This window comes from Littorina saxatilis, linkage group LG6, assembly GCF_037325665.1.
Source record: "Littorina saxatilis isolate snail1 linkage group LG6, US_GU_Lsax_2.0, whole genome shotgun sequence".
Taxonomy (NCBI): Eukaryota; Metazoa; Mollusca; class Gastropoda; order Littorinimorpha; family Littorinidae; genus Littorina; species Littorina saxatilis.
Window position 1 is genome coordinate 28,953,831 of NC_090250.1, and position 112,500 is coordinate 29,066,330.

Below are 112,500 nucleotides of genomic sequence, written 5' to 3' on the forward strand. Positions count from 1 at the left end.
AACATATAATATCTATATGTTTCTGGAATCAGAAACCGACAAGGAATAAGATGACAGTGTTTTTAAATTGATTTGGACAATTTAATTTTGATAATAATTTTTATATATTTAATTTTCAGAGCTTGTTTTTAATCCAAATATAACATATTTATATGTTTTTGGAATCAGCAAATGATGGAAAATAAGATAAACGTAAATTTGGATCGTTTTATAAATTTTTATTTTTTTTTACAATTTTCAGATTTTTAATGACCAAAGTCATTAATTAATTTTTAAGCCACCAAGCTGAAATGCAATACCGAACCCCGGGCTTCGTCGAAGATTCCTTGACAAAAATTTCAACCAATTTGGGCCGATCTTTATGAAATTTGACATGAGAGTTCCTGGGTATGATATCCCCGGAAGTTTTTTCATTTTTTCGATAAATACCTTTGATGACGTCATATCCGGCTTTTTGTAAAAGTTGAGGCGGCACTGTCACACCCTCATTTTTTAATGAAATTGATTGAAATTTTGGCAAAGCAATTTTCGACGAAGCCCGGGGTTTGGTATTGCATTTCAGCTTGGTGGCTTAAAAACTAATGAGTGAGTTTGGTCATTAAAAATCGGAAATTTGTAATCAAAATTATTTTTTTATTAAACGATCCCAAAACAATTTCATCTTATTCTTCGTCATTTTCTGATTCCAAAAACATATACATATGTTATATTTGGATTAAAAACAAGCTCTGAAAATTAAAAATATAAAAATTATGATCAAAATTAAATTTCCGAAATCGTTTTAAAAACTATTTCATCTTATTCCTTGTCGGTTCCTGATTCCCAAAACATATACATATGATATGTTTGGATTAAAAACACGCTCAGAAAGTTAAAACGAAGAGAGGTACAGTAAAGCGTGCTATGAAGCACAGCGCAATCGCTGCCGCGCCAAACAGGCTCGTCACTTTCACTGCCTTTTGCACTAGCGGCGGACTACGTTCAGTTTCATTCTGTGAGTTCCACAGCTTGACTAAATGTAGTAATTTCGCCTTACGCGACTTGTATTTGCTTTTCTCTTTAGTTGCCCTGGCAGAAATTGTGGGGTATTCTTTCTGGTGTAAGGAAGCGTGCACTCTTGTTACCTGTTACAGAACACCATAAACGCCCATTTTAATTACACGTGAATCAGAGTTCACCCAGCAACTGTTCGGTAATTAATACGGATATGCCCAGGCTGTAATGATGGTTAATTGGGTGCACCACGCAGAGTATGTTGTTAATCATAACTGATGACATTAAACTGCGTGAGAGAGACTCATGCGTAAGAGAGAGAGAGAGAGAGAAAGAGAGAGAGAGAGAGAGAGAGAGAGAGAGAGAGAGAGAGAGAGAGAGAGTGAACTCAGAACTCAAAAGTTTAATCGCCAAAAGTTGATAGTTCATTGCGTTGGGGAGGTTCGGGGAGAGGTAAACAATTTCGAAAACAAGAAACGTGTTATTGACGGGCCGCCAAAGCGGCTCGTCTTTAGGCGTCGGGTAAGTAGCTTGCAGGTGGAGAAATTTTTGTTCATGGGGGATTTCTGTGACGTATGTACAGGAAGTCGCCGTTGGTCTCGGCAAAGAAACGACAATGCAGTGTGTGGTCTCGGTGAGACTGAAAGACAGAGAGCTACAGATACACACAGTGATTCAAGGCGCACAACTCTAGTAAAGTTGTCGTAGCACGTCCGTCTATGGCCAAAGTGATCCGGGTTCGATTCCCGGCATGGGCGGTCTATTTTTTTTTTAATTCTTGTTTACTATTGTTTATTATGAACGTTGTAATGTTTTATTTTACTCTAATAATTTTTTTAATTGTGTAAAATAAATTAAAAAAAAATTTTAATTTTTTTTATTTTTTTTAATCCAAGTGATCCGGGTGGAAAGCGATTCGTCTATGGCCAAAGTGATCCGGGTTCGATTCCCGGCAAGGGCGGTCTATTTTTTATTTTTTTTATTTTTTTTATTCTTGTTTACTATTGTTTATTATGAACGTTGTAATGTTTTATTTTACTCTAATAATTTTTTTAATTGTGTAAAATAAATTAAATTTTTTTTTTAAATCCACGTGCACAAGACAAAAACTTTCATACTGGGGGAGCGAGCCAGTCTGAAGAGTACTCGGGTCCAGCGCCAGCGTTTTTTTATAAGAACTTGGAGTGATTGCGAATTTGCGCGTTTCTCGTGAGTGCTTTCGAAGTTTTGTAATTTGATTTTCCCCAGCGAGTGTTCTTTGGAGGGCACTAGACGGTGATTGCTGGTGCATGTTTTTATTTTTGTTTTTCGTTCTTTGTTACCGTTTGTAGTCTGTGGTCAAATACCTCACAATGTGCTCAAACAAATCACAGGCACAGGAAATGAACAAGAAGAAGTGTGTCACAAGAATTTGAATTCTAAGAAAAACATGTGTATGAGTTCATAGACTACCACTGTCGAACCCTTCACTGTACAATGTAAATGAGTACAAAATATAGTCGTCAGTTTGGGAGACATTGTAGAGCACAGGTGAACTTTATCACAAACGGACAACACAAAAAGTACTTTCTTTTCAAACTTGAAAGTTTGTTGTCTATTTTTACCAGGGTCTTTCAAACAAACAATAACATGTGTATTTTTTATGTGAAAAAATTCATCTATTTTAACATTGTTGTACTTAAAATCTTAACATCTGCTAACAATTTAGCGCGCGTGTGTGTGTGTGTGTGTTTGTTTGTTTGTTTAACTTCTTGTTTCTTTGTTTGTTTGTATGTTTGTTTGTTTCTTTTTTCTTTGTTTTTCTGTTTGTTTGGTTTTTGTTTGTTTGTTTCACATGGAATGAAAGAGAGAGGAAGGTGAGAGAGGAGGTGGCGTGAGAAAAGAAAATAGGCAGACGTGCAAGCACTCTGACAAAAAAACAACCTGACTGACATATAGGAAACAAAAGAAAAGAAGTAAGAAAGAATGAAATATTAGCTACAAAAGGACGTCAGTGGGCAGAGGACAAACAATGGCTAAGAATGATGTCACATCCTGGACATTTAATCATCATCATCCGGTTTTCACGCAGCAATGAGACCAACTCAATTTGGTTCAGTAGGACATGTGTAAGCGTTTCCTTGTACCACTTATGACGTCACCACATCATTCGATCAGCAAAGCCACACGAACTACAGCGCGCATCCTGATTATCTTATTTTCGCACGCTCTGAAGAAAGGAACGTAATTTATATCGGCGTGATTGTTGAAATAGGTGTGTAAGTCACTGCAGGCGCGGTGGTATGTGTTACTATAGAGGTTGCGGGGAGGGGGGGGGGGGGGGGACCGAACAAATACTCTGTATCGAACCAAGACTATATAGTCTATAGAATGTTTCAACTTTTTCTCGTCTCAGACTGCCTGTTTGGTGATTTTAGTTCGTCCCCAATGTAACCGTTCCGTGGCGGGCGATGGGTTGGCTTGTAAAAGGGTAGAACGAGTGTTATTTCCGCAGTTTCAGACGTGAACATGACATCAATTTTTTTCCGGTTGCGTAGGCCCTACTGAGTTTTCGGTCGCTTTCTCCTTAACCTCCACATTGTTATGCTAAAATACAGTCATCAGAGCGCCTTTGTCAGAGCCCTTGACACAACAAGAAATACCTTTAAACAAAAGAGGTTGTAAATGTTGGTTTTTTGTTCGTTTCTTTTTTTCCTTCTTCTTTCAAATAAAGCCAAAACGAAGGAAAGAAATGTTGAGTGTGGCTTAAAAACTGGCTGAATACGACTCGACCCTCCTTTCACACCACTAAAAGCTCATTCAATAAAAATTCACCTTTGCGTCGAATTTAAATGCTAATGCAAACATGTTTTTTTTCACAACTTTGTTTTATCCTCTATTGGTATTGCCCTGTATATACGAAAAAAAAACCCACAAAAAATAGAATAAAACGTGCATTTTGAAAACAAGCTGTTGAAATAATTGGGCCCTTGAAAACTAAGTTCACAGCTAAATGTGGTAGACATGGTGAGACATGGGCGTTGAAGGTACATTGGTCCCACGTTTTTGTTATTGTTTTATTTGTTTTCTTTTGTTTTTCTCCCACGTCCTTCTGTTGGTAAACCCGTGGGTGTGAGATACGTTTCTGCGCAGCCGAATTTTTGTTACGCGGACGGTGTCTCATCATCAACAAAAAAGCCACATTTCCGCCTAGTGAATTTAGTTGAGAAATATGCCAGTTTAATATGCGTAAATTCAATTGTTGTTATTGTTGTTGTTGTTGTTGTTGTTGTTGTTGTTGTTGTTGTTGTGATAGTTGTTGTTGTTGAACTGAATAGGAAATTTTTAAAATTTAAATAAAAAGTAAGCGTGTGCGATATGATATTACTTTCACGTGTGTCGTTTAAAAATGAGCTGGCTCTCCTAAGGAAGAAAGCGAACTGTTTCATCCTGTACGTGTCTGTGATGGTTTGCAATACAATGGAGAAATGGTCTTTGAAATGTACGTTTTGCAGTTCAATGGTTTTACACAGAGGCAAAGTCTTTACAAGAACCAAATCCTGAATGCATCTATTCTAGTATATATACGCGGTGCGCTCTCGGGTTGTTTTTGCGCGAAAGGAATCTGGGTTTTGTTTCACTCATAAGTACCTGTTCCGTGTTGAAAAGCGGAACAAACAAACTGCCTTGTGCATGCTCAGCTAAAATTCTAGTTTTGCTGAATGAGTTTTTCTAAGAAATGGAGTTTCAACCACTCAACACTCCAATGTTGTTGAAATAAACACTTCCTCGGGAAATGTGGGTTTCACTGCTCGAAATTCTAATTTTGTTGACGTCAGGAAAACGGCACTTTACTGTATTCAAATATTCATTTGGAGGAGATCAAAGAATTTCCGCCGGGACAGCATAATCTATCCGTTTTTGACAATCTAATTTTGGTGGAATGGTACTTTTGAGAAACTGGATTTTTCGTTTCAATAATATTCAAAGTCCCATTTTGATGTTTTTAGCGGCAGCACAACACTATATTACGAGAAGTCGGGTCACTAAGTAGTATTAGTTATTTCTAATGTGCTGACTGTTAGCAAACGATAACAGACATGTCGAGGAAATTTAATATCCAAATGAGCCTCTGCTATGTTAGCTTTTTTCATTCAGCAGCCGAGATTCGCATGTGTCAAAAGACGCACGTATGCGGATTCGGCGGAAGTGCAAATACTAGCCATAAAATCCTTACGACAAAGACTATGCAGGACTGTGATAAAAAAAAACAAGAGGCGAAGCCTTCGAGGCTCACGTAAGAAATCGACAAACAGTAACACAAACTCAATCACTCCGTCACACATACACACACACACACACACACACACACACACACACACACACACACACACACACACACACACACACACACACACACACAAACACACACACACATACACACACACACACACTCACATAGTAGTCCAGGCATATTAGAGAACAACGTTGAAGTGACAATGACTAGGTTTAAAATGTCCCTTATCAGAAAGTTCAACCTCATTCGTTTGATGTTTATTAAGCACATTTTCATATAAAGTTGGCGCTTCATACGGAAAAATGGCTTTGAAATTGACCCAAATCCTTCTTTGGGCTCTGTAAATGTCGTTTGGGGGTATGGTTGTAAAATGGTATCTACTGGTCACCCCAATGTATAAACTGAAAACTCTTTCTGCACCAGAACACGCAGAAAGGATTGTATCTGCCTGATGTCTGATGCTTTTCAAAATCCCCAACCACTAACACCTTCAAAACGGACTTTAACTGACACTGTTGTTTTTCCCTATATAATCCTTACTATTTTTCCGAGACGTCGTCGTGTTGTGTATTTAGCTTGCCACAACCTCATACATGGTCCTAAAAGTTAAAGTTGAAGAAAATACTAAAGATAAATGAAAAAGCTGACGCAGTGTCATTCGCACCGTGAATCCCCCCATGGGAACATACTAAAGTCTGGTTCCAAATAGGCTCAATTTCCTTCTATTTCTTTGTATTTCTGCCTCGTAGGGGTAGGGGTGTTCAAACCAAAGGCACCTTTAAACCAAAATTCAAATCACACATCTTACAATACTAAGACACTCAGCAGTAAAAGGGTGTCTGCTGGTAAAAAATTCCAAACAATCCTAAAAGTACTTCACTACTAAAAGTGCTTTTAAAAAGAGCCGTTATTTTTCCCTCTATATTCAGTATTGTGTTTTCTGCGAACATGTAGTCTATTTAGATGGTTGTCGTGTGCACTTGAGTTGCTAAAGCGTTTTCAGTTGGGCATATGTCGAAAAGCAAAGAATTAGCCCTTTGAAAACCATCAGAACTGTCACACAAAAATAACATTTACCTATCTCACCAACTGACCAAACATAGGGCTTTTCCTTATGTATTATGTATTGTCGTGTTTTTTGTAGCATACTTGTGAAAACAGCCACCACTGTTGTAAATGATACTTTAAAGAGCATTATTTCATTTTTACAGTTGAAGGACAACCTGGACTGCCGTATATTACAGCTGTTTTACAATCAGCCAAAATTTTCTTAACAAACGTATGTTAAGAACAACTCCCATAGTGAAATTGAAGGAAAACAAATTGAAAATCCCCCTGCCATAGAGGAGCTAAAGAATCAACAATAAACGACTGCATGGATAGCTTGATGCACGAATGCATTGCGGACATGTTTGTCTCCAACCAAGAGAAAGTTCCAAAAAATCCCTTTTGTGCTTCTTATTATACAGTGACGTCAAAGACAGCCTTTTCTGCTGTTCATACATTCAGGGGTTATGGTTACACTAAACGACGTAGTTGTAGCCATACTGCCATCCAGATTTATTTTTTCCTTGCGAGCAGTCACAGGGTGTTTGTGCTGTCTGCCAACCGTTAGATGACCCCGCCCAAGTCTGTTAAGGGACCGTTTGACCGTTATAGAACGCGTCTTTTTGATTTTTTGGCACAGTTGGAAACGGTTGATTTTTATCCCTACCATTGTTTCCAAACATTATATAGGAATGTTTTGTGAACAACGGATAATAGCCGCTACTCGCATGTGTAGCAAAAGTGAGCGTACATACTCACCCTGGTCGTCCAGCCGTTGTCCGTTGCCCGTCTTTATCTGTCTGTACTGAACATTACCTTTGGATATTTCTCCAACGCTATGAAGTGAAGAAACACCAAATGTTGCAAAATGTTGTATGACCCCAAGAGCTCAAAAAAGATACTTGAGAACCTTGACCTTACCTTAAGGTCAAGGTCACAGGGAGAATGAATGTGGTCTAAAAACTGCAAAATTTCACATTGTGCCAGTTTTCTGGAAAACAAATTAAAAACAGCGGGCTTAGTTTTGTATGGTATACAAGAAAAAGAAAGCCTTATCTTCTGATACCATTTTGGTTGACCTCGCTTCAATGTCAAGGTCACAGGAGTCCTTCAAAGTTGAATTGTATACATGTTTTGAAGTGACCTTGACCCTGAACTATGAAAAAAATCTTTCAAACTTCATAATTGTGTGGGGCACATGTTATATACTGATATTGAGCCACATTTAGTCACATATCATCAAGGTCAAGGTCACTTTGCCCCTTATGAAATGTGACTGAAACGGGCAATTGAATCACTAAAAGTGACAATGTCTCTTTGTAGAAAGTGCCAATAAGTATGTTTATGCTTCCTATGTCTTGAATTGATAGCCTTGTGATGTGTGACCTTTGATGATCTTGACCTTGGCCAAAGGTCATGTGTAATTTGGTAGGAAAAATCTGTAAAACAGTTCTAATAGTGTACAATGTCCTTGCCAGCTTCAGTTGTTAGACCTTCACCTTCAAGGTCACCTGAAGGTCAAGGTCACTTTAAGACAAAGGTCAAGCATGAGAGTCGCATGGGCTTTGCTTTGTTAAGATTTTTTACCAAGACACATGGATTTCTTTACCCGGCTTGGTCACATTTTTCATAGGGGTCAATGTGACCTTGACCCTAACGATATGTGACCAGATGTGGCTCACTATGAAATTCTAACAAACGCCCCACTCAGTGTTTAAGTTTGTAAGAGATATCGTCCATAGTAAAGTTAAAGGGGCAAGTTCACATCAAAATATGTCTACAATTCAACTTTGAAGGGCTCCTCTGACCTTGACATTGAAGCGAGGTCAACCAAAATGGTATCAGAAGATAAGGCTTTCTTTTTCTTGTATACCATACAAAACTAAGCCCGCTGTTTTTAATTTGTTTTCCAGAAAACTGGCACAATGTGAAATTTTGCAGTTTTTAGATCACATTCATTCTCCCTGTGACCTTGACCTTAAGGTAAGGTCAAGGTTCTCAAGTATCTTTTTTGAGCTCTTGGGGTCATACAACATTTTGCAACATTTGGTGTTTCTTCACTTCATAGCGTTGGAGAAATATCCAAAGGTAATGTTCAGTACAGACAGATAAAGACGGGCAACGGACAACGGCTGGACGACCAGGGTGAGTATGTACGCTCACTTTTGCTACACATGCGAGTAGCGGCTATTATCCGTTGTTCACAAAACATTCCTATATAATGTTTGGAAACAATGGTAGGGATAAAAATCAACCGTTTCCAACTGTGCCAAAAAATCAAAAAGACGCGTTCTATAACGGTCAAACGGTCCCTTAACAGACTTGGGCGGGGTCATCTAACGGTTGGCAGACAGCACAAACACCCTGTGACTGCTCGCAAGGAAAAAATAAATCTGGATGGCAGTATGGCTACAACTACGTCGTTTAGTGTAACTATAACCCCTGAATGTATGAACAGCAGAAAAGGCTGTCTTTGACGTCACTGTATAATAAGAAGCACAAAAGGGATTTTTTGGAACTTTCTCTTGGTTGGAGACAAACATGTCCGCAATGCATTCGTGCATCAAGCTATCCATGCAGTCGTTTATTGTTGATTCTTTAGCTCCTCTATGGCAGGGGGATTTTCAATTTGTTTTCCTTCAATTTTACTATGGGAGTTGTTCTTAACATACGTTTGTTAAGAAAATTTTGGCTGATTGTAAAACAGCTGTAATATACGGCAGTCCAGGTTGTCCTTCAACTGTAAAAATGAAATAATGCTCTTTAAAGTATCATTTACAACAGTGGTGGCTGTTTTCACAAGTATGCTACAAAAAACACGACAATACATGGAAAAGCCCTATGTTTGGTCAGTTGGTGAGATAGGTAAATGTTATTTTTGTGTGACAGTTCTGATGGTTTTCAAAGGGCTAATTCTTTGCTTTTCGACATATGCCCAACTGAAAACGCTTTAGCAACTCAAGTGCACACGACAACCATCTAAATAGACTACATGTTCGCAGAAAACACAATACTGAATATAGAGGGAAAAATAACGGCTCTTTTTAAAAGCACTTTTAGTAGTGAAGTACTTTTAGGATTGTTTGGAATTTTTTACCAGCAGACACCCTTTTACTGCTGAGTGTCTTAGTATTGTAAGATGTGTGATTTGAATTTTGGTTTAAAGGTGCCTTTGGTTTGAACACCCCTACCCCTACGAGGCAGAAATACAAAGAAATAGAAGGAAATTGAGCCTATTTGGAACCAGACTTTAGTATGTTCCCATGGGGGGATTCACGGTGCGAATGACACTGCGTCAGCTTTTTCATTTATCTTTAGTATTTTCTTCAACTTTAACTTTTAGGACCATGTATGAGGTTGTGGCAAGCTAAATACACAACACGACGACGTCTCGGAAAAATAGTAAGGATTATATAGGGAAAAACAACAGTGTCAGTTAAAGTCCGTTTTGAAGGTGTTAGTGGTTGGGGATTTTGAAAAGCATCAGACATCAGGCAGATACAATCCTTTCTGCGTGTTCTGGTGCAGAAATAGTTTTCAGTTTATACATTGGGGTGACCAGTAGATACCATTTTACAACCATACCCCCAAACGACATTTACAGAGCCCAAAGAAGGATTTGGGTCAATTTCAAAGCCATTTTTCCGTATGAAGCGCCAACTTTATATGAAAATGTGCTTAATAAACATCAAACGAATGAGGTTGAACTTTCTGATAAGGGACATTTTAAACCTAGTCATTGTCACTTCAACGTTCCCTTCACTAAAGTGGCTAAGATGCCTGGACTATAGGTGACACTGTGCAAGAAAGAGAGACACTAGATCTAGATCTCGGTCCGCACAAAATAACAATGACCGAGACGTTCAGTAATTCCTTCGCGTGACGTCTAACCCTCTTACGTCATAATGTGACGTCTTCAAATGACGAATTGTTAAAGTTTCTACCACAGACATACACACGCACACACACACACACACACGCACGCACAGACAGACAAAGTTACGATCGCATAGGCTACACTTACGTGAGCCAAAAACCCGTGTATTAGCCCCGTGCACAGGAGCTTGTATCCAATCGCCGGTCGATCATTATTTACAGTCCACTACTACGACATACTACTACTTAGTATATAGTAGTAGTATGTCGTAGTAGTGGACTGTAAATAATGATCGACCGGCGATTGGATACTATATAGTAGTAGTATGTCGTAGTAGTGGACTGTAAATAATGATCGACCGGCGATTGGATACAAGCTCCTGTGGCCCCGTGCAGAGTTTTATTATTTTAGTGTGACCGAATTCTGACGGAAGGGACTCACCACCGTCGACGACCCACCACTACTTCTATACATGTATCTCTATCCTGTCTCTGGTATTTCGTCTATTTTCATTCGTAACAGGAAGCGTCAGGACGTTGATCCACTCTCTCGCTCAAGGTCGCTAGTTTGTAATACTATAAGTACAGTGACTAATATTGTGTGATGACTTCGTAACATGCGTATCTATGCGTAATACTACAAGTACACAGTGGCTAACATTGTGCACTGACTTCGTAACATGCGTATCTATTCGTAATAATACATGTAGCCTACAGTGACTAACATGTTTGTATTGATCATTGATGTCGTATCATGCGAAATTTATTTTACGAGGGTAAATAAGAGAGAGAGAGAGAGAGAGAGAGAGAGAGAGAGAGAGAGAGAGAGAGAGAGAGAGAGAGAGAGAGAGAGAGAGAGAGAGTGTGTGAAATGTTCTCTCTGTGTGTGTGTGTGTGTGTGTGTGTGTGTGTGTGTGTGTGTGTGTGTGTGTGTGTGTGTCATAGTGTGTGAGAGACTGAGTATGTATGTGAGTGTGCGTGTGTGTGTGTGTGTGTGTGTGTGTGTGTGTGTGTGTGTGTGTGTGAGTGGGTGTGTGTGTGTGTGTGACAGTCTTGATGTATGGTGCAACAAACTCATCTTTAAGTTTAAAGCTCCTGTTGTACATCGGCACACGCGTTCTAATAAGTCAAAACCAAAAATGACGTCATTCAAAGATGACTTGTTTTTTAAACTTATGACGATAATATATCTGATGATTGTCTTCTCCTTCAATAATGGCTTCTTCTATGAGGTGTGCGAAAGCCCCCTACAGAATTTGTGTCTACCGCCCCAAAATATTGTGACAATGGCCTATTCTGGACCATTTTAACAAAAAGGCAAGGAACAATGGACGCTTCATCTGGATGTTTGTCTGTGGAAGAAATCACAGGTTTTCAAAATGTCCTTGGCAAAGTGTCCGTGGAAGTTCAGAGTGTGCTGCTGTGTCAGTGCACAGGCGGAAGGTATCGTTCACTGGACCACCACTATCATAGTAAGATCACCACTATCATAGTATCTTACTATGATAGTGGTGGTCCAGTGAACGATCAAACAATGATAGTGGTGGTCCAGTGAACGATCTTACTATGATAGTGGTGGTCCAGTGAACGATACCTTCCGCCTGTGGTCAGTGGTCCTAATCCTTGAAATGGAAGGATGAAACTGTATGAAAACCATTAATGCAGTATGTGTGTGTGTGTGTGTGTGTGTGTGTGTGTGTGTGTGTGTGTGTGTGTCTGCGAGTAATGCCTGTCAATGTGTGACTGTGCCTCTCTCAGCTCTTCCGTGACGGTGTCCGTTCGTCTTTGTGTTTGTATGATCGATCAACATTGACTGGACAACGCTCACGCAAACATCTCACGATGTACGGTACAATTTATGCATGATAATTTGCTAACGTGTTGTTCTCATTAGAGAGTCCCCATTACGAGTTAATCTGCTTTCACTTTATAATTGTATGTTTCGGTGTTATTAAATGTTGATCCTCCTGATGGTTAATGTCTCCGTAGCCAGTATGCCGGTAATCAACCCTGGCAAGAGTATTTCTATGTCGACGTGCACTCGTAAATATTTATGTTTCATAGATGTGTGTCCCAGAGTCAACTTTGTGCAGACTCTCCTCGGTGTCCGAACACCCCCGTGTGCACGCATGCGCACGATAAAGATCCCAGGGTCACAGCGAAAGCCTCAGGCCTTGGAAACACGAATACATGCATGCAAAAATATGAAGCCCGGGTGTCCGTTCGGCCAACAGCCAAAAAGTAACCATTTCAGCACTGACCCAAGACGACCCAACCCGGTCCCTAGCCCATTTCAGGTCTCCTCTAGCAGCCGGCAGCCAGCTGTCTACATCCCCCCCCCCCCCTCCCCCGCATTTTTATTTTTTATTTTCATACAAAGCGGGTTTTCCCGTGTAACATGCCCATAATGGCTTTGCCGTGAGGGCGTAAAACTTTCATTTTCTCAGACACATTTGCGAAAGGCAGGGCTCCCCAATCGGTGCTCCATGCGCACTTTACACACTACAAGCCGTAAATTCGTACCAGAAACTCGGGGTCCCGAGACGTATTAAACGTGAAAAGAGCTGGTGACGGGACGCACTACATTTCTGTCATCATGCGTAGGCTACTGTCGGTAGTATTTTAAGACTGCAATGCATAATATGCTAAATGTTAGCATCAAAGCACGGTTCGAAATAGAAGGAAAAAAAGCGGAAAGGAGGCTGCTGCCGATACAGATATACGTCACGCTCATAAGATCATTAATTGCCTATGTAATTTTTTGATGTTTTGAGAAAAACACAAACAAACTTCTTTGGATTCTGAACAATCTGCCTATCAAATGTTAGTTAAAAGTTGCAAACTGCCTACCTCGAGCGGTGACAGCTGGATAAACGTGAGATAAAGAGCTGACAGCAACATTTTCAATCAGCAAAACTGCATAACAACCCACAAAGAGCTTTTGCATACCTTCACATTCTCAAAACAAGTCTTCCTGTATCAAAGAAAAATTGCCAAACTCAAGAAACGAGATCGGCAGTTTTGCTTACGTTGCCGTGGCAATGGTTTCCGACGGTCTGAGAGTGTGTACTCTCTAACACATGATAGATACCCTTCCAGTAGCTTCCCCTTGTAGTTTCACTACAGAAATGCCTAACACTGAGATAGGTGTTTTTCTTATGAGCGTGACGTATAGCTGTACCCGTCTAAGTTCATTGATCATTAGCACACAAGCACGAATGGCGGGCTACTTCGGCGCTGAACGAACACAGTGCCACAAATGGCGTCAAGTGAAGCGATGGAGGGGGAACCACACCGCTACCAAAATGTTGACAAAAGATGTGTGCTCGAGGGAGGAGATGGACGGGCGGATAGACAGATAGTTTGACAAACTGAGACGCGGACGGTTACAAACTGACATACTTAGATTTTTTCGAAAACGTTTAAAAAATTAAACCAGTTGAACTTTTCGTAAGACTTTCACACATTCTCATTTATTTGGATACTATTGAATAAACATGTTCGTGGAACCCAGTAACACTGCAGTATATTATTCAGGTGACAGGAGCGGTAGATGGAGTCCAAGAAGGGCAAGGATGAAGACCCGAAGCAAGTGACAAAATAAATCCGCAGGACAAAGCGATGATCGCCAAAGGTCACGGACAGTCGCACAGATTTGCAGTGGGCCTTCCACAGATTCTGTCCTAAAACATCCAAAACGCACTGTTAGAGAGAATGAAACGCGTGCATAAAGAGGCGCCAAAAGACGCGACATTTGACGGGAACTCTAGCAGGGACGCACGGAAGAACAAAAGTATAGATGCACACGAGGCTACCAACGATGCACCCAAGAAAAACACGACCACCGACGCACGCAAGCACACTTCTACCTCTTACGCACACGAGAACGCAACCAGCGACACTCGAAAAGGCGCTTCATTCGGCCCGCAAACGGGCACACTCCAGCGGCCTGGGAGAGTCGCGTCCGCCGGGCAGATGCAGGGGAAATCCTTGATCCAAACCGTGTTGAATAGCGTCCTGGCGAGAAGCAACTCAATGAGCTGCAGCTTGTGCAGCAGCAGCATCTCGGAGGAGGTCAGCAAAGTTGGCGAAGAGGCCGACGACGAACACGAGGAGAGCTCGGTCATGAGTCGCCAGGTCGCCAAACGCAAGGTGCTCAAGCACCACGCGTCGCCTCGATTGGATGACTGCGACTCCTCCGACGAGAAGATTGACACATCTAAGGGGACCGTCTTTGCTGGGAAGCTGAGGTACCCCCGGACACCCAGGCCCAAATCCCCCCACAGCGGCAGCTCCATGAACGTAAAGAATGGATGTTTAAAATCGGAGTCGTCTCTAGGAACTGTCACCACCATGGATTCTACCACAGATGCCCAGGCTTCTTCCAAAACAAAGCAGAAACATTTTGACCGCTCTGCAAACGCAAAGCAGGAGTTCTCTGAAGTGGAGACCAATAACGAAACCAGCTTCTGCAGCAATTCTGGAACTGCCAAGCAGAAATTGTCTGATGAAGGGAAGAATACAAAGGAGGACCATTTGGGGCACAAAGCTGGCCAGACACAGGAAAACATTCAGAGCCATCGTTTTCACAATGGCTCTGTATCTGACTGCTTGCAAACCAATGTGCTTAAAAGCTGTAGCTCTGCTCACAATAACGGTCTGGACGGTTCAGAAAACATCCATAAATCGCGCAGGGAATCCACAAAGACATTGGGTGATACCAAGACAGAAAAGACACATACATCTTCTAATAGCAGTGGCATGGTGGAGACCGCCGAGGGGTACTATGATGAAATTTGCACGGAAGGCCACATCAGCATTAAGACCACAAAAGCCTGCCCTTCAGCAACAAGTGCTGGCCAGAGGGATCAAAACGCCACATGTTTTATTCCAAGTTGCTGTCACTTAGAGAGTGATGAATTATCAACAATGAACTGCAACTTGGAGGGGGGCTGTCCTGACTCTTGTTCTGCGGTACAACGAGTAAAGGAAGGAACTCTATTGCCCAACCACGATAAAAAAGGCAGAAGAAACACGAAGGATATCAAGAGTCAAGGACTTGCCCGTCCTCAGCAAACCGATTTGCAGGCCACCTTCGAAAGAATTAGAAAAAATGCCTCCAATTGCACCATTCCTGGTATACGCGACTTTAAGGGTGTTGGCATATCGCCCACTTGTATTAAAATCAGGACAAAAGTCAACCCGTACCCAGAAGCCTCAGACAGGAAGAGAAAAGGGTTACATTCAGATCCCCACAGTCTGAGAAAGTACATTTCCGACGACCATGACATAACATCAGAAGAGATATCCTCAACTACTTTAATCAACGAAAGAGACCCTATTCTACACAGCACTCTAGGCAAAGCCAGTTACAGCATGCCGAGTGTTTTACTCTCACCCAACAACTCGAGGCCAAGCAAAAGAGAGACAACCTTCAGCCAAGGTCCTCTTCCTCATCTCACCAATCGAGAGGATCCTCTGGCCTATTCTTATGAAGAATATGCCAGTATAGGCGATAGTCTTAATAAAAGCATGTACAACGGAACCGAAAATCAACCCGTCAGCAAACTTACAAGATGCTTAACGGAATCTGAAGAGGTTGGGCTAAATAATCGTAGAGTTAGATTTTCAAATGAATCTGTGGACAAGTACGGTTTTGCCAATTCACACGACAACTCGAGGCCAAGCAAAAGAGAGACAACCTGCAGCCAAGGTCCTCTTCCTCATCTCACCAAAAGAGACGATCCTCTGGCCTTATCTTCTGAAGAATACGCCAGTATAGGCGATAGTCTTGACAATAAAGGATTATACAACGTTACCGAAAATCAACCCGACACCAAACTTACAAGACGCTCAACGGAATCTGAAGAGGTTGGACTGAAGAATCGTAGAGTTAGATTTTCAGATGAGTCTGTGGACAAGCACGGTCTTGCCAAATTAGTACTACCTCAAACGATCTCACAAGACGCTGGTGAAGCTGGGCCTACAATGAATCGCAGAAGAGCAAAAAAGTCCATCATTAAGAATAAGCATGCCAGGAACCATCCGCCAAACCCTGCGGCGTATAGCATACGGGTGGGCGCTCTCAACAACAGTCACCAGCTTTTTCCTACTTTGAACAATAATGACAACCCACAACAAAACCAACAGTTCCCAGAAGGCCCAGGACCACCCAATAGAGGGAGCGTCCCAAACGACGAATACAAGGTTGGAAGCAACGGGAAAGTGCACCAGAAGAGCTTGGACAGCATGCATAACAGCCTGCAAGGTGACCTCTACCACAGGAGACTCGCGGGAATGCACGGATCGTTGTCAACCTTGAACGAGAGTCTCGCAAAACAGAACATATCCTACCTACACAAAATGCACATGGACAGGCGAGGCGGGCGTGTGCTGGGTCGCAAGATACTCCTGACACCAGGAGACATGGCTTCGCGGATGGTGTGTTCAGACAAGGAGCTTGTTCCTCCTGATTTCATGCCAGACTTGGAGTATCCACCAATGTTTAGGGAAGCAGATCTCGGTGAAGGACCACAACTTCCTAAAACAGAGGGACATGATGACATTTCACAAGCCGATGGCCAGTGCAAGGGCACGAAAGACAACGTTACAATGAACGATAGCAAAATAGAAAAACTACCACCGCTTCAAAGAACTGGAAGATATTGTACGATCGCTGAACTTGTCTTACAACTGCAGACATGAACGAATAGAAAAGGACTCTGACATCTGTAAAGTCTAAACCTTCGACTTCACACTAGGTACGATGACAGGGGAGCTTCACGAGCTTGGGGAGTGACGGGCGTGTTTTATGCTCTGATTTCTTTTTACCTTTTACCTCTGTGTGTGTGTGTGTGTGTGTGTGTGTGTGTGTGTGTGTGTGTGTGTGTGTGCGTTTTTGTGTGCGTGCGTGCGGCGAGCGTGCGTGAGTGTGTCAGTGCGTCTATTTGGGTGTGCCGCTGGATGTGTCTGTTTCGGCCCCTGCCTTTTCCGTATTTGTGCATGTGTCTTCATCGGTGACACTGACAGTGACGTTGTGGTTGAATGACAAACGGGCGCTGTGGCGGGGTGGTAAGACGTCGGCCTCTTAATCGGAAGGTCGAGGGTTCGAATCCCGGCCGAATCCAAGCACAAGACCAAGTGCGCACGAAAAAGATCCTGTAATCCATGTCAGAGTTCGGTGGGTTATAGAAACACAAAAATACCCAGCATGCTTCCTCCGAAAGCGGCGTATGGCTGCCTTAAATGGCGGGGTAAAAACAGTCATACACGTAAAATTCCACTCGTGCAAAAACACGAGTGTACGTGGGAGTTTCAGCCCACGAACGCAGAAGAAGAAGAAGAAGAAGAAGATTGAATGACAGACACACATTGAGAAACGACAGACAATCATTGAGAAATTACAGACAATCACAGTGAGTTCATCGTTAACGTTCAAAAGCACCATTAACCAGAACGTCTTTCTGGGTATTTAAAGCCCTTCGTGCAAATGCATGACTATTGCACACCTGTTCTTTCTTGCTCTTATTCTTTTAATAATGAAGAAAACAAAACGTTGGTTGTCTTTTCAGGGCTGATCAGAATCAGAGGGAAGTTGGTGAACATCTTGGCAAGACTGAGAACAGCAGAGGCGACCAATGAAGGCCATTTAGTAACATTAACAGCCATTTGACATCGTGACTGAATGCGCCAATACCACGTTTTCGTCATAAATTAGTAGAATTGTTATAACTGTTGTATTAAAAATACTCCAAGCATCAAAGAGTGCGGTGACAAAAAGTGCGATTCAGTATTCAGGACAAAACTGACGGCAGTTTAATCTGAGAGGGAACAAAATCTTATTTTTACAAAGCATTAACTGTTGATAAAGATACGAGTTTACAGTGAATAAATCCTGGAGCCACAATAATATCTTCATTGATATACACCTGATTGGCTTTAAATTTGACTTTATCAAACGCGTACTATAATACGTTTGTAGGCTTCCTTACAATAATTAGGTTAGAAGGAGCCAGGAGTAAGTATTTAAATCATGCCCATGCAAAGAATGACTGTACTTCAATTAAATAAAAATATGATACTTATTTCACGTGCTCTGTACGATGCGTGTTTTCATTCAATATTGTCCCTCAAACCTTTGCATGAATGAGATCATTCAATTCTTCATCGCTGGACACAGAGTCAACCATTGAATTATTTTTGTATTTTTGACTCACCAGAGTTATTGTTGAGTATAAGGATTCAAATGTGTCCGTCGGTATGGACGGCCGTCCGTCTGTCCGTCAGTGGACAAAAAAACTAAACGTTGAGGTTATCTCTGATGGGTTTTTTAAGCTAGACCTCTTACACTTTGCACACTTTTAGGGTTTGATGATCTCACAAAGTGACTCCAGTTTGGTTGACCCTCGTCAATTTTGGGGGTCACAGCGGTGTCATGTTCGTTTCATAAAAACTTAACGTTGAGGTTTTCTCGGGTGTTTTTGAAGCTAGAGCTTTGAATCCTTGCACACTTCTAGGGTTTGATACTCTCCCGATTTGACATAAGTTTGAATGACCCTCGTCAAGTTTCGGGTTCACAGGGGGTAAATTTGTCGCTTGCGACCAAGCATGATAGCAAATCTGGAGCTGACATGGGCCCTATAAGTTGCAGCCAATTACATACTTCGCTTTGTGAGTGTTTCAGGCTAGCCGATTCATTGGCTGCCTCGTCGGCACCATTACTTTACGTGTGTGGCAATCACTGGGCCAGTAAAGCCAGTTATTACCGCTATTGGGCCATCAGTTGTCAAAGAAACTGAGCTGCCTGGGTCATTGCCTTGACCTATGTCAACTTGAGGTCAGCATATAATTTTCATCATCCTCTCATTTGGTTACTGGCGCAGAAGGGGTTTTACACAAATAAAACTCATGATGACGTCTGACATAGTTTGCTAGTGACGTGTCTTTTTGTGCATGATGTGGTGATCTACCTGATCTAAATTTAGATCCAAAAATAGGCCAAGGACCGGCGGGTCCGAGTTAGAAATTAATTCGTAAAAAAATTGCAGTTCTTGACTCCTTGCATGGAAGTCAATGAAACTTGGTATTTATTCAAAGGGATAGACGCCTGAGGTATGACTAAAAGCCCTAGGGGCTACGTGCACCTGGATTTGACAAGTTCAGTATCTTTTAAGTCAAATGTTAAAGTTTCTATCACACACGCACGCACAGACAGACAAAAGTTAGCATCGCAAGACGTGAGCCAAAAACAGAAATTGACGTCATTCAAAGATGACGTGTTTTTAAAAAAAACTTATGACGAGTTTATGATTGTCTGCTCCTTCAATAATGGATTCTTCAGAGGTGTGTGAAAGCCCTCTACAGAATGTTTGTCTACCGCCCTAAAATACTGTGACAATGGGCTAATCTGTACCATTTTAACAAAACGGACAAAGGACAATGGACACTATTACAGAGTGTGCTGCAGTGGCAGTGGTCTTGATCCTTGACATGGAAGAATGAAACGGTATGAAAACATTGATGCAATGTGTGTGTGTGTGTGTGTGTGTGTGTGTGTGTCACTGACACTGTGTGTGTGTGTGTGTGTGTGTGTGTGAGTGTGAATCTGTGTGTGAGTGTGAGAATGTGTGTGTGTGTGTGTGTGTGTGTGTGTGTCAATCTGTGTGTGTGTGTGTGTGTGTGTGTGCCTGCGAGTAATGCCTGTCATTAGTGTGACTGTGCCTCTCTCAGCTCTGCGATTGCTCTTCCGTGGCGGTGTCCGTTCGTCTTAGTGTTTGTGTCGACCAACAGAGACTGGGAACGCTCGCACATACATCTCACGATGTACGGTACAATTTATGCATGATAATTTGCTGACGTATTGCTTTACTTTAAAGAGTCCCCTTTGCGAGTTAATCTGCTTTCACTTGATAATTATATGCCGGTAATCAACATTGGTAAGAGTATTTCGAAGTCGACGAGCACTATTAGATATTCATGTTTTAATAAAGACACATTGGGGAAAGGCAGGGCTCCCCAATCGGTGCTCCATGCGCACTTTACACACTACAAGCCGTAAAAACGTACCAGAAACTTCCGAGACGTATTCAAGGTGAAAAGATCGAGCGGGTGACGGAACGCACTAAATGTGTCATCACGCGTACTGTCGGTAGTGTCAGAAGACTGCAGGCCCGGACACCCCCCCCCCTCCCCCGCTCCCCCCCCCCCCCCCCCCCGACAGCAAAAAATATGCTTAACATTTGGTCAGTTTGTTTTGCCTTTATAACTCATGACAAATACTTTCAGAATGCGCCAGATTGCACTTATTTTAATCTAGATTTTTAAACAATACCGACAGGGGCATGCCCCCGGACCCCCCTAGAAGGTTCAGGTGCATCGCACCCTCAACTAATGTTCCCCTACAACAATTGGGAACCCCCCCCCCCCCCTCACCCTACTTCGGTTCTGCCCTGTGCATAATATGCTAATGTTAGCACCAAAGCATGTTTCGAGCTGGAAAAAAAAGTGGGGCTGCTGCTGATACAGATGTAGCTGTGCCCGTCTAAGTTTAAAGTTCACTGATGATAAGCACAAAAGCACGAATGACGGGCTACCTTGGCGATGAACGAACACAGTGCCACAAATGGCGTCAAGTGAAGCGATGGAGGGTGGACCACACCACCACCAAAAAGTGGACATAACAGACGTGCGGACAGACAGATAGACGGACAAACAGAGAGACGCACGAATAATGACATACTTAACAAACAAAAATCAAAAACGTGTTACAAATTAAGCCACTAAAACTTTTTGTAAGACTTCTCACCATTCTCATTTATCTTTTATGCCATTAAATAAACATGTTTGTGGAACCCAGTGACACTGCAGAATATTCTTCAGGCCAACAGGTGACAGGAGCTGCCCATGGAGTCCAAGACGGGCAAGGATGAAGACCCGAAGCAAGTGACAAAATATATCTCCAGGACAAAGCGACGATCGCCTAAGGTCAGGGACAGTCGCACAGATTTGCACAGTGGGCCTTCCACAGATTATGTCCTAGAACCTCCAAAACGCACTGTTAGAGCCTCTCCCAAAACGAGAATGAAACGCGCACATAAAGAGGCGCCAAAAGACGCGACAATCGACGCAGATGGGAATTCTAGCAGGGACGCACGGAAGAACAAAAGTATGGAAGCACACGAGGCTACCAACGCCACCAATGCACCCAAGAAAAAAACGACCACCGACGCACGCGAGCACACTTCTACCTCTCACGCACACGAGAACGCTGCCAGCAACACTCGCCAAGGCGCTTCAATCGGCTCGCAAACGGGCACACTCCAGCGGCCTGGGAGAGTCGCGTCCGCCGGGCAGGTGCAGAGGAAATCCTTGATCCAAACTGTGTTGGACACGGCAGTGGACTCCATCACCAGCGTCCTGGCGAGAGGCAACTCAATGAACAGCAGCTTGTGCAGCAGCTTCTCGGACGTGGCCAGCAAAGTTGGCGAGGAGGCGGACGACGAACACGAGGAGAACTTGAGCATGAGCCGCAAGGTCGCCAAGCACAAGGTGCTCAAGCACCACGTGTCGCCTCGAATGGATGACTGCGACTCCTCCGAGGAGAAGATTGACACATCCAAGGGGACTGTCTTTGCTGGGAAGCTGAGGTACCCCCGGACACCCACACCAATATCCCCCCACAGCGGCAGCTCTATGGACGTGCAAATCCAAAACCCGACCAGTCTTTCCACTGTGCTCTTGTCCAGCTTCAATATGGCGGACTTTGATACAGAGACGAGCACCCCAGAACTGCCCGCCCAGCAGCAGGCTCAAGACGTAGAGAAGGGAGGTGTCCAATTGAAGACGTCTCTGGGAACTGTCACCACCATGGATTCTTCCACAGATGCTCATGCTTCTTCCGAAACAAAGCAGAAACATTTTGACCGCTCTGCAAACGCAAAGCAGGAGTTCTCTGATGGGGAGACCAATAACGAAACCAGCTTCTGCAGCTATTCTGGAACTGCCAAGCAGAAATTGTCTGATGAAGGGAAATATAAGAAGGAGGACCAACATGGACACAAAGCTGCCCACACACAGGAAAACATTCAGAATCAGCAATTTTACAATGGCACTGTATCTGACTGCTTGCAAACCAATGTGAATAAAAGCTGTAGCTCAGGGGAATATTCAAAACTGACAAAGGAACATGTTTGCAGAGTAGACACTGCTCACAATAACGGTCTGGACGGTTCGGAAAACATCCATAAATCGCGCAGGGAATCCACAAAGACATTGGGTGATACCAAGACAGAAAAAACACATACATCTTCTAATAGCAGTGGCATGGTCGAGACCGCCGAGGGATACTATGATGAAGTTTGCACTGAGGGCCATATCAGCATTAAGACCACAAAAGCTTGCCCTTTAGCAACAAGCGCTGGTCAGAGGGATCAAAACACCACATGTGTTATTCCTAGTTTCTGTCACTTAGAGTTTGATGAATTATCAACAATGAACTGCACCTTGGAGGGGGGCTGTCATGACGCTGGAACTCCATTGCCCAGCCATGATGAAAAAGGCAGAAAAAAACCGAAGGATATCAAGAGTCAAGGACTGGCCCGTTCTCAGCAAATCGACTTTCAGGCCACCTTCGAAAGAATTGAAAAAAATGCCTACCCTTGCACCATTCCTAGTATACGCGACTTAGAGGGTGTTGACATATCGCCTATTTGTATTAAAATGAGGACAAAAGTCAACCCGTACCCAGAAGCCACAGACATGAAGAGAAAAGGGTTACATTCAGATCCCCACAGTCTGAAAAACTACATTTCCGACGACCCTGACATGACATCAAAAGAGATCTCCTTAACTTCTTTAATCAATGAAAGAGACCCTATGCTGTACAGCTCTCCAGGCAAAACCAGTTACAGAATGCCGAGTGTTTCACTCACACCCAACAACTCGAGGTCAAGCGAAAGAGAGACAACCGGCGGCCAAAGTCCTCTTCCTCTTCTCACCAAAAGAGAGGAGCCTGTGGCCTATTCGTATGAAGAATGTGCCAGTATTGGCGATAGTCTTGATAATAAAGGATTATACAACGTTACCGAAAATCAACCCGAAAGCGAACTTCCAAAATGCTCAAATTATGAAGAGGTTGGACTGAAGATTCGTAGAGTTAGATTTTCAGATGAGTCTGTGGACAAGAACGGTTTTGCCAATTTAGTACTACCTCAAACGATCTCACAAGACGCTGGTGAAGCTGGGCCTACAATGAATCGCAGAAGAGCAAAAAAGTCCATCATTAAGAATAAGCATGCCAGGAACCATCCGCCAAACCCTGCGGCGTATAGCATACGGGTGGGCGCTCTCAACAACAGGCACCAGCTTTTTCCTACTTTGAACAATAATGACAACCCACAACAAAACCAACAGTTCCCAGAAGGCCCAGGACCACCCAACAGAGGGAGCGTCCTAAACTGCCAGTACAAGACTGGAAGCAACTGGGAAGTGCACCAGAAGAGCTTGGACAACATGCACAACAGCCTGCTAGGTGACCTCTACCACAGGAGACTCGCGGGAATGCACGGATCGTTGTCAACCTTGAACGAGAGTCTCGCAAGACAGAACATATCCTACCTACACAACATGCACATGGGCAGGCGAGGCGTGCGCATGCTGGGTCGTAAGATACGCCTGACACCAGGAGACATGGCTTCGCGGGTGGTGTGTTCGGACAGGCAGTCTGTTCCTCCTGATTTCATGCCGGAGTGTCCACCAGTGATTCGCGAAGCAGATCTCGGTGAAGGACCACAACTTCCTAAAACAGAGGGAAATGATGAAATTTCACAAGCCGATGACCAGTGCAAGGGCACGAAAGACAACGTTACAATTAACAACGATAGCAAAATAGAAAAATTACCACCGCTTCCAAAACAAGTGAAGCTCTATCGTCTAGGCCAGCTTTCTCGCAGCCTGTCAGCCTCTGGTGAGAATCGCACCATAGCAGAAAAGCAGAACCTGGGTATCACGTCCAACACAATTCAAATCAATGCAACTGTGCCATCAGCAAAAGAACAAAAACATCAAAATAAAAATAAAACTGTTGGTCAGCAGCCACCTTCAAAAGCTGAAAGCTCTGTGAAGAGCTGCAGCCAGATTGAGGAAACCTCCGCAAAGGTCCCCGCAAAGATCCCCGCAAAGACCACAGCAGCATCGTCTCAGATGAGAGGGCAGGGTGGTTCTCGCTGTGTCATCACGTGTCACATCACAGGAAAGGGGTCCATCAAAGCCCTCACCAAGCATAAAGTGGCCATTGATCTCAGTCAGGTGCTGGACTGGAAGTTTACGTCTCACAGTGCTGAGGTCTGCAAACAACGCCCTTCGGGTGAAGGGCAGAACAAAATTCCTGGTCTCTTACCAAAAGAGCCATCCGATGGTCGCAAGGTTGATTCATACCAGAACAAAACCGAGCCACACAGCAAAAGCTGTGAAATGACTGAGCAACAGCTAGACGTGCCATATATCAGTGAAACACAACAAACAAATTCGGCAGAGTTAAACGAAAGTAACAAGAGTTCCATAAAGGACATGCAAGAACACATACGCTGCAATGATCTAACCCAGAGCCCTGAAAACACATCAAGCGATGCTGGTCATTCCTACCAGTCTGCTGATGGTATAAACCTTCGTTCAAAGAAAGCAAGGCCTCGGAAGAGAAAGACGCGAGATCAAAGCGTGTGTTTGCTGTGTGCAGCTGAAATGAGGGAACTTCTTGCCACTGCTGAAGATCCACAGTCTAAAAAAGAGGATGCTGTCAAGCAGAGAAATTCGTCTCAGCAAAATATCTGCCTTTGTAATCGGCTTGATCAAACTGAGAACTGTAGCTTGGACAGAAATATACCAGGCAGTGAAGCCAATGCGAAACTAAGCAATCATCTCCCACAGACCTCAACACGAGCACCACATCCGGCAGACCGAGTCAGCTTTACTGATGAAGGAAAGAAGGATGAAGTGGGTTTATGCCGGCGATGTGGGGGAGACGGCCAGATCAGCAAAACGCTGTCGCCCAGAGAAGTTCGAGAGTATGAGCGAGCGTGTCAAACACGTCTTCCGAAAAGGAGAATAGCCATCCTGCAGGCACACCTTGCCCAGTCTGTAACATCAGACAATAAGGGTCATGAAGGTCCAGCTCTTCACAGCAGAATGCAAAATGAACAGTGTACTCATACCAGCTTGCCTCCGGTGATGATCAATGCTTCTTCTCTTGGTTCACTCCAAGAACAGTCGGATCATCTAATTGAGATCACCTTGCAGGTTGCGGCCAACAAACAGTCCTTCGAGGCAATACAGAAGACCATGAAAGAAGGGATTAAGGCCATGAAGAGTTCTTCACCAATCGGGAGATCTGCAAGGAAGACGGAGCCTCGCGGGAATATGATGCCAGTCACTGATAATGATGCAGCCAACTCACCTGAATCGACATCGACAACTCATGCGCAGCCGGTACGAAGTACTGACACAATTGACCAGAATTCCACATCTGATACTGTAAATAACGAGGAGGTAGAGTGGGAAAAGAATGTTCTCGCGGGTGGAGTTGTCTGGTACAGACCTTTCAACAAAGATACAAACCATTCCAAGACCGAAACAGCTTCTGTAGATGTGGAAACTGAGGAATCAGCACTTCTAGACCCTACAGACGCAGACAACCCTGAAATACCATTGCAACCAAGGGACGATCAACTGTCTACAATGATAGACAAACCTGAAAATACGACCTCAGAAGCAAGAGGAAAGCAGCACGCCTTTGGGGTAGGGGAAACAATAACAGACAATCAACATCCTACAGACGTGGTTGATGCTGAACACAGAACAACAGCAACAGGCGACCAGCAGCTCAGAGGTGAGGGTACTTCAGACCTCACATCAACAGAAAGCATACAGCAAGAGGAATCCACAGATTCTGACCAGGACAACCAGCGTTCTGATGCAGAGGATGGATCTGTTCTGCGATTCATCTTTTCCACTCAGGTTATCAATATGAAGTCTGCAAGAGAGTCCAGTAATGGTATATTTGTATCGGAAGGAAGTGTTACCCCAGAGGAAAGGGAGACTGCTGTTCTCTCCAAAACACAGCATAAGTCTAAGAAAACTAAAACGAGCAGCGAAGACTCCTTTCACTCATCGGATGATACACAAAGTGAAGACGAACTGACGCTTCAGACGATAATGAACACACTTGAGAGCATACAAACGGGACTTTCAGATGAACCAGTGCAGTTTGTAAACAACCCAAGACAGCAAACAGAAACTGAAAACTGGCCAAAGTACCATCACCAGGAAGCAGCTATGGAAGCAGGTGATGTAGTCGAACAAGCTCTCTATGGCAGTAGACCAAGGGATTTTTACAGGCTGAAATACGCATTTCATCCCCGACAGTTTGCAGGAGGAATCTTTCAGTTCGTCGACAGCATTAAAGAAGAAGAAGAAGAAGAAGAAGAAGAAGAAGAAGAAGAAGAAGAAGAAGAAGAAGAAAATGTCATCGGAGAAGAAACTTTCACTGAGCACGAAGCACGTATGGACATCCCAACCAGCAAGAACACAAAAGGAAAAAATAAAAAAGATGAACATCGGCACGAGCGCAACGAAAAGGACAGAACGAACAACAATAAGGAAACCAAACTCCCCAAGAAGGCACTTCCGCAAAAAACAAACCCCAAGCAAAATGAGACAAAATCAACTAAAATAATCTCTGGAGACAAATCTGAACGCAACAGTGATCCAAAACAACATCCACAGATAAAGAAACACAAAGCCATCTCCGGAGCTAAATCTGAAGGCAAAACGTTAGATCACGCTCCACGCACTCACAAGCTAAAAGTAAAACCAATCAAACCCAAACGACGTCCAAGCCCTCAGAACCAACAAGCAGAACAGCCGGAACCAACTTCACGCAGTTGCAGCATTAAACTAAAGAAAACAGAGCAAACTGCACGCATTCACAGACACAGTCTAAGACAGAAGACGGAACAACTTGCGCTTTGTCACAATCTAAATGCACCAAAGCTCGAAGACCCTCGTCACCCTCACAATCTAAAAACAGCAAAGGCGCAAAACCCTTCACAAATCCACAGACAGAAAGCAGCAAAGCCAGAACACCTTCCCCAAGTCGTGAAGTTGCCACCCGAAAAAAACGCCCCTGTTTCTGCTGCTCCAATGGGCGTAGAATTGAAAGAGCAAGACAGTCGTAAGCAAATCCATAGTCAAAATGCAGCAAAGCTGGAACGACCTCCAGACACAGCGAGTCCAAAAGCGATGAAGCTGCTCAGCAAGAACGCCCCCGTCTCTGAAGCTACAGTGAAAGAGGAAGAAGCAAAAGATTACAAGAGAGATGAGCAATCACACAGTCAAAAGGACGAGAAGCCACCTCAACCTCGAGGCACACTAAGACCCGAAGCAGTGACCTTGCCAACCAAGCACAGACCCATCTTAGAAGCCCTGGTGGTTGAGGACGCGAATGAGCGCATCAATGGTCAACAAAAAGTGAAGACCAAACAACCCCTAGACACACACAGTTCCCAAGTCGTGAGCTTGCCAGCCAAGCACACACCCACTTCAGAAGCCCCAATGTATGATGGAGAAGTAAAGAAGAATCACTACACTGTGCGCGAATATTCGGATTTGTCCAGATTTCCACCACAGATGACCAAGGTCTGGAAGCACACGATTAAGACGGTCAGAAACTTCGCCAGCCATGATCCCAGGCAGGTCACGTCTACGTCCAACATCCATGGGAAGGTCTCAGCCCACAAAGCCTTCCTGCAAAAGATTCCTGCTGATCTGCTGCAGGCGAAAGGCAAAGCTCATCAGAACCAGGGCGTAAGCAACACAAAGACGAGTGAAACTTTCCTTGAGCGTAGAAAGGAATACATCTCTCCGAAACTGAGGATAGGCTTTTTAACTTCAGTCTTGCGTCAAAGAGACCATGCTGAAAGCGAGAAGGTAGTCGCTGGTGACGGCCATGTAAAGAAAGATGTTTCGACGAAAGAGGAGACGGCGTCGCATCAGGAGTTGCGACTTGCTCCTTCACAAAGAAACGCCCCTGGGAAAACTAAATTGAATTCTTTCAAAACTCGCAACCAGAGGTCACGAGAACAAGCAGGTGACCACTTTCCACACGCAACGCCGAACTTGCAGTTGTCAATCTGGAAGTGGTTAAAACATGAAAAGAGTCCGGTTGACAAAGATTTCTCTTTCGTTGGGCACACGGAGTTGAGCGATGGATGCAGCGAAAAAGCTAACGACAACGACAACGAGGAAGAAAAGGAGGAGGAGCCGGAGGTGGAGGGGGAAATTGGTGACATCCCTACCAACCCGGACTGTTCATTGCCCGCCATCCTCACGGACACTCCTGGCACTACCATCATCCCCTTAACCGCCAGTACTGACAATGGCACGTCAAGCAATTTAGACATTTCTACCGACACAAAGTCTGACAATTCTATCACCACGTCCAGTCTCACCACAGTCTATTCGTGGGCATCCTACGATACGGACGGATTCATTAAAGAACTGGAAGACATTATACGCTCGCAGAACGTGTCCAACAACTGCGGAGACGAACAATTACATGTACAAGTGGACTCTGATGTCTCTAAGGTCGATACCTTCGACTTTACACAAGGCACGATGACAGAGCTTTGGGAAACGGTGAGTGACGTGCTTGTTTTATTCTCTGATTTTTTGTTTTACCTGTGTGTGTGTGTGTGTGTGTGTGTTTGTGTGTGTGTGTGTGTGTGTGTGTGTGTGTGTGTGTGTGTGTGTGTGTGTTTTTGTGTGTGTGTGTGTGTGAGTGTGTGTGTGTGTGTGTGTGTGTGTGTGTGTACTTTTGGGCGTGCTGCTGGATGTCTTTTGGCGCCTGCCGTATTTGTGCATGTGTCTTCATGTGTTTTGATGAAAGATGTCGTAACACAGTGACATTGTGGTTGATTGACAGACAGACATTGAGAAATGACACACAGAGACTGACTTCATCGTTAACGTTTGAAAGTACAAATAACCCAGAACGTCTTTCTGGAGAGAAAAGAAGAGGGTGTTCAACGCCCTTCGTTCAAAGTCATGACTATTGCATGCGTGTTTACCACACATTTCTTTCTTACTCTTATTTTTTTTAATGGTTGTCTTTTCAGGGCGGATCAGAATCAGAGGAAAATGAGGGAACATCTCGACCGGGCAAGACTGAGGAAAGCAGAGGGGACCAATAAAGGCCGTTTAGTAAAATGAGCAGCCATTTGACATCGTGACGTGACTGACTGCGCTATTACCACGTCTTGGTCATAAATCAGTAGAATTGTCACAACTGTTATGTTTTCTTTGGGGTTGGTGTTGGGGGGGGGGGGGGTTTAGTGTTTTAGAAGAGGACAAAAAGACTCCAAGCAACAAAAACTGTGGTGACAAGAAAGTGCGATTCAGTATTTTAGGACCAACCGGCCTAACTGTAGTTTAATCTGAGAAGAAAACAAATCAGCCTTATTTTCACAAAGCATTAACAGTTGATAAAGATGCGAGTTTACAGCGAATAGATCTTGGAGCCACAATATATTTTCACTGATATTTAACCTAATTGGCTTCAAAATTGACTGGATCAAACGCCTACTACGGTACATGTTTTAGCTTCCTTACAATTATTAGGGGTTAGAAGGCAACTGCCAGGAGTAAGTATTTAAATCATGCCCATCCAATCTCTCTATCAAAGAAGGACTGTACTTCAATTAAATAACAGGTCGCGTAAGGCGAAAATACAACATTTAGTCAAGCTGTCGAACTCACAGAATGAAACTGAACGCAATGCAATTTTTCAGCAAGACCGTATACTCGTAGCATCGTCAGTCCACCGCTCGTGGCAAAGGCAGTGAAAAGAGCGGGTTAGTAGTTGCGCTGAGAAGGATCGCACGCTTTTCTGTACTTCTCTTCGTTTTAACTTTCTGAGCGTGTTTTTAATCCAAACATATCATATATGTTTTTTGAATCAGGAACCGACAAGGAATAAGATGAAAGTTTTTAAATTGATTTCGAAAATTTTATTTTGATCATAATTTTTATATATTTAATTTTCAGAGCTTGTTTTTAATCCAAATATAACATATTTATATGTTTTTGGAATCAGCAAATGATGAAGAATAAGATGAACGTAAATTTGGATCGTTTTAAGAAAAACATTTTTTTTTTTACAATTTTCAGATTTTTAATGACCAAAGTCATTATAATTAATTTTTAAGCCACCAAGCTCATATGCAATACCGAAGTCCGGCCTTCGTCGAAGATTGCTTGGCCAAAATGTCAATCAATTTGATTGAAAAATGAGGGTGTGACAGTGCCGCCTCAACTTTTACAAAAAGCCGGATATGACGTCATCAAAGGTATTTATCGAAAAAAAAAAACGTCCGGGGATATCATTCCCAGGAACTCTCATGTAAAATGTCATAAAGATCGGTCCAGTAGTTTGGTCCGAATCGCTCTACACACACCGACACGCACAGACACACACACATACACCACACCCTCGTCTCGATTCCCCCCTCTACGTTAAAACATTTAGTCAAAACTTGACTAAATGTAAAAACTATGATATGATACTAATTTCACGTGCTCTGTACAATGCGTGTTTTTATTACATTTAGTCAAGTTTTGACTAAATGTTTTAACGTAGAGGGGGGAATCGAGACGAGGGTCGTGGTGTATGTGCGTGCGTGCGTGCGTGTGTGTGTGTGTGTGTGTCTGTGTGTCTGTGTGTGTGTGTAGAGCGATTCAGACTAAACTACTGGACCGATCTTTATGAAATTTGACATGAGAGTTCCTGGGTATGAAATCCCCGAACGTTTTTTCATTTTTTGGATAAATGACTTTGATGACGTCATATCCGGCTTTTCGTGAAAGTTGAGGCGGCACTGTCACGCCCTCATTTTTCAACCAAATTGGTTGAAATTTTGGTCAAGTAATCTTCGACGAAGCCCGGACTTCGGTATTGCATTTCAGCTTGGTGGCTTAAAAATTAATTAATGACTTTGGTCATTTAAAATCTGAAAATTGTAAAAAAAAAATAAAAATTTATAAAACGATCCAAATTTACGTTCATCTTATTCTCCATCATTTTCTGATTCCAAAAACATATAAATATGTTATATTTGGATTAAAAACAAGCTCTGAAAATTAAATATATAAAAATTATTATCAAAATTAAATTGTCGAAATCAATTTAAAAACACTTTCATCTTATTTCTTGTCGGTTCCTGATTCCAAAAACATATAGATATGATATGTTTGGATTAAAAACACGCTCAGAAAGTTAAAACAAAGAGAGGTACAGAAAAGCGTGCTATCCTTCTTAGCGCAACTACTACCCCGCTCTTCTTGTCAATTTCACTGCCTTTGCCATGAGCGGTCGACTGACGATGCTACGAGTATACGGTCTTGCTGAAAAATGGCATTGCGTTCAGTTTCATTCTGTGAGTTCGACAGCTACTTGACTAAATGTTGTATTTTCGCCTTACGCGACTTGTTCAATGATCCCATCAGTTGCTGTTGTCAGTTCAACCTTTGCATGAATCGGATAATTCAATTCTTCACCGCTGAACACAGTCACACATTATTGACGATTTTGTTGTCAAAGTCCTTTGTGATTTGATATGGCGTGAACAAGACACAACCAAACTGATGACATTATTTCCGAGTGCTCTAGTCTCGTTTTACTGTATATCCTCTCTCTCTGTTTATTTTATTATTACACAAAAAGTTTTGGTCGGTGAAAAATATCACACTTGGTTCAACCGGGTAACAGAAAACAGATGTTTCCTTTGTTTTCCCTCTCACACATTGCATTGGAGTGAACAGTCTCGACCTTCGTGACAAGACACAGGATTGTGGCTTCCATGCTTCATGGGAGGTAACACCTACATGTAGCCGCTTATGTGAGGGGTTGCTTCCCTTACACCATGTCCTGCCTTTTTATATTTAGTCAAGTTTTGACTAAATATTTTAACATCGAGGGGGAATCGAAACGAGGGTCGTGGTGTATGTGTGTCTGTGCGTGTGTGTGTGTGTGTGTGTGTGTGTGTGTGTGTGTAGAGCGATTCAGACTAAACTACTGGACCGATCTTTATGAAATTTGACATGAGAGTTCCTGGGTATGAAATCCCCGAACGTTTTTTTCATTTTTTTGATAAATGTCTTTGATGACGTCATATCCGGCTTTTCGTGAAAGTTGAGGCGGCACTGTCACGCCCTCATTTTTCAACCAAATTGGTTGAAAATTTGGTCAAGTAATGTTCGACGAAGCCCGGACTTCGGTATTGCATTTCAGCTTGGTGGCTCAAAAATTAATTAATGACTTTGGTCATTAAAAATCTGAAAATTGTAAAAAAAAATAAAAATTTATAAAACGATCCAAATTTACGTTTATCTTATTCTCCATCATTTGCTGATTCCAAAAACATATAAATATGTTATATTCGGATTAAAAACAAGCTCTGAAAATTAAATATATAAAAATTATTATCAATTTTTTTTTTCGAAATCAATTTAAAAACACTTTCATCTTATTCCTTGTTGGTTCCTGATTCCAAAAACATATAGATATAATATGTTTGGATTAAAAACACGCTCAGAAAGTTAAAACGAAGAGAGGTACAGAAAAGCGTGCTATCCTTCTCAGCGCAACGAATACCCCGCTCTTCTTGTCAATTCCACGGGCACTGCCTTTGCCACGGGCGGTGGAGTGACGATGCTACGAGTATACGGTCTTGCTGCGTTGCGTTGCGTTCAGTTTCATTCTGTGAGTTCGACAGCTACTTGACTAAATATTGTATTTTCGCTTTACGCGACTTGTTTTCAGCTGATTCCGGCGTCTTTTTTTCCCGCATGTCAGTTTACCGTTAAAAATTTTTAAAAAATAAACTGCTTGGGAATTGACCTGCAGTAGTGTATTTCAAAAAGCGAACTAGTGTATGCGAAAGAATGTGTGTGCGTTTGTTTGCGAACGAAAAAACAAAATTGCACCAGGCTAGTCCTGTTCAATTAAAAAAAAAAAAAAATCCAAACCTTGAGAACAAACATTATTTTCTCTCCGCCCAACTTTTCTAATCTTTTCAGAATCATCGCCCAAGTCAGCATTGGCTCATATTCTAAAGCCAGAAAGGATAGTTTACAACGACTCTACTTCCACCAACAAAAAAACACACAGCCCATTGTTGGATCAAAATATAACTTCAGGAATGAAAGCTCAGTTTTTAAACTCGGGGAAAAAACCAATGCTTTGGAATTAAGATTGCCCTTTAGGTTTGTCCAACATTTTCCCTGTGCATTTGTTTTTGGAAATTCAGGAAATCTGTAAATTAGGATTTCCCAGTGGGAACTTTGATCCGTGTCACGTGAGTTGTGTAAATGCTTAAAATTAACTGTAATCAAGCCGTTAATCAGCACCTTCTATTTCTCGATTTGTATGGAAGTAAACTAGCTGTGAGCTGTATCCGACATCTCCAGACAGCATGAGGTGGAAACAATCATCAGAGATTTCCAATAATTCACCAGCGCAACTTTACACCAAAGTACCTGTATTGGAAACAAAATCACCTAGCCATTTTACGCAGTAACTTTTGTTTCGACTTTTAGTTTTGGTTATTAATTTTATTTTTGGTGGCCGTTCTGATCTTTACTAGTTGGTTTTTGTATCACCAAGCATGATCAGCGCATCATGCTATGGTCAGTGTATCGAGTGCACACCCACACACAGCTTCTTCGTTCATGAGCTGAAACTCCCACGTTCACTCGTGTGTTTTACACAAGTGGATGTTTTCGTGTATGACAGTTTTTACCCCGCGATTCAGGCTGCATACGCCAATTTTGAGGGAAGCATGCTGGGTATTTTCGTGTTTCTGTAACCCACCGAGCTCTGACATGGATTACAGGATCTTTTCCTTGTGCACTTGGTCTTTTGCTTGAGTGTACACACGAAGGGGGATAAAGCACTAGCAGGTCTGCACATACAGGTTGTCTGCAAATTATTGAGAATCACAATCAGTGTTTCACTTGTAGTAACTGCAAAATTAACAGCACAGAAATGTTTCTCATATGAAATGAAAGAAGACAGTTTTCTCTACTTGCACAATGAAATAATGTAACTGTATGTCGTCTTCCCTATTCTCAGTTCGACAATTACCGCAAGAGACATCGGGGCTCCAAAAACTTGTCCGAAATTCAGTGTCACACCTACTGAAGTAAAGACAGCTTCGCGTAATATTTTTCGATGAGTCATCATATTTTTTTGGTTCTAGTGGTCGAATAGAACCCAATAGTTGCAGAGAAAGTAATTTTGTTCATACAATTATATTAAAACATTCTTTTAACTGGGATTTCTCGAGAAATCTGCTAACATTTTAGTGTCAGGATCTATTATGGCTTATTGTGCTGCATGGAATACAGGTTAGTTTCATACCTAATTTATGCTATGAGAAAGGACGTTATATCATGGCTTAAAAATAACATGTTATGTTTATATTTTGCCCGGGATACTCATGTAATTTGCTTGGTACTCGTGACACACCAACTGCAGGACGGTATTTTGAATTTGGTCATAAATACTCAGCAGTATAGTTGATGGAACTGCTGACAATATCATGGAAAAAACATTGCGAACTTTCAATTTAAACCATATCATTGCACTATTAATGGTTCTTAAGAGTGCAGTGGACAAGCAAAAACGCATTCTGTGTGTGATAACTTTCAGAAAATTTGACGAAATAATGGAATTTTCTTCTGCTTCAACCTTTTAATTTACGTTGAGATTGTTATCTTGCACACTGCCACACTTGCTAAAAATAATCAGTCCACTGGCAATCAACTTAATTTCCTGGTTTTGTCAGAGTGCAATGCGAAGAACAGTCACCCGTGGTAATTTTTTGTTGAAAATCTGGGTCACATCCCTCTCGTTTGTATCATGCGCGCGAGTTTTCACAATATCGACTCAAAATGTATGCTTATTTGCAGAGAAGGGTGTCATATGCTGTAATTGCAACCTTTTATTTTAAAATTGCTTCATTGTAACGTGTAAAATAAAACAAGTTTACAAAAATTTTTTACAAAAAGGGCAATAACTGTTGTCTGGTGCGACCAAACAAAGATACTTCTCAAATCTAACATGGTTTTTTAGATAGAACAATCAATAAGCTTTACATTGATATATACACTATGCCTTGACTCATATATGTTGCGAACATATACCACTTGTTTGAAATCAAGGCAAAATTCTCAATAATTATTAGACGATCTGTAAGTCGACCTGGGAGATAGGAAAAATATCCACACTAAACCCACTAGGCGGACACGACCTAGATTTTAACTCCAACATTCCGATTAGGAGCACAGCCCCTCGTCATCCACACACAGCAACTTCAGCCACACAAAAATAAAACACACAAGATCAATGAAATTTTTCTAACTTTATTTTTTTCAATTTTTTTGCGTAAAACCTTTTTGTCTTACTTGTTTTCAGTAATTTTATCCAGACATCGTGTTTGTTTGCTTGACACATGTTCATATTTGAATGTTCTCTGACCTGATGGAAAAGCACACTTCACATGGTTGTTATCGCGCTCCCTAAATCAAAACATTGTTCTTGTGGTAAGTCGATGTTTTTACAGTGGTAGTTCTTGACATTTTTTTTTTTTAAATATCCATCTTCAAAGTGACATTATCTGTGGACTCTTGTACAGAGGATTCCTGCATTTCACATGCACAAACAAAGTTACCTCAGAGGCCAATATAACAAATAAGGAGAAAAGGTTCTCCACATTACATCTGCTTTTTGCAATGCACATGATTGAACACCCTGAACAAAATTAATTGTCAGTGATGTGAAATTGAACTGTCTGTACAAAAAGAGTCCAAGACAATGCAACTTTAAAGCATACACAAATTATCAGAGTATTTTGACAGTTTTTTTACGATTTTTTTTGGCAGCAAATTCAGTTCCCGTAAGACAAAACAGAAAAACATGATGAAATACTATCGATACAATAACCCCAACTAATGTTGACAATGCGAGTGAAATATTTACACACCGATTTGTCTTCCATGATCAAAGTAATGCCTATGTTAACTCTACTACACACACAAAAGATGAGCTGCAAAATGTATCAATATAAGTTGTAGACAAAAAGCAATTAAAAAAAAAACACACACACGCTTTTGTTACTCACCCAACACCCAAAAGTTACGAGTATAACATGAACAGGGCATAGATGCCAAGGGAAAAAAAAGTGATGTTATGATTCATGTCAAATAATGAGAAACAATCTAAAAATGAGAAACAATCTAAAAAATACATAAAAACATGGACATTGCTGCTTTTTTTCTTTATAAGAAGTTTTTGCAGTTTTCTGTTTTTTCTATTTTTTTCAGAGTGAGTAATTCAACAATTTCATCCCGCCAAACAGCGTCATATGCCAAGGACATCCAGTGTGCATGTTTCTGAATAAAATCGAGCAATAACAGAGAAAGGGACTGGACATTTTTAACTTCGTCATAAGTTTGGAATAAAACACAAAGATGACAGGTGCTTCAGAACAGTGAACACCCTTCATAAGAAGAATAAGAAGAAAATTGTAAAATGTACAAAATATGTTACAAAAAGAATAAAAAGTGAAGAAGAATCCACAGCACACTGCCTTTGAAAGTTCCAGAAAGAGAAAATCAGACGTTAAAAGATGGAGCATTGGCTTGGCTGTAACCTTTTTGAGTTCTTTGGGAACGTTTTCAATCCTTACCTAAAACAGAAAAAGATATCAAATGAAGAAGCTTGCACGAAAGCAGAAAAAATATAAACAAATTAATGATTAAAAAATAAAGTAGTGACTAGTTAAGTCCGCCAGGTCTCAGGTCTAAACCCACAAACGCACAGAGGAATGTCGGGCTGTCTCAGTGGCAAACGACAGTTTGGGATTGCAGCAGAACTACTTGTCCTTGGGAGAAGCGGCCTCCTTGGCCTGGTGAGCCTGCAGCACAGCAACAGCCTCCTCCACCTTGGCCTTGAGCGACTCCTGAGACTCCAGCATGTGCAGCAGCTCAGAGTTGTCGATCTCCAGCAACATGCCAGTGATCTTGCCCGCCAGATCGGGGTACATGCGCTGGATCAGCGGGAACAGGCGCTCACCCAGCATCTGTGGAGAAAGAGAAATTCAGTGATAGTGAGAACCAGGTGGACCGGGAGCCATTTTCTTACGTTAAGCCATCCACAGAACACCACGGTGGCGCTTCATAAGGTGGCCGAGTGGTAACGCACTTGCGCTCGGAAGCGAGAGGTTGCGAGTTCGACCCTGGGTCAGGACGTTAGCAATTTTCTCCCCCCTTTCCTAACCTAGGTGGTGGGTTCAAGTGCTAGTCTTTCGGATGAGACGAAAAACTGAGGTCCCTTCGTGTACACTACATTGGGGTGTGCACGTTAAAGATTCCACGATTGACAAAAGGGTCTGTCCTGGCAAAATTGTATAGGCATAGATAAAAATGTAAAATGTCCACCAAAATACCCGTGTGACTTGGAATAATAGGCCGTGAAAAGTAGGATATGCGCCGAAATGGCTGCGATCTGCTGGCCGATGTGAATGCGTGATGAATTGTGTAAATAAATTCCATCTCACACGGCATAAATAAATCCCTGCGCCTTGAATATGTGCGCGATATAAATTGCATAAAAAATAACAAAAATAATAAAAAAAATAAATCCCTGCGCTTAGAACTGTACCCACGGAATACGCACGATATAAGCCTCATATTGATTGATTGATTGATTGATAAGGGGCGACGTTGTGGTATATCGTTCTGCTCCGATACACCACACCCAAGTTTCTCTTCTTGAGATAATACATTTTCTATGTCTATGCCAGTATGTGACCATAAGGGTAACCGAAACTAGAGACATGAGACTGCAACAGTAAAGAAGAAAGCAAACTTGCTGCCCAAACTGATTAGAGAAACGAAAAAAAATAATAATTGCAATGAACCGTGGGCCCCAAAGTGCATAATTTCAAAAGAAAAGGGCTTTATATCCTTTAATAAATAATAATAAAAGGCACTGATCATTGGTCACTGACCTTCGGTCAATTTCGTCATATCCAACCTTTGCATTTAATCACAACTTCACCTCACTAGCCACACTCAATCATGTAATTTGCGGTAAAGTCATCAAGCCACGCCATTTGATCATAGCTTCACCTCACAACCCATCATCTACAGCCATACTTGTCATTACGCCACAGCTAAAACAACATTACCAAAATCATTTGATCATAGCTAAACTACAGTCCCCATTTCATTCGATCACACTTCTCCACACATATTTGGACGAGCCCGAGCAAAACTTTTTTTTTTTAAACTCTGCCAAGTCATTTGATCATAGCTTTACAGTTCATCACCAGGGCTAACACCAACAAAAAGTGAAAATCCTGAAAGGCCAGGGGCCTCCGAAGCAGAGGCTTTTAACAAAAATGTATCTTGTAGAGGCAAAGAAATGCCTCTCCTGGTACCAAAATGTATGTTCATAAATGATAAAATACTATTTTAATTTTTTTATAAGAAACCTGATTTTTCAGTTTTAAAATTTTTCAAACACCGGATTTTCGGCAAGAACCGCAAAGGTGTTAGCCCAGCATCACTACTCTCAGCCTTGCCGTCCTCTTCTTACCTGCTTCTGCTCCTGTGGGGGAGCAGCGGCCAGCATGGTGGCGGTCAGTGGCTCCTGTCCGGAGATGGTCAAGCTCTGTGGCGGGGCCTGGGGCATCCCCACGCTGCCCTGGACGTTTGCTGGTGGGTTGCGCATGTTTGGGGTGAACTTGTAGCGGTTCTGCACAAACAAACAGCATTGAGTAAAATTGAGAAAGTACTCGGTACGTACTATTGATTGCTAACAGAACTCTGAGAACATTGATGCTAATCGTTAAATTTGTCAAGAAGGCGGAGTCACCAGCTTAGACGTCATACATCGGCCTTGTCCGTAAAAATCTTACACACGCAAAATCCATTACCTGTAAATAATAGACAATTCCACAAGTTGACAGCAATGAGGAGAAATCTGACTTGTCGATGGTGAAAAAACACAAAAAGATCAAGTAAGAAATGGTACTTTTTAGAAACAAAGCTGTCCATTCTCGAACAAACTGACCTGGGCAGAAGGAGCACCCATGGCGGCCGGTGGGCGACCGACTCCTGGACCCATGGGACGAGGACCTTGCTGGGCAGCACCAGGGGGCACACCAGACTGGCCAGTGATGGGGCGAGCTGTCATGGGGCCCCGCGCTGCGTTCTGTGCTGGAGCTCTCTGTCGCACCTGGCCGGGAGGGATGCCTTGGAACCCACCAGCCTGCTGAGTTGGGCGAACCGTCTGTCACAAACAATAATGGTTTTAATACGAGTTCAGGTCAGATGCTTACGTGCTTTAAAAACAAAAACAAAAATGCAATGTTGTATGTCTTGTATACTTGCTATTTACATATTTATTATAAATGTTGAAGGATGAATGATGATACATTGTAGACGGATGCGTGTTATTGATTAAAAGCCCCACAATGATGTGCTTGGCAAAAAAAATAAAAAATGCAATGCACAGTCCAGGCAAACTGACAAATGCCGTCCGTCATTCAAATAAGAACCAGGCAGTAAACTTTAACAACCTACCCTGGCGCGGCCTTTTTTTTCATTCTGAAGGAATGAAAACTTAATCATCATGACATCTCTAACAATGCACTTGCATCAAGAGACAAAACCAATATACCAAGAGAGAAAAAATGCTATTGGTCCCTGAAACAGAGAAATCACTGCCTGTACAGGCAACAGAATATGAAAACATACCGGTGCATTTCCCCAGCGGGGAGCAGTGCGTATGGGCATCTGTCCAGTGTGAGGCGCGTAGAAGGGTCTCTGGGCGGTCTGGGCCATGGCGGGGATGAAGAAGTTGGCAGCGGGACCAGGCTGGAACATCTGGCTGTACTGGGCTGACTGCTGTTGCCTCAGGTTGGCCATGTGCTGCATGTAGCGAGACGCCAGCTGTGCGCGGCGGTCCTCCTTGCGCTGAGCCAATGCCACATACAGCGGCTTGGCCACGATGATCCTGCCGTTCATCTCCGTCACCGCCTTTGTGGCTTCCTCAGGGGAGCTGAAGCAGACGAAGCCAAAGCCCTTGGAGCGACCTCCCTCAGTCATGATCTTGGCGCTGGTGATAGTGCCGAAAGCTGAGAACTCCTTGCGAAGGCGCTCGTCGTCAATGGTGTCGTCGAGGTTCTTGACATACAGGTTGACACCCTGGTATCTGTTGATCCTCTCCATCTTGATCTTTTCAAAGCGATCCTTCAGCTCAGCCTGACGTTCGGCGCGTTTCTGGGCCCGACCACAGTAGACGGTCTTACCGCTGATCTCTGAGCCGTTAAGGGCATCCACAGCCTTCTCTGCGCCCTCTGGCTCCTCAAAGCTGACAAAGCCAAATCCACGAGATTTTCCATCATCGCTGACCATGACCTTGGCAGAGATGATCTTGCCGTAGTTGGCAAACAGATCCCGCAGCTTGTCATCATCATATTCGTCACTGAAGTTTTTCACGTAGACATTGTTGAATCTCTTCATCTTGTCGCCCATCATCATGATGCGTTCCTTGCGAGGGATGAAGCGACCCACATATACCTGCAAACATACCACATGACATTGATGGCCAATATCTGCAAGTATGCGAGCTCGACACATTAAAAAAAAACATCTGTTCTATTGTGGCCGCAATATATCTTATCCAATTTCACCGACAACTCTGCAGTCTTCCACAATTTCAAACTTTTGTGCCCTGGGCACCAAATGTGTGGCAGCCATAAAATTAACACACAATGTGCTTTAACTATTGTTCATTACAGATTATCAAATTGAAAAGCTCTCCTTTTCCAAGAAAACCAACGGGTGGCCAAGCAACTCTGCTTCCAGCAATAATGACTTTTTACTTGAAGAAATAATTTTTTTGGTAAATAAAATAAATGAGGCCGCTTACCTTCTTGCCGTTGAGCAACATGCCGTTGACTTTCTCAATGGCCTGCTTGGCAGCTTCTTCCGTCTCGAAGTGCACAAACCCGTAGCCCTTGGAGCCCTGGTCGTCACAGGCAATCTTACACGACAGGATGTTGCCGAAGGCTGAGAATGTGTCGTACAGAGCTTTGTTGTCGATGGTCTTGTCCAGGTTCTTGATGAAGACATTTCCCACGCCAGACTTGCGCACGGAGGGATCACGCTGTGACCACATGATACGGATGGGGCGTCCCTTGACGGTGTCGAAGTTCATGGTATCCAGAGCTCTCTCAGCGTCAGCCGGCTGCTGGAAGTTGACGTAGGCGTAACCCAGGGAGCGACGGGTGATCATGTCACGACACACTCTGATGGACAGCACAGGCCCAGCTGTGGAGAATTTCTCGAACAGCATGGCCTCGGTGACGTCGGGGTGTAAGTCACCCACGTACAGAGACGCCATGGGGTACGAAGGACCGGTCTGATTCATCTTTTTTTCTTTTTTTTTTGAGTTAGCTGCAATCAACAACTGAAACAAACAAAAAAACAAATATAAGTATGGAGTACAGAATTTAGAAAAAAAGTATTTGTTATAAATTATAATAAAAGTGATCAACTATGACATTAACTGCCACACTAGCAGCAACAATCGTATCGCCTCATGCAAATGGCAGTTTTAAGTTTTAACCTGAAGTAAAGCCAAGACTGTGTTAAAAATACACATTAAGTGTAAAAAGCATCTATCTATATCTATATACGGCTTGTGTGTCTGTCTGTGTGTTCACGATTCACGGCCAAAGTTCTCGATGGATCTGCTTCAAATTTGGTGGGCATATTCAGGTAGACCCCGGACACAATCGTGGAAAATTTTGAACACGTGCGTGCTGAACCGATTTTGGTTTTTCTGCACATCCATTCCCAGTAACTCTTCCTTATCTTCTCCAGTGTTTTGTGCGTTTATCTCCCTTCCTTCCTACGGTGCGCCGGCGAAGCCGTTGTACACCCGGCAAAGCCGTTGTACACCCGGCAAAGCCGTTGTACACCCGGCAAAGCCGTTGTACACCCGGCAAAGCCGTTGTACACCCGGCAAAGCCGTTGTACACCCGGGTCCCCGGCGAAGCCGGGTATTCAGCTCTACTTCTTCCCGGCGAAGCCGTACCCGGCGAAGCGGGTATTCATCTAGTGTAGCATATGATTCATGATGCAATGAAGATTGCCCTGTCTACAAATGAAGATAAGCAAGCATGTCTTCAGATAAAAGAAATATGACGGTACATCAGTAAGATTAAGAGAAAAACGCTCACAAGATCCAGGTCTGTTTAAAAAAAGTGTCAAAGAATTAAAGGGAGTTAAAGAAAAAGGCCGACATGGTACATAACAGAGAAAAAAAAGGGATGTGTCATTTCCTATGGCATTATTACATGACACATCATGCATGCCACATAAAATGTGCTACTGCTAACTATAGTGGGGGCAACAAGTCATCAGAAATCAAAGAGTTGGTCGACATCCATCGTCTTAAAAGTTAGTATGAACCCAACTTTTTGTGAAATTCCATCCCCAACTGTCGCCACAGTTATGTAACAAAGAATGCTTCTTTATCATGTATTATCGGCAAGAGGATGCCTCGAGCGGAAGTCAGGATAGGATCCGTGGAATACCTTCCAGTTGCACTGATAAATAACATTAATAGACCCTATCGGTATTCCAAGCTCTCGTAATCTTTCGCAAACTTCAGAGCATTGCAAAGCATGTAGTACAGCGATCTCATCCGAGCTGCACAAGCCAAGGTTTGAAGTTCTCGCGATGTTCAAAGCATAACAAAGAGCGTGTCTCGCGAGAGCTGCTAAGATACTGTAGTGTTTGTGGATTACAACTCCCTTTTCCCCTCCCGTGACCGGAACCAATAAGCCACGCTTCGGCGGGCTTATTGGTGAGTGTGATTCTGAAGACCAAACAAGACGGACGTATTGCATCCAGCACGCCATAACAAGAGACTTAGTCTACCTGTTGGGGCGAGCAACCTTTATGTGACTCAATGATGTAATCGTGGCGTTATGCTGTCCGGGCTTACCATAAGCAGACCTGTTTACCCCCATAAGTGTTTTGGAGTAATGCCCAGCCCCAAAAATAGTAATCCTGGCACAAAAATAGTAATCATCCAGCATTCGTCGCCAATTACAACGCATATGACAACTGTGTCTGCGAAACGCAATCATGCACATATATCCATCATTCACAAACAAAACACATCAGTCAGTTTTTGTAGTCATCATAATTTCAACGAAGATCACATCAAAAGCACATGCATCATTTATTCTTTTTCTTTTGCTCGTAGTAGGCCTTTTTCAGTGTGTCAAGCGCTTCTCTACTGTACTTGCGCTTGCCGAATAATGAGTGAGGGCGAGACTTCACCACTAGAATAAGGCTCTCCAGCGTCTTATCAGACAAGACATGATCTCTGGTCAGTCCTGTGCTTTTTCACCCCATTTTGCTATTGAAAAAACAATGCCAAACATGTGAATTGATTAAAAAAAAAAAAAAAAAAAAAAAAAAAATTTTTTTTTTACATTTTTTTTATTTATGAAAATCGTAGTCTCGACGCGGATAGCGGAATGGCGTATTTTTTGCAGAAAATCGTAATAAATTACGCCAAAATCGTAAGGGTAAACAGGTCTGCATAAGGCTGCGCCTTGCAAGCGCCGGGCGGCGTGTACGTCTTTTATCTAGCAGCACTTTCCGAGCTGGGCTTGGGTGCTGCCTTTTACCACGTGTGTTTTCATGTACGTCGGAGCGATAAGTGCATGCGTGAAATGTCTCATCTCGTTTTATGGTTACAGCTCGGCATTTACTACAATACCGAAAAGGTCTATTGGCTCCTTGTGCTTTACAATTTGATTAAAACTCAATAAATAAACTCAATGTATGCAATCCTTTCTGCTTTGCTACTACAGTAAAACCTGCATCTAGCGGACCCTTATTTCGGCGGACACCTTAGCATAACGGACAATTCAAGTGAGGACGGATGTATTTTACTCTCAAAAACACCTTAAAAGAGCGAACACCTCAAAGGCGCGGACGCGGACACCCTTTTTTGGTCCCGATTGGGTTCGTTACTTGTCAACAACGGACAAACCCTTGAAGCAGACAGCTTTTAGCAGACGCTGGTCCGCCATCTTGGTTCTGCAAATACAATCTCGCTGGCGATGTGAACGCGCGAGAAGCTTATTTTGTAAGCCAATGACAGCACTTGAAAGAAGTTGATTTTTGTATGGTGCACGCTCATTGGTCGATGCCGTGAACTCAAACATTTCGGGTTTCTACTTTCTGTACTGTGATGCATCTTCGCCTCATCCTTCGTCTTCGTCTGATCACGCCAAAACGAAAAATTTTGACTTTAGAAGAGAGAGTCCATGTCATAAAGACCGTTCGAAAAGTTGCTGATGAGCTGAATTGCGGAAAAACTCAAATTTCCAACATAAAAGCTGATCGAACACAAATTCTCAGTCAGTGGGACTCCGGTGCCAGATCGACGGCAAAATGTGTTAAGAGAAGAAAAACAACCTATGATGAGTTGAACGAAGAACTCTTCGAGTGGTTTTCAACAGCTCGATCAAAAAATCTTTCAGTGAATGGCCCATTGCTTCAGATAAGAAACCGATTGCACCTCTCTATCGTTCTCTCTCTTAGAAAGGACACCTTGCCACAAAGGACAGTGGCAAGGCTCCCCAAGAGCGTCCTTTGCTCGCAGGTTTTACTGTACTATGGGCCTTTTCTATCTTTCACCGTTAGTCTTACCGACAGTCACACACACCCACCAGGTTTGTAAGTCTACATCGACTGAATACATCGGTCTAGGCCAGAGCTTGGACACTGAATTTGACAAACTACGTCCCATGCATACCATAAAAATGCAAATCGATCTGACCAATATGCTCGGTAACTGAACTGAAATGAGTTTGAGAGACGAGCACTCTTCCCCGTGCGAGCTTTAACCCAGCACGAACATATTGCACTCGACCTCGCGTACGTGTCACCAGAATGTACATCCGCACAGCATGCACCTATAAATCGAATAAAAGATTTAAGTGAATAACAATATTTTGAATGGTAAATGTCAGCAACTGAAGCCATAAAAAGTGAACTTGATGAAGAAAATGTGCGCAAGTGCCTCACCTTTTCTTCACTGAAATAGACAAAATGGCGACCAAGTTCGAACTAGTCACTGGTGCTTACTCACAGTTTACAGAAACCTTACAAGTTACATAGGTTAGTTTTCACAGTTTTACGATTTTTTTGGCTTTTTAAAATATGTCAGGAGGCGATTAGTTAGTAAAACTATGCACTCAAAGATCCAGACGTCACAAGTTTTTAGTTTTAGTAACAGAGCCTTACCAGACACGTGTCTGCTTGCAAACTCCGATGTCCAGAAAGAACGAATGTGGGCCGGATGATTGAACTGCGCATGTCGGAACATTCTCCGACGCACGCAGTGATTGGCTGATGTGGCTGATGACGCATTTTCTGAAAATAGAGACACTCTGAATTTCCATAAAGCGCTTCCCGCGAGGAAGGCATAATTATTATGCTAGCAACCGTTGCTTAGGTGTGTAGATAGGAATATGGAATGATGAGGAAAAGACAAGAAATTCAAGAAGGAGAAGAGCAACAAGAAAGAAAAGAAAAGAAACTAATAGGCCCCAGAGTCAGTTTTCTGTTAGGCCGCATTGATTACTTTCAGGCTTGGATAAAAATGTGACTGACATTGACAAGACATTATTGTGTCCATGTCATGACTAGTTTCAGGAAGTTGGATTTACCGCTACTTATCAAAAATCATAGTGATATAGTTGTTACAGAGTTTCCCTATTAGTATAATTGCAGCTGGATCTCCTCGAATGAGGATGTCACGTTATCGATTCATTACACTTCAAATATATATAACGTACTATGACTACCTTCAGTTGGTTCAAACAGGTTTTTTTTTTAATTCAGTTGCATAAATACAAAGCCGTAATTGAATGTTATAATAAAGGAGCACAACAAAATAAACTACACACACACACACACACACACACACACACACACACACACACACACACACACACACACATAGAGACACACACATAGAGAACGTGGCACACACATAGAGACTGACACAGAGGACAATCAGATACAGAGAGAGAGAGAGAGAGAGAGAGAGAGAGAGAGAGAGAGAGAGAGAGAGAGAGAGAGAGAGAGAGAGAGAGAGAGAGAGAGAGAGAGAGAGAGAGACAAGACAAGACAAGACAAAATCTTTATTATCGAGGGTACTAGATAAGCAAGAATATTGCTTTTTTACATCCAGCCCTCGCCCTAATATAGGGTCAACAAGAACAGAAAACAATATAATCAAAGAACTATCACATCAAACTTAATACATTATAACTGTATATACAGATACTAATTTAAAAAATAAATTGTCATGAGAGAGAGAGAGAGAGAGAGAGAGAGAGAGAGAGAGAGAGAGAGAGAGAGAGAGAGAGAGAGAGAGAGAGAGAGAGAGAGAGAATTGAATTGAAATTTATTTTACGAGGGTAACAGAATAAGCAATGCCAGACGTGGACTGGGTGGCCGAGTGGTAACGCACTTGCGCTCGGAAGCGAGAGGTTGCGAGTTCGACCCTGGGTCAGGGCGAAGTTAGCAATTTTCTCCCCCCCTTTCCTATACTAACCTAGGTGGTGGGTTCAAGTGCTAGTCTTTCGGATGAGACGAAAAACCGAGGTCCCTTCGTGTACACTACATTGGGGTGTGCACGTTAAAGATCCCACGATTGACAAAAGGGTCTTTCCTGGCAAAATTGTAAAGGCATAGATAAAAATGTCCACCAAAATACCCGTGTGACTTGGAATAATAGGCCGTAAAAAGTAGGATATGCGCCGAAATGGCTGCGATCTGCTGGCCGATGTGAATGCGTGATGTATTGTGTAAAAAAAGTCCATCTCACACGGCATAAATAAATCCCTGCGCCTTGAATATGTGCGCGATATAAATTGCATAAAAATAAAAATAAAAAATAAAAATAAATCCCTGCGCTTAGAACTGTACCCACGGATTACGCGCGATATAAGCTTCATATTGATTGATTGAGTATACATGCTTTTTTTATCCGGCCCTCGCCCATTGAGGGGTAACAAACAAGAAGAAATAAAAGATAAGTTTAACTATATATAGTACAAATGACATATTTACCATAATTAACATGTCAAGCAACCAATAAGACATTTTAAGATACATTGTGATTCTTTAGCAATGCTTGAAAATTATATATAACAGAGAAATATTTGTTTGTATAAAAAAATATCCTTCATGCATGATATATAATCATGTTTTTCAATGTAATCCGAGAGTACAGTTATATTTTGCCAGCTGCTTGATAATATTTCTTATAAGTTTTGTGAAAGAAACAGCATGTAATATTCCTTGAATGATGTTTCATGAATTTGTAATTTAATTATATTAGGAATGGTGTTCCACATAATTTCATATAATAATAATAAGAGAGAGAGAGAGAGAGAGAGAGAGAGAGAGAGAGAGAGAGAGAGAGAGAGAGAGAGAGAGAGAGAGAGAGAGAGAGAGAGAGAGAGAGAGAGAGAGAGAGAGAGAGAGAGAGAGAGAGAGAGAGAGAGAGATGCTTTTTGACGCTTTGGGAGTTTATTGTCCTGAGCTTTAAAAGCCCTTTAGACAAGGGGATATAATTTACAGAAGAAATAAACATAACCATCTCTGCCGCAAACACATCCACACACACACTCCTCTCTCTCTCTCTCTCTCTCTCTCTCTCTCTCTCTCTCTCTCTCTCCTCTCTCTCTCTCTCTCTCTCCTCAGTCTCTCTCCTCTCTCTCTCTCTCTCTCTCTCTCTCTCTCTCAGTCTCTCTCTCTCTCCCTCCTCTCTCTCTCTCTCTCTCTCTCTCTCTCTCTCTCTCTCTCTCTCTCTCTCTCTCTCTCTCTCTCTGCCACACACACAAACGTACGTACGCTCGCGCTCACACACGGATTCTTCCTCCCCGAGTTGCATAATCACCATACAATAATGCATTAAAATTCGTTAACAAGTCTAAAAGCATCAAACACATCATTAAAACTTAAATCATTAAGAATGTTATGGGATTATTATATTAGGAATGGCGTTCCACATAATTTCATATAATAATAATAATAAGAGAGAGAGAGAGAGAGAGAGAGAGAGAGAGAGAGAGAGAGAGAGAGAGAGAGAGAGCATGAGAGAGAGAGAGAGAGAGAGAGAGAGAGAGAGAGAGAGAGAGAGAGAGAGAGAGAGAGAGAGAGAGAGAGATTGCATCAACCGTAGATCAATTCAATGCTCTAATAACAAAATGACTAAACATATGGTATTAACTAAAACGTTTGCTGTCTATATATACATTTCTGAATCTGATGAAACAGCGCTATGTTTTCAGCCAAGGACTTGTCACTATTACCGTACACAGCACACAAAACAGTAATATTATTCTTATCTGGTATAAAGTATCAATCAATAGTGGTTGCTTTAACATTCGTGTACAATGGACAGTCAAATGAAAAGTGTTCACACTTTTCAACATGAAAACCACACCTGCAGAAAACATCATTTGTCAAATGTCTTTTAAACATATCTGCATTTAAATCACTAATCTCTAATCTTAATTTACAGTGAATGATTTCTGCTTTTCGAACTTTAGAGTAGACACAAGGGCGGATCTGGGGGGGGGGTTACACGGGTTACGTAACCCCCCCCCCCCCACCCCCCCAAAAAAGAGGTAATTTATTGGCTCAAGATGCACCAGATAGCTCTATTTTGGTTCTTTGGATAAAAAAAATTTCCGGGGGGGCATGCCCCCGGACCCGGCGCCTTCGGCGCCGTCAACTTGTATCTTCGCAGTCATTTTGTAACCCCCCCCCTCCAAAGTGAATTGATCCGCCCTTGAGACATACGGGGGAATTAGAGGGTCATCTCTGGACAAAAATCTTTTAAAACAACCAATTGAATTCGTTTGTTTTATATGATCAGGTAATTCATTCCATAGAGATGTTGCAGAAGGAAAAACGGAATGCTTATATAATTCAGTTCTACATCGAAACATTTGCCTATCATATGGTTTGCGTCGGTGGTACGGATTTACTGCTGAAATGAGAGATGGTAAGTAATCAAGTAAATACACTGGCGCTAGACCATTAACTAATTTAGTAAAATAAACGATCAATTTATGTCTTCTGCGCCGTGTGAAATATTTGTAATGTGATTACTCTGCTGTGAAACCCAACTCCTGTGATATGAGAGGGTAAATTCACATAGTGCAATATCATATTTGATTGTATCCCTTTTATGTTTTATGTTTTATGTGTGTCGTCCTATACAATTGTTGTTATAATCGTTTACAGGCAGGCAGGGTGTGCCGAAGAAAAATTTCCATTTTTATGTAATATTTTAATGGACAATAAAGTGCTGTTATTGTTATTGTTATTGTTATTGTTCTTGCAGTGTTGTAAAACCTGACTCATTGTAAAGTTTTTGATGGCTTGTGTTCTAATAGCATCTAGGTGCATTTTTTCAAGTTCAACTGCCAACATTGCATTGCAATTATCCCATATAACATTTGCATAGTCAAAATGAGGAAGAATAAAAGCCTTATACGTAATTTCTAGATGCCTTGCGACTGAGTCGGTATTTATACGAACGCAAACATGCAACTAAAATACGAGCTTTAACAACTATATAGTGTACATGATGATTCCATACCTTCAGTTGTCACACACACACACACACACACCCCACCCCTCCAATGCGACAGGGGGTGGGCGTTTACTGACTTGGTACTGGGACCTGTGTAGGGTCAATTCCTCGTGAGAAATAGCGGAGATTTGTCACTTGGAATAAAAATGTTAATATGATGTTTCTTTACAAAAATGTCTACCCTATTTCAGTCTCTGTGACACGCACACGTACGTCACTCTCGTGCCAGTGCCTTGCAAGAATAGAACCTGGAAACTTACCACAAAAACCTCTTGGCGTCAAGGTTTTTGAACAAATGCACAAATATCAAATGAGAACTCTTCTTCTTCTTCTTCTCGATCGCTCCCAGACTAAATGAGAACTGAAAACACAGCGCGTGTGTCCGAGTAAGCAGGAATTACAAAATGAAACGGTGATATATCCGTGTAGTCAGTTCATTTGCTCTGATCAAAGTCATCAAAGGGGAGAAAGTTGTATACACAGCGTATTCAAACAACAGTTCGTTCACTCGATCTATGTTAATCCCCCAAAGTCGAGCTCTGCAATATCTAATTGTGATAGGCTGAGCAGTCACCAATTACAGAGAAAAGCTATTACGCGGGAGGCACGGCTGCACTAGGAAAAATCCAGTGTCCCGGCTGCGAACTAGTGAGAGCCCCAAAACAAGGTAAGTTTCTCCCCAAAATCACATCTAGCGTCGTTCACAGTCCTTATTTTCCCAAAATAATTGTTTGAGGCAAAGTGTAAGTATTCATTTTAACTTACCTCTACCAATTTCTTTACTTTGGGCGTCCTCCGCGCGTTCTGGGTCAGGTTTCTTTCAAATTTGTTGCGCATTCAGTGCAAATTGTCAGTTTGACTGAGACGTAATTAGGAAAAAAATCAACAACGAAAAATACTTTCATGAACGGCAGTTCAATCATCTATTATCATTCATATATATTTACACCGAGGTTTAGCTTTGGAAGTTAATTGGTTTGAACGCAATTCATAAATTGATGTATACAATCAGAAATTCGCCGGTTGCGATTCAGTATTCCCATCCAGTGTTTACACAAAAAACTTTTTGTTAGTAGATTGACTCAGTTTAGATGGCTTTAGGTAGGGGTTGAAAGAAACCTAACCCAGAACGCGCGGAGGACTCCCAAAGTAAAGACATGGGTAGAGGTAAATTAAAAATGAATAATTACGCTTTGCCTCAAACAACTATTTGGGGAAAATAAGGACTGTGAACGACGCTAGATGTGATTTTGGGAAAGAAACTCACCTTGTTTTGGGGCTCTCACTGGTTCGCAGCCGGGACACTGGATTTTGCCAAGTGCAGCCGTGACTCCGGCGGGTCTATTCATCCTGAACTCAGGTCAAAATGAGTTACTTCCCTTCGGGTCTCAATTTATTGTCATTGTCCGTTTATTCTTTGTTGTCGATCAGCCTTTGGGTTTTCATTAACTGTTTAACTAAAAGTGCTGGTATTCGCTAGCCGTTGTCCAGCCAGCTGCAGACAATTATTTGTCTGTCAAGTCCCTTATCTCTTTGATAGTAGACCGACCCCTTGGCCCGGGTCCGGGGCAAGCCGGGCTGTAGGTGTCAATTGTGTAATATGGCGCCTGCAGGCTGACTCAGTATCTCTACTCGGGGAAGTCGGCGTTTTGTCAAGAGCTGTCAGCTGCGATTGGAAGGTTTTAATCCCTTACCCCCCCCCCCCCCCCCCCTCCTTCTTCTTCTTGTCTTCAACCAATGAAACGGGGTATCATCTTAGCTTGTTGTGTTACTAATATAGTTACGAAGAGTAGTGATTGGAATGTAGTGAGAAAGACGTGTCAGTGAGTGGGAGGGCAGAGAGAGTCCGTAAACACATCAAGAAGAGCAGATCTTGTTTCCCCGAACCTTCACAAAATGATCGTGTCACCGAAATCTTCCGTCAAGTTTTGGCATGGCAAAATTGCAAATAAACTTTGGCAGTTGCAAATTATTAAATCAACGGCATAACTGCCGGCACATCCTATCATTTTTAACTTGAATATCATATCTGTGTTGCGTGCAGAAAAAAACACAAAATTAAGAAAACAACTTCTTTTTTTCTTTTGTTTACACCGTTGGTACAAATGTAGATGGTGGGCGTTTATAAGTGATGATAATTAGTTTTAACGTCCTCTTAGAACCATTTCACTTATCTTGGGACAGGTAGAGTTAATATGCTTTATGTGGGGACAAAACACTGGACAAACATGCAAACAGAAAACACATATCATCATATGATCGTGTTATATATCTGGAAGTCTGTTGTTGCGATATTTCAAAATGGGGATGGAAGTAATGATTGTGTACGCAGTATATGGTTGGACTGGAGCGGTTTTGTAGGCTTATTTGCTTTTTACATTTAGTCAAGTTTTGACTAAATGTTTTAACTTAGAGGGGGAATCGAGACGAGGGTCGTGGTGTATGTGGGTGTCTGTGTGTGTGTGTGTGTGTGTATAGAGCGATTCAGAGTAAACTACTGGACCGATCTTTATGAAATTTTTCATGAGAGTTCCTGGGTATGATATCCCCAGATATTTTTTTCATCTTTTTGATAAATGTCTTTGATTACGTCATATCCGGCATTTTGTAAAAGTTGAGGCGGCACTGTCACACTCTCATTTTTCAATAAAATTGATTGAAATTTTGGCCAAGCAAGCTTCGACAAAGGCCGGACTTTGGGATTGCATTTCAGCTTGGAGGCTTAAAAATTAATTAATGACTTTGGTCATTAAAAATCTGAAAATTGTAATTAAAATTATTTTTTTATAAAACGATCCAACATTACGTTTATGTTATTCTTCATCATTTTCTGATTCCAAAAACAAGCTCTGAAAATTAAGAATATAAAAATTATGATTAAAATTAAATTTCCGAAATCGATTTAAAAACAATTTCATTTTATTCCTTGTCCGTTCCTGATTCCTAAAACATATAGATATGATATGTTTTGATTAAAAACACGTTCAGAAAGTAAAAAAAAAAAAATAGAGATATAGAAAAGCGTGCTATCCTTCTCAGCGCAACCGCTACCGCGCTTTTCTGGATTGTTAATTTCACTGCCTTTGCCACGAGCGGTGGACAGACGATGTACGAGTGTTCGGTCTTGCGGAAAAAAATGCAATGCGTTCAGTTTCATTCTGTGAGTTCGACTGAGCTTGACTAAATGTATTTTCGCCTTACGCGACTTGTTATGCATGTAGAATATATGTTTATATTTGTGGCTGGATAATTTTTTTTTTAATTATTAATTTTTTTCTCCATAAAAACAGAATCTTAATTTTGCAAAATAAAATATTGAAATAACTTGCAAAAAATAATATATCAGAATGGGGAACTTAAGTTCAGGTAGAGGGGATGAGGTATATATTGAGAGACACAGGGTGTATGCTGCTTCCATTGAAGCGTGCAATGTTTATCTAAAAACTCATGGGGTTTCAGTTTGTGTTCGTTGACAAGGGTGTGTAGGTTGCGGAAATCTTGTTGGAGTGATTGGCAGCGGTCAAAAAGGTGTAAAAAAGATATAAACTGTCCACATTCACAGAGACGTGGAAAGAACTTGTGAGCGCATCCATCCGTGCGAATTCTGCGAAATATTTTAAGGAGGGGGTTGGGGAGTGAGGCCTGTTTTGTTTTGTTTGTCGGGGCAGAATAAGCCAACCATGGGCATTGCCTTCTGTTTTTAATTCTGTTTTCCAGTGACACCAGGCAACTTTGGCCATTTTGTGTTTTGCGCGTTTATAAGGTACAGTACCCTTTACACAGTTTTTGATCCAAAGTAGGGCCTGTGTAACACGAGAAAATTACTCAGACGAGATTTTTACTCCGGAGTAAAAGTTTTGTACGAATCTTTTACTCCCTTCACCAAAATATGACTCTCCCATAACCCGAGAAAATTACTCCCACGACAAGTGTACTCCCCTGACAAATAGATAACGAATAAAGTACTCCACCACGACAGGTGTACTCGGAGTAAAAATTTCGTACGAAACTTTTACTCCCCCGTCCACTGTCAGTCCTGGTTGTGGAAGGGGTGGAGGGAATGTAAGCGCGACATAAGGTTTGCGCGAGATCCCATATGGGCGTTATCCCATTACGCCGCCAATCCCATTTCCGGCCCATTTCGAGCACAGTATTTGGGTGCCTCTCAGTATCTTGCAAAAACGAAAAACAATTGCACTCGTCATGGACTTGACAAACATGCTAGAGAATGATAGTCAAGAGTTCACTGGCATCGACTGACACATCATTGGATCACAAAGCCATCGTGTCATATCGCTAGCGGGACATCCCATTTTGTGGCCATTCCGTTTCGCCGCCATTCCATTTTGCCCCCATCCCATTTTTGCGACATTTTACAAGCCAAGCGTCATTTTACTTCCGTGTTATACACCACTATCTCTACATCCCATTTTAACGCAATCCCGTTTCGCCCCAATCCAATTTCGCCCCCATCCCATTTTCGCGACATTTCACAAGCCTAGCGATCCTTATACTACCGTGTCACACCACTAGCACCACATTTCATTTTGGTGCCATGTCGTTTTGCCGCCATCCCATTTCGCCGTATCCATATTTCGCGACATTTTGGATTGCGGCAAAATGGGATTTCGCGTAAAACGGAATGTCTCTCCAGTTGAATGACGCAGTATAGTAAAAAGTGAGGCTTGGCAAGTAGAATGAAGCAAAATGGGATGGTGTCAAAATGGGAGGGTGTCAAAATGGGATGTCGCGCTATTGTTATGACACGGTAGTAAAAGGATGCTTGGTTTGTGAAATGTCGCGAAAATGGGATGTGGCCAAAATGGGACGGCGGCAAAACAGGATTGCATCAAAATGGGATATCGCGCTATTGGTATGTCACGATAGTAAAATGACGCTTGGCTTGTGATCCCATGAGTACGATCGTTAACCGCGAAATATAAACCAGGGAGATTTTTACTGGGAGTACAAATTTGGGGAGTTAAAAATTCGTGGAGGGAGTAATTTTTTCGTTCCTTGTGGAGTTCTTTTTTCGTACGAGATTTTTACTGGGAGTAAAAATGTCGTACCTCCGGAGTCAATTTTTCGTGGAGTAAAAATGTGTTACACCGGTGTAACGATTTCGTATTTCCCCCGTGGTCATATTTCCCCCTTAATATATATATACTCAAGACTGAAATGTTGTTTCCTGGTGAAATTATTTAAGGACGAAAAGCATGTCAGTTTCTTGCATGTGAAGAAAATTGGTGATGAAATTGAATAGATCAAATCAAATCAAATCAAATCTATACAAATCAGAGAGAGAGAGAGAGAGAGAGAGAGAGAGAGAGAGAGAGAGAGAGAGAGAGAGAGAGAGAGAGAGAGAGAGAGAGAGAGAGAGAGAGAGAGAGAGAGAGAGAGAGAGAGAGAGAGAGAGAGAGATCAAATCAAACCAAATCAATTTTTTTTTCGAGGGTTGTGGCATATAAAGCAATACAACGAGCTTTTTTTCAACCAGCCCTCGCCCAGAGAAGGGACTAATCTAATCACATATTTACACGGATATTCACATAAAAAAAGGTAGAGAAAAACAACAACATATGAATATTTACATATTACATATTATACACAAATATATGTAACGTAGTAAAAACAATACTGAATACACATGCACGAGTAAATGTGTTATTAAAGCTTTGAGTGTTTTTGTGTGGATATAATGAACACTGATGCTTTGGACAAATGAAAATATAACTAAACGAGAGAGAGAGAGAGAGAGAGAGAGAGAGAGAGAGAGAGAGAGAGAGAGAGAGAGAGAGAGAGAGAGAGAGAGAGAGAGAATAATAAGGTATACACAAAGAAATTGAAGATGGCAAAACTAAATGTGCCGATAACAGACGCCTGTGGTAAAGCTTATGCTTATCCGCAAACAGCTTGTAAACTTTGAATCGTTGCTTTCCCTTAATCATACCGGTACCGGTTGAATAAATTCCCGTTTGGATATTTCTACAAGGATTACCAAGACTCTTTTTTTTGACCAATCGTAAGCCATGATTGTCAGACACTGCAGAGCAGCAACTACATGCCTAAATGCTTTGCGAATGAAGCTATCCTATGTTGACATTGTTCGACAGATATCATGTGAACCAGCTTACTTACGCTAATTTCAGGTTGACTATAACGTGTATGACAACATTTTTGGAACGATTACAGGATCAAAATGCCGGTAAGTTCTTTTCGTCCGCCGTTCATTTCAAGAATCGGCAGCGGAACTCGATTTCTGACTTTCTGTGATTGTGAACTAACGTTTGACTTGTTGTTGATAACAAACAAATGCTAAGTTTTCTGATCAGCATAATGCATAGCCTCAAAAAAAATTGAAGGAGAGACAGTGTTGATTGTAAAGATGCTAAGAAATGCCAAGATGAGGACAATTTTTGTTTGATTTCAGTGTAATTTTTCGTGGACTTTCACACTCACAGTCATCTATTCTCATTTTCTCGCAGTCTCTCTCTCTCTCTCCCTCCCCCCCCCCCCCCTCTCTCTCTCTTACTCAAACATGCACCTATAATCTGCACTATTTTATTTTTAACTTGTATTTGTGTGGGTACAGATGGGAACCACATTAGAAAACATTGACCAAAGTCCAAACTTGTTTTCATTCATTGATTCAAGCAGCAGTTGTTTCAGTTGTGTTCTGCACCTCAATTTTGACTACGTGTTAAATGAAAGAGTCTACATGTTACAATACATTACTTTCTATTTATGAGCAGGAAAATGCAAGTATGAAAGATGTGGACAACGTCCGAGTAGCGGTGAGATGTCGACCCCTCAATGAGAAAGAAATACAGCAAGGATGTAAGATGGTCGTCAAGGTAACGTTTCCACACGTGTCCATGTCTTCGTGTAAATTTCTTTCTGGTTATAAGATGTTCCCGTTTACCAGGTGAAACGCTTGTATATTTGTTATTTATTTTTTATAAATATAAGTCAAATAGGTGCGCATGCATTATTTAAAGGCTGACATAGTCCTATTTAATTAGTGTAATTACTTCCAGGGCTTTTCCCATCGTTGCGGGGATGTATAAATTAAGCTTCCTGCAAAGTTTTAGGTTTGAAGTCCTTACCAATTACGAGAAATAATTAATTCTTTATTGCATTGTTTAGCAACAGTTCTCAATCAATCAATCAATGAGGCTTATATCGCGCATATTCCGTGGGTACAGTTCTAGGCGCTCTGCAGTGATGCCGTGTGAGATGACATTTTATACGGCCAGTAGATTGCAGCCATGTCGGCGCATATTTACCTTTCACGGCCTTATTCCAAGTCACACGGGTATGGTAGACAATTATTAACTGTGACTAAGCAATTTTGCCAGGAAAGACCCTTTTGTCAATCGTGGGATCATTAACGTGCACACCCAATGTAGTATACACGGTTCTCCAGGACTTGGGCTATTTTTAGACCGTTGACGTCACTTCGTGACGTTTCGTAAACCAAAGATGGCGTTTGAGACTGTTCTGTTTACATTCGACACTATCAACACCACTTTGCAATACTGAAATAATTTTTTCTGTGTTCGAAAGCTACAGCCAATCGTTATTATATCCCCTTAGGTACAGTTTTATAACATTATTGGCACATGTAAACAATATGAATTGATTAATGAACGCTACGAATATATGGCAGCCTTTAATGTGTACAGATCAAGCAGTGAAGTTTAAATTCTTTGATAATCTTATCAATTTATGGTGGATCGTGAGACGGAGTATGCAGCGTGGCGGTTCGCACCGGCTTCGCCGGGATGATCGCGAGACGGAGTATGCAGCGTGGCTCTTCGCCGGTTTAGAGCACGTGTTGACGTGATTGACGCCACACGAAGGAAGGGAGATAAACGCGCAAAACACTGGAGAAGATACGGAAGAGTTACTGGAAATGGATCTACAGAAAAACCAAAATCGGTTCACCGCGCCGCGCTTAGAGCACATGTTGAACATTTTCATCGACCAGATTGTGTCCGGGGTCTACCTGAATATGCCCACCAAATTTGAAGCAGATCCATCGAGAACTTTGGCCATGCATCGCGAAGTGACAGACAGACAGACAGACACACAGACACACAGACACACACAAGCCGTATGTAGATATAGATAGATACCTGTATACAGTTGAGAAGTCTGTTTCCAGATGCTCAAGTCTAGCTTAGGACATTCAGAATGAAGAAATAAACAAGCTTTAACCATGCAATCTGACTTTTGGTTTGGAAATGATAACATTATTTGTATGTCATTGTCAGAGATGCATACATGAACGTAGAATGTCACTTGTCAGAGAGAATATCAGACGTGAAACTGAAAGTAGAATGTTCTGTGTCACATACTCATAGCATCCGGTCGCCCATCAATCTTCAGTGGGAGTTCTGTTATGTACTTTGCCTGCTGCAATTGACAATTTTCGGAACGAACTCTGTCCAGTTTGTATGGGTTGTGGAAGAGGGACATTTTCTTGCAAAATGTCAGACAAAATATGGAGGGACCAATCACTAGCGAGGGGTGTGCCGGAAACACGTGGAGACACGCACACCCCTCGCTAGTGATTGGTCCCTGCATTATTGTTTGTCTGCAATTTTGCAAGAGAAGGTCAATCTTCCAAAAACCATACAACCCGACGGAGTTATTTTCGGAATTCGTCTAGTGTAGAATGAGAGCTTCATGGTAGTGTCAGTGTCATGCACCCATTTCTATCATACTGTTTATCAGGTTGATGAGATGCGAGGGCAGGTCACCGTGAAGCACCCAGACACGTCCAACTCAGACCCGCCAAAGAACTTCACTTTCGACATCACCTTTGGCCAAGACTGCAAACAGCTAGATGTGTACAACAAAATAGCTCGGCCTGTAGTCGAGTGTGTGCTGGATGGATACAATGGTTTGTATGTTGCTCGTATGAAAATAAGGGGTTTTCACTTTCAGGTGCTTTTTACATTTAGTCAAGTTTTGACTAAATGTTTTAACGTAGAGGGGGAATCGAGACGAGGGTCGTGGTGTATGTGTGTGTGTGTGTGTGTGTCTGTCTGTCTGTCTGTCTGTGCGTGTGTGTGTGTAGAGCGATTCAGACCCAATTACTGGACCGATCTTTATGAAATTTGACATGAGAGTTCCTGGGAATGATATCCCTGGACGTTTTTTAAATTTTTTTCAATAAATACCTTTGATGACGTCATATCTGGCTTTTTGTAAAAGTTGAGGTGGCACTGTCACACCCTCATTTTTCAATCAAATTGATTGAAATTTTGGCCAAGCGATCTTCGACAAAGGCCGGACTTTGGTATTGCATTTCAGCTTGGAGGCTTAAAAATTTATTAATGACTTTGGTCATTAAAAATCTGAAAATTGTAATTAAAAATTTTTTTTTTACAAAACGATCTAAAAGTACGTTCATCCTATTCTTCATCATGTTCTGATTCCAAAAAGATATAAATATGTTATATTCGGATTAAAAACAAGGTCTGAAAATTAAAAATATAAAAATTATGATTAAAATCAAATGTCCGAAATTGATTTAAAAACAATTTCATCTTATTCCTTGTCGGTTCCTGATTCCAAAAACATATAGATATGATATGTTTGGATTAAAAACACGCTCAGAAAGTTAAAACGAAGAGAGGTACAGAAAAGCGTGCTATCCCTCTCGGCGCGACCATTACTGCACTATTCTGGTTTGTTGATTTCACTGCCTTTGCCACGAGCGGTGGACTGACGAAACTACGAGTATGTGGTCTTGGTGAAAAAAGCAGTGCGTTCAGTTTCATTCTGTGAGTTCGACAGCTTCACTAAATGTTGTTATTTCGCCTTACGCGACTTGTTTGTTGTTGTTGTTGTTCTTTTTTACATTCAGTCAATCAGGTTCCTGACTGACACTCTTCCTTGAGGGTCCATTTTATTTGTAAGGCGAGTCCAAGGACCCCTTCAGAGGAATTTTAGAGGGTCCCAAAACCAGGAGGACTTTGGGCAGTTTTGAGAGACATTCATAAAAGTGTTATTTGCATGGGTGGGATTCTTCCGGTGTATATGCCGGAAATCCGGATTCGATTATGGCCTTTTTTTCTCTCTCTTTTTTTTGTTTTGTTTTTTGTGTGGTTCGGTTGAGTTTCAGGATGCATGACATTTTTCAGTCCCACCCATGTATTTGTGATATCAGTTTGATTTACTCCATAACCTTGAGTTGGTAGAGATCTGGCAGGACTTTTTCTTGTCTTTGAAATACAGCCAAGTGTACGTTCTTGTCTATTCTGTATAGAAACTAGCAGACACTTACATCAGTACCAACAGTACGCATGATAACAAATTTAATGCGTCCCAGGATCTGCTCTTTAAGTTTAGTATGTCATGGGACCCCCTTCAGTAATTTCGAGTACACTTGTTTTGGATTCTAGTGCATGTAGGATGCAGTGGCGCTCAGTTTGACTTCGAGGGCTAGGGATCTCTGATCAATATTTAACCAAATGTCATGATTTGTTGAGGGGCAGAGAGGAACTCTGTCTTCTGAGGTGCGCTGTGGAAAGCATTTTATATCTCAAAATATTGAGCGTACTTCATGAGAATTGATACCGTACTTAAGTTTTGTTCACATTTTTTTCCTGTTTTTAACAATTCCTTGTGATGACATCATTTTTGCAATTTTGTTTGTTTCAGGAACAATATTTGCCTATGGTCAGACGGGCACAGGCAAGACGTTCACCATGGAAGGTGTGCGAGCCATCCCGGAGAAGAGAGGCATCATTCCAAACTCCTTTGCTCACGTCTTTGGTCACATTGCTAAGGCTGAGGAAGACATTAGGTGAGACACTAGTCTGATAAGAGAGGTGTGCAAGCCATTCTTGAGAAGAGAGTTGCTAGTAGGATGAGAATGACATTATGTGAGACACTAGCCTAATAGGACAGGTGTGAGCCATTCTTGAGAAGAGAGTTGCTAGAAGGCTAAGAAAGACATTAGGTGAGACACTAGCCTAATATAGGACAGGTGTGAGCCATTCTTGAGAAGAGAGTTGCTAGTAGGCTGAAAACGACTATAGGTGAGAACCTAGCCTGATTTGGAAGAAATAGACTCGTCCCTGTTTGTTTTTGCCAAACATATTTTAGCTTGTAGTTGTGTACACTATCTCTGTGTGTATGTGTTTGCATGTAGAGGGATACATGGAGCTGAGACTATCTGGAAACATATCATCTTTACAATTACAATGTCATTGTCACACAGCCAAACTCCCATTGTCACACAGTCAAACTCCCATTGTCACACAGTCAAACTCCCATAGCGCATATACCTTATCGGCCCTGCAAGGTAACCATCCAGATCCAGATCCAGATCCAGATGTCTGGTCACTTTTACCTGACCACATTGTCATCCAGATGAAGGCTGGCATTCTCATGGACTGTGCTGTGATTGTGTTTGTTACAGATTTTTGGTGAGAGTGTCGTATCTGGAGATCTACAATGAAGAGGTGCGAGACTTGCTGGGCAAGGATCAGCACCAACATCTGGAGGTAACTACCCTCACACTTTTGACAGCATTTAAACAACAAGGACTAGAAGAAGATAACAACAGAGATGTACTCACCAGCAGTAGACACACAAACACAGAAAACTGAACCAGTTGCGATAGTAAGTCCTCAGCGAATAACAACAAAAAGGAGAAGTGACAGAAAGAAGAAAATAAGTTGCGTGCATTCTCGTGTTCCATAGAAGAACTAGAACCAAATATTGAACTAGTGGTGGGATAAATCTTGTCTTTTTGTTGTTTTTGTTGTTGATGTCTTAAACGTTTATAATAATTATGATTATTTCTTTGGAGGCAAGAGGTTGTTTTCTGAAAAATGACTGTATAGTTTAACCGGTTAGCTCAGTTGGTAGAGCATTGGTCTTGTGATCTTCAAGTTACGTATTCAGATCTAGGCCGGGGTGGACACAGGTGAACTTTGTGTGCAATTTTTAGGCCGCAATTTTCTCCCCCCTTTCCTAACCTAGGTGGTGGGTTCAAGTGCTAGTCTTTCGGATGAGACGAAAAACCGAGGTCCCTTCGTGTACACTACATTGGAGTGTGCACGTTAAAGATCCCACGATTGACAAAAGGGTCTTTCCTGGCAAAATTGTATAGGCATAGATAAAAATGTCCATCAAATACCCGTGGGACTTGGAATAAAGTAAAAAAATTCCATCTCACACGGCATTAAGTCTCAGGAAACATGAATACACGCATGCAGGAAAAAAAATAAAAAAATATTGGTAGCGCCGTATGTATGGCAGCTCGCTTTACCTAGGGAGAAAGCAGCCCGAATTTCCATGAGGGTAACCTCACTGGACTGTAAATCTTATCCAATCCAATCCAATCCAATATCCTTGTCCCACCCCTGTGTCACTGCTGTGGCTTGTAAAAGACTTTGGTCATTTTACCAGAAGTGCAGTCAAATCGATTACACCTAAACACGCACACACACCTGGGTGATATAACTTTTCTTGCTACTAGCTTTCCACTGAGAGCAAGCAACCTGAACAGCAATGATGAATAAAAAGATAAAATGTCAAAATTGAAGTAAAATAAAAAAAAATACATAGCCTTGTAGTACCATGAAATGTGTCAAGTTATTTGGGGTAACATGATCATATATTTCTTCTTTTATAATTAACAACGCCGGTAATGTTATCTTCTGTTAACAGGTGAAGGAGAGACCAGACGTGGGCGTGTACGTGAAAGATCTGTCGGCATTTGTGGTGAACAACGCTGACGACATGGACCGCATCATGACACTAGGAAACAAGAACAGTGAGTTCAATTATGAGAGGGAGAGGTAGAGAGAGAAAGAGAGAGTGTCTGTCTTGTCTGTGTTTGCATGTGGAGGTAAGAAGATCATTATTTTTTTGTTTGTTTGTTTGCTTAACGCCCAGCCGACCACGAAGGGCCATATCAGGGCGATGCTGCTTTGACATATAACGTGCGCCACACACAAGACAGAAGTCGCAGCACAGGTTTCATGTCTCACCCAGTCACATTATTCTGACACCGGACCAACCAGTCCTAGCACTAACCCCATAATGCCAGACGCCAGGCGGAGCAGCCACTAGATTGCCAATTTTAAAGTCTTAGGTATGACCCGGCCGGGGTTCGAACCCACGATCTCCCGATCACGGGGCGGACGCCTTACCACTAGGCCAACCGTGCCGGTCAAGATAATTATTAGATTTAGTGATGTGAAGTACTTTCAAGTAGTAAGTAGGTAAGGAGCACAGTATTTGGGTGCCTCTCAGTATCTTGCATGAAATGAAAAACACTTGCACTCGTCATGGACTTGACAAACATGCTAGAGGAGGATAGTCAAGAGTTCACTGTCATCGACTGCCACATCATTGGATACAACTCAGGAAAACTATGACTGCTGGTTCACATTACACTTAAATTCCTGTTTCTGCCTCTCCTTGCCAACCTGGTCAAAGGCACCCCTTAATCCAGACTGATGCCTGGCAGAGTAAATTAATGATTTTCATTTAACACTTTCTACCCCACCTATGTTGACCAAGTTTGTTTTTGCCTTTTCACTCAGAATTGTAGTAACTGTGTAGAAACTGTGTATCAACACGCTGAAATGCAGGCGTTAGATGGACGTTACAGGAAGCGACTGAAGCTAACCGTCTGAGCAGATATATCCGTACCTGGTCAGATAGAGCCATACGAGTGGGTACGGATATATCCGTACCTGGGAGACAATGAGTTAAATGTTAAAGCCTAAGCAGAAGGATTTCAGTGTTCATGTTAGTCAAACTCGGCAAAACAAATTGTATGCATCACAGCTTTGCTCACTGTTGGAAACTTTGGTAAAATGAGAGGTGTCACACTTAGAATTCCGTTATGCTGTGTTATTATTGTGTTTTCTGCTGACTTTCAGGATCTGTGGGTGCAACTCAAATGAACATGCACAGCTCCCGCTCACACGCCATCTTCACAGTGACGGTGGAATGCAGCGAGAAAGGGGCAGACGGCAAGCAGCATGTGCGCGTGGGCAAACTTCACCTGGTCGATCTGGCTGTGAGTATAGCTGGTCTGCTGTGCTGCAACGTATGAGTCAAGCTTTGGCCTTACCCCTGAATGCCTCTTGAACTCGCCTCCAATCATCCCCATAATTCCCATCATAGGACCTTGATTTCACAGATTTTCTTTTCATAACTTAACCCTCCCTCTTTTTTGAGACCTGATTTTTTCAGAATTTTTTTTTTTTTGGGGGGGGGGGGGGGGGGAGGGGGGGTAAAAAGGGGGGTTACACTATATTTTGAATTTGTGTAGTTTTAACTTTGGGGGGGGGGGGGAGTTAAAAAGGGAGCTTACATTGTATTTTGAATTTGTGTAGCTTTAGTACTATTTTTGTCATTAAGTTGAGGTAGAGCTCAGTTCTGGTCATGATAAGCATATATTCAAAAGCGAAGAGGAAACTTCAAGTGATTTCTTGGGTTTAAAGGTTTTCAAACTGTAGCACAGTGGTCTTTGTATTGTAATGTATTCTTGATTATGACTGAAGGGGACAAGTCATTTACATGTGTATTTCTATGTCTTAGTAAAAGTGTACACTCATATCTGGATTTCTGTGTTCTTTTAAAATAGAATGAGGTAAAGCAGTTGTTACAGTCCTGCTTTTCAGAGCTCTTTCTTTTGACAAAATTCAGCCATTCCACTCAGTCGCCACAGCCCAACATGGCCTAAAAATCAATTCCCTTCTTCAGTGACTCAAAACATTTTTTCTTCATTGTCCAGGGATCAGAGCGACAAGCGAAGACAGGAGCCACGGGCCAGCGACTGAAGGAAGCCACAAAAATCAACCTATCTTTATCGACTTTGGGCAACGTGATCTCATCCCTGGTGGACGGCAAGAGCACCCACATTCCCTACAGAAATTCCAAGCTCACTCGTCTCCTTCAGGATTCCCTGGGAGGCAACTCCAAAACTGTTATGGTGAGAAGGAAAAAGATTGCAGGAATAGTGTTTGTGGAAGTGGAATAGACGAATTACGAAAATAACTCGGTCGGGCTTGTGTGGGTTTTTGGAAGAGTGAATACCCTTGTCAAAACCTCTTACAAACACTGGAGGGGCCAATCACTAGCGAGGAGTGTGTCGAAAACATGTGCTGGCAAGGGTACTCACTCTTCCACTACCCATACAAACCCGACAGAGTTATTTCCCAAAAGAGTATATTGTCTTTTGGGTTTGTTTTATTGGATTGGCGACTGCGGTTACTCGAAAAAACAAGTGTAGGATAGTTTTCTACTCATGCTGATTGTTCTGCCATCTAGAATTGTGTGTGACTTATTAGCTGTTATTGTTCAACTATTGTGCGTAAATAATTCAGAGGTTTGTACAGAGATGATTGACGGGTAGAAGCTTGGCGTGAGCCCCCCCCTAGTTTTGCAGTTTCATTGAAATGATTGAATTTTCTTCTCTTTTTAAATTATTTTTTTTTTTACATGGGATACAAAAAAAGCTATTATATTTTTAAGCGTGAAACTTCAAAAGGGGTACGTAGCATATTTATTTTGAAAACCACACCCTGCACATTTTTTTTTTTACCTGAAGTACAGATTCACTTCAACTCAATTTCTCTTTCTTATCTAAATATTGCTATATTCAAGTGCCAGGTCCATGCAGGCCGCATTCCACCCTCTGTATAACACACATCAACCTTGTTCGTCTATACAGTGGAACCCCCATTTTAAGACCTCCCAAAATCTGAGAAATTCAGGTCTAAAAAAGAAGGGAGTCTTAAAATGGGGGTCAATTTACAGAGGTTATGAACAGAAAATCTATACAAAGCAAGGTCTTAAAAGGGGAGAGTCTTACATTGGGGGGTCTTAAAAGGGGGGTTCCACTGTAACATGATACACCTCTGCCCACAGGTAGCCAACATGGGTCCAGCAGACTACAACTACGACGAAACGATCAGCACGCTACGCTACGCCAACCGCGCCAAGAACATCAAGAACAGGGCCAAGATCAACGAGGATCCCAAGGACGCCCTGTTGAGACAGTTCCAGAAAGAGATTGAGGAGCTGCGCAAGCAACTGGAAGATGGTGTGTGCTGGGGCAGCAAGGGTTGCTGTTGCCAAAGGCGGTCCTTGAATGAGCCCGAAGTCAACTTCGCGAAGACTTCACAAAGTCTTTTTATCGAAAACTCAGTGCTGAAACTTTGTGCGGCCAGCTTAGCGAAGTTTACTTGGAGTAGTCGACCTGGCCCAATTCAGGACAGGCTTAAAGGATATCTTGTTTCTTGTGGAAACTACATTGTGAACTAGCTGTCACAGACACTTTTACTTTTTACATTTAGTCAAGTTTTGACTAAATGTTTTAACATAGAGGGGGAATCGAGACGAGGGTCGTGGTGTATGTGTGTGTGTGTGTGTGTGTCTGTCTGTCTGTCTGTGTGTCTGTCTGGGCGTGTGTGTGTGTGTAGAGCGATTCATACCATACTACTGGACCGATCTTTATGAAATTTGACATGAGAGTTCCTGGGAATGATATCCCCGGACGTTTTTTTCTTTTTTTCGATAAATACTTTTGATGACGTCATATCCGGCTTCTTGTAAAAGTTGAGGCAGCACTGTCACACCCTCATTTTTCAATCAAATTGATTGAAATTTTTGAAAGCAATCTTCGACGAAGGCCGGACTTCGGTATTGCATTTCAGCTTGGTGGCTTAAAAATTAATTAATGACTTTGGTCATTAAAAATTTGAAAATTATAATAAATATTTTTTTTATATAAATCGATCCAAAGTTACGTTCATCTTATTCTACATCATTTCCTGATTCCAAAAACATGTAAATATGTTATATTTGGATTAAAAACAAGTTCTGAAAATTAAAAATATAAAAATTATGATCAAAATTAAATTTCCGAAATCGATTTAAAAGCAATTTCTTCTTATTCCTTGTCGGTTCCTGATTCCAAAAACATATAGATATGATATGTTTGGATTAAAAACACGCTCAGAAAGTTAAAACGAAGAGAGGTACAGAAAAGCGTGCTATGCAGCACAGCGAAACCACTACCGCGCTGAACAGGCTCGTCAGTTTCACTCCGTCATGCACAAGCGGCGGACTACGGTCATTGTGAAAAAATGCAGTGCGTTCAGTTTCATTCTGTGAGTTCCACAGCTTGACTAAATGTAGTAATTTCGCCTTACGCGACATGTTTTTTTCTCCATTGGGTAGTTGCATTGACTTCGGAGCATACCAACAATCAAAGGGATATCTGGTTTCTGTGCAGGCAAAGAGAATGTGAGAGAGAGAGAAGAGGAGAGAGAGAGAGAGTTGTTTTTTCTTCATCTTAGACACATACTGTGTGTGTGTGTGTGTGTGTAAAAATCACTTCACTTTTTTGCATGTTTTATTCTTTTTAATAGCAACATGAGGATATTAACAGAAGTTTCAGCTAACTACTGCCTTTTTTTTTTTTAATGAAAAATGCACAAAACAATTTAAGCAAATGATGGTTTTCAACACATGAGAAATATTATAAATTTTCATCTGTGCGGTTTGTATTTTGCAGCTTGTCATGGTTAGAAATGTGTCTGGCAGAAGTATGTATATGAATAGGTGGAATAATCATTTGTGGAAGGACAAGATTTATTAATTTGAAATTTTAAACAATTATTGTGCAGGTGTGACAGACGACGAAGGCGACGAAGACAGTGAATCAGAAGAGGAGATAGTCGATGAAAACGGAGTGACAAGGAGGGTCAAAAAGAAACGCACAGGTATGCACAGTCTTGCCATTATCTCTTAGTATTCACTGTATTATGTCTTCATATTAACTGCTACTTCTTCCTTGGTGTATTTGTAAACACTCCGTTTTTCTTGAATTCTGTAGACTTGCACACGATAATGGTCTCAGTCAAGTCACTGCTGTGTCAATAGGTTATTCTCCAGAGATGGGTACCATTTTGTGGCATGAGTTTTCAGTCCTGATAGTTTGAATGCTGTGAATAAATGGTGAACAGGAGATATACTCTCTTGATTTTATTTTGATTATCAATTCACTGACTAAATCCATGACACCCAATATTAATAAAAGACCACAAATCCTATTTCGGATAAGTTTGTTATATGCAAGCAATGTCAAGCTCTTACATTTCTACGTGACAGAAGCAATGCAGTTTTCAGCATTATGAATGTAATATTTCAAAAAAACAGTCAATTTGTGCTTTGTTCTTATTTCTTTACTTGTGTGCCAGTTGGAAATGGTATCCATTACTTAAATCAAAGTCTGTGATAAAAACCTCTGCATTAATAACTAAAATACTACCAGCGTAGCTTGCTTTCCACTGGTATCCAGCTTTGGAGAAAGACCCAAATATGTTCAACGAAGACAAAATCAAAAATGTTTAGACCTTCTTGAACTTTACCTGCAGGTAGATACACTCAGAACCTAGGGTGCATTTGATTTTTTTCATCAGTGTAGGAATTCAGGCAAAATGTAACATTTTTTATGTTATTTTATTGTTACCATTAATCCTTTTGTATTCATTTTCTTTGGCTTTGAACTTTAATATATTCACAACTTCTTTTCTTAGTTGCTACTCATCTTAAGATCATACAGTGGAACCCCCCAGGTTAAGACCCCCCCCCCCTCCCCACAATTTGAGACTTCCTCCATTTTAAGACCCTGTTTTCTTAGACTTTCATAACCTCTGTAAATTTACCCCCATTTTAAGACTCCCTCCTTTTTAAGACCTGATTATCTCAGAGTTTTGGAGGTCTTGGGGGGGGGGGGGGGGGGGGGGGGGGGGTTCCACTGTACCAAAATCGTATGCTCATTTGTGCACCTAATTGTGTGAGAACTATCTACGTTTTATGAATGAATTTGTACGTTGATGAAGCGTTGTGTAACCCCTGGTCTCTTGTTGCTGTTGTGGAATTGGACGTTATGTGTCTAGAGGAAGAAGACAGTGAGTACTATTCAGTGATTTCAAGCAGCATGGCGTCTCGGCCTGGCCGTATCTCTGCTCCTAGTGTGTGTGTATGCATGGGATACGCTTGTGTGTTTATAAGGGGTTGTGGAATTGGACGTTATGTATCTAGAGGAAGAAGACAGTGAGTATTATTCAGTGATTTCAAGCAGCATGGCGTCTTGGCCTGGCCGTATCTCTGCTCCTAGTGTGTGTGTGTATGCATGGGATACGCTTGTGTTTTTTCTGGCTTTTATTTTTGTTGGAGGTGGAAGGAACAGGAGCAGGGTGGTTGCTGGAGGTAAAAACAAAACAACAATAACAGAAATTTGATTGCTTTGTGGAGAGAAAGCCACCTGACAAGCACAGGCTTAATTTTGCTATGCACAGTTTTGTGTTTTGCTTCTGTTTGGAAGATGGATTGAATTCAGCAGCAAAGACAAAATGAAAATAAAAGAGAAAAAGTCGATGTTGCAGGTGGCAAGTTACTACAGTATTGGTCTGTGTGTTGTTTTTATGTGGCTTGGGACGTTTATGTATGCTTTTCATGCAGTCAGGTTTCAAGATTTGATATTAAAGGTGGTCGTCTACATTTTTGCTTTTTTTCAATAATCTTATGGTTAGATTTCGCTAAAAAGTTATAGAAAAAAAAATATATGTAAAAAAAGATTTTATTTTTGGGTAGCGTGACTCACGCTTCCAATATTTTGTTTTCTGTTTGCTGAGAACATGGATTGTGCTTTGCCTAAAAATACTGACCAATCAAATTCATGTCACTATGCTTATAGCCACGCCCAAACAAATGCAGCAACAGTTTGACACTGGAGCGCTGTCCACGCTTTTTTTAAAACGCACAAAATGCACGGGATTTGAGAGGAGTTTTGCGCTTGGCATTTTCCAAATAAGGATATCCTACTATGAGTACTACGCTGGAATACTACAATGAATTTTTAAACGGCTACACTGGCTTTGTCTTTCCTGATCGAAAGGGGGTGTATTGTTGATATTTGTAGATAATAGACTCTGCATTTGGTCAAATGGCGATTTCGGTATAAAAATGTAGACAAGGACCTTTAAAGGGTTACTGGTGTTGTCAGCGTTTTTTATTTGTAACAGCAGGTACGGTTTAGCTTTGCGGCTGTGAGAGTTGATCAGTAATTGCGATGAATGTTTGTAAGACTTGCCTTTAAAGTCCAATCTTTTTTTATGCATGGAGTTTTTTGTTTTTTTTAAGCATGGAGAAATTAGAGAACAAAAGTCTTAATATGACTCTGTTCAGGTCTTTGTCACTTAATCTTTAAAAAAAAAAGTACTGTGACAGGATTTGCATTTATGCCAAAGTGACTTTTCGATTGTTTTAGTTTTCTTGGTCAAATGAAATGTATTTTTTCTTGATCAAAGCTCATAATACTTCTTGATGATATTGTCAAATAGCCAGACTATGAGTTCAGGCAGTAGTAGAATGCATCTCTGGGATTCAAAATGATTTTGCATCACAAAAGAGAATGTTTGCATGGTACATGTAATAGTTGCTCTATTTGGTAGAATAGCTTGGTGTCCTTTTAGGTTTACATGTACTACAGTCTGTTTTTTCATCTTGTTATTGCAATATTTGTCCTTGAACATCTTAATACAACAGCAGAGTTGTCTTCAGTCTATTTATGTGAACTTAGTATTACGTTTTTCGGCAGCTGCCATGGCACATCGTTTATGTGTGAGAGTAAAACTGAAGATACAGTGGATAAAATCCCATACCTCCACCCCCACCCCCACTCTCAGTGCTTCACCAGGCCCAGACGTAACTGTGCTGCAGTGGATCCCCCCTTTATGCCTCCCCCCCCCTTCCCTGAAGTTAAGACCTTCCCCCCTATTAAGAGTAATTAAGACTCTTTCTCAGACTTTTTGCTCACAACCTCTGTCAGCTTACTCGGACTTTAAGACTCGGTCTCCGTTTCAAGACCTGATTTAATGACATTTTTGGAGGTCTGAAAAAGGGGGGGGGGGGGGGGGGGGGGGGGGTTCAACTGTACAAAGTAAGACAGATGAAATGGAACCATTACATGTGTCTACATGTATGATGTGTTTTGTGAAACATGATATAGAGAGGATTTAAGTGTGTAGGAGGAATGTTGAAAGGAGGAGCATACAAAGGATTTCTATTTTAATCACACACAACAACATTTTTGTTCAGTGTATTTGAAAGAGGGAGGTGATATGTGTTTTGTCTGCCTACCTTCCTGCTTGTATGTCTTCCCATCATTCTGAGATTGATGATGAGGGGCTAATGCCCTGCTCACAGAAGAACGAGAAAGGAAAAACTTTTTTTTAACTCAAACACTCTGTAATGTGTTGTTTGTATTAACCTTTGCTTGTTCTTTCTCTGCTTTCGCACACAAGACAAAGAAGGTAAATCACAGCAGAAGCTTTAAGTTGGGTCCTTGTGTGTTTTTTCTTTTCGCGTGACTTTTAGCTCCAAACTTTCATGGAATGCTTTGTTCCATCTGCTTGCCTCTTTCTGTATTTTCTGTCTGTTAGTGTTAGTGTTTATTTATTGATTTTTTAAATTTTTTTTTACTTCTTACTCCTTCAAGCAGAGAGTGTCTATTTCTTGCTCCCCCTCTTTGCTGACCTGTTAACCCCCACTCCCCCCCCCCCCCCCCAACCGCTCCTCCCTCGTCCTCCGGCCCTGTAGGCCCATAGGATTCCACCTGTAGGCCCATAGGATTCCACCGTCTCCCTAGTACATTGTACCAATTCCATGCCCAGAATGATATGGTCACACAATTATGCTGTGAGTCAAGATTTGTGTTTTACTTTGGTTTGCAGTGTGGATTTATTCAATGATACAAATCTAAAGGAGCTTTTTTTCTCTGGTGATATATGTAGTATTTCTTTGTTTTGCTGTTCTTTTATCTTTCCAGTGTCTATTTGTTTTCATACAGTTATACAATTTGGTGTAAAAAATGTCTGCCCCTTTACTGGTATGATCTAGTTTAAACTTGGATCCCAAAATTTTAAGTGTCTTTTTAAAATGAATATCTTAACACTATTGAAAGCAAAGAAGAAGGAATATTGTTAACGGCAGTTGATTTTTTTCTGTAAGCAGCCTGTACATGTTTAACTTCTGTTTTCTTTCTGTTTTATATATTATTTCTGTTTTAAATATTGTTTCTGTTTTAAATATTCTTTCTCTATGTGCTTTCGGATATTCTTCTCTGTGTGCTCATGTTTTTGTGTGTGTGTGTGTGTGTGTTAAATCAATTTCAGAAGGTACGTGCAACCCGAGGAATGATGAACAAGACAAATGCTTTCTTTAAAATTGATTGAAAGAACAAGTAAACCAAACAAAATCCTCTCTATTGCAATCGTGTGAATGAATGAATCTATTAAAAGGAAATAATCGAATGAATACATTTAATAAATATTAAGAACAGATAAATAAATAAGTGAATAAATCTAATGAATGATAAAAAAATAAATACACACAAACAATTTGTGGACTTTCAATAATGCGGCCAGCAAATATACCAAAAGGAGCATGTTTCACTGGCTTTCAGTGACATGAACTACAAAACCACCACCAACAACAACAACCACAATCCACCAACAACAACCACCATCTACCAACAACAACAGCAAATTATGACCACAGCAACGCCAAACATTTTTTACCATCATTATGTGGTTTGTGTTTCAGGCAAGAAGAAGATCTCCAAAGAGAAAATGACAGAGATCCAGGCCAAGATAGACGCAGACCGCCGGGCCCTGGAATCCAAGAAAGACATGGCGGAAGAAGAGAAAAACAAAGTCAAGGAGGACCTCGACAAGAAGGAAAATGAACTGAAAAAATACAAGTGAGTAATTGTAATATGCTGTGAACATAGTTGTGGGTGAACAAATTTGAAAGAGGGAAAGAAAAAAAGAGAGAAAAAGAAGGGGAAAAGAATGTAGAAAAAACTTGACTAAATATAAAAAAGGGTTGATTATCCATAGGTGCACGTGGTAATGCCAGAAGTGGGAATTACACAAGTTTTGACTACAATTCTGACAGGCAAATAAAAATACAGATGAGAGGAGTGACAACCATACCTTGCCATTTACAACTGTAGCCATTTTTCATGCAGAGTTTTTATACCCCAAATGCCTCAATGTATGCCAATGACTTTTCTCAGGGATGAACAGGAACTGTTGGAGAACAAGCTGGCGGCCATCCAGAAGAAGATCATCGTGGGCGGAGAGAACTTGCTGGAGAAGGCGGAGGAGCAGGAACGCATGCTGGAGGAGAGTGCCAAGGAACTGGAGGACCGCAAGCAGAAAGAGGACCAACTGCGGAAACAGCTACAGGAGAAAGAGGTACAGTGGAACACCCCCCCCCCCCCCTTCAAGACCCCCCAATTTAAGACTTCCCCCTTTTGAAGACCTTGATTTTTCAGACTTGCTGTTCATAACCTCTTTAAATTTACCTCGGTTATAAGACTCCTTCTTTTTTACATTTAGTCAAGTTTTGACTAAATGTTTTAACATAGAGGGGGAATCGAGACGAGGGTCATGGTGTATGTGTGTGTGTGTGTGTGTGTGTCTGTCTGTCTGTGCGTGTGTGTGTGTAGAGCGATTCAGAGTAAACTACTGGACCGATCTTTATGAAATTTTACATGAGAGTTCCTGGGTATGATATCCCCAGACGTTTTTTTCATTTTTTCGATAAATGTCTTTTATGACGTCATATCCGGCTTTTTGTAAAAGTTGAGGCGGCACTGTCACACCCTCAATTTTCAATCAAATTGATTGAAATTTTGGCCAAGCAATCTTCGACGAAGGCTGGACTTTGGTATTGCATTTCAGCATGGAGGCTAACAAATTAATTTATGACTTTGGTCATTAAAAATCTGAAAATTGTAATTAAAATTATTTTTTTATAAAACGATCCAAAATTACTTTTATTTTATTCTTCATCATGTTCTGATTCCAAAAAGATATAAATATGTTATATTCGGATTAAAAACAAGGTCTGAAAATTAAAAATATAAAAATTATGATTAAAATTAAATTTCCGAAATCGTTCAGAAAGTTAAAACGAAGAGAGGTACAGTAAAGCGTGCTACGAAGCACAGCGCAACCGCTACCGCGCCAAACAGGCTCGTCACTTTCACTGCCTTTTGCATTAGCGGCGGACTACGTTCAGTTTCATTCTGTGAGTTCCACAGCTTGACTAAATGTAGTAATTTTGCCTTACGCGACTTGTTAAGACCTGATTTCTTAGATTTTTGGAGGTCTTATAAGCGGGGTGTGACTTTTGTCTGTCTGTGTTGGAGTGTGCCATTGGATGGAAGAGGCCCCTATATTTTGTCTGTCTGTGTTGGAGTGTGCCATTGGATGGAAGAGGCCCCTATATTTTGTCTGTCTGTGTTGGAGTGTGCCATTGGATGGAAGAGGCCCCTATATTTTGTCTGTCTGTGTTGGAGTGTGCCATTGGATGGAAGAGGCCCCTATATTTTGTCTGTCTGTGTTGGAGTGTGCCATTGGATGGAAGAGGCCCCTATATTTTGTCTGTCTGTGTTGGAGTGTGCCATTGGATGGAAGAGGCCCCTATATTTTGTCTGTCTGTGTTGGAGTGTGCCATTGGATGGAAGAGGCCCCTATATTTTGTTTGTCTGTGTTGGAGTGTGCCATTGGATGGAAGAGGCCCCTATATTTTCCTTTGTTTTTTTAATCGATTGGTCTCTTTTGGACACCGGTGTCAGAATAATGTGACTGGGTGAGACATGAAGCCTGTGCTGCGACTTCTGTCTTGTGTGTGGCGCACGTTATAGGTCAAAGCAGCACCGCCCTGATATGGCCCTTCGTGGTCGGCTGGGCGTTAAGCAAACAAGCAAACAAACTCTTTTGGACACGATAGAGGGAATTAATGGAAACGCAATTTCATAATGGTTTACTGTTCAGGGACTTGACTGACAGGTCTTTATTTCATTTCACAAGAACAAAAGGTTTAAGGCACAATGCTGTGTTGTTTAACCTGTCCTTACTAAGAATGCTTTGACTGGCAGATGTAATCTGATGGGAGGGCCCCATGTGAGTTAGCGAAAGGACCTGTTTTTATGCAGGGGTTGCACAGACTTTGAGGGATTTGCATAAGTTGACACCAAATGGGTTGTATGTATTTTCAGTGGCGGTATGACTAAAAATGCTTATGGTGCCTGAAAAATGCAATATTTACGCAACATTTTGCAAAGAGGGCAACCCAGAAGTTGTCTATGACTGAGTTCACTCCTGACGTGTGTGATGCTGTGCGTGTTGCAGCAAGAGAGGCTGGACATAGAGGAGAAGTACTCCAGTCTGCAGGAGGAGGTTGCAGGCAAGACCAAGAAGCTCAAGAAAGTCTGGACCATGCTCATGCAGGCCAAGTCCGAGGTTGGTATTGTTCACCCCAGTCAACTGGGTCACGTACACGCATGCTTGCTTGCATACATGTGCATACGTGCACACACATGCACACATACATGCCCTCTCTTCTTTGTTGGAGATTATTTCATTTCTTTTCTCATTTTTTTTTTATTAGGTCTTAAAATGACATTTGACACAGCTTGAGACATGCAGTGTTCTCCGAGGTGAACAATGACTGACGAGATCAGGGTAAAATATTGTAGTTTGATCAAAAATACAAATAACATTTATGAATCGATCCATTTTTAGTTAGAACTGCTTTTATCTTATATGACAAAATACACACAAACATGCACTCTTTTGTAGTTTTGGAAAGCCGCCAATATATGAGTTTTAGTCAGCCTCTGACGTCACATGGTTATGTTGTTTCCCCGCTGTGTGTGCAGATAGCAGACCTGCAGCAGGAGCACCAGAGAGAGATGGAGGGACTGCTGGAGAATGTGCGACAGCTCAGCAGGGAACTCAAACTGCAGATGGTCATCATCGACAACTTCATTCCACCAGAATTCCAGGTAGAATTGAGGGATTGTGTGGTGTTTATTCATGAATGAAGATGATCTGTGATGCATGGTATTAGGTAAAGGTGGGGCTGTGCTGGAAGAAATAATTGAATAATGTATTTCGTGATAATGTAATGTATTACTTGATAATGTAATTTATTTTGTGATAATGTTATGTATTATGTGATAAAGTCAGGGATGTTTGATGTCTAAATCATTGGAACTTTTACAGCATGTGGTGGTGGCCTCCTTCCATACTCCTCCCCACAGTAAGCTTTTACATTTTTTCCCCAGTCCCACCCCTGAACAATGAAATAATTTTTAAAGTAATAATGTGCTAATAGTTGAGAATGAAAGTCGCTTGTTCATTTCAATGCTTGTTGTTCAATCAGGTGCCAGGAGATTGGTTCCACACAACGCTCACTGTATTCCTCATGCCGTATGCCTTTAGAGTGCTTACTTCCCTTTAATTCTTAGATCAAGTGATAATGTGTTCAAATTTGTTCAAACTTTCCTTGTTGATGTGTGCAGGAGATGATCGAGCAGCATGTGAACTGGAACGACGATATAGGAGAGTGGCAGCTGCGCTGTGTGGCGTACACCGGCAACAACATGCGCAAACAGACGCCACAGCCCGAGAAAGATAAAGACAAGGTGGGTGTTGGACACTGTGGTGATAGGTGTGGCACCAATTCTGTCACTCGTAAATACCCTTAACATTACGTGCCAACATCAGTCTGTTCCCCGGTGCTGAGAGTTTGAATCTTCTGTGTAAAGCGGTTACCTACCCTCTTTATACCCAAGAAGAATAGAGTAAAGTGTGCAATTGATGGATTGATTGATTCATTTATTGATTCATTCATTGATTCATTCATTGATTCATTCATTGATTCATTCCTTGATCGGTTTATTGATTCATCCCGAAAAGAAACAATTACACATGGTGTAAGATACAGAACCTTCACAATGGTCCCCTGAAACCCTTAGTACTACCATTTTCCTTTTACTCAAATAAATATGCAAGATTTCTACCCAAAAAGGGAGCTTGCTGTGGAAACCCATGACAATATGGTTAAAGGATGTTGGCATTGTGGTTACGTTATTGTTAAGGTGTTGACAGTTTGTAGTGTTACAAAGTTCTGATATTGTGGTGTTACAAAATGGTGACATTATTTACTTTACTGCCTGTTATGCCGGTTGTTGACATTGTGGTGTTACAAAGTGTGGACATTGTGGCTATTTCAGAAAGTGTTGACATTTATGTGTCTTGGTTTTGGGGCTATGTTAGTCAGTGTTGATGTTATGGTTATGCCATGTGTTAACTGTGTTAGCAGAACGACACTGTGGACCTATCCCATGTGTACCTGGCGTACACTGCAGAGGGCGCAGAGGAAGCTCTCAGGCCCAAAACAGCAAGCAAAACTTCTAAATCGGGTCGACCCAACACGGCTAAGAGACCCAAAAGCTCAAAAACAAGGTAAGATTAGGTGAAAGGTTTTTTGTTTTGTTTTTGAATACAGTTTGAATGTTTTGATATTATGTAAAAGTTTAAGCAGAAGAAATAAATGGTGACTGCGCTTGAGGGCGATGCATAAAAAGACCAAAAAATAATGTACTCGCATTTGAACAAAGAATGCTGAACGAATAACAGCTTTTAAAAGTTTTAGTTTAAAAGTCATTGTTGTCTTTTGTGTTAAAAGCGACAAAAAATAAAATCAGGACTTAATTGAAGTTAACAAAAATGAACAGGTTTGAAATTTGCATATGTTTGCATAATGATGAGAAAGGAACAGCTTTTTCCCCCATCAAACAAGCAGCATAATAGCAACAATTTTCGGAAGTTTTGATGTGTCAACAACGTTAGTCAAATAATGTGATTTTTGTGCGATTATTCCATTTGCTCAGTGCTCATGTGTTTTTCTGTCAGGAAATCCAAGGGCAATGAGTTGGACTCTTTGCTTCAGTGACTTCTCGCTTCCGCCCTGGCTCTGTGTGTATTCAAGTCTCTGGCCCTCTGCGAGCAGATGGAGGAGGCGTTTTTCTACTGAACCACCACTAAGAAATATTTCCCCTTTGCAAAGTTGCCTAGCTTTAAAAGTTGCCCCTCTTTGTTAGTCATTATTTTCTGAAACTTCAGCTAAACAAGACCGGAATTGAATCAAGCAATTCTGTGCTTACCTATGATGGAGAGCAGTGTGTTTGCTAAAAAAAAATCTAACCCAGTCTGGTTTTGTATCTCTTTTACCTCCCTTGTCTGTCCTCTGCAATTCAAGAGTTTTCTCCCATAGACCATGGCTCGTACAACACATCACTCTGGAAAGGCTGCGAGGTTCGATTGAGCATACAATTTGTACATATGACACTGCTAAGTATTGTGATCAAAATTGTGATGATTCTCCTCAAGTATTTGAAATTTTGCATTGCATAATTTTTCTGTGATGTTTCTGCTTACGTTGTTGCACACGTTTTCTTGAAAACTACTACTCAGGTTTTCTTGTGCTGAAAGTTTCTTCTGTATTTTTCTTGCAATGATTGAAATCCAGAGATTTTGATACTTAACATTCAGCGTGCCATTGTTGAAAAAAAAAAAGAATCAAATTTTGCAGTATGGAAAAATTGAAATTTTGTTGGCAAACATGCTCTTTTGGTTACACAGTCCTGAGACATCCTGCTTGCTGGCTCGCGCACAGAGAACATTTTTCCTTCTTTATATTCACTCTTGCTTGCTGCAAAATCCCTCACGCGGGAGTTTTTTTTTAGACAGGCCAGGCACTGGTTTTCCCTTGACTGTACATGCTCTTTTGATTTTCTCTGTAGGTTACTGTGACAGTAAAAGTACTTCAATGAGATGAAAGTAGATCCTACCATTTTTAGAAGCTCACCCTTTTCTTTAGATCCTTTGACGGTTTTATTCAAATTTATGCAAATGAGGGTCAGGGCGGGATGTGTTGCGTAACACATAACTCAATGTTTGAGACTGGACTGTGTTCTCTATTCTGTGTGATCACCATTTTCATTTCCATTCAGTGAAACGTTCTGACAAACTCCCTCATTTTGTGAGAGCTAGGTATTTCATTCTCATGGTGATTCTCATCTTTAATATAAACAGTTGGTATTCTCATCAGATATTTCATTTATATGAATCAATCAATCAATTTTCTTTCCAATGACATTTCTCATGTACAAAGAGAGAAGCATGGCACTGTCGTGAAAAAATCGTTTGTACTAGCACACCATAGTTATTTACTCCAAAAGTTTGTCATTGTTATTTTAGCAAAATCGCCTGTTTTTTTGTTATCAAGTTTCCATATTACATAACTCTCTCTCTCTCTCTCTCTCTCTCTCTCTCTCTCTCTCTCTCTCTCTCTCTCTTAAAACCACATCTTGTCTATCCTCTGGTCACTTGTTAAACCAATCCTTTCACATGTTAATTGAATTGTGTTTCATTTTGTGATCATTGCAACAAAAGCAAAAAGAGAAATGAAATTTCATTTGAGTTTGAATGCTTCCAGTTCCATGCTCATTTCATTGAATATACACATGAAGTCTGAAAGAAAGAAAACAATTCAAATGGTTTTTTTTATATTTTTTTTTATAGATCATTTGAAGGATAAACAAGGGTGAGAAGGAAATATTGAGTAGGCATAATATTGAAGAAGCCACGTTTATTATTGATATTCATCATTGGCAGGTAAATGACCCTACTAATGACCCTAATGAAATTAGCATCCACCCCCATCTGCATCGCTCTCATTTTGGTATTGTTACATCAATTGTTTTAGTAAACCGTGGGCACAAAATGTGTGTTCTGACTTGAAGATGTTTCTTCATGAAAATTGATGTTCATGAATGGACAACCTTTGTAGCATCCATGCATACATATTGTTTTATTGTGTAACTTATTCTGGGGTCACTAAAACTTGCTGCTGTTGGGGGTTCAGATCTTTGTCACACAGAACATGTAAATTTAACATTTATCTGTATATATTGCTGCTGGTTTTCTGGAAAATGTTTGTTAACAAAACACCAATAAACTAACTGAATTTGATGTTTTTTCTCTAAAAAAAAACCAATGTTAAAAACAGTTGAGAGAATGAGAGAGGAACTAATCTGACAGAATGGTTGCTTTTGGAACCATTAGCTTTCTGTTAAACTTTTCAGTTTTGTGTTGTCCTATTTTTATTGTTATTCATTTATTCATTATTATTTTTTTGTTTAAACAAACCTTTCTTCTAGTGTAAAACCTTTTGCAAATCACCACAGATCTGTCTAGGGTACCGGCACAGTTGGCCTAGTGGTAAGGCGTCCGCCCCGTGATCGGGAGGTCGTGGGTTCGAACCCCGGCCGGGTCATACCTAAGACTTTAAAATTGGCAATCTAGTGGCTGCTCCGCCTGGCGTCTGGCATTATGGGGTTAGTGCTAGGACTGGTTGGTCCTGTGTCAGAATAATGTGACTGGGTGAGACATGAAGCCTGTGCTGCGACTTCTGTCTTGTGTGTGGCGCACGTTAAAATGTCAAAGCAGCACCGCCGTGATATGGCCCTTCGTGGTCGGCTGGGCGTTAAGCAAACAAACAAATATGTCTAGGGTTTTACATGGGATGAGACAATCCTTCTGATTACACCTTCTGCCTGTCTTCTTGGCAGGGTAGCAATGGTTGCATTTTCATTTATTTCATTTACTTGACTTTACTTGACTTTATTATCCCAATGCTGGGAAATTCGTGTCGCTTCCTCCCTGTGGACATTTTGTTTGTTTGTTTGTTTGTTTGTTTGCTTAACGCTTAGTCCACCACGAAGGGTGATATCAGGGCGGTGCTGCTTTGACATTTAACGTGCGCCACACACAAGACAGAAGTCGCAGCACAGGCTTCATGTCTCACCCAGTCACATTATTCTGACACCGGACCAACCAGTCCTAGCACTAACCCCATAATGCCAGACGCCAGGCGGAGCAGCCACTAGATTGCCAATTTTAAAGTCTTAGGTATGACCCAGCCGGGGTTCGAACCCACGACCTCCTGATCATGGGGCGGACGCCTTACCACTAGGCCAACCGTGCCGGTAGCAAGTCTGTTGATTATTGACAAGTTTCCAAGTGGAAGGGTGCTCTTATCCCATGTAAAAGCCTGTACAGATCTGTGTTTACATGGTGGCTTGCACAAGAAAGAAGGTTGTTTCTTCTTTTGGTCTTGTTGTATACTTGTAGTGTTGTGTTTTTATGGCACTGGACTGATGTGAATGTGAATCAGGATTTGTTTTCTTGTTTTTTAAAACAATATATTTTTAAGAATTTTCTTTGTACAGCTTATCATTCATTGGTGAATGCTATTAGTTTTACTTTTTTTAATATTTATTTATGCATAAAAGCTGTCCAGTAACATAAACATGATCTTGTACGTACGTTTAGGCATTTTGTGTACCTCTTGGATTTTCCCCCACTGTCATTTGAAACCTACTGTTGAATCTAGGTTTGTTTTAACTTGTAGTGATGTGACCACAAGTAAACAAAGTAACGGCAGAAAACTATGAATTGACCTTCAGGCAAAAAGTGATTTTTGTTTTTATATGTATCCATCATTAATTTATTTATTTGCTATTTATGTCTGTTTAGCTGCAAGAGATACTGTAAGCGCAGTGTGGTTTCAACACAAGTTGAAGCAAAGTTTAGTTTACTGTAATAAATCCCCATGACAAATCTTTCGTGAATTTTATCATAGATAATCTCAACGCAGTGTCACAGAAGTTGCTGTTTGATAGAGAGCTGTGTCTTTGCTTTGCGTCATAATTTTTCAGTGTTCTGTGTAACAAGTAACACGTTTTTTTAGAAAAACTCTGGTGAAAAAGACACATTCCTGTGATACTTGCTTATCCGTCCAATTTCTGTTTTCGTGTTTGTGTTTTGTAGACAATTTACACTTGCAATTTTTTTTCTTTCTTTTTCCTTTTTTTTTTCCTTGAGAATTTACACCCGTCCATTTACTGGTCTTCTGTTTCTGTTTTTACTGTGAGATAATTAATTTACATGGTTGTAATGTATGGTTTGAAATGTAGGCATAAGTTTTTTATGTGAAAATCTCCCTCGGGTATGGAACGGCGAATGCCATGGAACCCGTCTCATTTTCAGACCACAAAGGAATCAGGTCTGAAAGGGGATGGAATCTTAAAATAGAGGTACATTTTGCAGATGTTATGAAAAGAACATCTGAAATAAGCATAGTTTTACAAAAGGGGGAGTTTAAAATCGGCCTCCCCCCTGATGAATGAATCTTAATTGAATTGTACTGGAAACTTGCATTCTCCCAGTAAGGTCATATATTGTACTACGTTGTAAGCCCCTGGAGCAAATTTTTGATTAGTGCTTTTGTGAACAAGAAACAATTGACAAGTGGCTCTATCCCATCTCCCCCCTTTCCCCGTCGCGATATAACCTTTGTGGTTGAAAACGACGTTAAACACCAAATAAAGAAAGAAAGAAAGAAAGGTTAAAGTGGGGGAGGAGGCCTTGAAAGGGAGGTTCCATCTTGGAGCTTGTTCTGTGTTTATGTGTTCCAAGGATGCAAACAATGCAAGAGATATAAAATTATAGTTCTGTAAGACTTTGGTGTTGTTGTTTTCTTTGGTTTCTTAATTTGAGTGAGTGATTTTGTTTGATTTCACGCTGTTTGCCTATGAGAACACGTCTGTGTGCTTGGTTGTTTTTGTTTCCGTTGTGTAGCTCATTGTGGTCATTGTATTGTTTGCTTCCATCCAAACATGTGCAGGTGTATCTTGTTTCTCTTCGCTACTTTGTGGTTATAAGGCAAAAACAAAACAAAAATGTTGGTTTAGGGTAACGTGACCAAAAAAAATTGGGTCGGTAGGTAGGCGTTTTTTGTTTGTTTGGTCTTTTTTATTTTTAAATTAGTCGAGTTCGAAGGAGGCTACTTTCCCTAGTCTCGGTATGGTTCGCAAAATGTGCAAACATTTTTCTTCTTTTTTTTAGAATTGAAAAAAAAGTTTCAGAGTCGGCGGGAAAAAATAGGGTAAGTCGGGTTACCCTAAACCAACACTTGGGGGGGGGGGGGGGGGCTAAATATCACTACTCTCTGTCTGCGTCTGTCTATCTCTGTCTCTCTTTTTCCTTGTCTCTGTCCAACGCACAATGCAGGGACTAATGCATACCAAATGCTGCTGATGGACTGATGCAAATAGCAGGCATGGAAAGTGTCCGCGAAATCGCGGATTTCTGCGAAAAGGAAATTACGTTACAGCGAAAATCAAAAATTGTCCGCGGCAAAAAAAAGGTAAATTAAATTATAGGTATACTATTGTCTCTCTAACCATTATTTACCTACACGAGTACTATCAAAATATTACTATCAAAATATTGGTCTAAAATGCTAAAATTCGTTTTCCTTCACCCCAACGGGGCTCTGACCCTGTACCCTGCTGGGGCCTAGGCGGCCCCTGGACCTGTCTATTTTCAGAGTTTTTTCTATTTTGGAATTCCCATGCCTGAAATAGATTGTGTGCAGTCCAAGAGGGAAAGGCCTATTGGTGTCACAATACAAAATGCAATACAATACAATATTATAGGGCCCGCGTGTACAATACAATACAATACAATATTATAGGGCCCGCGTGTACGATACAATACAATATTATAGGGCCCGCGTGTACGATACAATACAATATTATAGGGCCCGCGTGTACGATACAATACAATACAATATTAATCAATCAATCAATGAGGCTTATATCGCGCATATTCCGTGTGTACAGTTCTAGGCGCTCTGCAGTGATGCCGTGTGAGATGAAATTTTATACGGCCAGTAGATTGCAGCCATTTCGGCGCATATTTACCTTTCGCGGCCTATTATTCCAAGTCACACGGGTATAGGTAGACAATTATTAACTGTGCCTAAGCAATTTTGCCAGGAAAGACCCTTTTGTCAATCATGGGATCTTTAACGTGCACACCCAATGTAGTGTACACGGGGGGAGGGTTCGGACACCGAAGCCGGAGAGTCTGCACACAAAGTTGACTCTGAAATAAATTTCCGCCGAACCTGGGATCGAACTCACGCTGACAGCGGCCAACTGAATACAAATCCAGCGCGCTACCAACTGAGCTATATCCCCGCCCCATATTATAGGGCCCGCGTGTACGGTACAATTCAAAACAATACCATTCAATGCTACTTTATTGTCTGATTTTGGGAACGAACAGATTTTTCTCAGGTTTAGCTCGTCAAGTATATTAAACGAGCAAGAAAGTGTACAGAGACGAGACATGACAGTAGAAGGTAACATAACTCTTCCGTAATATCTGTCAAAAAGACCCTTCGCCGGTCACGTCAGCACCCTTTTCCCCGCCTTTCCACCTTCTATATCTACTTAAATCAAGCATCTCCTCCCCGCCTTCCCCCCTCCTTTAGCTCAATCCATCCTCTCCTTATCCTTATTACAGGGCCTTGTTTTACCGATGGTCAGAGGCAAAGCAAAACCTACTCTATTATGTGAACGAACCAAACAGGTAAAGAATCATCCCAACCCTCAAATCTGGCTCACCATTACTGAATTGATTTTTTTGTTCAATTCTGCGTCTGAATTTGTACCAGGTTCACGGTTTGCATGTGCAAATGGCGCAGGCAATGGGGCTACAGTAGTATCTTTTGGTTGAAGAGACTTGCCTTTTAATTGGGGGGCGGGGGGGGGGGGGGGGGGTGAGCGAGGTTATGAATGTGGGGGAGGGTGTATGTGAAGTGGGGATGGCGAAGAGGCTTTTACACACACACACACACACACACACACACGTACGTTATTCTTCGTGTTTCAAAGTCAGTTTTACGAAGTGTTTATAAGATAGGGAAATGTGCATTGATGAATACCGTGCCCCAAATTCCCCGTTTTCCGCAACCACGATTTTTAAAAGTTATCATTCTATGACTGCTCGGTTTTTTTGAGTGTTTGAATCCCGGCCGCGCCTGGTGGGTGGAGATTTGTCCGATCTCCCAGGTTACTAAACTTATGTGCAGACTGACCCGGCTGCTGGTGCGGCCTTATCCCCATTTGTGTGTAAACGCAAGCACAAGGCCAAGTGATTGCGGAAATGTCCTGTAATCCATGTCAGAGTGCGGTGGGTTAAAGAAACACGAAAATACCAAGCATGCATCCCCCAAAAGCGGCGTATGGCTGCCTAAATGGTGGCGTTAAAACGGTCATACGCGTAAAAACCGTGGGAGTGTCAGCACATGAACAAAGAAGATCTCAACAACCAGACAATGAAGGAGTTAGGATGGAGTGAAGGGGGGACTGGTGGGAAGTCATTCACCTCCCCCATGTCCTCCCTTGAATACAACAAATCCCACTCGAACCAGCAAGAGTGCCTTGGGGGCAACGCTTTGCGTAAGAGAACGGTTTCTAAGACGCATGGTGTATGGTACGAGGCCCAGGATGCAACTAAAGTGTCTGAGCTTGATTGCTACCAAGAAAGTCGATTTAGAAATTGAATGATAGCAATGGTGCATCCCCGTTTAACGCGTGTACAGTGGCTGATTTGCCAAGTTTCGTGAGTCACTAAAATACAGTCAAAAACGGAGAGAGAGAGAGAGAGAGAGAGAGAGAGAGAGAGAGAGAGAGAGATATGGCTCTGTGTGTGTGTGTGTGTGTGTGTGTGAGAGAGAGAGAGAGAGAGAAAGAGAGAGATAATTGAATTGAATTGAACAGTATTTGAGAGAGAGAGAGACAGACAGACAGACAGACAGACAGACAGACAGACGATAGTCATTGCCAATATAGTCATGCTGCCACAAGAATGCTCACAGATTCGCATCTATAGGGTGATACTTTCTTGCTGTTTATGCTCTTATTGTTCCCGCTCTTCGCATTTTTCTTTGCCTACTTGTTCTTCTTCTTCTCAGATGAGTAGTATTGGGGGAAAAAAGAAGAACATCATTCCAGTTGCTACTGTATGTCATTATCATCAGCGTTAGTCACGTCGAATTCCATCATAAGATGCTAAGAAGTGTAATTAAACGTGTGATTGTTGGGAAAGATCTTCTTGAACCAATATGTTCTTTATATTCTAACCTATTTTAACTGCAAAGTGGTTTCTTGGTGTGGGAATATCTTCTTAAGCATATGATTATCTATTATCTGTATCTCTTTGAAATGAATAGTAAAATGGTTTCTTAGCACCGCTGCTTGGGGACCGCAGTGGTTCAGTGATTATATCATGGTCTTTTTGGCTGCACTCTCTTGATGGGGCGAAACATCCTAACTTTGACATCTGCATGATATGAAACTTTTTTTTATCTGATCTATTTCCGTTTCTTCACAAATACCCGACTTCAGGCGGGCTCCAAAAATTACCATGCAAATACTGAACCATCAAATTAAAAGTTAGAAAACAATTTTCATCATATTCAGGACAGTCAGTTGAAAGCTTCCCCAACCATTATTTTTCCCCCACAAAATGTTCTTTCTTTCTGTTATTTTCATTTTGTTTAAATTTTTGGTGGTATTCGAAGTTAATCCGGAGCATGTTGTTTACACAATTTCAGCTTAAAGAGCCCGCTTTGCTTTTGCTTCGTCGACAAATGTAATTCTGGAAGAATAAACACAGTTTCAAAGGCTTGAATATTGACCTCCACTTTATTTTATTCTTCCGACCGTTATTGCTCCAAAAATGTAACTTGACAGCAGGCCCATTATTTCTGTATTGACTCTGCGTGCCAGGAATTATCGAGTCAACATTAAAACGAGCAGAGTCAACTGTCCTCACAAAACAACTACAAAAAACCGCAGGTTCCCAATCAATTTGCCGAAACGAGTATTGAACGAGAAGATGAATATGATAACATCGGGTAGGAAAATTTACATCTCCGCCCCAAATCTGGCGCATGCTTGTTCTTGGCACACTGGCGCGTGCTGCGCTGAGAAAACGCGAGATTTGTGTGCCTCCATATTGTCAACAAGCGTCCCATTGTCAGCGGGGCACGATTCCGATGGCTCTAATAACAATTGACGCCTGGCAGAGGGGGTGAGTGGAAATTAAAAGTGTTTGCGTTTCCTTTCTGCTGACCGAACGTCCATGAGGCCTGGTCGGTGTCTCCACGCTGCGCAAAATGAAAGGAAGTGTCAAGTACGCACGCGCGCACACGACTGTCCCTCAAGTTTTTGGCCGCTCAATATACAAAAAGTTGCACGTAGTTTTTTTTATTTTTTTTATGGGGGGGGGGGGGGGGGGGGAGGGCGCGGAGGGTTGGCACGGGTTTGTGGTAGGGTAATGCTTTTTTTGTTTTTTGGTTGTATTTCGGGGGTGGAATGGAGTTGGGTGAGGGGAGGGGAAACCGTAAGATTTTGGAGAGAGAGAGAGAGAGAAAGAGAGAGAGAGAGAGAGAGAGAGAGAGAGAGAGAGAGAGAGAGAGAGAGTTATGAACTTATGTGGGCACAAGCGGGGTGACAGGCAAGCAGTAATGTATCCGTTGCATCAGAATCTTCGTCCTAAGGAGGGGCTTAATTAGCCTTTTTTTCTGTCATACTTTGCGTATGTGTTCTGTATTTTCACAGCAGAGAGAGTGAGCCTGGCGGATCGTCTAAAATGTTGGAACGGGGGTCATACTGCATAGCCTTGTCATAGGATACGGCGATCACTGAATGTTCGGGGAAGTGAACTGGTAATGTCACAAGCTTTCCTTCTTTGCCACTACTAAAGCAAACGTGTGCAAGATTGTTTATCCTACATACGTGAGAGAGACACCCGTGAGATAATAATCGTTCAAATCAGTCACACGTGTGTATATCATGTAAATGAGGTCATGTCAAGCAAGTCTGGCAGGGACCTGTTTTTCCACTGCTTATGATGCCAAAGTCACCGAGACAAACGTCATTATAGAAACAAAAATTGCGCTCGGTAATTACCCTCGATGAATCTTTAGAACTAACACGTCACGCCACACTTTCAGAGTGACGTTTCTTTGCTTTGACGTAATAGATTGCAGGAGGCTTTAGAAGAGATCGAGGTTCCAAAACAAGCGTCTTCAATTTAGCTGCCTCGACTGCAAGACATTTTCAGTAAAATACACGGAAGTACAGTATGTAAGATAAACAGAATACTACATGGCTTGCTGTGTCGTACCAGATTTACACTCGTTGCTTTTTCAAATAGTGAACAGCTCGCTTTCGCTCGCAGTTCAATATTTTAAAAAAACCTCGTGTAAATCTGGTACGACACAGCAAGCCATGTAGTATTCTCTATATGTTATACGCTTTGGAGCATGTGCAAGAACGGATTCAAACTCGAAATCGTCCCTCCAAAAGCCCCAAAATGCACACACGACTTTTATTTCTCCTGCTGTTATCGTTTCTTCTCTTTACACATTCTTCAACGCTGAGAATACTGAAAACGGTATCCCAGACGACAGTACTGTTTCCATACGCGAATTTAGCTGCCCTTGGAAAGTCACAGGCTCGCTCAGGAGGCCTTTTAGTCTGAAACTAGAAGGACAGAGTTCTGAACATAGATGACAAAGATCCCGGAAAGAACAAACATTTCGCGGATGCAGACACAGAAAGACGTCATGAAGAATGCGATGCTTCAAAAGATACAGACTGTGACGATGACTGTGACGTCATTCACATATACTGAGACGTCATTCATAGTTGTTCGGTCACTTCCGTCAAAAAGTAGATCTCTCGACAATGGCTGCTCCTGTGTTTAGGTTTGTCAAGCTTGAGTACGCAAAACTTGTTTGTTCTCTCCTCTGTTCAAGCTGTGAGACCGACATAAATGCTATTCCGACTTGGTCGTGAGACAGAGTTTTCTTCCACACTCGATTAGCTGATGTCTAACTCAGCCTGACGGCTTCGTTAGACAATCAACGTAATCTCGTGTGGAAGAAAACGTCTGTCACACGACCAAGTCTGAATAGCTGGTAATATCGCACACGTGCACATGAGAGAGACACTGGCCTTGACACATGTGATGTTTGACGCGTACACATGGGAATGTAAGATGCAAACATAGTTCCAGGGTGCATGCATGGCTGTACAGACCTGAAAGTGGCGAGTACAAACATGTAACTGGCGAGTAGAAATGTTCATCTACTCGTTAAATGCGAGTAAAGTTGCTGAAACAAATTGTTGGTTTGGCTACTAAAGTTTGCTCTCTGCATGGCTAGTACATTTTCAGAATCACTAGCCAAAGGCGAGTACACCATTTGTTGGACTTTCAGGGCTGCTTTACTGTTTCGCTGCAAGGTTTATCGTCATGTCGGGACCAAGCTCCCAAGTTACATGACTCTGAAAGACAGCCAATTCCCAAAGACCAATACTTCGAATACAGATTGTCAACAAACACTACAACATATATTTTGTTTGTATAAATCATCAACCTACAACACAAGAGAGAGAGAGAGAGAGAGAGAGAGAGAGAGAGAGAGAGAGAGAGAGAGAGAGAGAGAGAGAGAGAGAGAGAGAGAGAGAGAGAGAGAGACAGCATGCTGCAGCTTATGTAAGTCAAGTGTCATACAGATAAATACTTCTGTCGTTTCAAAGAATGTATTAGTATTGATTAAAACAATTTCACGAAGTTTGATAACAACATTGTACTGATACACAATAACAAGAACTTTGTCTATACACTCTTCTGTGCTTACAGTTTCACTAAACGTTTCAGTCAACAAAATCACTCCGTCTCGACAGAAGATAAAGAAGGGCGTCGTAGCATGGCGACAGCAGCCCGCAAAGGGACACAATCCGACGACACTGTGCAGACTTCAGAGACCCTCAGACCTCCTCCTTCGTGACTCCCTGGGCGAGCAGGCCATGTCTAAGAAGACCTCAAGTCGAAACGAAGTCTTAATGAAGCGTGACTGATGATCCATTGCCTGGGGGTCGGTTTTACTCATCTGGGGACTCTGCAGGGCATTTGCCTGCTTCTGACAGTGTTTTTGCGGTTCAGGAGAAAAGGTAGGTTTATTAAAAATAGTTAAAAAGTTAAAAACTCTTCTTCTTCTGCACAATTCTTGAAAGGTTGCTATTCCTCGATCTCAGTTGCGCGAGAGGACCATGCAGCTAGTGCTGTCGCGGTTTAATTCGTGGATTTTGTGCATCTTGGAAAGTCAGCACTATATATAGTGATCGGAAACCTTGAACAGCTAGGTTCGTTATTATATTAAATCATCATAATCCTCTTCTCTCCCTTGCTCAGTCCTGTCACTGACTTCCAGCGATTTGGCCCCCCCCCCCCCCTCTTCCCTTGCACACATATGCAAGAAGACACCCCCCAACTTCCTCCACCCTGCCCCACAGCACATTCTATTCCCTCCCTTGCCCCTAGCACCCTCAGCGCTGTCATTCCCCTCGTTGCAATGCACTAAACTTACAGACAGCCCCACCAGGCCCAACCCCGCTCTCACCCAAGATCTCCCTTGACTCGTGATCTCGGATGACCCGCGAGATGTTGGACAGGAGCACGAGTCTCGACCAGCCTATCGATGGCTTCCCTTGGCCTGGGGAAGTCGCGAGGCCCCGGGGCGACTCGGGAAGAGAAATGATTGAAATTTGATCTGCGTTGTCACTTAGGACGGAAGCGGAGGGCAGGGGGGTCGTTTGATAGATGTGGGGCAGGGCGAGAAGGGAGGAAGGTAAGGGGGATGTGGGGCTGGAGGGTGGGGGGTTGGAGCCTCCCGTCTGTCTTCACGGATGGAGATGAACCGTCCCGGGGTTGACACGGGGCCGAAAATGGATACCCTTGTTTCCCCATCCGCCATCGATTTTGCTTTCGCTTCGATTATTTATCAGGCCCCCTGCAGGTCCCCAGGAGAGGCGGTCGGGACACACGCCACGACATTCTTCTTGACAGCACGGGCTGCTTAAAGCAACATTGTTTTGATTCTGTGAGTGTTTGGGCTTGCAAGTTGAGATGAGCGCTTGTTTGTTGTTTGCTAGTTAGGCTACTAGGTTAGAGATAGTGTGAACCAGGGCTTGCCGGTATTTGGGGAAATAATGTCAAAGGAACCCGTACATCTGACCGGTTGACGACTTTGTTTCCGTTGTTTTAGTTTCTTTCGTTTTTGTTTTTGAAAACGTTGAAGACTAAAAATACTGGAAACAAAATTTTCAGTCACTTACACGTACCGAATTATGGTTCCGTTTTTTGTTTCTTTCGGTTTTTTTAACCAGTTGAAAACTGAAAGTACCGAAAACAAAATCGTCAGCCGCTTAGACGTACTGCTTTAATTGACAGTCACATCTTACAAATATAACGACAGAAGCTAAATCCTGACACGGGTTAACTTTATGTGCAAAGACAGTATCCATTTCCCACCCCCTCGTTACCACTGTGGCACGTAAAAGACCTCGGTCATCAAGCCATTAGTGCAGCGCAGGTGACTAATTATACCTAAACACGCGAAGTTGCTGCTACTTTTTCACTGGGAGAAAGCGACCCAAATTTCCCAGCGATAGCACAATAAAGTGATTGAAGAAATTAAACAAAAAGAAGACATCATGAATGAGGTATGGGCAACTTTAAATGTGCGCAATGTTGAAGTGTTTAGCTTGTGGTTTTGTGTTCCCTGTGAGTGTGTGCTCTTGGGGGAGCGATGGGAAAAACGCAAGGTGTTTTCTTCCCTACTCCTTCATTTCTCTGAGATCTCTGCATGAATGTCGGATTAAGGAATTGTTGCGAGTGCAGTTTTATCGGGGGTTTTATTATCTGAAGACAAAAATATTTGTTTCTGCTGATTTTTTTTGCCGCTGGAGAAAACGAATCAGGAGACGAAACAGATTTTTTTTCAAACAAGGAGCAGTTTTATTTGCATTCGACATTGCAGTAATAGCTTGAATTTTGTTGCTATAAGGATTATCCTGTACTTTCATTATAGTCATTTACAGTCATGAATCTAATTGTATTGTTATAAGGGGTGGCTTTATGTCATATCAATACAAGTGTGCAACTGTGGCCAGCGTCTCTAGGAGTGGGAAACACAGATATAGTCCTGTATCTCGTTCTCAATTCATGACAGTTTGTTTCCACAGTGCATTCTTACAAACTCGAAGTAAGGCAGATACTTTTGAACTAATAAAGACCGGATAGAACTGTAATGTCTGCCTAAGGTGCCACGTAGAGTGATGTTTCGCGGGCGTTCGGGGATTTCGTGTTGCTCTTTTCTTTAAAAGGTCTTGGGTGTAAGTTTTGTTTCACTTTTACAAATAGATTGGCTTCTACATCATCAATAGTTTCAAGTTAACGATAAAGTACACATCTGGATAGATTTGAAGCAGGATTTTCTCCTCTTCTCTACCCCCCCCCCCCCCCCGTGTCGCGCTCTCTCTCTCTCTCTCTCTCTCTCTCTCTTTCTCTCTCTGTTCCTACCCCCCTCTCCGCCTGTTTCTCTCTCTCTGTCCCTCCATCTGTCTCTATGGTCTCTCCCCCACCCCCCTCTCTCTCTCTCTCTCTCTCTTTCTCTCTCTCTCTCTTTCTCTCGCTGTCTCTGTCTCTCTGTCTCTCTCTGTCTTCTCTCTCTGTCTTCTCTCTCTGTCTTCTCTCTCTCTCTCTCTCTCTCTCTCTCTCTCTCTCTCTCTCTCTCTCTCTCTCTCTCTCTCTCTCTTTATCATTTGCTGCAGTTTTTCCACGTTGTGAATGTTGGCATTTTTTAGTTGACAAAGGGGACTCCCTTTATGTTCACTTTTGCTTTTTTATTTGTCATTAAAAGCATGCAAATATTTTCATTGGCATAATCCTTTTATTCCATCACCGTCAAAAAAGGACATTGGGCCTAGTTACTGCCCCCTCTCTTCATTCTTCCTGATGCTATTATTCTCTTTCCTCCCTCCGCCCCTGCTTCTCCATTTCTCCTGTGACCAGTGTTCACACAGTGATTAAGAAAAAAGATTTCTACTGGGAGCGCAGAAACAATTGAGGAGCCACAGTTGATGACTTTTTCGCCCAAAACCCCGTGTCAAGTAACTAATTGTTTCGCTTTGTGTGAGTCACTGGTCACTGATTTCGCTTTCCATTGATCTTTCATTAGTTCTGCACCCCCCCCCCCCCTTCCCCACCCACCCCCCACCCCCCTACCCGCCCCCGCCCCACACACCCATTGTCACCCCTTTCTCGAAGCTGCGTTTTCCACAACTGTCCTGCCCAATCTTTTACTAATTAGCACTATTCCCAGTGCGGTTTGCCTAATTTACTTTACGATCTCAGTCTTTTGTCTGTTTTGGAAGTTTCAAAAGAATCTTGCAATTGTTTGATTTCCGCTGTTTTAGGGACGTAAAAGCTCTACATATTTACGTCTCTTCATTTCTTAGATCTTGGCATCAGCGCTTTGCCTTGCTTGGTTATGATTTCAACTGCACTATTAAATGGAACTGTGCATCTCTGACAGCAAAAGCCTCGCGGACTCTTACAAGCCACGGGCATAGAAAGAGTATTCTTTTATGTCTGTGCTTGAAAGCCTGTTCAATTTTGTGCATATCTTGCAAGAAATTTACAGTCAAACCTGCAATATCGACCACCTCTTGATAACGACCACCTACCCACAAAGACCATCCCAAAATATCTCCGACGAGTTGTTTTTGAGTCACTTGAGAAAAAGTGACTCTATGTAATCGGTCAGTGTTAGTCTGTCCGGCCGGCCGTCCGGCCGTCCGTAGACACCACCTTAACGTTGGACTTTTCTCGGAAACTATCAAAGCGATCGGGCTCATATTTTGTTTAGTCGTGACCTCCAATGACCTCTACACTTTAACGATGGTTTCGTTGACCTTTGACCTTTTTCAAGGTCACAGGTCAGCGTCAAAGGAAAAATTAGACATTTTATATCTTTTCTCGGAAACTATCAAAGCGATCGGGCTCATATTTTGTTTAGTCGTGACCTCCAATGACCTCTACACTTTAACGATGGTTTCGTTGACCTTTGACCTTTTTCAAGGTCACAGGTCAGCGTCAAAGGAAAAATTAGACATTTTATATCTTTGACAAAGTTCATCGGATGTGATTGAAACTTTGTAGGATTATTCTTTACATCAAAGTATTTACATCTGTAGCCTTTTACGAACGTTATCAGAAAAACAAGGGAGATAACTAGCCTTTTCTGTTCGGCAACACACAACTTAACGTTGGGCTTTTCTCGGAAACTATAAAAGTGACCGGGCTCAAATTTTATGTGAACGTGACTCATTGTGTTGTGAATAGCAATTTCTTCCTGTCCATCTGATGCCTCATATAATATTCAGAACTGCGAAAGTGACTCGACGATCGAGCGTTTGCTCTTCTTGTTTTCTCTCGATATAGTCCACCTTTCCATAACGATCACCTTGCCTATAACGACCGTGTTGGTCGGTCCCTTAGGTTGTCGTTACAGACAGGTTCTTCTTCTTCTGCGTTCGTGGGCTGAAACTCCCACGTACACTCGTGTTTTTTGCACGAGTGGAATTTTACGTGTATGACCGTTTTTTACCCCGCCATTTAGGCAGCCATACGCCGTTTTCGGAGGAAGCATGCTGGGTATTTTCGTGTTTCTATAACCCACCGTACTCTGACATGGATTACAGGATCTTTTTTCGTGCGCACTTGGTCTTGTGCTTGCGTGTACACACGGGGGTGTTCGGACACCGAGGAGAGTCTGCACACAAAGTTGACTCTGAGAAATAAATCTCTCGCCGAACGTGGGGACGAACTCACGCTGACAGCGGCCGTAGACAGGTTCAAAAATCGTCAAAATATCTAGCTCGATCAACTGAATGTGCGAAAGCCGATGTGCATCAGTGGGGCCTGTTCCCCTGTCCTACCTTAACTTTAAACGGGTTAAAATACCATTGTCGGACTGGCAACACCTAGCGCCTTTATACACTGAAAATGCCTGAATGATGTTCGTAGGCAATCAAAATTAATGTCCTCAAAATCACTGTAAACTTACTTTTTATAGGGGCACATACTTGAATGTTTGAATGACTTGCCTGAACTTAATGTTATGTTCTCACCTGTGTTTATCGGACAATTTTCAGGAGGGATTCTTTGAACTTTGGCGCACTAAAAACTATCGGTTGCGTGGGTCGGAAGATGTAAAGGAGAACGGTGCTTGCATGATCTTTGGCAGTTCAAACGGCCTGTGTCTCTTCATTCCGGTAAATAAGGCTTTGTACAGTTGGACACCCTCGCACCCCTTCTCTTCCTGTACTTATGTATCTTGTATGTGTCAATAGGCTCTGTGCTTTAATGACAATAAATTCTGATTCTGATTCTGATTCTGATTCCTACCACCTTCCCGGTGTTTGTGTGTGTCTACTTTTTTGCTGTCTGTTAACCCCCCCCTTTCTCCCTCTTTCTCTCTCTCTGTCTCTCTCTCTCTTTCTTTCTCTCTTTCTTTCTATCTCTCCGCCTCTCTCTCTCATTCTCTCTCTCTCCTCTCTCTCTCTCTTTCTTTCTATCTCTCTCTCTCTCTCTCTCTCTCTTTCTCTCTCTCTCTCTCTCCTCTCTCTCTCTCTCTCTCTCTCTTTCTCTCTCTCTCTCTCTCCTCTCTCTCTCTCTCTCTCTCTCTCTTTCTCTCTCTCTCTCTCTCTCTCTCTCTTTCTCTCTCTCTCTCTAACGCTATAATCCTTATGTAATAAAGTGTTTGAGTTCTCTCTCCCTCTCTCTCTCTCTCTCTCTCTCTCTCTCTCTCTAACGCTATAATCCTTATGTAATAAAGTGTTTGAGTTCTCTCTCCCTCTCCCTCTCTCTCTCTCTCTCTCTCTCTCTCTCTCTCTCTCTCTCTCTAACGCTATAATCCTTATGTAATAAAGTGTTTGAGTTCTCTCTCCCTCTCCCTGCCCGTGTCTGTCTCTGCCTGTTTATGCCTGTGTGTCTGACTGTCTCTCCGTGAAGCAACCTGCTACCCCTTTCACACATGTCTGCCTCCCCCCCCCCCCCCCACCACCCGTCACATCGATGCGGTACGGTCGTCCTCCTTTCCTAAGGGGAACTGGAGGGAGCAGGGAGGAGGCTGCCGGAAGATGAGCGGTACTGGACGTCATGATGGAGCACAGGAGGGGGCTGGTCACTTGACTGGTCAAGGAGAGGGGTCACTGGTCTGCGGACCGGGGGATAATTGGCGGAGTTAAACCTGCCGCAGCCACTATTAACCCTTTGGTGTCGACCTGAGGATGGGGGCTGCAGCTTGTGAAAAGGGTGGCTGTTAATTCTGCCGCAGCCCCTGTTAACCCTTTGGTGTTAACTCGAGGATAAGGACTGCAGGCTGACTGACCGATCATTTAAAGTGTACCATCATCCTATATTTATATATGACCAGTTCGCCTACATTGGCAGACATGGGATTCTTCCGTAAATTTACGGAATTCCGTAAATTTTTAGGCTCCAAGGATCATTCTTGAGATTCGTGCAAATCCGCTGAGAAAATGTTGGGGTATATGTAGGTATAGACCCAAGTTTTTCGGCCGGTCCGCTGATCGCGACGCTCCATTCCATACTATTCTTGAACGGTTGGTTCCTAAAATGGTCAGACTGTTGCTGGTCGATCCGTATGGGAACGCGCTCTTTGTCTCCTACAGTCACCGTTTCAACGTAGCTATCGGGGATTCAGTATAATCATACCGTATGAGAATGATTCGGCGCCATTTTTACATCGCTTCAAGCCACCTGCCAAAATGATGAGGAAGCTAAAGCGAGACGAAACCGTTCTAGCCCGGGAAATTGACCAGCAGAAGTACAAGAAAAATCTCTGGAGATTCGACTGGCTCGATGAAGTTGTATCATTGAGCTGGAAATACGAGAAAGGCCAGAAGACACAAGACGTGAAACTGAAAGTTGGCGATGCTTTTGCTAAAATCAACTTGCCGGGAAAAGCTCAGTGCACTTTGTGCAACGATGTTAATGTTATCAACTACGGCTCCAATGGAAAGACTGCCCTCAAAAGCCACTTGAAAAGCAACAAGCACCTGACTATCCTGAAAACCCAGTCGGGTAATCAGTCACTGGGGTCGTTTGGCACCGACAAGGTAAGAACATTGAAACCACACCGTCACACGCCACCACCCCCCACCCCCACCCCTCTCTCTCTCTCTCTCTCTCTCTCTCTCTCTCTCTCTCTCTCTCTCTCTCTTTCTCCTCCTTATTTTGAGTCTTAGCGTAAAATTAATTTGAGAAACATGGGAAGGAAGAGAAAGGGAGGGCTATGATTAAGCTGAAATATGCATTTCAGGGCCATTTTTGTGTGTCTAAAACACTAAAAACCTTCAGCTTCTGGGGGCTTTGCCCCCAGACCCCGACCAGGGGCGTCGCCCCTGGACCCTACTGGGGGCCTTCTGCGGCCCCCAGACCCCCACCTTCTTTTTCCTTAATTATCACTTTTTCTGAATCCCATGTCTGATTGGTACGGGTGTGTTCCAACCTCTAGAACTTTCGCTGTGTGCTTGGGATCTGTATCGTGCCCATGTGAGCACACGGGGGTTGTTTGGACACCATGAAAGACTGAAAGCTGGAAAACAATCGTCTATCAAATTTAGCCCGGCATCGTTCTTCGTTTTGAAGAATTCTAGTAAGAAAAAACAAGTCGCGTAAGGCGAAAATACAATATTTAGTCAAGTAGCTGTCGAACTGACAGAATGAAACTGAACGCAATGCCATTTTTCAGCAAGACCGTATACTCGTAGCATCGACAGTCCACCGCTCATGGCAAAGGCAGTGAAATTGACAAGAAGAGCGGGGTAGTAGTTGCGCTAAGAAGGATAGCACGCTTTTCTGTACCTCTCTTTGTTTTAACTTTCTGAGCGTGTTTTTAATCCAAACATATCATATTTATATATTTTTGGAATCAGGAACCGACAAGGAATAAGATGAAAGTGTTTTTAAATTGATTTCGACAATTTAATTTTGATAATAATTTTTATATATTTAATTTTCAGAGCTTGTTTTTAATCCAAATATAACATATTTATATGTTTTTGGAATCAGAAAATGATGGAGAATAAGATGAACGTAAATTTGGATCGTTTTATACATTTTTTTTTTTTTACAATTTTCAGATTTTTAATGACCAAAGTCATCAATTAATTTTTAAGCCACCAAGCTGAAATGCAATACCGAAGTCCGGGCTTCGTCGAAGATTACTTGACCAAAATTTCAACCAATTTGGTTGAAAAATGAGGGCGTGACAGTGCCGCCTCAACTTTCAGGAAAAGCCGGATATGACGTCATCAAAGACATTTATCAAAAAAATGAAAAAAACGTTCGGGGATTTCATACCCAGGAACTCTCATGTCAAATTTCATAAAGATCGGTCCAGTAGTTTAGTCTGAATCGCTCTACACACACACACAGACAGACAGACAGACACACGCACATACACCACGACCCTCGTTTCGATTCCCCCTCGATGTTAAAATATTTAGTCAAAACTTGACTAAATATAAAAAGATGGGTATAAAGTCTAGTTGATGTCTGTGTGATGCAATCAAAAAGTACTCTTCTTCTAAAGAAGAGGCTTTGGTGGTGTGCACGACGATGTGCTTTACTAAAATAGGAACCAAGCGCTCGGTCGGATTGGCTCAATTGCTTTTATTTGTTTTTATTTGTTTTGTCTTTTTTTCTTCTTTTTTTCTCTCCAACCAATCCGACCCAATACTTGATTCAAACCCAGTTGGGCATTTCCTCGTGCACACTTCACAAGAAGTTTGCATTCTTTGATGCTGAGGATTTTCACTGAAAGTTTCAGACTTAGCGTTGAATATAAGTTGACTTGATACGAAGGATGGCCAAGGATGTTAGTCATGCCTGTGCTTAGCATGAGCTACAAGCAACCAATCGCCACAGTTGTCATTTTGACTGGGCTTCCAGTGACACTACCACCGACACCCCCCTTGTCCACATGATGTAGTACCTTCAGAGTCTCTCACTTTCTCTCTCTAACGTCTGAAACGGGTTGCAATAATTCAACCATGACGTCACCCTCTGAGAGAAAATTAGTCAAACCAGGGGGGAGAAGTGGTTGACAGGACGAACGAAACTGAGAGTTATCCGTCACTGAGGTGTCGTCATCGGGAAGTGACAGCTCTGGGCTCATATATATTGTCCCAGCACCAAAGGGCAAGAGATGGACATTGTAGCATCCTCCCGGGAACAGTGGCCGAGTGGTACATGCCTTTGCCTTTTTCTCTCCTTGTGTCGTTTTTTCACAGTTATCCCAACTATCAGTATATCGTATCTTGCAGAGCGTGGTACCTACGTCTTAGCATGTTGATAATAGCTGATGCAGCACTCGTGGAGACTGCATAAGCAACGTTTTAAGATTGTTTGTTTGTTTGTTTGTTTGCTTTACGCCCAGCCGACCACGAAGGGCCATATCAGGGCGGTGCTGCTTTGACATATAACGTGCGCCACACACAAGACAGAAGTCGCAGCACAGGCTTCATGTCTCACCCAGTCACATTATTCTGACACCGGACCAACCAGTCCTGGCACTAACCCCATAATGCCAGACGCCAGGCGGAGCAGCCACTAGATTGCCAATTTTAAAGTCTTAGGTATGACCCGGCCGGGGTTCGAACCCACGACCTCCCGATCACGGGGCGGACGCCTTACCACTAGGCCAACCGTGCCGAACGTTTTAAGATAATGTCCTACATGGGCAGCGGTTACAGCGAATAACCATCAGTCCCAAATGGACAAGATAAGTAACACACGGACGAAAATGGGCAACTCATTCGAGAGGAAAAAACCCACTTGGCTTGGCAAACTTGGAGACTGATAATTTGCGTTTATCTCTGGCTAGAAGTATGCAACTTCGTTTAGTCGTTTGCTGTTTCAAAAACGAGTGGGCACGCAGAACTTGGCTTGCTTGCTTTCCTCAGACGTCTATTAGGTAAAACAAGAAGCCCTCCCGGACCTTGCACCACACAATATTATGAACAGCTAGTGTATTCTGTTGTATGTATTGCCGTGTCATTACCATTGTGTTTCAAGAAGCCATTTAGCCTGGCCAAGTTTTACGAAAGAAAATGTATCCTAACAAGGTCCCAACAACAGCGTCCCAAGAGCTTTTTCACCAGGCAGACTCTGAAATGGCGTGGGACCGTCAGATTGAATTAAACAAACCCGATACCCTCCGCTGGGGAACGAGCATCTCCACCGTGTCTTCTGTCACTATCGAACAACAATAACTGACATGAAGATTTAAATTGGTTGGGAGCAAAGGTTAGGAATCAAGAACTCCGTGTTTGCGGCAACTGACAGCGACAATTACAATTAGTCCGGCCTGAGCATGCGCAGAGCAATTCGTTATGTCAGCCTCGCTCAGGAGCTGTTTGTTCAAACTCCACGGACGGGCGACTGAGAATTGAAATGACGTGAGTGTTTGAAATCCGTTGAATGCAGAGAGCAAGGGGCTGGAGGGGAAAGAGCTTGTAGTGTTGATGTGTCCAAAAAGTGAAACAATTTAGGGGCGTCACAAATCTAAAGAGAGAGAGAGAGAGAGAGGGAGAGGGAGAGAGAGAGAGAGAGAGAGAGAGAGAGAGAGAGAGAGAGAGAGAGAGAGAGAGAGAGAGAGAGAGAGAGAGAGAGAGAGAAAGAAGAAGAAGAAGAAGAAGAAGAAAACACACACACGAAGTCGATAAACACCCGACGGGTTTCTTGGTCATATTTTTTCAAAAATAATTTTGGTAAACGTGCAACTGTCGACAAAAGGCCTTTTTTACGCGGAGTAAAATTATGGGTAGCGTTTGAAAAAGCTTTGTTAAAAATAGGGCTAAGAATACTTGAACATTTCTGGCTTTGAGATAAATAAATCAAACCAAATCCAAAGAAAAATTGGAGAAGAATTCACTGTTGGTTCTTCTTCTTCTTCTTCTTCGTTCATGGGCTGACATTCCAACGTTCACTCATGTTTTTGCACGAATGGGTTTTTACATGTATGACCGTTTTTGCCCCGCCATTCAGGCAGCTATACGCCACTTTTGGGGGAAGCTGTTGGTTCAATTTCCCTCCAGTCTTTGTTTTTATCTGACCTAGCTCAGATATATGACTGAACTGATATCTAACAAAACAGTCTTTCGCCCGTGATTTTAGACACAGAGAGCAGGCAGACTAACACGAAGACCAGACATAACAACCCCAGCAGACAGAGATACACAAAGGCAGGAGAGCTAGCTACCACCAAAGACGTGTCAGGGTTGAGGTGATCCAAAGAGCAAAGGGAGCTAATCAGGGAATACGATCGGCGTGTGCAGAACAGAGGGACTTGGGTGTTTCCGGTTCCCTTATCTCGTGGGACACAAGTGACGTCTGTTTGATGTGTCATCCTCACGGTCAAACCTCGTCTCGTTTGTTGTCTCGTCTCTTCTCTTCTCTTCTCTCATTCCGTCGTTGCCGTATGCGGACTTTGTACGTTTGTACGTCTTCGCACACGCACATACTGGCAGATAAACACATTTGTGTATGCAGGCCGGTGCACAAACTAGCAAACAAAATATAAGACAGACGGACGGACGGACGGACAGACGGGAAGGCAGGTAGGCAGGCAAGCGGGCAGGCAGACAGACAGAGAGACAGAGATTCGAAGCATTACCAGGTACTTTACATGCGACTGGTACCAATCTGGGTTTAGTGACGAATAGTCAAGTACCTTCAAGAGAAATACAAAACAGGACAGACGACAATTTTCATGCAAGCAGGAACAAGAGATCAGTTTGTCAGCATTTCAGCAAATCAAACCAATCTGATAACTGCAAGTGTAATTGTATCCATAAATCAGTCGGTGTGTGACAGTGATGTATTTGTTAATTTCTTCTACTCATGTGTGATATCCACGACGAGTGTACGTGTTGTTCGCCCAGCTCAATCAATCAATCAATCAATATGAGGCTTATATCGCGCGTATTCCGTGGGTACAGTTCTAAGCGCAGGGATTTATTTTTTATTTTTATTTTTATTTTATGCAATTTATATCGCGCACATATTCAAGGCGCAGGGATTTATTTATGCCGTGTGAGATGGAATTTTTTACACAATACATCACGCATTCACATCGGCCAGCAGATCGCAGCCATTTCGGCGCATATCCTACTTTTCACGGCCTATTATTCCAAGCCACACGGGTATTTTGGTGGACATTTTTATCTATGCCTATACAATTTTGCCAGGAAAGACCCTTTTGTCAATCGTGGGATCTATAACGTGCACACCCCCAATGTAGTGTACACGAAGGGACCTCGGTTTTTCGTCTCATCCGAAAGACTAGCTCAAAATGGTGTTCTCGTTACCTAGGAGTCGGTAAAATGTCAACACTTCATTTCGGCAGATCTCCAGAATGTTTTCTCCCTTTAGGCAAAGGCGACGCCATGGACAATTCAGAAAATTGCGGAAATTGATTTTGAGCTTTCTGCTAATTTGCTGAAGAAAATAAATCTTAGCACCATCTCTGCACTACGTTGACTTCAAGTTCACTTCCTTCCACCCCCTAACAATGTAATGACATAGGGGTGGCTGCAAACCTGTCCCACCCGCATTGATGGGCGTGTGAGGTCCAGTCCATTTGATCATGGTAGGCCTAGCACCCGTCACTCTGTCCAGTGCTTCCTGGCCTTGCCGGTGCAGTTATCTCCCCCTGATACAAAACCAAAAAATGAGACAAATGAGATGATCTGGCGAGTGAGAAGGATCCAGCCAATTGGCTTTTCATTGTTTCCTGTTAATTTGCCACAAAAAGGTCCTCTTCGGACTGTTTTTTTTCTCTCAAGACTTTCTCTGTCCTGCCTCCATTCCGGGTTCACCAGCAGGTCAACATTGACAGGAGACGAAGTTAGTGATGAATAAGATTCTCAGTCCCACCAGATGGGTGGTTGGGTGACAGGGGGGGGGGGGGGGGGGGGGGGAGGGGTGGCAGGAGGAGGAGGGAGGGAGGAGGACTTGAGTATGGAGCAAACACATCGTTGAGGGCGAGAGAGGAACTTCCCGTTGACCGTTGAATCATTTGCACAAACGGCACACTGCAGCAGCCCCCTTCCACGATTGAGGTGCAGAGTATCGTCATAACTGTTGGCATTCTGTCCCACGGTGTTTGTTGATGCTGTGTTTTAGGGTCCGGCGTTCATGCTCGTATGGGCTTTTTGTTCGGAACCCGGGCCTGCCCGGGCCCGCTACTTTATTAGCAGCCATTAACTGCGGGCTTTTCTGAGTTTTGTTGGCTTCTGGCGGGGGCACTGAAGGCTGGTACTGGCTATGATCAATCATGAGCTTCACAAAGGATTTGTGATTTTACGCTGATGGCGCCACTCGCTCCCGCCCTCTGTTCGCTCGCTCTCTTGTCGTTGGGCCTGCACGGTGGAGTTGCTTTGCAAGGAACTTGTTACGGGAGGAGCGACCCTCGCAATTCCTTAGCACAAAAGGCCTCGAGCCCCATCTCGTGAAACTCGTTTTAAGCACCAGGCTTTAAGAAAGATTTCTGATTTCGCGCTGATGTTTCTGTCTGTCATTCCAACCGAAGCTGTTCGTTTCTGGTGTTAGCTTCCACACAAAACTTCCGTTTGGACGCAGGAGTGACTCCATCAAGTAATTGATGTGATGCCAATACAACTTGTTTGAATAATCCCTCTAGCTTTTGGTTTATGTTTAACGTAGATTGGAGAAGCCGGCTCAAGCCTTCCATAATAGAATGTTCGACTACGTTGCTCTTTTGGGTGTATTGTCGGTGAGTCTGCGTGTGCTTGTGTATGCATGTGTGTGAATAGAGGAATAGGATTAATAGAATGTAGAAAGACACATGATTTGTTTTTCTTGTAGGAAAATGTGATACATAAATTCCCCCATTTTTAGTTTGCCTTCTTGCAGGAGTTGGCTGGGTATAGGTTCGTTGAAAGTATTTTCATGTACGCCATCACAGATCTGGCCAGATGTTTAACGTGGGACGTGGGATGACATCATTAGACACATACCAAACATCTATGTGCAGATTGATAGAACTTGTCTGCGCATTTATCGCATAAGTCTCATCTATGTCAATCTTCGCAATTATAATTCAACAACAAAAAAGTGTCACTCGTCACAAGAAGCAAAAATAGCTATTGGGATTTGGCATGTGTCACACGTTGACGATGCTCTTCTCACACTTAAATACAGTGCAATCATGAATGGCGGATCATTGATGATGCACATACTTGCTTACACGTCACGAGGTGGACTTTACCTCAAAGTGCGGATCCGGAGCGGTCAGCTATTGCTAAAGGTCAGGTTGGCTTGCTGTGCGCTGATCGACCGATTGCATGCAATGGATGTCTTTTTTCTTACCAGTCCAGAACGAAATACAGCAATGTGCAGCTGGTACAAAACCATGCTTTTTTGTACGAACGAATCGATTTTTTCCATTTTCAAGCTGACAACAAAATCAATTGCTATTCCCCGTGAACACACCGACGCCGTTCCTGCCCTGAGTCTTACCCAGCTCTTAAGCCCTGTAAGACTCGCACAGTAATACTTTAAAAGAAATGGGGTTTCTCCCCTCAACAGGAAGCTCAAGCGGTTCGTCTCGCATGCAATCCCACGAAATCTCGAAGAACGAGAATTAGCGTTTTCCCGCGCAGTAAATCCGGGCACTTGCCAGACACTACAATTTGCGTTCTCTTCGCCAGCTGGGAAAGGACTCGTAAAAACTTTTGCTTAATTCACTCGGCGTCGTATTTCACCACGAGGGGCAGGTTTTTGTCGGGGGACTTTCCTCTAACTTCCATTGTTTTGAATTCATCTGATTCTCCCACTGCTCGGGTCAATTACAACATTCTTTAACTCTTTTTTCTCTGTATTTTCTTTCTTCCGTTCTTTCTTTCTTTCTTTCTTTCTTTCTTTCTTTCTTTCTTTCTTTTTCATTGTTTCAGTCTCTTTTTTTCTTTCGTTCTTTCTTTCTTTTGGCCGTGTTTTAAGATTTGTCGGTGTCTCTGGAGATGAACATGAATTATGGGATAACAAATCTCACGCAGAACGGATTAACGAGAGTGGTGCGAGATTTGATAACATAACTTGCTCTTGCTGCTCCAGCATAAGGTCTCTAACCGACTGCGTGCAAATGCAAATGCTGGCCGATGTCTGTTGCTCTCTGCCTCCAAAGATTAGTTGTTTGTGAGATTACCCCCCCCCCCCCCCCATTTTTTTCTGTTTGCCTGTTCTTTTTTTAATTGTTTCTGCATCGCCATGCAGTGTTGTGTTTCGTTCTGTGGCAGGTTGCATGAGGGAGCTTTGAATTCCCCCAAATTAGTCTAAGCTAGTGTCATAGTCGATTTTGGAGAACATCTTCGCTTGATTTGCCAATCAGCATAGCATAGCGCATGTCGCCCAGACCATTAACTTCCGCATTTTTTTTTTGTGAAGCAATGAAGACAGACAACCGTATTTTTAAATACACACATCCTTTTGCTCTGTATCTGGCCATAGGCCCTAATGGAACTTATCGTTGGAAAGAAGACTTACCAGCCTCAGTGGGGGGGGGGGGGGGGGGGGGGTGGAACGGCGGGGGTGGGGTAGGGTTGGTGAGGGGCGGGGAATTTCAATTATGATATTGATCAGGATGTCAACACTACTAAAAATTCAGACACTTGCTTCGCTGCTTTCGCGGTTGTCTTTAGATAACTTCCGACATCTTGCGTCATCCGCTGAGCCCCCTTGAGACCCCTTTTATCAGTTGGTCCTCTGGTTATTTCCCCTTGTTCGTCTTTGTTTCTTGCATCTTTTTCTTTATTTTCGACATGTCATAATTTTGTTCCTTTCATTTAATTTTTTTGATCGATGTTCTCTTTTCCCCCCAGAGAATTGGAGGCGGGCGTGGGGAGGTGTGAGTTGCTGGAAGGAGTTTTTTTTTTAACATTAAGAAAAAAAAAATCTTTTTTTCTTTTCTTTTATTTTGGGGAGGAGGCCGGTTGGGGTTGGGAGGGGGATCAAGCGAATTGAAACTAAAAACAGGTAACATTTGGCACGCACTATAGACTGATTCACAATGGTAGAGTAAGTGTGTGTGTGTGTGTGTGTGTGTGTCAGTGTGTGTGTGTGTGTGTGTGTGTGTGTGTGTGTGTCTCTCTCTCTCTCTCTCTCTCTCTCTCTCTCGCTCCCTCTCTCTCTCTCTCTTGTTATGCAGTTACGTGCAAACAGACCATTGATATCATAGTTGTTCTCAAACTCCAGTAACATGTTTAATGTTTACAGTTTTCAGCCTGACAAAGAATATGGAGAATTCATGGTACTTGAATTAAGACACACACACACACACACACTCCTTGTTAACTTGTTCAGCTTGTTGAGATTAACCAGGTAAGCTTACATCAAAGTCACGACTGTCTCTGAACACACATGTTGTACTCCTAGTTGCTTAATTCATTATTGTTCCGCGCAACAGAAAATAAAACAGGAGGAAACCCCAACAGAAGGTAAAAAACCCCATAACAACAACAAAATAATCCTCATATTACCATTTTTCCAAGCCAATAGCTGATTTTATTACTTTTTACTGGGGCGATTTGAAATATAAATGTGCAAAGAAATGGTATTTTAAGTCAGTGACTTAAAAGCACGGCATATTTGATTGGGCACACTCTCGACCTCCCATTCCCCTTTCCCCCTAGCCCTACTCCCCTCCCCCAAACAAAAAAGCGCATTAGAAAATAATGAAAGACAAGCAACCTACGAAACTCCCAGTGGCCATGCCCCCATTCTTCGTCGTTGGCTTGAAAGGTCAACCCTTATCTTCTTGGGGGAAAATATTGCATTCTCGACCAAAGTGATCTAATACATATTTCAAGGCGCAGTATCTTAACTCTTTCGTGACGTCTGATCCCAGTGGTTTTCGCGGTGATGGAGCGAGATCTCAGATAACGGACGTTACAATTCGGCAGACTTTGTTCAGCGGGGCTGGGATTATCTCCCTTGAGGCGCTCTTCTGGCTTCCCGCGGCCCGCGAACAATGAGATTTTGGGCGAAGGCGACAAAATTCATCAACTTTGATTACTGGTGTTTTGTTTTATTGGGTCTCCTGTTTCTAGCACTCTTTTTTTTTGGGGGGGGGGGGGGGGGATGGTGCCAGTGCGCTAGCGGGACCTTCCTCTTTTCTTGTCTTGTGTTTCTCGCAGTAGGTCGTTTCTCTGTGGTCCTTGTTTCTATGCTAACGAGTCAGTCTCGGATGACAAAACGAGGATGCAATTTGGACAGAAGCCCTCTCTCTCGAACTCCCACCACCACCACCTCCCTCCAAAGGAAGAAAACATCGAAACAAAAATTAATAGGAATGATACAGAACAGTTTTCGTTTTTGTCTGTTTGTATGCTTGCTTGCCTTTTGTTTATTGATTAAATATGTTTAGGTATCCAGCGAGGAACTGGGTGTATTCTACAGATTAGCTTTTCAAATGACGAACTGTTCTACACCTTGTCTAACATAATTATGTTTGTAGAAACGGATGGCACAAAACTCTTTGGGGGACAGGACGTGTGTTTGAGAGAAAAAAGAGAGTGGATTCAGATCACAAGTCTTCGCTCATCTTTAAAAATTAAGACACGTTCGTCTTTGAGTTTCCGCTGAGGAGAGATACGGTCATAAGTTGAACAGTTTGTGTAAATTAGAGATTGTGGAAGTTTTGATTAGGTAATCATTATCAACCAATGCAGAGAAGAAAGGGAAAATTAGATTCTGCAAATCCGTATGTTGTAAGCGCTTTACCAGAATTAAACTCAGGATGGCCAACACAGTGAACAATTTTTCAGGCTGACAGCTGTCGCCAAAGATAATGACAATATTCTGGAACACACACACAGATAGCCACACACAAACAGACACACACACATATACATCCACACACACCCATACAAGCACACACACACGCACACACACACACACACGCACACACGCACGCACCGTGCACGCACGCACGCACACACACACACACACACACACACACACACACGCACGCACGCACGCACGCACGCACACACAGACTCTGAACCTACAGCTACAGAGTCAAGATTCCAGGCGATCATAACAGAACATTTGGGTTGCATCACTCTTACTGAATCCCCCCCCCCCCCGGCCACACACACACACACACACAGACTACGTATGCAGGGTCAAGATTCCATGAAAACATAACAGAACATTTGCATTGCACACTGACAGGACTGAAGCGACTGAATCCCTCCTACCACACACACACACACACACACACACACACATACATACATACATACATACATACATACAAACTACAAAAAATGGGCCAAGCAGCGAACCGAGGGAGCAAGAAGGCTGGACACAGGATTAGCGAAATCGTCCGGAGAGCGACTGTGCCAGGTCTCCACAGTAGATCACGTTTCTCTAAACTCTCTCACCCGATCAGCCCCTCGCTCCTCCGGGATCTGCCCCGCTCCATAATTAATTTCCTGTTCCCTGCACGCTGTAAACCCCACGTCAATCAAAAACAGAGTGGAGTTGCAAAGGGGATGGGGGTGGAATGTTGCATGCAGGGGTGGTTTGGGGTTGGGGTGGGTTGCGGTGGGGGTATGGCTAAGAGAAATTGACACAAATAATGAACTATTGAATTATTGAATGGTGCCATAATCGCTCATACTGCGAATAGCTGGGCAGCTGCAATTCTTTTATCTGTTGTGGACTCGGAGAGAGGGACAGAGGGCGACAGAAGAGAGGGACAGAGACTGATTTTATCGCTTCCGTCGCATTCCTCTCGCCTGCATCTCTTACTTTTCTTTCTAGTGTTTCTTTCTTTTTGCTCTACTTCTTTTTTTTTCCTTTTTTTGTGCTTGCTTTATGTTTTTATTATTTTTACTATTGATTTATTTAATTTGTTGTGAAGGTTTGCAGTCATGACGTTACTGTCGTAGAACCTTGCGTGATTTGAAAATGACTGGTGATCATGTTTTGCACTCAGAGTAGAGCTTTTACCGACTGTAAGTATCAGATTTTCCAAGGTTTGGTCAGCATTTGACGCAAACAAAATTGCTTTGATGTAGACATTTTGTTGTCATGATATGGTATGAATTTAATACTCCATTGACACTTTAAGGAAACTATTTCCATGTTGCTCAGTGTATATGACATTCTTCAAACAGGATTTTGCATTTGATTTAATTTATGTTCATCTCCGTAAAACTTTGCTTCTCTCTTCAAAGGGAAGATAAACAAAGACCCCCCCAAAAAGGAGGAAAGCAATGAAGAGAGAAAGAAAGGACGAGAGAAAGTAAGGAAGAAAGAAAACCAAAGAACGATAAAAGCCGCTGAAAAGTTAGTCTCAAGAAGCCCTTGAAGCTATATAAACTTGCAGGCCATGTGCTGATACAGAGGAAAGCGAGTTTCGACACGAATGCTTAATGCAACCCTACTTTCTTCTACCATTCTTTTTTCTTTCTCGTCCATGTCCTCCTCTTCTAACCCTTAGCCTCTTTTGGCCAACGAAACCAATAATGTTAAGTTGCTTTCATTCTCCTTGCACGATCTTAATCAAACTTGGCGGTTTTTGTCCACCTCCCAAGGGGCTCCCCCTCGCGAGCTCCACTCGATACAAAAGGAGATAAAAAGAAAAGAAAATAGAAAACCTAGGAAGACGATAGGTTGTCGCTGAAAAAGTGGAACCGAAGCACCTCTCCTCCCATTTGGTCGTGGAAGAACACGTCCTGCATTTTTTGCTGCTCGGGACATCCAGGCTAACCAAGACATGCCGCCACAAAGGTGTTTAGGTGTGGGCTCGCCATGATCACTTCCAGCATCGTCTGTTTTCCGATACCAGTCTTTTATTTTTATATTTCCCGGGCTTTTATGGATTTAGGGAAAGTGCAATAATTGTTTTGCAAGAAACCAAGTTTTATCCACGCGGTTTCGTTTGCGGAGTTCTGGCCAAATGTAAAAACTGTCGTTGGTGTATCGATGACTTTTTCCTTTGAATGATGCCGATGTCTTTTTGACATGTGGACCCGGCAAATAATCTACTGCGCCAAATTTGTGTGTGTTTGTTTCTGCCTTAGACATGTTCAAGAAAATGTCAATATTACTTCAATTGAATTACTTAATTACTTGCTTTAGCGACAAATCAGCAGGAATACCAGTGAATATGTGAGGTTTTAACGAAACTCTGTTTTCAGGACTACTTATAAAGAAATTGAACGAAAACAATACGAAGAGAGCAGATTATCTAGAGTACTGATGGGATCCTAAAGACTTGATAAATGTTGGATACTGTTGACGATGATGAAAGCGTCTCTACACATGCCCAATCCTGACCCTTCCAGCTTTCGATATGGCTTTCTTAGCCCCACACTTACCTCATTTGTATTGTTTTGAATACATGAGACTTCAACTGTCTTCTTTCTTTCTTTTTCGTTAGTCTCATGCTTTTTATTTCAAACTTTGTTTTATAAACTTCTATGCCTTGTCTAGAACAGTTCCAGATCGAATGAGAGGGAAGCTCTGCTAACAGGTTTTGAGGTCCCCTTGTGGCAGAAGAAGGTCTCTCGGTGCGGGTGTTGTGTCGGCATGACTCATGACTTGTCGTTTCCACTCTTGTCATAAACGGCTGGTTATCACCTTTTTCCTGTAGCCCGGATGTTGGTTGTCCCGTGGGAACTTCCATTCGTTTCTGTTGGCGGTTTTACGGGCAGAACTGAGTTGTTAGTTACCTTAGGGTCGCATGTTTTGTAACCAGCTAGTCCGGACCTCAATTCATTCTGTCATTTGTTAGAGGCTTTAAAGGATAGTTGTGGTTGTTAGTGCAGGAGTTTTGTGCGAACCAGAGGCTAAAGTCATTTAGTGTGGACTATTCTCTGATTCTGTGCGTAGTCATCCCTCTGACTGCCAGAAAAGGATGAGACGCGTGAGGCCCCTAATGGGTTTTCCCCAGGGATAGTGATATGATCTTAAACAATCAAGAAGATCTGAGTATTTGTCTGTCTGTCTGTTTGTTCCGTTTTTCAAATTTTTCATTTTGAGATATTTCCAAATTTCGTGGTTACTGACTCGACTGGAATCCATGGCCACCAGACACAGTGTTCATAGTTGTGAGCTTTAGAAATCGATGCGAACTTTGTTTTTCATACGTTTGTGTATTATTTTCTCCTATTTCATTGTCCTCTGGAAATTCCTCCCAAGAAATTAAGAATACACCTGTCGCTGGCGAAAGTAACTGATCAGATTTTGATTAATGCAAACAGTTTTTGTTTTTTCTTCTTTTTACATTTAGTCAAGTTTTGACTAAATGTTTTAACATAGACGGGGAATCGAGACGAGGGTGTGGTGTCTGTATGTGTGTGTGTGTGTGTGTGTGTGTGTGTGTGTGTGTGTGTGTGTGTGTGTGTGTGTGTGTGTGTGTGTGTGTGTGCGTGTGTGTGTGTGTGTGTGTAGAGCGATTCAGAGAAATCTATTGGAGCGATCTATGAAACTTCACATGAACGTTTTTTGGTATAATATCCCCACACTTTTTTTTCCTTTTTTCGATAAATGTCTTTGATGAAGTCATATGCCCCTTTTTGTGAAAGTTGAGGCGACACTGTCACGCCTTCATTTTTTAAATGAATTGATTGAAATTTTGGTCAAGCAATTTTTGACGAAGGCCGGACTTTGGTATTGCATTTCAGCTTGGAGGCTTAAAAGTTAATTAATCAGTTTGGTCATTACAAATCTGAAAATTGTAATTAAAATTATTTTTTTATAAAACGATCCAAAAATAAATTCATCTTATTCTTCTTACTTTCTGATTAAAAAAACATATTACTATGTTATATTCGGATTAAAAACAAGCTCGGAAAATTAAAAATATAAAAATTATGAATAAAAATAAATTTCCGAAATCGATTTAGAAACAATGTCATCTAATTCCTTGTCGGTTCCTGATTCCCAAAACTTATAGATAGTATTTTCGCCTTACTTGTTTATTTTAAAATCTGAAAATGGCTTTCGAAAAATTCAGAATGCGTCTATCTTTGCAACAAGGTTACTGATCAAGTTTTGATTATTGAAAAAAAATCAAAAAATCTGAGAACATCTTTGGAGACTTGGGACTGTAACCTTTACAGTTAAGAGCAATGGACGGATGAGGGAGGTCGGACAATTATTAAGAACGACGAGAATCCGTTGGCTCAGGGTACTTTGAATAGAAATATAGACTTTCAGGCAGAGAGACAGCAAAAAAACTGGAGACGCAAAGAAGACCAAAACATACCCAGACAGACAGAGACAGTACCATTAAAATTATATAACAAACACAAAAATTATCCGACAGACAGAGACAGTACCATTAAAATTATATAACAAACACAAAAATTATCCGACAGACAGAGACAGTACCAATAAATAACATATAAAAAAAGTTTCCCGACAGACAGAGACAGCGCCATTAAAAGAACTAAAAAATAAATTCCCCGACAGTCAAGAGACAGCACCATATTGAATAAAATAAAACTAAAATTTCCCCGACAGACAGAGACATCATAATTAAATAACAAAAAAAATAAATTTGCCGACAGAAAAAAACAGCGCCAGTAAATAACATAAAAAAGTTTACCGACAGAGACTGCACCATCAGATAACATTAAAAATAAATTCGCCGACACAGACAG

At 42.1% G+C, this 112,500-nt stretch overlaps 4 protein-coding genes across 6 annotated transcripts; 3 read left to right on the plus strand and 1 right to left on the minus strand.

Moving 5' to 3' along the window:
* Positions 1 to 11,405: 11,405 nt before the first annotated feature.
* Positions 11,406 to 18,281, plus strand: LOC138968942 (serine-rich adhesin for platelets-like). 2 transcript variants are annotated; one of them, XM_070341621.1, is made up of 3 exons: positions 11,406 to 11,562; positions 13,730 to 16,953; positions 17,764 to 18,281. In XM_070341621.1, the coding sequence occupies exon 2, from the start codon at positions 13,907 to 13,909 to the stop codon at positions 16,895 to 16,897; it is 2,991 nt and encodes a 996-aa protein (XP_070197722.1). In that variant the 5' UTR covers positions 11,406 to 11,562; positions 13,730 to 13,906; the 3' UTR covers positions 16,898 to 16,953; positions 17,764 to 18,281. The 2 variants fall into 2 exon arrangements, with proteins under 2 accessions (XP_070197722.1, XP_070197721.1); XM_070341620.1 differs by having other exon boundaries at positions 11,406 to 11,509.
* A 90-nt stretch (positions 18,282 to 18,371) lies between these two features.
* On the plus strand, positions 18,372 to 30,209 carry LOC138968940 (uncharacterized). The gene is made up of 3 exons (XM_070341619.1): positions 18,372 to 19,697; positions 21,071 to 28,879; positions 29,359 to 30,209. The coding sequence occupies exons 2-3, from the start codon at positions 21,095 to 21,097 to the stop codon at positions 29,431 to 29,433; spliced, it is 7,860 nt and encodes a 2,619-aa protein (XP_070197720.1). The 5' UTR covers positions 18,372 to 19,697; positions 21,071 to 21,094; the 3' UTR covers positions 29,434 to 30,209.
* Positions 30,210 to 35,646: 5,437 nt separating this feature from the next.
* LOC138968943 (polyadenylate-binding protein 1A-like) lies at positions 35,647 to 45,770 on the minus strand. Its single transcript, XM_070341622.1, has 6 exons — positions 45,647 to 45,770; positions 41,241 to 41,780; positions 40,064 to 40,888; positions 39,378 to 39,596; positions 38,901 to 39,059; positions 35,647 to 37,380 (listed from the first exon to the last, which is right to left on the minus strand). The coding sequence occupies exons 1-6, from the start codon at positions 45,716 to 45,718 to the stop codon at positions 37,174 to 37,176; spliced, it is 2,022 nt and encodes a 673-aa protein (XP_070197723.1). The 5' UTR covers positions 45,719 to 45,770; the 3' UTR covers positions 35,647 to 37,173.
* Positions 45,771 to 56,078: 10,308 nt separating this feature from the next.
* On the plus strand, positions 56,079 to 82,521 carry LOC138968944 (kinesin-like protein KIF3A). 2 transcript variants are annotated; one of them, XM_070341624.1, is made up of 17 exons: positions 56,079 to 56,226; positions 56,774 to 56,875; positions 58,761 to 58,929; positions 60,696 to 60,840; positions 61,459 to 61,543; positions 62,715 to 62,820; positions 63,938 to 64,077; positions 64,798 to 64,995; positions 65,934 to 66,108; positions 67,697 to 67,792; positions 72,681 to 72,837; positions 73,156 to 73,336; positions 75,281 to 75,391; positions 75,811 to 75,936; positions 76,456 to 76,578; positions 77,256 to 77,401; positions 77,852 to 82,521. In XM_070341624.1, the coding sequence occupies exons 1-17, from the start codon at positions 56,221 to 56,223 to the stop codon at positions 77,889 to 77,891; spliced, it is 2,106 nt and encodes a 701-aa protein (XP_070197725.1). In that variant the 5' UTR covers positions 56,079 to 56,220; the 3' UTR covers positions 77,892 to 82,521. The 2 variants fall into 2 exon arrangements, with proteins under 2 accessions (XP_070197725.1, XP_070197726.1); XM_070341625.1 differs by having other exon boundaries at positions 77,259 to 77,401.
* The last annotated feature ends 29,979 nt before the right edge of the window (positions 82,522 to 112,500 follow it).

Excerpts from the sequence above, each read along its gene's own strand:
- LOC138968942 (XM_070341621.1), top strand. The coding sequence starts at position 13,907 with ATGAAACGCGTGCATAAAGAGGCGCCAAAAGACGCGACATTTGACGGG.
- LOC138968943 (XM_070341622.1), bottom strand. The coding sequence starts at position 45,718 with ATGCGCAGTTCAATCATCCGGCCCACATTCGTTCTTTCTGGACATCGG. Across the intron at positions 39,060-39,377 it reads TGGGTGCTCCTTCTGCCCAG|AACCGCTACAAGTTCACCCC; the intron begins GTCAGTTTGTTC and ends TTGTTTGTGCAG. Across the intron at positions 37,381-38,900 it reads CCCCACAGGAGCAGAAGCAG|ATGCTGGGTGAGCGCCTGTT; the intron begins GTAAGAAGAGGA and ends CTTTCTCCACAG.
- LOC138968944 (XM_070341624.1), top strand. Across the intron at positions 62,821-63,937 it reads GACACTAGGAAACAAGAACA|GATCTGTGGGTGCAACTCAA; the intron begins GTGAGTTCAATT and ends GCTGACTTTCAG. Across the intron at positions 73,337-75,280 it reads AACAGCTACAGGAGAAAGAG|CAAGAGAGGCTGGACATAGA; the intron begins GTACAGTGGAAC and ends TGCGTGTTGCAG.
- LOC138968940 (XM_070341619.1), top strand. The coding sequence starts at position 21,095 with ATGGAGTCCAAGACGGGCAAGGATGAAGACCCGAAGCAAGTGACAAAA. Across the intron at positions 28,880-29,358 it reads TGACAGAGCTTTGGGAAACG|GGCGGATCAGAATCAGAGGA; the intron begins GTGAGTGACGTG and ends TTGTCTTTTCAG.